Here is a 144,179-nt window from a genome sequence, read left to right as displayed (position 1 = left end):
TGCACTTGAGCTCTCAACCAATGCTGCACTGGAGCTACGCAAGGACCGCCTCCCTCATTTCCATGTTGCACACAGAAAAGTAAAAATAAATGCATGTATAAATAAATAAATATATATGGGAATATATAAATATGGAAATAAATATATGTGGGAATAAATATATATAAAAAATAAATTAACACATAAATATGCAAAATAAATGAATAATTAAAAGTTAAAAAGAATAAAACTAAAGTAAGAAATAAATAAAGACAATAATAAAGGAATAAAGTCATACAATAATAAATTCAGGAATACATTTAATTAAAAACAAATTATATTTGTTTTATCAAGACATTTATTCCTTTATTTATTTTTTTATTATTACATTTATTTATTTATTATTTTTGCAGGTTTGGGCCTCCATATATTTGGTTCCTTTTGTTGACTAATCTAAAAATATTACATGACATGGTCTTGGTCTCTATGCGAACAATCGTACAGATGTGGAAGTTTGCACCAGTTTAGCAACTCAGCACTTTAGTGCGTTCATGTTGACTGACATCAACATAGTGAACAATACAACTGGAGTTGCCGTCAAAGGAGGTGGAGCACTGGATCACACCCACCAATGACATGGACAATTGCAGTAAAAAGGTTTTTAAACAGCCGGTACAAAGTGCTCCTCAATGTTTGTGCTGGCAGCTCTTTTGAACCACTACAATAAACAAAACCTTTTTGGGCAGATTTAGTTTGAAATGACATCACACCTGTTCTCTCTTCGATTTGGCTGTATTGTAAGTATATTAGTGCCTTAATAGAGATGCTTGCCTCAGCAAACTCCACTGATTAGAATTTTCCATCAGAAATAGGTGATGCATTTTTTGACTCGTAGGTTGTGATTTTTTGTATATCTGTACTCAAGTGAAATGTCAAATTCTTCCACAGCTGACACCAGCCAAGCCACACACACACACACAAAGTTCTCTCAGGCTATATAAGGACACTGCTGCCACTGTGCCACAAGTCAGTGAACCTTGAGCACGGCCGACAGTTCCCATGGCAACCTGCAGAGAGCAATTCACCTGGGGACACAGATCAGCCTTATGGGATTTGAGGTGCAATTATAACAGGGTCAAGTCTGATAGTATTTTAAACTCCAGACAAAAGACTCCCAATATTTATATCTATTCGCATTCTTTGTGTCTCAAAAAGACCAGAGACAGTAGGTACATTTTGATACCCAACTGTCTGAGGCTGCTGTTAGTAGATTTGAATGTTTCACAAAGGAATTGCACAAACTCTGATTGCAGTGCATACCGGCTGTTTGTAAAAGGATATGTGAATAATTTAAATAATGTACTACTTTAAAATACAGTATGTTTTTGCATTTATTTGCAGCAAATTATTTGTTCAACCTAATTTGCCTATTACAAAGTTTAAATAGTCACTACGTCAAATATTATTATTTACTGTATGCGGACTAAAATTGTAAGCACAGATTTTTTTAAATCCCTAAACCACGACCACATATTCTGACTGTAGCTCATCCTAGATCTTTCAAGCTACATCCACCAAACTTGGCACATTGCTTCAACCTGTTCTGACACAGACTGCTATGTCTTTTCTAACTGAACATACATACAGTTGTCCCGTAGCAGATAATCAAAAATCCCATAGACTAACATTGACAAACTATTCAAACTGGCCAAGACTATTCAAACGCCAACTGTAAAAAATTCAAATGTAAATAAACCAAAACAAGGCCTTTAATCTTCTTTAAGTTACTTTAATCTGCTTTAAAGGCGCTGTAAGCGATTTTATCCATTCTTGAACTTCCACCACACTTGGCCATCGAATTAGCCACGGCCCCTGTTTCTGAAACTCGCACTCCAAAGACACTTAAACACTAGCGTTATAATCCGAAATGGAGAAGATAGACTGAGGTGAGAGGGAATCCATCTTTTTCTTGAATGTGGAAGTGTTCCACAATTTGCAATTCTGTTAGCAGTTTCCGGTCTCCAAATACTCACTCACATCTTGTTTATTTGTTAATGGGTAATGTGATGTTTAGTGTATTACATTTGTAAAAATGGTCAAAACACATGTAGCTCGACAGTGCTGATATTTCAGAGTTGAGATTATTTTTCTTTTTTTGTGTGTAGATGACATGAAGCGATAATACGAGGTCAGTTATGTTAATATCATTAACTGCTTTAAGTTATGACAGCCAACAACTGCACAAGTTGAGCTTGAAATTAATTTTTACTCAAAATAACACTTAAAATTGTTTGGTTTTCTGTCTGGATCGCTCGTTTTGGTAATTTTTACATTGCATCTGGAGACCGGAAACAGAAAACAGGCAATTAGAATCATCATGGCGGTGCCTAGTGGTTGCTCAGGAAAACTGTGGTCTTCTTATTGACTAAGCAAACGTTCTGACTGGGACTCACAGACATGTTTACAGAGGCTGTTAGGTGTGATAGTTCATGGCATCTATTTCAATGATATCTAACAGGTAATATGGATGTTTTCTGCATGTCATTTAATAAAAAATAACTTACAGCACCTTGAAGTTAAACTTTCAGACAAGGCTTTGTGACTGTACAGTATGCATCTAGTTCTACACTCACCGGGACAGCATGGCTTGTTTCTCTGATTGGCAGTCATTGATGCTGAGGCCGCACTCTCTCAGGTACAGTTCAAGTTGCCGTCGCTCAACCAGTCTATGTGCCGCTTCCAAAATTTGAAAAGCCAAGGTGTCTGTCTCTCCTTTCTGCCCCTTCCCACAGCCCTGCACTCCCCCTTTTTCCCCGATGCTGTCCCCTGCCCCGGATAAGGCTTTAGGCTTCTTGCTGATACCATACAGGTCCTCAACGGAAAACTTACCCCCCTTTCCCCCACGACCCCCAAACATCGCCATTGAGAACTAATAAGCCTGGATTAACTTCAGATTGTGTTTGTCTTCGGTTTGAGATCTCAGCTGAATGCGTTTAGCACCAGTCAACAGCCGACTAAATTTAAACAAGATAAAAGAAAAAAAAAGATGTGGAGATTTATCTCAAAAGCAGAAACATGAAGACAAAAAGAAAATGAAACCATCAAATTCAATAACTTTGTTCTGTTATACACTGAAAATAGTTCAAAAACCTTTGTAGATGTCACAGTCAAAAATCAAACACACACAGACATCCTCCTTTAAAAATATTCTTCACAAATGGATGAAATGCTTCCAAAAAATTACATTTCTTTCTTACGTTTTCCCTCGTTACAATGTTTCTCCTGGTCTCTTTCTCTCTTTGAAATAAAAATGGCAGGGGATTTACAATGATGTCATTTAGATAAAACACACACACACACACACACACACACACACACACACATATTAACACACTAATGCATAAGCAGCATTGGACCTGATTAGCAATAATCTCTGATGAAAAGTCCCTCATCCAACATCTCAAATGCATCAGGAATTGATATATAAAAAAAGAGCTGACATCAAATAGAAACCAAAAATAGCACAGATCTAATAATAAAAATGAAAGGTTTACTAATAATCACCTCGTTTTCCAGAAAATCACAAATGAGATTTCTTTAGTTGTATCTTCTAAAACAGTTTTCATATATTTCAATTTATTTGAGGGATAGCATGGAATATTTGTTCATTTAAAAATGTATTTAACTCAGCAGGACCATAGAAATAAACAACTGAATAGACCATAGTTCATTGTATGGTTGGAAAAAAATAAAGTATGGTGCAAAATAGAAATTGTGACCAGATACATCATTTGAAATGTACACTTTTCCTTATTCATTTATTTACATTTTAACCTAAATATGCATGTCACATTCTACAGTATAGACTTAAAGGTAAATCAGCATTAAAACATTATTTTGTACATTAGAAAATATGAATATTTATTTTGCATGAAAACAAGGCTGAGCAAAAGAGTAAACTTGATTACTTTGAGTATATGGGTATAAATATATAAATAAAATAGTCTTACATTTATTATTTAATATACGGCAAATAATTAATATGATTATTTAATTAGAAAATGATATTAGAACAAAACTCTCTTTGTTTGACTGTTAGTGTCATTTGTATACATGCATCTTTAATGCCACTAAATGTGTGTTAATTTCAACATACACTAATATATATTATATATGTATTCACTATCATTAATAAATCAGATGCATAGGTAGCTGTCAAAACCTGCTGGGAGTTATTGCGTCGCACCTCCACCCGTGCCTTCTGTCCAGCTGCGAATTAATTAGCTGGGAGCCACCCATCACAGATGTTTTGCCCCATTAATACCAAAACATCTCCTGCTGGTGGGGCAGCAGTCAGTGACTTCGTCGGATTCTTTCCACTGACTCTCATTCTTGCCTTCCCATCAAGACATTTCTACTTTACAGGTTCTAACATGCAGACAAGGTTCAATGTCCCACTAAAAATATTTATATTTAGATGAAAAATGCAAAATAGCTGTATTGTACCCTAACCGTATAAATTGATGCCACCCATTGCAGTGAATATGTGACTTACTGAGATCATGTCACAACAATGTAGTATACTACAGTTTGAAACCTTTATTGTTACATAGTGCATAGTTTTTCCATATGCTGTTTAAAAGAAAGAATAAGTAGTTTACAGTATGTATTGTGCCCTAAGAACTACAGTAATATTCCATTCCGAGCACATAGCCAAAAACACAGCATCTCCATTGCCAACTTTGCCTGGGCAAATGTGATACCTCTACTGAGGAACACACTGAAGACCCTCAAATGATCCCGCTTTAAGTTGCTAAATGAGAAGGGACATGCTAAACCCTTGTCAACCACAGTGCTGCTATATGTGGAAGGGAAGAGAGTGCTAAATTTTTCCCAGTGCACATATTATGATGCCATGAAAACTAAACAAATCTATGCACACAACTGAAAGTAATTTGAACTCTTCAACTGAGAATAGAAATAAGACAAGAATGATGTTGATTGGGAATATCAAGTAGAAAAGCCTCCGATAACTCTTTTCCACAGAAATAGGGACTGACACGGTCTATACAGGGATCGCCAGTCCTCTATTTTTACTTATTTTTACTACATGACCAGGGCGGGATTTGATTTTTATAGGATTTTATTAACATGACTTTCACATGACAATGAACAAAAGCACAAATGTTTACAGGAACCGTCTGGAGTAACCAGAGGTTAAGAGTTTTGCTCAGTTGCTTGAAGGCACAATAGTGATGGTACAACATGAGAGGAACAACCGTAATACAGTAATAAAAATAATACTGTCACACAGACACGTTTTTTTAATGAAATGAATGACATAGTGCTATGGTCTTAAAATATAGGCTTCATTTTCTTTATGCAAAAAATTAATAGTTTTTGAGATTAAATACAACCCAGACTTTTTTTTTGTTTTTTTTTGTTTTTCAATTCCTACTGTTTTTATTGTGTTCATGGTTATATGAATATCATGAAGATTATTGACAAATTTCTCTTTCATGAAGTTTGTCTATAACTATGTGCTAGGTGTTAGAAATGCGAGATCCTGAATTAAATACGCACACTTGCCCACACACATGCATCATATATCAGAGTGTTTAAAAAATGTTTTCAGATATGTGTGTGTGTGTAAATGTAAGAGTGCTGGCCTTTAATGTCTGAGATTATCAGGATGGCTGTACAAAACATCTCACAGATACATAATTAACAGATTGGATCCTGTGATGAATTTCGCTGGATAATTGTATGTTTCTCTCTCTTAAGCAAGTGGAAAAAACAAACAAAACGTATGGATCTTTAAAACTGCCATTTAATAATCAATCAGCTGTGCCCACCAACTTCAACTCTCACTCCCCCCACCCCCCAAACACTCAGATAAATGGAAACAGTAGATGTCTGCTTTTATACGAGCGGTCAGCACACAAGCAGCTCTGGATGAAACAATGGTCGATGTGCGGGTCTGTGAGCTGAGCTTTGAGTTCTCCTCAGATTACAACGCTAGTCCATCTCTCAGAATGAGGGAAGAGTAAATGGAAGAGAGAGAGATAGAGAATATTTTATTTACATTACACAGTAAAAGGTGTAAAATCTGTACACTGACAAAGCTCCTGATAAGCATAATTTCAAGGAGGTAGTTATGAAAGCACTTGTAGTTTGCCATTAAAAAAAAAACTCAGGATGTAGTAGTTTATTTATTGATTGATCTTTATTTTCTAGATACAGTGGCAAGACAAATGTACGTGAACCCTTTGGAATTACCTACATTTATGTATACATTTATATCAATTTGTCTTAAAATCTGGTTTGATCATCTTAGTTAAAATAATGAAAACACACAATTTGTTACAACTAACATCACAAATGATTATATTGTTATTGTACATATTGAATGCATTCAATTACATCAAACATTCACAGTGTTGCTTGGAAAAAGTAAGTGAACACCTAGGCTAATGATGTAAACAAACGCTAATTAGTCAGGATTTGGCTAACCAGGCATCCAATTAATGAAAAGAGTATGGAGGTGTGGGTCAGAGCTACTTTCACTCACTCAACTCATTTTGAGTTTGCTATTCACAAGAAGCATCTGCTCAAGTGGATCATGCATCGAGAGAAAAAAAAAAAAAAAGAAATCTCAAAAGACCTATAATCAATAATTGTTGCTTTGCATAAAGCCGGAAAGGGTTACAAAGTTATTTTGAAGAGCTTAGATATTCATCTGTCCACAGTTAGACAAATTGTCTATAAATGTATACGATTTAGTAATTTAGCTACTAAGGCAACCAGCTGCAAAGCATTTTTGAGTTTAATCATCTTTAGGAAAATTAGTTTTACCATTTAAAAAATTCAAGTTGTATCTCAAGTTTCATGAACTTAATATAAGTTCAGCAAACTCAAAAATATTGATGAACTTGAATTAGATGTATAGCTGTCCATAATTTTCAATATTTTTGAAAATAATAGAATACCATTTTTTTTTAATTAGATCTATATTTTGACATAAGATCATATATCAGCCCCACCATGAGACCAAATAGTTGATCTAACTTAAATGGTGGTGTAGGTTACAAGTACTTCAAACTTTTAAAAGTTTCCAATTGGGGGGTGTTGGAGGGTCTGTGATCAAATGAAGCATGCTAAATAGCCTGTATGTTCTACCTTCACCACCAAACTTGTGGTCACTGTTTAAAATTGTTTAAAGTTGGTTCCGCCTATTTTTTTTGGAAAATTGAGCTTGTCTGACAAAACTGAAGTTGGATTTTTTAGTGTGGCCGTCCAGCCAAGATAACTCAAATGGCACACCACAGAATGCTCAGTGAAGTGAAAAAAGAACCCTAGAGTGACAGCTAAAGATGTGAAGGAATCATTGGAACTGGTTAACATCTCTGTTCATGAGTCTTCTATACGGAAATAATTAAACAGGTATGGTGTCTATGGCAGGACACCACGAAGGAAGCCGCTGCTTTCCAACAAAAACATTGCTCTGCACCTAAATTTGCCAAAGACCACCTTGACACTCCACAACTCATGTAGTTTTGTGAACTGAATGTAACCTCCGGAGTCCCCATGTAACTGCTGTGTGCATGTTCTATGCATTTAACACATCTAATGCATTTACTAATATTAATGAATAGAAACATATTGTACAGTGATAAAACAAAACAATAACAAAATGTACATTAAAATGAAACATATGAAGTATATCAACGACATGCTGTTGTCACATGGCAGTGTGCCTGAAGTTTAACCCTTAAATTACAGTATAGAGTCTTGTGAACTGTATTCAGCTGGTTTTAATTCATTTAAATTATGTGTTGCATATAGTGAAGCCAAAATACATATCCACACATGTGGACGAGGGGTTGCATGAGGTTAAGGTTGAGTTGTTTGGGAAGCACATGCAGCACTATGTATGGTGTAAAAGTGCATGTCATCCCAACGGTGAAGTACGGTGGAGGGAGCATCATGATTTGGGGATGCTTTGCTGCTTAGGGGCATGGACCGCTTGCCATCACTGAGGGGAAAGTTCATCAAGATATCCTACAGGATAATGTCAGGGTGGCTGCATGCCAGCTGAAGCTCAGAATTTGGGTGATGCAGCAGGACATTGACCCTAAACGAAGTAAATCAAATATAGAATGGCTTAAAAAAAAAGTAAATCCACCTTTTGGAGTAGCCCAGTCAGAGCCCAGACCATAACCCAATAGAGTTGTAACTTAACATAACTCTGTATTGGAATCATGCATTGTTGTGAGGTTCTGTGAAAATGTAGCATCCTACCGTTTGAAATATTTCATGTTACATACTGTTTCATATACTGTTTAAAAATTTTTCTTGGCATTATACAGTACATTGTGCTGAAAATGACTAATCACTTTGGAGCCACAGGAAAATTACATCATCACAATGCTGATTGGCTGATGACAACACGTGAATGTGAAGTCCCAAGCCCCTCACTAGCATCTATACTGAGCTGTGACAAAGGCAGCAGACAGGGAACACATTTCATAGTTTAATTAATTTCATTCTCTGAAAAACTTGTTTTAACGATTTCTTTGATATTTTTACAGCAACAAAATACAAAAATTATAATCAAGAATGATTTTTGCCATAATATCAAAGGTCGTTTTAAAAAAAATCCAACGTGAATTTTCTTAATAAAAAAATATGACCATGCCTGGTAACATGTGCATGTAAAATGGCTAGAATTGTAAGCGCAGTGTAGTTCTAGCAGTTGTACATCATCGCACCATTAGCTGGGTAATTCCCAGCCAATCACATGTAAGCCGTTGCTTTATATGTCTGCTCACATTGCTGTTTCAGTGTGCTCACAAGGCAACCTCCACCACCCCACCACCATCAGTTGAGTCCCGTCCTGCACGGGTTTAGGCTCCTCGCCCCTGCCTCCTATCTACGGCAGGATATGACAGAGTATGTTCCGAACACAACTTCTTTGGACTACCAGACGCCCCGCCAAAGAGAGACATTATTTTTCTATTTTATATTCATCAAATAAATGTCAGCTTAAATCTCACTCAAGTCTGCAAGTCTTCCTGATAGAAATAGCATTTTAGCTTAGCGTAAAGCTGACAATTTACAGAAGGTTTATTTCTATTTCTTCTGCTTCAAACTTATTTATTTCTCTGTCTGCTCGTATGAATGTAACATCATAAGAAAGTTTTTCACCGCTGTTCAAATGCACTTTGATTAGCATCATTTATATGTATAAATGTTTTCCATCTGAAAGGACTAAATATTATAAAAAAATAATATATTTAAATTAAAGTGTTGCTCAATGGCATATTTCTGTTCTTAGTTCTACTGCTAATGTTTTGTTAACTTTGTTAATTAAAGAGTGTTGTTTAGTAACCTGTTTTTGTGTTTTGCTTTGGTACCAAAAATGGTATCGGTACCAACTACTGAAATTTTGGTACCGTGACAACACTACAGGACAGTACAATAAATTACTAACAATGAACAGGACAATAGACACAGTAAGAGACATTGCAGCGCGGACCAGTACACAGTAGTACAAAAGATTTCTAAAAATGCCAAATGTAAACATAACATACTATGAGATGAATGTTCTATGCACACAACAGTTATTGAGGTAGCAGCCAGTTATAAAGTGACAAAATTAAAGTGCTCAGGACACGTGTGTGCGTGTGTCAAACCAGTCTCTGAGTATTGAGGAGTCTGATGGCTTGGGCGAAGAAGCTGTTACACAGTCTGGCCGTGAGGTCCCGAATGCTTCGGTACCTCTTGCCAGATGGCAGGAGGGTGAAGAGTTTGTGTGAGGGGTGTGTGGGGTCGTCCACAATGCTGGTTGCTTTGCGGATGCAGTGCTTTTTGTAAATGTCTTTGATGGAGGGAAGAGAGACCCCGATGATCTTCTCAGATGTCCTCACTATCCTCTGAAGGGCAAGTCACAAACCAGGCAGTGATGCAGCTGCTCAGGATGCTCTCACTAGTCCCTCTATAGAATGTAGTGAGGATGGGGGGTGGGAGATGTGCTTTCCTCAGCCTTTGAAGAAAGTAGAGACGCTGCTGGACTTTCTTGGTAATAGAGCTGGTGTTGAGGGACCAGGTGAGGTTCTCCGCCAGGTGAACACCAAGGAATTTGGTGCTCTTGACGATCTCCACAGAGGAGCCTTCGATGTTCAGCTTCTTTCTTTTTTGTTTTGTCAACATATAGAGACAGGTTGTTGGCTATACACCAGTCCGTTAGCCTCTGTATGCTGACTCGTCGTTCTTGCTGATGAGACCCACCACGGTCGTGTCATTGGCGGACTTGATGATGTGATTCGAGCTGTGCACAGTCGTGAGTCAGCAGAGTGAACAGCAGTGGACTGAGCACACAGCCCTGGGGGGCCCCAGTGCTCAGTGTGGTGTGGTAGAGATGCTGTTCCCGATCCGGACTGACTGAGGTCTCCCAGTCTGGAAGTCCAGGATCCAGTTGCAGAGGGAGGTGTCCAGGCCCAGCAGGTTCAGCTTTCCAATCAGGTGCTGGGGAATGATTGTGTTGAATGCTTAGCTGAAGTCTATGAACAGCATTCGAACGTATGAGTCATTTTTATCTAGGTGGGTGAGGGCCAGATGGAGGGTGGTGGCGATGGCATCGTCTGTTGAACGGTTTGGACGATACGCAAACTGCAGTGGGTCTAGTGAGGGGGGCAGCTGGCTCTTAATGTGCCTCATGACGGGCCTCTCGAAGCACTTCATGATGATGGGTGTGAGTGTGACAGGACGGTAGTCGTTGAGGCAGGACACTGAAGAATTCTTTGGCATGGGGACGATGGTGGTGGCCTTGAAGCACGTTGGAACGACGGCACTGCTCAGAGAGATGCTGAAGATGTCGGTAAGAACATCTGCCAGCTGGTCTGCACATCCTCTGTGTTATGATCCCTTGTTGTCTGCCCCGTGTTTTCTGTTTCACATGTCACTTATCCCGTTCCATGTCACGTTTTCCTTGTTGTCCGCTCCGTGTTTCACTTGTCTTTGTCTAAAAACTACAATTCCCACAATTCCCGGCCTCCCTCACTGCCTGCACTCATCATTGGTCTCACCTGTGTCTCATTTAGTCTTCATTGTGTCTGTCTATTTAAACCCTGTTGTTTTCCCTTTCCTTTGTCAATCGTTACCGTTTTCATGTTCGCTGTTGATGTTCACCCTGATGTTCATTCGTGCCCATTGTGGATGTTTTTCGAGTTCTTCAGATGTTATTTTGTGTTTGAGTTTGATTTTTTCCCATCGTGGACTTTTTGTTTGTTCCTGTGTTTGTTTATTTTGTTTGTTTAAGCTTGTTAATAAAACCCACGTTTGGATCCAAACCTCCCGTCTGCCTTCTCCTGCTTCCCACACAATTATAACAGAACGATTGACCAAACTATGGATCCAGCGGTTCAGCAAGCGAACTACCAGCTGCTCTGCCTAAAGCAAGAGGACCAACCGATGGAGGACCACATCCGCGACTTCCTTGACCTGGCGAATGTCTCGGACTTCCCGGACTCTGCCCTGGTGGTCTTTTTCAGGGGCAATTTGAATAACTCGATCAAGGAGCGGTTGCCACCGGCGACGCGCGACTGGATGCTCCGTGATTTCATGGAGGTGACTTTACTGGTCTACGACTCGCCGTTCACCGTGGGCATTGCTGAGGAGGACCCTACCTCTCCATCCATGGCGGTGACTCTCCAGTCGTCCTTAGCGCTCCCTGTCATGCCAGCCCCACCGGTCAGTGAGCAAACCCCCACACCAGTCACTTTCCATGAGCCAGTGTGGTCAACTTCGTCCGCCCGGAGGAGGAAGAGAAGACGGGCTTCCGCCTCCCAGCCCACGCCTGCCTTGGTCTGCGAGCCAGTGCCTGTAACCTCAAACGTCAGTGAGCCAGTGCCTGTAACCTCAAACGTCAGTGAGCCAGTGCCTGTAACCTCAAACGTCAGTGAGCCAGCGCCTGTAGCCTCGGCCGTCCCTGAGCCAGCGCCTGTAGGCTCGGCTGTCCCTGAGCCAGAACCTGTAGCCTCGACTGTCCCTGAGCCAGCGCCAGTGGCCATGACCGTGAAAGAGCCAGCGCCAGTGGCCATGACGTCCAAGAGCCAGCACCCCCCGAGTCTTCCAGGGCTCCTCCTCCCGAGCCTTCCAGGGCTCCGCCTCTCAAGTCTCTCGAGCCTCCCAGGGCTCCGCCTCTCAAGTCTCTCGAGTCTTCCAGGGCTCCTCCACCCGAGCCTCCCAGGGCTCCGCCTCTCAAGTCTCTCGAGTCTTCCAGGGCTCCTCCCCTCGAGCCTCCCAGGGCTCCGCCTCTCAAGTCTCTCGAGTCTTCCAGGGCTCCTCCTCCCGAGCCTCCCAGGGCTCCTCCTCTCAAGTCTCTCGAGTCTTCCAGGGCTCCTCCTCCTGAGCCTCCCAGGGCTCCGCCTCTCAAGTCTCTCGAGCCGCCCAGGGCTCCTCCTCTCGAGACTCCCAGGGCTCCTCCCCTCGAGCCTCCCAGGGCTTCGCCTCTCAAGTCTCTCGAGTCTTCCAGGGCTCCTCCTCCCGAGCCTCCCAGGGCTCCTCCTCTCAAGTCTCTCGAGTCTTCCAGGGCTCCTCCTCCCGAGCCTCCCAGGGCTCCGCCTCTCAAGTCTCTCGAGCCGCCCAGGGCTCCTCCTCTCGAGACTCCCAGGGCTATGCCTCCCAGGGCTCCGCCTCTCAAGCCTCCCAGGGCTCCGCCCCTCTAGCCTCCCAGGGCTCATCCTCTCGAGCCTCCCGAGCCTTCCAGGGCTACGCCTCCCGAGCCTCCCAGGGCTCCGCCTCTCAAGTCTCTCGAGCCACTCAGGGCTCCGCCTCTCGAGTCCCTCGAGCCACCCAAAGCTCCGACTCTCGAGCCACCCAAGGCTCCGCCTCTCGAGCCTTCCAGGGCTCCGCCTCTCGAGTCTCTCGAGCCACCCAGGGCTCCGCCTCTCGAGTCTCTCGAGCCACCCAGGGCTCCGCCTCTCAGGTCTCTCGAGCCACCCAGGGCTCCGCCTCCTGAGCTTTTCAGGGCTACGCCCCCCGAGCCTCATACGGCTCCGCCTCCCGAGCATCCTGAGCCTCCCGAGCCTCCTACGGCTCCGCCTCCCGAGTTTCCTAGGGCTCCGCCTCCCGAGCATCCTGAGCCTCCCGAGCCTCCCTCTGCTCTGCCTCCCAAGCCTCCCTCTGCTCTGCCTCCTGAGCCTCACACGGCTCCGCCCCCTGAGCCTCCAGAGGTTTCCATGGTTCCGCCTCCCTCGGCTCCTCCTCCTGAGTCTCCCTCGGCTCAGCCTCCTGAGCCTCCCGAGCCTTCCTCGGCTCCGCCTCCTGAGCCTCCCGAGCCTTCCTTGGCTCCGCCTCCTGAGCCTCCCGAGCCTTCCTCGGCTCCGCCTCCTGAGCCTCCGGAGCCTCCCTCAGCTCTGCCCCCTGAGCCTCCCACGTCTCCGTCAACCACGGCTCCACCCCCGGAGCTTCCCTCAGCCCTGCATACAGAGACTTCTATGGTTCCGTGAACCATGGCTCCGCCTCTGGAGTCTCCCGAGCCTCTCCCGGCTCCACCTCCGAAGCCTCCCTCGGCTCCGCCTTCAGAGCCTTCTTCGCCCTTGCCTCCTTCGGCTCCGCCTCCTGAACCTCCCTCGGCTCCACCTCCTGAGCCTCCCTCGGCTCCGCATCCAGTGGCTCCCTCAGCTCCGCCTTCTGAGCCTTCTACGCCATCGCCTCCCTCGGCTCCAAAGCCTTCTATGGCCCCGCCTACGCCTTCCACGGCGCCGCCTCACAAGCCTTCTACTTCCCAGACCTCCTGAACCGGTCCTTGCCTTATGGCCACCTCCCTGGCCTCCTAAACATGTCCCTACCCAGTGGACGCCCCCCCAGGCCACCTGACCCTGGCCCCGTTTCACACCCCCATGGACTTCCTGTCTGCCCTCTCGGCCTCCCTGGTCTGCCTGTCCGCCTCTTGTGCCTCCGTGGACTGCCTGTCCGCCCTCTCGGCCTCCCTGGTGTGCCTGTCCGCCCCTTGTGCCTCCGTGGACTACCTAATTGCCCCTTGTGCCTCCTTGGACTGTCTCTGTGTCCCTTGTGCCCCCTTTTGTCTGTCAGTTCTCCCCCTGTTCTAGCCCCTCTCTCTGTGAACATGTTTGTTGTTGTTTTGTCGTTTTTGTTATTGTTTTTTTTCCTTAGGACCGTCTGGAATCCGGTCCTTTTGAGGGGGGGGGGGGGGGCTAATGTTATGATCCCTTGTTGTCTGCCCCGTGTTTTCTGTTTCACATGTCACTTATCCCGTTTCATGTCACGTTTTCCTTGTTGTCCGCTCCATGTTTCACTTGTCTTTGTCTAAAAACTACAATTCCCACAATTCCCGGCCTCCCTCACTGCCTGCACTCATCATTGTTCTCACCTGTGTCTCGTTTAGTCTTCATTGTGTCTGTCTATTTAAACCCTATTGTTTTCCCTTTCCTTTGTCAATCGTTACCGTATTCATGTTCGCTGTTGATGTTCACCCTGATGTTCATTCGTGCCCTTTGTGGATGTTTTTCAACCTGAGTTCTTCGGATGTTATTTTGTGTTTGAGTTTGATTTTTTCCCATCGTGGACTTTTCGTTTGTTCCTGTGTTTGTTTATTTTGTTTGTTTAAGCTTGTTAATAAAACCCGCGTTTGGATCCAAACCTCCCGTCTGCCTTCTCCTGCTTCCCACACAATTATAACACTCTGAGCACTCTGCCAGGAATGTTGTCTGGTCCAGCAGCCTTCCGTGGGTTGACTCTACGTGGAGTTTTCCTCACATCAGCCGTGGTAAGACAGACCACCTGGTCGTTGGGAGGAGGGGTGGTCTTCCTCGCCACCACGTCGTTCTGCACTTCAAACTGAGCGTAGAAGTCATTCAGCGCATCTGGAAGGGAGGCATCTTTGTTACAGGCAACTGATGTTGTCCTGTAGTTGGTGATGGCCTGGATGCCCTGCCACATGCGCCACGTGTCACCGCTGTCCTGGAAGTGACTGTGGATTCTCTGGACGTGTGAGTGCTTTGATTCTCTGATGGCCTGGGACACTTTGGCCCTATCTGTTCTTAGGGCTGAATGAAATGCATTCCATTCCCCGATATTCGGAACTGCAACGCTATCGTTAGCTTAGCAGGGGTTTGACTCTCATTAGACATGTCTCCTAGCAACCCAACTAATAAAGAATGCTGCAGTGCTAGCATTTTTGCTTCAGGTGTACGATTATCAAAAGAGATTATAATGTTTTATACACCTGTTTCTGCAGGCGTTTGTTAAACAAGCTTTAATATCATGTAATGTGGAAACTAACTCATTTATCGATATTACATAATAAAGTGAATGTTTATCACTTACTTTGTATGTCTCCCTGATTGTCGACATGTTTGTGTGACATCATGCCCCTGCATCTCGGCGAAATCGGAGTTGAGAATTTCTGCACAAGCCTACAAGTTGAAATTCTGACTTGAAGATGCATTCCATTGCACTTTTCCTATTAGGAAGTTGTAAAATCCGACTTTACGAGTTGAGTGGAATGCAGCATAACGTTTCAAAACACTGAATGTCAAGCAGCCTAATTTACACTTAGAAAACTCCTGATGTTGCTGTAACAATGCAAAAAGCACTGTAAGCACAGTTTATTTGACATGAAATCAGTCCTCCTTTCCTGTTTAATAAATTTAGCAAATCACACGGTCACGCAGAACATCTCCTGTTTTTAAATCCATAAGGATCTCTTTCTCAATGGCGATAGCGGTGATGACTCGTCAGCAAGATCTCCCACTCTTTGTTTTAAAATTACATCTCTTAAAGCATGATTGCGTCACTCAAGGCCAGATAGAAGGCCTCGACCGGGATTTTACCACTCTTAACTCATACTTTTAAAATTAACTGGATCAAGCAATTTCTGAAAAAGCCAACAAGTATTTGGAATATTATAGGCCTACCTCATTTTATTTTTCACAGGTTGGTGGTCTTCATTTTCTTTTACTCTAACAGCATCACCAATCTTCCAATTAAGTTATCTAATTTTCACAAACAGATGCTTCTTTCTTGAAATCTGATTTATAAACATAATTTATTGTCTAATAGCTGTTATATCTGGAACAATAAGCATATCTTCGTGATATCATATTTTGTTATTTTGTGAGCAATGGTTTTCTAATAATATAATTTTGGTGAGCCAACTTTTTAACCAAGCTGGTCTTTTGTTGTCTTACTCAGAATTTTTGTCTAAATGTAAAATTCCAATTCTTCCATAAAGATTATGCTGGGTTTCGTTTTTCTCTATTTGTTTGTAGATTAAGAGTGGAAAGCGATTAAAAATACATAGGCAAAAAGATGACTGAGAATGAAAAATATTTATTTGGCTTGTTAGGCCAGCAGAGAAGGATTTGCTGGCCCTGAGAATTTGCCACTGGCCAAACTTGAGTTGAAGCAGCCATCAGCAGGGTACATCACCTTCTGTTCCCAAAAGTGTAATAAACAAAACCCCAACCATATATTAAAAACATAAAAGCACTACATACCCGCAAAATGGAAGAGGTTTTAATGCCAAGTAAACTGTTTCTGTTGAAACTAACTACCATTCAAAAAATTCAATTAAATAATTTAAGACAAAATGTAACAACCACCATACAACATGTATGTTGATGGGGGGAAAAACCCATGTAAACATACCTTTTAATAAACTCTCAGGAAACAAAGATCAATTTAAGGAAGCAGCACTTTTATATGTTTCAACATTAAAACTTGCAGGAATGAAGAGATATGGTCCACAGGGCAGACTGCCATACAATAGGGCAGACACTCACTCTGGGCACATTGATCTGTGTATGTTTGCTGGGGCCTAATATACCTGCACATAATAGCCAATTACTAACAGGTGTGATGGAATCACAAGAGAGTGAAAATCCTAAAAGGGCCAGGCTCTAATATCTTCATTGCCACACTGACAAAGAATGGCCTCTAAAACGGTGTTCCTAAGTCTAAAGTATATACAGCCTGGCCATTTACAAGAATTTGTGTGCATATAAAAGATAACCACTTCATAGAAACTATTAACGGGCAGGTCAAGGAATCTGAAGAATTGTTGATCATTTCGATGAAGATTTATAGTAAGCTTAAGTCTCCTACTTCACCAGTTGTCCCAAATTACCTCTATTCACCTTATCTCACTGTCCATCTACATAGCTGTCTTTATTTATCAGTGCCCTGGTTCCATATGGCACACTACATTACCACACATCATTGCACAAACCTTCCTATCGCCACCCAAAATATAAACACACACACACACACACACACACACACACACACACACAAACTTAATGATACTAAAAATACTTTGTGCAAAATATAATTTCTTAGGTTTTTCTTTTGATTTTGGGGTGTAATATGACCTGGATATATTCTAGATAGGTTACATGAGAATAATACATTAGCATTTGATTGTACTGGAGTGCCAACTCGGAATAACGGGATACTGTATGCTGCACAGCTCTGGGCTGCTATGACCTTTGAGAAATCAACTGTCTATTTATATCTCCAGAAGATGATGTCATAAAGAAGTCTATCTGTAAAAACAAGGACATATCTGGAACACAACAGTCTATCGGACAGTAAATAATACCAAGGTAATGCCAAGGTTGAACATTAACATCAGAGACCTATAGCTGTATAAAACAATTTAACAGACCAATGCACATGCATATACACTCCACACACACACACACACAAATGAGTAAAAGAGGATTTGTACAGCCTTCAGGAGGAACTGTGGTGAGTGATCAAGTTTAACCGTAAGAAAAAGTGCCAACAAATAAATCAGCGCAGCAGAACCAGAACTGTACACAATCAGAAAGAGCATTCACACACACACAAACTGCATAGCATAAACTATAGACATTTGTATTATTATTATTTGTTGATATATGTAATGCAAATAAAAATAAAAAAAACACCTTCTTCCCTTCCGATACAGATGTAACATACTTTTTAAAGAGCAGAGGACAAAGATCACATAAGTCAAGTTAAATTATACTCACTACATAATGCATGGTATAAACCCATATCCATTTCAAAAGAGATTTCTGAGAGCTCATTAATATATATATATTTTTTCAATCTTTAACTGAATATTCACACTGGATCTTCTTTTCTTACACAGTAGATACATCTGCTATGTTAATCAAATGTTCAGAGGATATTTTATCATTGCTTGCATGCATGCATGCACACATGCATGATTGTAGCCTTCATATATCAAATAAACTCACTATTATTTTATGCTAAGAGCATCTAAACATAAAAGTCATATGCAATGTAATCACATTACAATACACAGAAAGAACTCAGTTACTGTTTTTTTGTTTGTTTGTTTGTTTGCTTGCTGCGCTCAAATCTCAGTATACCCATGTAGCCACCTCCATGCACCTCTCTCTGCTCTGTAAGACTGCACTCGTTTCATTGAATTTGACATGGAAGAATGTGACCTTGTGTTTCAAAAAATTTCAACACGCTTAACCTAGAATGCCCCACGCTGCTGCTACATTTGCAAATACACAATGCATTACATTTATTATTTCAATGAATACATTGTTGCATCACTGCCATGCATCCCTCTCTTATCTAAGAGGAAATCGCAAACAATCCAATGCTGCTGCTGTCAATCCACTTTAAACACAATGGCTACGGTTACATGCATTATTGCAATAATCTGAGTAGGCCTATAAGGAATAATCAGATTTGCTTTTATGATTTGGGCAAACCTCTTCAATCCCGTTTACATTCTACTTGCCAATTCTGTGATTATTTGCTGAGATGTGTGGTTTTTATATCGTTTTTTAATTAATAAAAAAAAAAAAAAAAAAAAAAAATAGCTAATCAATTAATATTTTTTTTAAGAATTAAAACAAATTCAACCACAATATTTAACTACAGCTTGTCATAAGGAAAATGAGTCAGTCAGTTTGTGAATCTTTCTGAACAATTTATTAAAATCGTTCCAATTCAGACTGCCAGTGTTGGGGAGTAGCTATCTACATGACAGCTGCTTTTAAAACAGGGTAGCTTTTCCAGAAGCGAACTTCTTTTTCCAGCAAGTAGCGGTGTAGCGTGACCAAACTCTACATCGTGTTGGTCAGATTATTTAGCCTTCGTTATTGCGTAGAAGCCACACTTTTACATCCGACGATCTGGCAGCATATTGCTGTCTGATGATCAGAATCAGGTAGCATTGTCGTCTTCCTCTTTTGTAATGGCAGATCACAAACAAAAATAGGGAATTGCCGCCATCTACTGAGAGCTTATTACAGCACACTTGGATAAGAGATTGTCTGATGGTTATGTAAAGCGAGCAACCGCAGTTTGTTTACCTTTACAAGATGTATAGGGACAGGTAAATCTGAAAACAATAAAACACCATTTTTCTATGAAACAAAGAATGTTTCAGACACTTTGTTCTTAATAGATCACACAACAGCATATTTACCTTTTCTATTTTAAATAAAATAATTCAAAAAGTTATTATTGCCTTTTGAGGGATTTTGTATCTGTTCTGAATATGTTTATTTCGCTTCTCATCATCTGTGCGTTATTGGGAGCAGCAAGTGAATTGGGGCTGTAGATTTTGCAAATGGTGCAAGGAACTGCAGTTTCACATGAAGCGGAGAAGGATGTGCATCTTCTGCTTAGTCACTGCGGTCAAGCCAGCCGCGGTTTGCAATTTCACGGTCAATCCAGCCATAACTAAAATCCGTATGAACACCTATTATTAGAATTACGGTAACTTGCGCGAGGAACAGAAAGACAATAGGCTTGTTTTTTTTTTTTATTGAACTATAGCATATACAAACAGCATGGCAACAATCAATAGGCTTGTTTGAGATGAGCAAAATCTGCGCAGAACCGATCACCGGTGATCAGCGCGTAATGCATGCCGGTTAGAAATGTGTCCGAGAGCAGTCCGCCTTGCTCTGATGTCATGCTGACGTATGTCAAAAAAGGCGCACGTGTCGGATTCTGCAGTCGCGCGCAGTTGCTCTCCACCGACTGCGCTGATCAAAAGCATGATGGGAAACGACTTGCTGACGACACAACTTAATGCTCATTGGCTGCGATTGTCAGCTGATATTTTTTTCCCTTAATTCTAAGAAGTCCATTACCTATAGCCTAATACTATTTACTTTTTCTATAGTACTTTATTAGTAATTAGTACATGTGCTTTATTTATCCTTTTATTTTTATTTTCTTGGTTTTAAGTCCTGTTTGTTGTAATTTTCTCTTTATTGTATTGTATGCTTGTGTTAATTTTGTACATTGACATTTTTGTACCACATTATTCCATTAAATAAATTAGTCAATCCATCAATACATGCATACATACATCTAATGTGACGGTTTTACAATTAGGCCTCATGTTTGTGTGTTTTTATCTGATATCTTTATCTGGGTATGTCTTATTCCTGGAGTGCAGTAAACCCACACATGCATGCTAATTTCTTAATTTAGAATGTGTTTTTGTTTCATATTATTTTTGAATAATAATTTGCTGTATACACTTTTCCTAATCATTAAACATGAAACTCAAACTTACATTAAGGTGACAAACAATTGTGTAATATATTTATATAGAATATTTTTCATGTAAAAAGGGGATAGTTCACCCAAATATTTTTTTTTTCTTTGGGTAAACTATCCCTTAAGTAGGATACACATCATTAGGTTAATCAGCTGTGCCATATCCCACTCTGAAATGTTTAACCCATAATTAGGGATAACAATGTAAACAGCATCTGTATGCTCAACATTTCTCATTATGGCTTTGATTATAAGAGGCACCCACAAAGTTAACAATTGTAGCAAGATGGAGAATGTGTTATTAACACTATCAGACTCCCAGGGAGCAATAACATTAACAGTAAGCAAAGAAATTGCTGAGACAATAAAGAATGGTGAGGAAAAAAAAAAAAAAATTTGGATGCTTGATGATGGAATTAATTTTATTTTATTGATTTAAATTCCTTTTACAGATAAAAAATATGCAGCATATATAATGCAACAAGTGAGAAATGCAGAACAGAAACAAGGTAAGGCATTTTAAGTAATGAGCACTGTTCACTTTCGGTGATTCTCCTCATCATAACCATCTTCGTGTAAAAACAGTGGTATTTCAATTGCATCCACTTCGTCTGCGATAAAGAACGCGAACGCGATCTCTTCCATTGCTGACGTTTGCAGTCCACAACACAGCGAGATTCAGGAAGTGTCCGGCTTGCCTGCAATTTTTTCACTCCTCCCCTCACTGCAGCCGCCTACTCTCACCTACATTTCAGGCGAGGCAAGGCGCATCTCAAACAAGCCTATACTTTCTGACTCTAAAGGTGCGTACACACTGCCAGTGGCCCCAAAAATAACCAACTGCAGAACCATACGTCATAGCAGTGTGACCGCAGAACCATACGTCATAGCAGTGTGAGGACGACAGCGCCAGCCTAACCGTCTGATGCCGGAAGTGGGCGGGGTAGCAGTCTAATGCCGGAAGTGGGCGGGGTTGCAGTCTGATGCCGGAAGTGGACGGAGTTCATGTTTAACTATGGCGGAGCACACGGTAGAACAAGGAAAAGAAGGTAAAAAGAAGTTATATCTTTGATGGATGCAACATACTTAACGTTATGCAAAACGGCTCTAAGTATTTTGTAAGTTAATATTCAACAATACTATTGATCTGTCATTGACACCATTATATGAGAACTGAACTGGACGATAACATCACTGTTTTCTCCAGAATGGCTATATAGATGAATTAACAGAATTAATAACTTTTTTACAACAGAAATTAATCAACACTGAACTTACTTAAGCTGGATTATGACACTATTTTTTTCTAGATCTACAGAGACAAACTTTGTTGCATAATTTTCCTATTATCCCTGTAAAGCTGCTTTGAAACAACCTGTATTGTAAAAAGTGCTATATAATAAATGTGACTTAGTGAGAATTGTGACGAAGGCACTTGATCACGTATTGTTATTTTACAGTTGGATTGTATCACTTTGTTAGGTTACATATTCATGGTTTGTGATTTAATTTGTTGTTGGCGTTGTATTTTATGGCATTTGTTAAATTTTCTGACCATGAGAATTGCATTAATTGTATTTTATTTCACCTATAGAACCACATAACGATTCAGAGAGGTTCAGCGCTACCACCTTTGGAGCAATGCACAACATGCTGCAGAAATTTTCACTGCCATTTTTGTGATAGCATTATCTTTAAACCGACAAGATAGGACAAATTGAATTATCACATTAAAATCCACTTTAAAAAGGCTGTTGTTCATGGAGGTATGAACATCTGGAGTTATTTTTTAATATACAGTAGCAATAGATATTATTTTACATTTATGCATTTGGCAGACGCTTTAATCCAAAGCGATTTACATTGCATTTCAATGTACACATATTTAATAGTAGTCCCTTTGGAATTAGATGGTTTTCTGCATGATTTAGCCATAAAATATTTATTTATCTTCATTAACGTCTAAAGGTTACACAAACAATGCACACTGAAACTTAAGCTAACAAAACACAAACAATTATATATTTGTGTATATATATATATAGTCCAACAAAATTATAACATGATATATATATCATGTTATAATGATATTTCATATCTATGAATGCATTCCATTAAACATTTAAACACACAACAGGGATAAGTTTGAGTAGGGTTGGAGTTACACTCTGAAACACAGGAACTGAGTGTTTCCTTTTTTTCCCCATTTCAAATATCACATTTCTGCAGACATTTACATTTAGCTGACGCTTTTATCCAAAGCAACTTACAATTGCTATATATGTCAGAGGTCGCACGCCTCTGGAGCAACTAGGGGTTAAGTGTCTTGCTCAGGGACACATTGGTGTCTCACAGTGGATTCAAACCGGGTCTCTCACACCAAAGGCATGTGTCTTATCCATTGCGCCACACCACCGCCACAATTCTCAGGAGAGATGTTTTTCATAATCATTTAGATGTATGTAAAGGGAAGCTGCTGTCCACTACCACTAGTGCAACATTTACTCTCCCAGGGGTCGCGACCATGCAACCGACTACTGGGACCCCATCAGCTACCAGCACTCTATATAATATGCCACCGACTACTGGGACCCCATCAGCTACCAGCACTCTATATAACATGCCACCGACTACTGGGACCCCATCAGCTACCAGAACAGCATTTAACGTGCCAGGCAGGGTTCGTGCACGGCCTGTTATTAAACAGAAACGCCCAATGTGCAGTACCCTCATGAATAAAAAAAATATAAAAAAACATATTGACCGTAAACACACAAATCAACCAATTCAGGACATTAATTATTATGTATTTTTATTTAATTACTATTATTTATTTGGAGCAGGTACAGCTAGTGTGTGATTCTTTTGATATTTCAAAAGATGATTTGAGGAAAAAAAACTATTTTTGTTTTTTCAGTCCATCATATAATTGTTGTGTTCTATGAAAAAAATTGTTGGTTGAGTATTAAAAAATATTTTCAATTAAATCAAATGTTCAAACGCTCAAGCTTTGTTTTCATTGTATTTTTTTGTTTTAAGCTTTGTTAAATTTATATTGTTAATCATTTGACTCAACAAAACAAATGGATAAAGTATCATTTTAACTTTTAAAAAAACTATTAATATTTGTTAATAGTAGTATATTGTCTTTTGTTGGACAAAACATAATTCTTATCTTTTATACTATTTGAGAATTGAGATATATATATATATATCTATTTCAATTAAATCGTTTTTAAAAAAGTATTTATAATAACGTTGTTTTAAACTAAAACGTTCCAAATCGCGGAAGTAGCGCAATGCCATGCCGCGCCCACTTCCGGCATCAGACGGTTAGGCTGGCGCTGGCGTCCTCACACTGCTATGACGTATGGTTCTGCGGTTCTGCAGTTAGACCGTTCCCACTACTGGTTGCCTAGTAACGTAAATGACATTCACGGATGTCATTCCATTGCTCTTGACAGCAAATCGCTTTTCTTGGCGCTAAAAACAAACATTTTGGAGGGAAAAGACTAATATAAATGGAATCAGTACATAAAATGCTTTATATCAAAGATGAATGAGAAACAAGGCATGCTCTTTGCCATAGCGGCTGTTTATCTGCGGCGAAAACGCAAATGCCGGTCTGTCTGGGTCCACAATCCCAGAAAGAGGCCCTATTTTTCTCATCAAGCCAGACAACTTTCATAATTATGGTTATTAGCTCAGCCCAACAGGAAGTTGGCCATTTTTTTATATTGCGGTGTCTGAATTTTTTTATTTGAACTTCCTATCGGATTTATGAGACTGTCACCACATTTAGACAACATTATGGCAACACATTGAAGATGCAAAATTGTGAACAGGTTTTTCGCCTCTAATGCCTCGCCATAGCAACACTGTTCAATAAATATATATTTATTGAACAGTGTTGCTATGGCGAGGCATTAGAGGCGAAAAACCTGTTCACAATTTAGCATATCATTATCAAGTTGGATATGAATGACACTTACAATAAAAGATCCTTGGAAGAATGTTTAAGTTGTTGTATCATCTATAATGCAGTAAACTAAGGATAAACAGCCCCCAACTAAAAAAAAAAAAACTTTAAAATTATACAGCTAAATTACATAAAGTACAAAATTGCAAAGTTCAAACATTAATAAGATCATAAACATCCCAAAAGACATCTTCTGAATGTCTTATTGACATCTGAGACATACTTATTGACATACGTGTTGCACATGAGCAAACAACGTAAAAAATACATCTTCCAGTAAACACACACAAAGTAGGTCTGGGTGATGTACAAGTGCTATCAGGATACTAATCACTTTGGACAATTTAAGAGAGCATAAAACGTGATGTCATCCATAACAACAAGGTCAACTTCGTCTTACTCTTACATTACGTTTTCCTTAGTAAAACGTGCTCTTAGCAGTTTTGTGAATAGCTTATAAGCAAAAACTCTTAACTAGGAACTCTTTGGAGAACTCCTAGTGGTAAGATCAAAATCATTTGTGAATATGGGCCATGTTGTTCATATTTCATTTTATAAAGTAGTCACCTTAGGACATAACAGTTGTGCATTCCATATAAAGCAATTACAACACACAAAGAATACTTATGGTAAACTTGTAAGATTCTTTTATTATTCATTTTTTAGTTGCAGATCATTGTCAGGTAAGAACTTACAAGTAGTCAAAATGGGAATAACACCATGTCCAAACCAGGCACGATGCAATTGTTCCATCTACAAAGGTAGTAGAATGCTGAGCAATGAAACAAAAATCACAGCCTATCTGAAAATATCTGATGTTTAATAGAGCTATGTGGAGTGGGAATTTGGAATAATGAGATTTCATTGTGGTACTACACATTGAGATAAGACAAATAGAACCCCAGCAAATTTGTTGTTGCGGGTGGTTAGGTTAAAAGTTCCAATTATAGGTGCATTCACTGTGCCAGGAATTGCAACATTGGAGGTTTTTAAGTCAACTACAGTACCCAACTGTATCATGAAGCAGATCACGTGACCGGCACTGTCTGCACTCTCATTGGAAGTCCTCTACTTCACGCCATTGCTCAGCTGCATAAAGTTAAACTTGGTTCAACTTTGTCGCATCAGCAACCGTCACTGCCGCTCATGTTGGTTATCAAATGAAACTCGCTCACATCACTGAATGACTTCCAGACGCTTTTCCACTTAAAACCACTGTCAGAGTGAATGCACCTTAACATGGAAGTGAGAGGATTTAGCATTTTTCGCTTTATCATGTTTCACCTGGTTAACAGACAAAGTGAGGGTACCTCAAAAAAATAAAATAATATATAAGGCACTGCCACCCACATTATTTGTACTTAACTATAAAGTAAGTCTTGTCCTAGAATTATCTATCACATTTCTTTTGTTAAAAATCTCCAAACAATAAAATTGTCAACCAAGGAAACAAAAAAAACCCAGGATGCAAGAAGAATAAAAATTCAGAAATTAATATCATGATAGAAAAAGTGGGGAAAATGTCAAATTATAAAAAATGGCAGCACCCAAAGCAGTATTTCCAAATTCTTTGGTTTTTCAGCAGGCACAGTGTGAAATAATCTAAAATCCAGCACAACTTTCAAAATTTACAGACTTTTAAAGGTCATTACATACATTTTCCATTACATTGTGCATTATAAAGTACAAATGAATCCAATTCCAATATATAACCTACAAATGGATATATATACATCTGAAAAACAAAACAGATATGTGCACACATAAACATATCACTCATAAAGCACTGTAGGTGCAGGTATGAAACTGCAATATGTTCATAGAAATTCAGGCGCATTAAATATTTTACCGTACAAACCGTACAAAACATTGTTGCATGTTATTGCACCAAGAAGTTTCTGTAAAAATGGTTCTCCCTTCATGTTACTTCAACATTTTTGATATAAAACCGTTCTACAACAAACCATAACAAAACATAAGATAAAAAATGGTTGTTGTTGGCCGAGAAATACATCAGTGGGATGGGAAATTCCAAGGTTTCTCTGAATCTGATCCAAGAACAACAGCAGAAAATTAATCACATACCGCCAAGTGATACACTGGCTCCCATGAACTGCCCTTTACAACACCTTGGACTCCACAGATCATCCACTGATTAGCCACCTCTGGGGAAGCAATTAAATCAGGTCTCCATTGGGGTGCTACATTCTGGGGTAGAAGATGGATTGGGATTGCTTTCAAACCCAATTTGGGTAATTTCTGGGGTGTTGTCCTGCAAATAAGGGGGCTGGTAGTGGTTGTACTGTGCGTTGGGGTGTCTGTAGAGACCTTGCCTGCTTTGGTGTTGGTTGTAGTTCAATTGAGAACCATCTCCAACAGACTGGTCAGAACCAAAATTTGGATTGTACCAAGTGTACCTTGCTCTACCCTGCTTGCGCTGTCCTTGGATCGCCCCAACATCCTTATGCTCAACGTTCCCAGCCTGCTCATTGGTCAAATAACCATCAAATGGGTTCCGTCCTCTGTTTCGTGGTCGCTGCCTGTTGCCTCGGTTACCATAGCCTCTGTTGCCATGATTGCGGCGTTGTTGGTAATGATTGTTGGGCCATTGGCCCTTGTTTGGAGGAGGCAAAGACTCGAAAGTGTGAACCGAATCAGTATTGGAGGATATTTGACCAGTTGCATCCTTTAAACTTTCGGCACTGCCTTGGTTTGTGGACGGGCCCCAGAAAAAGCCCCTATGTTGGGGGTTATTCTTAAAGGGGAACTGTAGCCTTCTCTCTTGAGGAGGTAAGAACCGTCCAGTGCCAGGCAAGAAAGGCCCATTGGGGTAGCGAGGGGGTTGAGAATTGAAAGATGGATTTGGAAAGCGACCTGAAGCAGAGCTGGATGGGATGTTCTGAGAGTGTCCTGATGGAGGGGTGTAAAGGGAATTGTTTGGCTGATTGCCGGTTCCTTTGCGACGTTTGGGGTCGTGGAACTTCTCTGGGTACTGCCAGCGGTGGCGACCACGTTGATAACCTGAATCCTCATCACGTCTGTTGCCTTGTGCTGTCGGGTCATCACCTCTGGCATCCAACCCAATTTCATCATCTTCTTCCTGAAATAAAAATGAGATATTCTTTGAGAAATCCCCAACTCGACTTAAAGTGCACCAAGTAATTTTTTTCGGTTATGTCTCGCTTGCCGAACAAGATAGTGGTCTTGGACTTTCTACTGACACCTAATGGCATGGATGCAGAATCACACAAAAGCCAATGTAGAACTATCCTATTCATAGGTATATTTGCCACCCAAGAGTAAATAATTCTGCAACCAAATGAGGCCAAGTTCCTGAAACCAAGTTTTCAGCTAGTCTCAGAGTCAGAGCTAGACTTTTGACAATCTGCAAATGTTTTTTTTCAACTTTGCAGTTTATTCTTGCCAAGAACGGATATTAGTTTTATATGGGGACGAGGGGTAATTAAATAATTACCAGAGCTTCTCCGTGATTTTAATCCTGTACGAATCGGTATCTGTAATTTTTCCAGACTTTTACGGACTGCACATTCCTGTGCCGGTAAAGATTACAGCATCTTTTACAATCTATAAAATGAACAGTAACAATAACCCCAGGTTATATTAATACAATGCAAATTGATATTTAGCTTTAAGTAAGGAGGCACTCCTGAATGCTGTTTTTTCCCAATTGTAACTGAAGCAGACCTCAAAGATGCAATATGAAAACATCAAGAAAATGCAAACTACTAATTTATTCAGCAGTAGCTAACTAGCATATGCATAACTCTATACATAAAAGACCCTGTGGCAGCGGGGGCGTGGTCAAGCGCCCGTCCGGGAGAGGAAAGCGTTAAGGGCGCTTACACCTGAGCTAAATTATGCCTAACACCTGTCTCTAATTCCAGTGAGCACGAGGAGAGCGGCATAAAAACAGAGCCTCCAGACAGGGAGAGGAAAAAAGGAAAGAGAGCAGACCCAGCGTTTGTGTGTTCGTGTATTTGTGTATATAAAACATAATTAAAAGAGAGACGTACCTTGAGAGGAAGACCTGTTTCCTGTCCTCCTTCACTAGTCTAGTGCTACACTGGTGCCGAAACCCAGGAAATTATGGAGCAAAGTCGCCCCATAGAGTCCTCCCAGCTGGCAGAAGTCCTCCAATCCCTCGCGACGCTGCACCAAGGCCACCAGCAATCCCTGCTTGAGCTCCGGCAGGACCAAGATCGCCGGTTTTTTGAGATCATGCGGGCTCAGGCAGAGGACCGGCTCGCCATCCGGAGCCTCCTCAGCCAGGAGACGGAGCCGGCCACAGCCGCGACCCCGGACAGCCGCGCTACGCTACCCCCGCCCACGTTACAGAAAATGGGGGCAGCAGATGATCCTGAGGCCTTCCTCGACTTGTTCGAGCGGACGGCCGAAATCTGGGGCTGGCCGCCCGAACAGTGGGCAGCCCGTCTAATTCCTCTCCTGTCCGGGGAAGCTCAACTCGCGGCACAACAACTGCCGGCGAAAAATCTCCTGGCTTACACTGACCTGAAGAGGGCCATTCTGCAACGGGTCGGTCGGAGCCCGGAAGAGAATCGCCAGCTCTTCCGGGGCATGAAGCTGGAGAAGTCCGATCGCCCGTTCGCGTTTGCCCAACGGCTCCGGGACGCCTGTCGGCGCTGGCTGCTCGCGGGGACCACGACGTCGAGGGAGTGATCGACCAGGTGGTACTGGAACAGTTCGTTCAACGGCTGCCTCGGAAGACGGCGGGGTGGGTCCAGTGCCATCGCCCGGCGTCGTTGGAGGAAGCTGTTCGGCTAGCGGAGGACCACTTGGCGGCGATCCCGAGGGCGGACGAGCCCTCTTCTTCTCTCTCTCTCTCCCTTCCCTTGTATCTGCCCATGCCCTCGCCCCTCCCCTGTGTTTTCTCCTTCTGTTCTCTCCCCAGGGCCCGTTACTGCCCCGCGCAGGAGTGGAGGCTTCCAGAGACCTGCTCCCCGGCCGTGGGAGAATGCGTCCTCCCATTCCCCGTCTTTCAGCCGCTCTCCTCCTCAGGTGGGGGCACCCGCCAGCACAAGTGCGGCCGCAACGCCTGGGCCGGCCTGTTGGAGGTGCGGAGACCCGGGCCACTTCCGGGATCAGTGTCCGCTGATGGAGGTGGGGACGGTGGTGCGGGTCTCCGACGTCCCGCAGGCTGCCCCCTGTCGGGCTGGAGCATACCGGATTCCGGTAAGGATCAGGGGGGGTATTTACCAAGCTTTGCTGGATACCGGCTGCAATCAGACCACCATCCAACGCTTGGTTCAACCCGGGGCTTTGGGTTTATCTAAACTGGTGAGGGTGAGGTGTGTGCATGGGGATGTGCACAAATATCCCATGGTGACGTTGGCAATTATATTTAGGGGAAAAAAACATAGTGTGGAGGCAGCGGTTAGTTCCCGCCTCACCCATCCGCTAATCTTGGGTACTGATTGGTCGAATTTTAAAGATATATTAGAGGGTATTTGTGCGGATGGGTCCTGCATAAAGAGGTATGCAGTGTGCGATGCTCTGGCAGGGGAGGCGGAGCCGGGACCGTCCTCGGCTGCCCGGAATGACGAGGAAAGGGGCGAGGTGGCCGCCCCTCCTCTCAGGGAATTCCCTGAAGGGGACTTTCCTCTAGAGCAGTCGCGGGACGAAACTCTTAAACATGCTTTTGACCAAGTGAGAGTGATTGATGGTCAACAGCTCCGGCCGGGCATCGCCATTGCATACCCATACTTTGCGTTGGTTAAAGACCGGTTATATAGAGTGACGCAGGACGCTCAAACAAAGGAGGAAGTGACACAATTATTGGTTCCACGAAGCCGCCGGGAAATGGTTTTCCAGGCGGCTCACTACAATCCTATGGCCGGTCACCTAGGGGAACGGAAAACACTTCTCCGTCTAATAGCCCGTTTCTATTGGCCGGGCATTGGCGGTGACGTCCGCAGGTGGTGTGCGGCGTGCCGTGAATGTCAGCTGGTAAACCCACCGGCCACCCCAAAAGCGCCATTGCGCCCTCTACCATTAATCGAGGTCCCCTTCGAGAGAATTGGGATGGACCTCGTCGGGCCATTAGAACGGTCAGCACGCGGACATCGCCGTGTTAGTCCTAGTGGATTACGGCGACACGATATCCGGAAGCAGTGCCTCTGAGCAACATCTCTGCACGTAGTGTTGCAGGGGCACTCTTCAAGATAATCTCCCGGTGGGGATTCCGAGGAAATCCTCACCGATCAAGGCACGACTTTTATGTCACGAACACTTCGCGAACTTTACGAGCTCTTGGGCATCAAATCGATTCGCACTAGCGTTTACCACCCGCAGACAGATGGCCTAGTGGAACGATTTAATAAAACGCTCAAGAACATGATTCAGTAAATTCGTACACGAGGACGCTAGAAATTGGGATAAGTGGCTAGACCCCCTGTTGTTTGCAGTACGAGAGGTCCCACAAGCCTCCACCGGGTTCTCCCCATTTGAGCTGCTGTACGGGCGACGCCCCCGCGGTGTCCTTGACGTCATCCGCGAAGCGTGGGAGGAGGGACCTTCTAATAGTAAAAATGAAATTCAGTTCGTTCTCGATCTTAGAGCAAAACTCCACACACTGGGGCGATTAACACAGGAAAATTTGCTCCAAGCTCAAGAACGCCAACGCCGGCTGTATGACAGGGGTGCTCGGCTACGGGAATTTGCAACGGGAAATAAGGTACTTGTATTACTCCCAACATCGAGCTCTAAATTACTCGCCAAGTGGCAAGGACCCTTTGAGGTCACACGACGAGTCGGGGATCTCGATTATGCGGTTAAACGTACCGATAGAGGGGGCGCACGTCAAATTTATCACCTCAACCTCCTGAAATTATGGAAGGAGGAGGCAGCCTCTGTGACGTTGGCCACGGTAGTTCCGGAGAGGGCGGAGCTCGGGCCGGAGGTAAACAAAAACTACAATCTCAACACTCCGGTTACTTGTGGAGACCAACTCTCACCGCGACAGCTCACAGAGGTTTCTGAATTACAAAAGGAATTTACGGATGTGTTTTCCCCTCTACCGGGCCGTACAAACATCATACAGCACCACATCGAGACCGAGCCGGGCGCGGTGGTGCGTTGCCGCCCCTATCGCTTACCCGAACATAAAAAGAAAATAGTACGGGAAGAATTAGATGCGATGCTTGATATGGGCGTAATAGAGGAATCCCACAGTGATTGGTCCAGCCCGGTTGTTCTTGTTCCCAAGAGTGATGGGTCTATTCGATTCTGTGTGGATTACAGAAAAGTCAACGCGGTGTCTAAATTTGACGCGTACCCAATGCCCCGTGTTGATGAACTGCTCGATCGGTTAGGCACTGCTCGATTTTATTCGACCTTGGATTTAACAAAGGGTTATTGGCAGATCCCCTTGACACCAATGTCCCGTGAGAAAACAGCCTTCACTACGCCGTTTGGGTTACACCAATTTGTGACGCTTCCTTTCGGTTTGTTTGGGGCGCCGGCCACGTTTCAGCGACTCATGGATCGGATCCTCAGACTGCACACCGCGTACGCCGCTGCCTATTTAGATGATATTATCATTTATAGCAATGATTGGCAGCGGCACATGCAACATCTGAGGGCCGTCCTGAGGTCGCTGCGGCGGGCGGGGCTCACGGCAAACCCTAAGAAGTGCGTGATTGGGCGTGTGGAGGTACGGTATCTGGGGTTCCACTTGGGTCATGGCCAGGTGCGGCCCCAAATTGATAAGACCGCGGCGATTGCGACTTGCCCTAGACCGAAGACCAAAAAGGGGGTGAGGCAGTTCCTGGGGCTGGCTGGCTATTATAGAAGGTTTGTGCCTAATTATTCGGACGTCACCAGCCCGCTGACTGACCTCACTAAAAAGGGGGCTCCAGATCCGGTTCAATGGTCGGAGCAGTGTCAACAGGCGTTTATGCAGGTTAAAGCCGCACTTTGTGGGGGCCGCTTCTTCATGCACCTGACTTCTCTCTCCTTTTATTTTGCAGACGGACGCTTCAGACAGAGGGCTGGGGGCCGTACTCGCAGGTGGTGGAGGGGAGGAGCCCAGTGCTGTACATTAGCCGTAAGCTCTCCTTAAGGGAGACTAAGTACAGCACTGTGGAGAAGGAGTGTTTGGCCATCAAGTGGGCGGTCCTCACCCTCCGGTATTACCTGCTGGGGCGGGCCTTCACCCTCTGCTCGGATCACGCCCCACTCCAGTGGCTCCACCGCATGAAGTATACTAACGCCCGGATCACCCGTTGGTATCTGGCTCTCCAGCCCTTTAAATTCAAGGTGGTCCACAGACCGGGGGTGCAGATGGCTGTCGCCGACTTTCTCTCCAGGAATGGGGGGGGAGTGGTAGACAGGCCAGATGGTGCCCCGGCCTGAGTCGGGCGGTGGGGGTATGTGGCAGCGGGGCGTGGTCAAGCGCCCGTCCGGAGAGGAAAGCGGTAAGGGCGCTTACACCTGAGCTAAATTATGCCTAACACCTGTCTCTAATTCCAGTGAGCACGAGGAGAGCGGCATAAAAACAGAGCCTCCAGACGGGGAGAGGAAAAAAGGAAAGAGAGCAGACCCAGCGTTTGTGTGTTCGTGTATTTGTGTATATAAAACATAATTAAAAGAGAGACGTACCTTGAGAGGAAGACCTGTTTCCTGTCCTCCTTCACTAGTCTAGTGCTACAGACCCATAATGCTAATATATAATTATATAATTTTGCAAGTACAGTGCATTTGGGAAGTATTCACAGCGCTTCACTTTTTCCACATTTTGTTATGTTACAGCCTTTTTCCAAAATGGATCAAATTAATTATTTATTAAATTCTACAAACAATACCCCATAATGACAATGTGAAAGAAGTTTGTTTGAAATCTTTGCAAATTCATAAAAAACAAAACAAATCACATGTACATAAGCCTTTGCCATGACACTCAAAATTGTGCTCAGGTGCATCCTGTTTCCACTGATCATCCTTGAGATGTTTCTACAACTTTTCAATTGATTGGACATGATTTGGAAAGGCACACACCTGTCTATATAAGTTCCCACAGTTAACAGTGCATGTCAGAGCACAAACCAAGCCATGAAGTCCAAGGAATTGTATCAAGGCACAGATCTGGGGAAGGGTACAGAAACATTTCTGCAGCATTGAAGGTCCCAATGAGCACAGTGGCCTCCATCATCTATAAATGGAAGTTTGGAACCACCAGGACTCTTCCTAGAGCTGGCCGCCTGGCCAAACTGAGCGCTCGGAGAGAAGGGCCTTAGTCAGGGAGGTGACCAAGAACCCGATGGTCACTCTGACAGAGCTCCAGTGTCAAAAGGCACCTGAAGGACTCTCAGACCATGAGAAACATGCTCTGGTCTGATGAAACAAAGATTGAACTCTTTGGCCTGAATGGCAAGCGTCAAGTCTGGTCAAGTAAAATTTTGGAATAAGGCTGTAACATGAAAAAGTGAAGCGCTGTGAATACTTTCCGGATGCACTGTACACATGGGGCAGATTGAACTTGATGCGTAAATTATGAAGACATGCCAATCTCTGCAATTTCTATGGTCTATAGAAATTTTCTTAATCTTACCTTGAATTACTGTACCTAAAGTTGCCCTGCTTATCCTGTGCAAACTGACAGTAAACATTGCACACACAAACAGTAACAATCCCTTTACAAACATATGTCTGGAAATCTAATTCTGCCCGAATAAGGCTTTATTTTCCAGGTGGACTGGCACATCCGACTCCGTTAAGGAAGCCAATCAGATTGAAAATGCAGATTTTCAGCTGGCGCTTGCCAGTTTCGTGTGTAAAACAAAGTATAAAAAAAGTATTACCTGCACTCCTACAGGAAATATTTTCTCCATCTTCACCATGCGATCCCTCAGCGATCGGATCTCCTCATCCTTCATGTTATTCTGCAGCTTCACCTCCTGCAGTATATCAGTCAGCTTATCAATATGAGCCTTCAGTTCACCCATATCTGTCTTTCCTTTCTCACTCCCTGCTACTCCTCCTCCAGCTGAGGCCATCATCCTCTCCTCCCTGTCTCCCTCCTCCTCTCCGATGCCCACTGTCTCACACACATCCTTCGCTACACTTTTCCAGCTCTCTCTCTCCTGAGGGTCTTTTTGGCCATATGTGCGGCAAAGCTCCTTCATTCTGACAATGGCCAAAGCCTCAATCTCCTGGGGTGTGTGCCGGAAATCTCCAAGCGCCACCTTAGAAGGACAAAAGATGATACGTACATGTTAATGCTTGTATACATGTCCTCAAGCTAGCCACTTGAGTGAGAGCCTCAGAAAAGTGAAAAACCTTTTGCTTCATGGATTCGTTAATTTGGAACAGATGTTGCTCCTTAAAAGCCATGTTTCTATCCTTTACATTATTTTGAGCCCTCTTCCATAGCATGGTTGGACAATTAATGATCCAGTGGTAGTAGTACATCAAGGTTAGCATTACAACTCCAATCTACCCAGGACTGCTAAGTCTTGTATAGACAGACTTTTGACTATCCGCATGGAGTCTGGTATTGCTGCAACAACTAACCGATATAATCGATAATGAAAATCATCGACAACAAATTTGATTATCGAGTAGTTGAATGAACGGTGAGCCCGGAAAGGTCCGTCAGTGACGTTAATTTACAGCCTAGTGAAAAATGCATTTGAATGATGAAACTCGTTTGAAAAATGACAAATTGAAGTGGAAAAAACACAACCCAAGTTGCCCAGTGCATGAGAGTACTTCTTTGTAATGTCATGTTTCATATTCTTGTTATGAATTAAAACCAGGCACATATTTCCATTTTGGAAAACTGTTTGTCTTTACAACAAGCATCTCCATTAAACTTCATTGAGCAAGCAAGCGCACACACAAGAGCACTCATTTTGATTAAACATTTTAAGTGCTCTGGACTTTATGGCGTAAATCACCTAAAAATTCTCTAATCATTTACTCACCCTCATGCCATCCCAAATGTGTATGTTCTTCTTTCCTCTGCGGAACACAAATTACGATTTTTAAAAGAATATTTCAGCTCTGTTGGTCCTCACAATACAAGTGAATGGTGACCAGAACTCAGAAGGTCCATAAAGGACATAAAGGATGCATAAAAGTAATCCATTCTACTCCAGTGGTTAAATCCATATTTTCAGAAGTGATATGATAGGTGTGCATGAGAAACAGATACATATTTAAGTCATTTTTTACTATCAATCTCCACCTTTGACCAGCCCCAACCAGTGGCTGAATGTGAAAGTGAAAGACACTTCCACACCAGAATGGGGAAGTGAAAGTTAAAGCATAGATTTACAGTTATAAAAGTACTTATATATAAAAAAAATTCTCACCAAGACCTATCATATTGCTTCAGAAGATATGGATTTAAACACTGGAGCTTTATGTCCTTTTTTTCTGGTCACCATTTACTTGCATTGTGAGGACAAACATAGCTGAAATATTCTTCAAAAATCTTCATTTGTGTTCAGTAGATGAAACAAAGTCATACACATCTGGGACGGAATGAGGGCGAGTAAATTATGAGATAATTTTCCTTTTTGGTTGAAATATTCCCTTTAAGTATTCGTGCAACATCATACTGCAATTTCAATTTCAATGTAATGAATTGTGCAGCTTTCATGGGTATCACGCTGATGTCTCAGAGATTTAAGTGTGCAGTTTTTAAAGTGCGGTTTTACTTGGTTTCTCCTCATCATGCAATACAACGAGAAACGATGCAACTTTTCAGCATGAGAGTGAATCTGCACGGCGTTTACAGATTAATGTACTATATGAAACTGTATATGATGCATATAATGTATGATGAGTATAATGTATAATAATCCTAATATTTGATAATACCAAATGTAATATCTGATTTGACCAGTAAACTTATGCTATGGCTAACATAATTTAACTGGATAAGCATTCACTACCATTAAAAATGTATTTTTTGAAAAGAACAGTTTAGAAACATGTAATTAGTGACAAAACTACTTTAAAATTACATTTGAAATATTTTAAATTAATTACATGTAATCAGTGACAGTGCACAAGCATATTTATCAAACATAATTATGTATTTTTCAGATGGGCAGAATTAAGAATATTTGGTGTAACCATTGCCCTCTTCTGGGCTGATTTTTCGTCCCACTCCATCCCAATGGATCAGTTTGCACTTTAATGAACAGTACTTTTTGTCATGTTTTACAAATATAGGAAAGGAGCTGTTTTGCATATTAAAATGTAAACATAACTTTTATGATTCAGGCTTTGTTTAAAGTTTTGAGAAAGTATAGAATTGTGAATTCAGTAGCTTAAATCGAACCAAGTGTGCCCTGTATCATTTCTGTTGTTTAAAAATAAAATTTTAATGAAATACAAGATGTCATAGAAGATTAATCGATTATCAAAATAATCATTAGTTGCAGCCCTAAAGTCTGGTCCATAAAAATGGATAAAAACCTGTTCACCCAGACATAACGTAAAACCAACCAATCCGATTGGAGCATGTTGGCTTGAGAAAGCACATGCTCCATGTGTTTTTGTGTGCAATCATACGGTCAGTGCGTGGTCATTGATTTAATTTCCCATTTCTGGTTTAACGTACACATGAACATAGTGCGATACCTCATAGCAGATCTCTTTAACAGCCTGAGTGCGAAGCTCTTCTAAGCTTAGTCTGTGTTTGGACTCGAGGGAGGCGGGTACGCGGCGGCGCTGAGGGATCTGATACACTCGGACCGGCTCTCTCCTCTTCCCACTGCTAGGCAAACCACACTTCTTCACTATAGACTGCATCTGTAAACAAACAAAGTATAGAACTATTACTTTTTGTCCAAGAGTAGTTATGGTGTATCTGGCAACCATGCAATATGATAACTTCAATATACTGTAAAAAAAAAAAAAAGGATCTAAAATAAATCAAAGGATGTTTTCTGTCATATAAAACTTTAAATTAGGCTTTATTAGAAGATAAGACAAGACACAACACAACATACAGTGCATTCATAAAGTATTCAGACTCCTTTCAGATTTTGTTAAGTTGCAGCCTTATGCTAAAATGCTGAAAAAAAAGTATAATTCTCATCACTCTACACAGCAGAGCTCAGAGACAGGATTGAGTCGAGGCACAGATCTGGGGAAGGCTACAAAAAATGTTGGCTGCATTGAAGTTTCTAATAGCACAGTGGCCTCCAAAATTTGGAACAACCAGGACTTCTCATAGAGCAGGCCGCCCAGCCAAACTGAGCAATCGGGGGAGAAGGGCCTTCGTAAGAGAGGTGACCAAAAACCCGATGGTCACTCTGGTTGAGCTCCAGAGATCATGTGTGGAGATGGGAGAAACTTGCAGAAGGACAACCATCACTGCAACACTCCACCAATCTGGGCTTTATGGCAGAGTGGCCAGACGGAAGCCTCTTCTTAGTGCAAGACACATGAAAAAGCACCTAAAGTACTCTCAGACTGAGGAACAAGATTCTCTGATCTGATGAAACAAAGATTGAACTCTTTGGCGTCAATTCCAAGCATCATGTCAGGAGGAAACCAGGTACTGCTCATCACCTGTGCAATACTATCCCAACGATGAAGCATGGTGGTGATAGCATCATGCTGTGGGGGTGTTTTTCAGCGGCAGGGACTGGAGGACTGGTCAGAGTTGAAGGAAAGCTGAATGCAGCAAAATACAGCGATATCCTTAATGAAAACCTGATCCAGAGTGCTCATGACCTCAGAAGGTTCACCTTCCAGCAGGACAATGACCCTAAGCACACAGCCAAGACATTCCAAGTGTGGCTTTGGGACAACTTTGTGAATGTCTTTGAGTGGCCCAGCCAGAGCCGGACATGAACCCAATCAAACATCTCTGGAGAGACCTGAAGATGGCTGTCCATGATGGTCCCCAACTAACCTAAATTTGCAAAGTTATCAAAAATCTGTTTTTTGCTTTGTCATTATGGGGAATGGAGTGTAGACTGATGTGAAAAAAAATTATTTAAAACATTTTAGCAAAAGGCTGCATCATAATAAAATAGGAAGAAATGAAGGGGACTGAATACTTCCTGAATGTACTGTATATTAACAAAACAAAGTATGCATTTACAGGATGCATAACCAATTGTATTTTCAACTCCAAAAAAGATGGGACAGTATGGAAAATGCTAAAATAAAAAGGAGTGATTCGGAAGTTTACATTTTAAACTCAGTTTTTCACAATTCCTGACATTTAATCATAGAAAACATTCCCTGTCCATTTTAAGGATGTAAAATATCAGAATAATAGTAGAGAGAATTAATTATTTAATCACATCCCCAGTGGGTCAGAAGTTTACATACACATTTGTTAGTATTTGGTATTTGCCTTTAAATTGTTTAATTTGGGTGAAACGTGTTGGGTAGCCTTCCACAAGCTTTTCACAATAAGTTACTGGAATTTTGTCCCATTCCTCCAGACAGAACTGGTGTAACTGAGTCAGGTTTGTAGGCCTCCTTGCTTACACATGCTTTTTCAGTTCTGCCAACAAATTTTCTATCAGATTGAGGTCAGGGCTTTGTTATGGCCACTCCAATACCTTGAATTTGTTGTCCTTAAGCAATTTTGCCACAACTTTGGAGGTATGCTTAGGGTCATTGTCCATTTGGAAGACCCATTTGCTACCGAGCTTTAACTTTCTGTCTTGAGATGTTGCTTCAATATTCCACTTAATTTTCCTTTCTCATGATGTCATCTATTTGGTAAAGTGCACCAGTCCCTCCTGCACCAAAGCACCCCCACAACATGATGCTGCCACCCCTATGCTTCACGGTTCAGATGGTGTTCTTTGGTTTGCAAGCCTCGCCATTTTTCCTCCAAACATAATTTTTATAAATATTATACCTTTATTTTGTCCCAAATTTTGCCCATAAATATAACTGTTCTGATCCGTTATCACACATGCCATGTCGATTTTAATGCCAAAATTGCCTGAGTAAAAACATTTGAAGTGCCTTTTTTATTTCACTCAGAAACAGACAAATGGCGAGTAAAACACACACACCCAAACAAATCAAATTGATTCTCATATTTTTTAATCATTACATTTTCTTTTATAAATGTAAGCAACATTGTCAAAATGGTACAAGCTTACCCTACTCAAAGACCCCGTTTACACCTGGTATTAAGATGCGTTTCAGGTGATCCGATAATAAGTGGTAAGCGCTAAATACAGGTCTAAACGGGGTCTAAAACGTTTTGTGATCGGATCACAAAAACCACATACAAATGTGGTCAAAAACACATGTGACTACATTGCAATTGATGTGTAACCGCTAATCCGTCTTCAATGCGTCCTGGCAGCAACGAATCGGCACCCCTAACCTGTCAATCAACCGCTGCACTAAAAATAGATTTTAAACTTGTCGGTTATGAGCTGCTTTAACAGGAAATAATCGTCCAAAAGAGGATACATACACAAACATGAGAACTTAACGGATCTTCTTCAGTGTGTTTGATATCAACGCAGATGAGAAGCACGAACATCTGAAACTCCTGAGCACGCTGATAATTTGTCCGAGTAACAGTAGCGTTTGCCGTTTGATATTTCTCAAATGCAACAAAAAATGGCAGTGCATGATCAAAAAAAGGAAGAGGGTTGGGTTACAAATTTAGTCACATTCTGGATGTATGAAATATGAGCACCCCCTGATGTGGTTTGCTGCAGTTGGAATGAAATGCTGCATCAGAGCCACAAACTTTGCTGTTTTCCGTCAGCTGTGCACCAGAACCATCATAGAAGGCAACATTTTGTCAAACGTTTAATGTTAAATAGGTGTGTTAGAGTGTGTATGTATGTGTGTGTGTGTGTGTGTGTGTGTGACCTTGTTGGCTGGTAATTTCTCTCTGAGAGAAGAGATGAGTCTCCAACTCTCCTCACAGGAGCGTTTATCCGAGTCATCACCACTGTCTGAGTCTGCATACTAGATACACATGGACAGAAAAGAGGTTTTGCATAACGTGTGTACAGTATTAAGTGTATAATATGCAGGTGTTTTTTTTTTTACATGTATTTGCAGGGTTTTCCTCAGTACAAATGCTCTTCTCTGGTTGACCTCTTTTGCTACTGCATTACAATGAAGGTTTCATCCAACATTTTACCATCAAAGAAGCTTGCATAAATTGTGATGTGGCAAATAAAGTGATTTGACTTGATCTGATGAGTGTAAATGTGTGTGAGTGTGTGTATTAAGTTGTGTGTTTTCTCACCAGTCGCTGTTGTTCCAGTAGCTGGTCGGCCTCCTCTTTCTCTTTTCGATACTGATTCTCCAGATCCTGAAGTCTAAGACAGAGAGAGAGTTAAAAGTGTGAGAGAAACCATCAGAACGGGAATCTCTACTGGAAACCCACACAAAACAAGCTTCTGATTGAAGCTGGATTATCATGGTTTCTGGCTGGTCATTTATTATGATCAGCTAGCTGATCCTAGCTAGTCTAGATGGTTGATCGGGCTGAGACAGACATGATAGACCACCTTGGACGAGCAAATAATCAGCTACTATGTTCCAAAAATCTATTTGACAACATTAAGCTTTATGACAGTTGCAGTTGCTCACCTCTTCTCCATCTCTTTCTTTATGTCAATGCCTTGTTTCTCCAGCAGTTCTCTCTGTGCATAGCTCCAGTCCACTTGCTCCACCTGCTGTTCCTGAGTGGCACTGCGCTCTCTCTCTAACCGCGCCTGCTCAGGGTGATTGAATCTGAACACATGGTTCTTCCCCATCACTATACGGTTACCTAAGAAACCATAGCACAGAGGTGTGTTGTAGGAAGTTTGATACAAGATACTATGGAAAGGATATAAAGGGCTAAATTTGAATGGTATACAACCACACTGCTAAAACTGGCAGAGAAAAAAAATTACCTTGTTTGAGTACGACACCATCAGTAATTCGTTTGCCATTGACATATGTTTCTGCCCCAACTAACGGCTCCAGAGTCACAACCACTGAAGACAGACAGACATTTATTAAATGAGGATGTTGTACTCTCACCTCTATTTAACATTTTAATACAGTTGAAGGTGAAGTGTGTAAGTTCTATGGCATAAGAGTCATTCCGAGCACTCTCCGAATGACTCTTTTGAGGAGGTTCTTTAAAATCTATAGTGTGAAACACACAGAACAACCAGTGTAGTCCGATTCCTAAACTAATAACTCTAATGAGGCAGTTATTTTGAATCTCTAGCATGAAACAACGCAAGCAGTGTCATTGGATTCCCAAATTAATGATTATTTTGGGCGGTTATTTTAATCTATAGGCTAGTGCTGCACGATTAATATTATCGCAATCGCGTGCGATTATATGGTGGCAAATGCTGCGATTTTATTAAATAAATAAGTGCATGTGTGGACGTGACAGTCCATTCTCTCTGAGAGCTGTTTGTCCATTTTCTACACCACTAATGAAAAGATGTTAAATTCCTTACGATTCCCATCCCAACCTATAAGTGAATGTATGCTTTGAGCGGTGTATATCGGTGAATGTTATAAATGTCACGTGTGCACTCTCACCCTCATTATTCTCATTGACATCACTGCAGAAGACACAATGCAGCTCCTTTATAAACTGACCGCTCAGACGAATATCTACATCCTCCTGACCAACCCTGCGAGACACGAACACAAAGCCATGAGATACTCAATACAGTTTGTACATAGAAACAAATCGCTACACCCCAAACAACTCAATTACCTGGTCACACCATCTTTAATGTAATAGATCAGACACTCTGACATAAGAGGATCCTCGTTCAGATTTACCAGGTGTGGCGTCTGTAAAACAAAAACACACGTTGAAATAGCCAAAACATCATAGATCTGCTAGAGAACACTTAGTGTGAAAGTACATTGAATATGTGTAGAAATGACGATATGTGTGTGTTAAACCGACTCACTCTTTTGGGCGAGAAAACACCCACAGTTCCTCCATCCTCTTTTACGGACACACCCATCTCAGCCAGCAGTGACTCCCTAATGTGTCACACACGGAAAGAGGCAAGAATGTGTCTGTGTTTTATACTTGTGTATCACAGTGTCCTAAGCAGATGTGACAAGTTTAACAAGTTGTTAAAGTCATCTCATCCATGTTTATGGAGCATCAGTTTTTGTCCTAACCAGCCGAAATCGCAACAAGTGACAGGACATTTTGTCGTCGCTTGGTTTCTATAAAAGTAAAGTTACCGCTTACAAAAAACGCTCGGCGGCCACACTTCCAGATTCTTTCAGCAATCCAGAAAATAATTGCGTTCAATGGGCGCTTTGTTCAAAAGGAGCTAAAAATACCAAAAAAGTAGAATTAGACCGATATATTGGTTTTCACAGATTTAGCGGATTTGCTGTATCTATATCTTTTATAATGTACTATATTAATCCATATTTTTATCCTCACTACAATTCATATTTTATTATTTCGATCAGAAAATCAAGAGTTGAATCAAATTGAATTGAGGGCATAAACCGATCAGCCACAACATTAAAACCACCTGACTAATATTGTGTAAGTCCCCCTCGTGCCACCAAAACAGCACCAACCTGCATCTCAGAATTATATTCAGATTATATTCTTCTCATCACAATTGTACAGAGCGTTTATCTGAGTTAACGTAAACTTTGTCTTTTTGAACCAGTCTAGCCATTCTCTGTTGATCTCTCTCATCAACAAGGCATATCTTCATATTGTGAATATATTTGGTATAAAAAAGCTTAATTTGGTAAGTATTGATTTTATAGATTAATCGGTGCCGATAGTAGATTTTGGGAACTACAAAAAACAATCCGCTGATTAATCAGAAATCTGCCTTTTCCACCACCTAGCATGTTAAAGGGTTAATGTTAATAGTTAGCATGTTAATACCCAAAATGAAAATGTTCTCATCATTTACTCACCCTCATGTCATCCCTGATGTGTGTGACTTACTTTCTTCTGCAGAACACAAACAAAGCTTTTTAGAAGAAAGTTTATGATCTGTAAGTCCATACAATGCAAGTGAATGGTGACCAGAACTTTGAAGGTAAAAAAAGGGCATAATTGAGGTATAAAAGTAATCAATACGACTCCGGTGGTTAAATCCATGTCTTCTGAAGTGATATAATAGGTGGGAGTGAGATACTGATCAAAATGTAAGTCCTTTTTTACTATAAATCTTCACCTTTGACCAGTCCCAACCAGTAGGTGGCTGAATGTAAAAGTGTAGATTCACAATTAAAAAGGACTTAAATATTAATCTGTTTCTCACTCACACCTTTCAATCGCTTCAGAAGATATGGATTTAACCACTGGAGTCGTACTGATTACTTTTATACTCTCTTTTGGACCTTCAATGTTCTGGTAACCATTCACTTGGACCAACAGAGCTGAAATATTCTTCTCATCATATTAGTTTGTGTTTTGCAGAAGAAAGAAAGTCATACACATGAGAGAATATTTTTTGGGTGAACCATCCCTTTAATGAGTGTATGACATATTGGTAGGATATTGGTCTTGGCGGACTAGATCTGCTATGCTGCTGCAGACTTAACACTGCTAGAACATACACAAACATGCTGCGTAATGCATGTGGACATGCTGCTGCTTCTGCACAATTACAAAAAACACAAGACATGCTGATGCACAATTAGACATGCATGCAATCCCGAGGAGAAGGATGGTTTCAGAGAAAACTCTTGGCTTACTTGCAAACTGAGCTAATTTTAATGTTAGGCAAAGAGAAAGTACGCAAGTTGATTGGGTACCTGAAAACACGTCAAAGGTGTCAGCCTATCAGCTTACACCATGTGAGTCTTTTGGTTTTACGTATCACATATGGCTGAGCTGACTGGCTAACAGATAAAAAGTTCAAAGTACCAATCAGCTAGTGCCATTCAGAGCTTCATCTGCAAATTCCACCATCGTTCGACCTCTACCCAAAAGTGCTGTTTGAGACTGACTATACTACTATAGTGTAAACATATTTGATCGTGGAAACACTGTGTGTGCTCTCACCTCTCCTGTCGTATTGACTCTGTTTTCCTGAGTTTCTCCTCCCATGTTTCATTTAGCTCGGCAATCATCTTCTCCGTTTCCTGTTTGAGACACAGTAACAATGCCAGACAGGCACATATCCTCCATAAGTTTTCAAATATTTTGTCACACTGCAAGTCACCATGCAGTTTCAAAGTAGCTTCCCTGACACTATTGTCCTGATACATGATTTGTGCACTTTACTGTTAGTCACTTTGGTAAGTCAGTGTCTTGTAAGAACATGATTGTGATGTAATGTGTACCTTGAGTCTCTCCACGGCCTCCTCTTCACTGATGAGCTCAGTGGGGCTGGTGGGCGTCACACCCTCCATTGACGCATCAGAATTATTCTGTACATATGGGAGCGAGGGCTGATTAAGTTCACCTGATGCCATGACTAAAGCTGGGCGGCCTGTTTCAGACCCTGAGAGAGACAAATTAATGTGTGAGTGATTGAATTAATTACATTGATTGCAATATGGCCTGCCTACAGTTCGTCACAACAGTTAAAGGGCCCATGAAATCAAAATGGGCGTATTGTGACTTGTCAACATCTGTTAGCTTTAAGGCCACCTGCTGATCAGCGTAGCATAGCATTCTGAGATTATATTTTTCTCACTACAATTGTACAGAGCAGTTATTGGGGTTACTGTAGACTTTGTCAGTTCAAACCAGTCTGGCCATTCTCTGTTGACCTCTCTCATCAACAAGGTATTTCCATCCACAGAACTGCACAGATGAAGTAGGTTCGGTAGAGAATGCACAGATGAAGTAGGTTCGTTTCCAAAGAGCTGTTGCCCTTCACAACTTTTCCAGTTTCATTTGAATTTTTTGTTAAAATAAATAAAAATGTCTTTATTGTGTAGGCTTAACCCTAACCCTGCTTAACGAAAATTACCCAATAGTACCACCTAGCGTCCAACCAGCAGTAATACCAATTTTTTCTGCGACCAACCGGACAATAAAAAATTGCTCGACAAAGACTTCTCTCATCGACTAACGTTTGGTCAACTATTAAGGGGCAGCCCTAACAGAATGCGCCTCCTTCCTGAGCGGTATGATGGCTGCATGGTCCCATGGTGTTTGTACGTGCGTACTATTGTTTTTACAGAAGAACGTGGTACCTTCAAGTGTTTGGAAATTGCTCCCAAGGATGAACCAGGCTTGTAGAGGTCCACAATTGTTTTTTTCTGAGGTCTTTTTTTCTGATTTCTTCTGATTTTCCCATGATGTCAAGCAACGAGTCACTAAGTTTGAAGGTAGGCCTTAAAATAAATCCATAGGTCCACCTCCAATTCAGTACACCTCCTATCAGAAGCTAACTGGCTAATTGTCTTTGACATCATTTTCTGGAATTTTCCAAGCTGCTTAAAGGCACAGTTAACTCAGTGAATGTAAACTTCTGACCCACTGGAATTGTGATATAGTCAATTAAAAGTGAAATCTGTCTGTAAACAATTGTTGTAAAGATGACTTGTGTCATGCACAAAGTAGAAGTCCTAAACGACTTGCCAAAACTATAATTTGCTAAATCTGTGGAGTGGTTAAAAAATGAGTTTATGACTTCAACCAAAGTGTATGTAAACTTCTGACTTCAACTGTAGATAGCCCAGCCCTATAACTAACCTCGTGATCACCGAGACAGATGTTAATCCCATGTGTAAATGAGCACTGTCTGTGTATGTGTGTTTACCTGAGGCAGTGATGAGGTTGCTGAGTCCCTGAGACAGTAGGAGATCTTTGAGTCTGTTCACCTCATCTTTGAGCTCTCTGATGAGACGTGCGTTAGGATCCTCGTTCACCACAGCATTACACTTGATCTGCTTCGCTCTGTCTGCATACCTGCAGTGGGTCTCACACAGTGTTAAAGGTTGTATAGTTTATACAGCAGAGTGTCCAACTTCACATGTATAAAACAGAACATTATCTGGCGTGTCTTTTTACCTGAGAGTACCGAGTGTTTCCTCATAATTGATATCTGCTGGACTCAGAGCAGCAATCATGGCCGTGCGAGAGTTTCCACCTTCAAACACAAACACTCAATTTATAAAGTGATTAAAGGCCTGTTTAAAGCAAAAAAGAAACCAAAAAGTTAAACAAATAACTGTCAACCGGACCCATTCACACCAATAGTTTTATTTTTCCCTGTGCTCATTCACAAGATTTCATTATAGAGTAATACAAGAAGATATTACATATAAAGCTATCTGACGACAATAGTACTGTGATAAAAGTTGACCTCTCAGTTGATTTATATTTAAGCAAGCTGATATTAAACAGCTAGTACTCAGTTCCTATTTTAATAGTGAGTGTGTATGTGTGTCAGTAACGGAAATCATGTGGAAAGGATTCCCTGTTTTTCTTTCTCAAATTAAAGGTTAAATAACACCCAAATATTCTAGAATATTTTGTATCATTTACATAATTAATGTAGAATCTTTATGTATTGATTTCATTGGCTAGTGTACTGCTTTTCCTGTTCTCACAAAGATATATAATGCTGTGATGAAAAATAAAGTACGAGAAATCTTTGATGCATGCTCCGTGCTGCGTCAATCATTTCAGCCCTCGCAAGGATCCGGATCAAGACAGCGACAGCAGACCTGTCTTGATACTTAGTGGCCAATCCTGAACATTCCTAACAAGTATCATAAATATTTTTTCCTAAGCACAATCATGCAAAAATCCTACATTATTTAAAACTGGCACATTCAAGAGTACTATAAATCAACCTCTATGCCTCTATGCTTTGACTTCTTTTGGAACTAATGTCAACGATGGAGCAAAAATAAACAAAACAACCGGCCATGTTGTGTCTGAAACGTAACATACTGGTGCGCAAATGATCTCTCCTGGTGTCAGAGGCACTTTAGGAGTCATTTTTTTTAATTAAAAATATTTGTAGTGGTGAGTAATTGCAGCAAACATTTTTGTTTGGTGTGAAAGACTTACCCAGATTCTCTCTCAATAACCATGTGAGTACAGAGTCCCTGTAGGGAATGAAATCAGAGCGTCTCTTCTTAGTGCCATGCTGTGGAGGTGAAAGCAATCATTACTCTTGAGAAAGAACTTGAGAAAGTAAACACTAAAAGGTGAGCGAAGAAAGCAGCAGACAGAGAAAAGGAAAAGAGATGAGCTCTCAAAATGTATAAGTTAATGCATGCGATTTAAGATGTTTAACACATTACATTTTCTTTAACGTGATAGATGATTTTACTAATTTGACATTAGATTCTGACATTTACTGATTAAAATAGGGCGGAACCTTTGCGATGGGTCCAGAAACATTGAACTGATGCTCAAACAACCAACACACACAGATAAGGTAATATTATGTGGGCAGTGCCAGCGTTAAAAGCAGGACAACATGTCTGCAGAGCTTTTCATGTGCAGATATAAGCGCCACTTAATAGTGCCCTGACGCGAATCATGAATGCAGCTGCACGATTGCTATAGCAAAGTGGAATTGTCACAGTCTGCCAGACGATTGTTGTTATTTTAATGTACATTGCCATGAATACACAACATATGGGGATTAGTTCTTTTAAATAGTTAACCCCTCAATAAGACTTTGGGAAACATTTAATGTTACTTAAATTGGTTCTATTTTAGAACATTTGCTTCTTTATACTTTGGAAGGCTTTTTTGGAAAATGTTAGTAAAGCATTATTCTTACATGCATTTTTTTTCTGTCCTAAGAAGGACATAAATGCATTTTGACAGGAAAATAATTATATACGGTATAGCCTATAGAGTCAAATTTCAGCACTTTCAAAATTTGCATTAATTGAACAATAAACAAAATTTGCAATTAATCATGATTAAAGATTTGAATCAGCAACCCTCTACGATCATGTTGGAGAAAGAATAGCCATTGCTATTAATCTTTGCCAGAATTTTGATGACATAAGTGTAATGCAATTGAAAAAGATATTAAGCAAACCAAGAAAGGGGGCCTATTCTTATATATAACTTAACCCAATATACATTAGTATGCAATATGGCTGCAACTATTGATTATTTTGATAATCCATTAATCTCGATTATTAGAATGATTATTCGACTATTTGGTAATTATGGCAACGATTAATCATTAGCTCTTAACCGATTATTCAGCTTGTGCCCTGACTTAAAAGGTTGTATTAAATGTGCTTGCTAACAATAGAGGACAAATCATCTTTTAAAAATACCTCTAAATAAATCACAAGCCATCACATTATAATCTAGCTGCATTAAGCGTGCACGCTCGAGGGATGAGCGTCCCCGCGACAGTGTGTACCTCAGCCGGGTGCAGTTTCAATCACTCCCCCTTAGATTGGGACATTTGCACAACTCAAGAATAGGTGCTGACCGCAGAGGAAATGTCAATTTCAGAGTTTGTAGTTATTTACATGATCTGCTTCCTTATTATTTGAACTTTAATAAAGCTACAACACATTAAATATAACTGCATTTAAAATGAAATGCCGGGGAGTTTCCTTTAAAGAGCTCCAGCTTCACTTATTCCACAACGAGAGTGCTTCTGTATTTACTTATTTGGTATTTGTGTATTATAATTCCCTCATACTTTGCGATCTACATCATCTGAAGCTGTGAAAGTTTAGAATGCATCTGGACTGTGAGCTGTGTAATTCTTCCTCTCCTCAGTCAGGCGCGAGCTGAAGTGCTGCTTTCATGTGCCATTATTAGAGTTTAATGTGATCTCATGTTGCATTAAATGAGATCAAACGACTTGCCGATTATGTCGACTGATCATTTAAGGTCTACAGCCATGGCCAAAAGTATTGGCAGTGACATAAATGTTGTGTTTTGCAAAATTTGCTGATTCAGTATTTGTAGATTATTTTTTCACATGTTTCTGTAGTATACTGGAAAACAATAATAAGCATTTCATAAGTTTTAAAGGCTTTTATTACCAAAAACATTCAATATATATACAAAGAGTCAATATTTACAGTGTTGACCCTTGTTCTTCATAACCTCTGCAATTCGCTCTGGCATGCTGGATATCAGCTTCTGGGACAAATCCTGACTGATGGCGATCCATTCTTGCCTTATTAGTGCTCGGATTTGATCACAATTTGTGGGCTTCTGCTTGTCCACTCGCCTTTTGATGATTGACCACAGGTTCTCTATGGGATTAAGATTCGGGGAGTTGCCAGGCCATGGATCCAAAATTTCTATGTAATGATCTCCGAGCCACTTCATTAGCACTCTTGCCTTTGTGACATGGGGCTCAAACATGGTTGAAAATGCACAGATCATTACCAAATTTACACATTATTTTAACGGTCTCTGATAAACTTACGAGCCCTTATTTTTAATGAGGGAAGACCTTAGAGATTCCGTTTCTTGCATTTTATAATCTTCACATAAATAGAGTAGGTCATCTCTGTGTCACAGCATGTCATTAACACTATTTGAATAAACAGAAACTTCCCATTACGTGGTCATTGAATTAAAGTGAAACTGGAGCGCATTGCGTTCACTATTAAATTAATATGTTTATCCATTTTTGTTTTTTTCTTCTTCCCTTTTCTCCCCAATTTAGAATGCCCAATTCCCAATGTGCTACGAGTCCTCATGGTGGAGTAGTGATTCTCCTCAATCAGGGTGGCGGAGGACAAATCTCAGCTGCCTCCGTGTCATCAGCGCATCTTAACACGTAGCTTGTTGAGCGCGTTACCATGGAGACGTAGCGCGTGTGGAGGCTCATGCTATTCTCCGCGTCATACACGCACAACTCACCATCCACATTATAGCGACCATGAAGGGGTTACCTGATGTGACATAACCCACCCTAGCAACTGGGCCAATTGGTTGCTTAGGAAGCCTGACTGGAGTCACTCAACACACCCTGGATTCGAACTTGCGACTCCAGGTGTGGTAGTCAGCGTCTTTACTTGCTGAGCTACCCAGGCCCCAAGTTTTACATTGTTTATATTTAGTTTGGGAGATTGGCGCGTGCCTCTGTAGACGGCATGCACATCAGAGCAGAAAAAGTTTTGCGGTGCTTCGACACAACTCAATCTCTTGCAAGTGAAATGTTCATATTTACTAGCCTGTGGCTAATAACAGACATTTTTAGTAACATAGAATAAATAGCAGAGGAGAGAAAAGATGAGAGCAAACTATGAGGCCACAAAAATAAAATCTGCAGTTCTCACCATGTCTGCCAGGGCTGAGATGACTTTACCCAGTGTTGTGAGAGATTTATTTATATTGGCTCCCTCCTACAAAATAGACACCACAGTACAATTTTCTGTTAATACTTGATAAGGTGTGATTAGCCAGTCAGTGACAACTTAAATAAAGTTTATCCAAAACTGAAAATTCTATCACATTTACTAACTCACATGTTGTTTAAAACACATGACTTTGGTTGATAAATTGAAAGCATTATAAAACAATGTCATTTGTCACCGAATAAAGCCAAATCTGGTGTTTTTGTAAATGCACAAGCAGAAATGACATTTGAATGAAGGCATTATTTTCAGTGAATAACAACTTAAATTTCAGTCTGTTCCTATCGCAAATCTATTGTATGGCTTCTGAAGGCTTGGAATACAACAGACAAGTTTTACATACTACTTCAATGGAGTTTTATGTTAGTGTTTGTGTCCTTTGAGTTCGACAGCCTGTCTATTTTCATTGTATGGAAAACAGCTGCATGGACATTCTGCTAAAACTCTATTTTAGTACCCCACAGAAAAACGGAATTCAAATAATTATTTTTGGGTAAACTATTCCTTCAACTCAAGACTAAAAAGACACATTGTTGACACATTTTTCCCCTCACCTTTAACCTCATGCCTTTGGCTCCAGATGAGTCTGCTCGCTCACTTCCTGCCAGATCCACCAGACTGATCTTACTCACCTGAGCAGCAGGCAAACAAACCAGAGTGAGTTAAGAAGATAAACAACCAAAAATGTGATGGAAGACAGGTGTACCACAGGTGCATTACATCTATCCATCCATGTGTCCACATGTTTGTCCACTCCACTTTCAAATGAAATACAAAAACTCTTGGGTCTCTAATCTCACACACACCTTCTCAGTGTCCAGGTTGGTCATGTTATCATGCCTGTGCTGTGTGAAGAGGATGGTGAAGACAGCGTGAGAGCGGCTGCTGGTCTCATTCATATTTGTAGCAGCAACCGTCCTTAATGTGACAGAAAAATACAGTTTTGACAAAACACAGAAGCTCCTTTAAACCAGCATTAATAAAATGACAGAAACTGTAAACACTGTGTCGCAAAAAGAAAAAAAAAAAAGAGGAAAAGACAGAAATGCACAGTAAGAATTGAGCAGAGTAAAGACCCAGCACACTCAAGACAAAGTGCTTCTTCGCTCAGAGCCAAAAAGAAGTTTGAAACAGCTGAGCAACAACATTCTGTTTGTGAACATTCAGACACCAGCCACAGCGCTGGGGGAGGCGTACAGAGGAACATTTAAATAGGACATTCAAAACTAAATGTAAAACATCAACTAATATGACATTAAAATGTGTTCTATCGATGCCTTAATGCCTCATTCTGAAGTAAAATAATTCACACTAGATCAGTAAAAGAAGTTGTTTTAACCAGTCGGTGATGATTTAAAGTAATATATATGCACTTGATAATGTGTAATTTGTAATGTTTACCTTGTGCATTCATGACAGTAATGCACTAACATGCTATACGTGGCCATAATACACGCCAATTATTTATGATGACACTGTTACTACTGCAAAGATGGGTGTATAAAAGCGTGCTAATGGGTAGAATTCAGACAAAAAAATAATGATAACTTTGGGTAGAAGTGTGAATTTCTTTTGGCTGCAGATGACACGAGTGAATGGGCACTTAAGAGTATAATTACAAATCACATGACATGTTCTTGGAAAAGGTTATTATGCAAACGATCCTACAGATGCGTGTAAGATCGCACCAGCTCGCTAATAACTTTGCACGCCGTTGTGTTCAGGTTGACTGAACTTAACTGATTGAACAATGTAACAGGAATTAGTTGTCAGCTTGAAAGTAGGTGGAGCTCCAGGTCAAACCAATTAATGAGGTGGACCAATGGCAGTAAGAAGGTATTTAGCAGCCGGTAAGAAATTTTCCTGAAAGTTCACCTTGGCAAGCTGTCACAAACCACCGAAACAAACTCATAAACACCTTCTTTTTGGCCAGATTTGGTTCTAAATTATATCACACACATTCATCCTTCGATTTTGTAGGAAGTTTATTTTAGTAATGCTTCGTGTAATAATTAGGGCTCACAATCGATATTGTTTTTTAATCAAATTAATTACATGGTGTCCCGATTAATTAATCGCGATTAATCGCATTTACAAATATTTGCTGAGAAAGCCCATATTGTATCATATAACAATAACTCTATAACTCTAACTATATATATATAAAAATATTCAGATTGAAATGCTTTACATTCCTGTAGCACAAGAGTTAATCATTGATAAGGCCATCCAAAAAGTGGCTTTAGAATACAATGTATTGTTTACTACCATATTAGTGATCATAAGTCTATCATTGGCATACAGTTCACAGCAATCCATTTCACAACTGAATTTGTCAATCAGTTGGAGATTTATTATGAGGGCTTGTTTAAGGACCCGTTAATTTACACCAACGTCAGACGTCTCGGGTGTGTTGCGTCATAAACATAAAATGTTTAGGTCACTGTGTCAAGTTAAATATAATTTAATACTCAATCTTTAAACACATCTTGAGATCCCTTAGTTTGGATTTGCTCTCCATCAAGTGTTTTGAACGCAAGAACGTAACGCATGTTTGTGTTGTGCTGCTGGATGTTTGTTTTCTTCACTGTATAAACTGCGTGTTGCTCATACAGCTGAAATTTCACTTACTGCCCTCTGGAGTAAATAGGTGGTACTACAAGCTTGCATTACTCAGAAATCTTCCTTATTATGGTCCGTGGGCATGTGATTAATTACGTAAATTTTTTTAACGAGTCATTACAGCCCTAGTAATAATACTGGCTATAGAGCTGGGCAATATGACGATATACTGAATTTTGTTGAGAAGATATAAAGGGTCAATCAATACAGATTTTGTATATCGTGATATGTAATATTAATGTGCGCAGCATGGGCTTATCTATCAGAATTTAAGGAACATAGACAGGGTTTTTATGGCATTAAAAAAAGTTTGGCAGGTGCCCAAGCAAATTCAATAACATTCATCTCATGCTTGCCGTTTCATCCGATGCGCTCATCTGTGTTTCATGTGTTTCAGTGTTGTGTGCACTTTTTCTGGAGCAAAAAATCACAAAACAAAGCAATTTGTTTTACCTCCTCAAAATGAAGCATGTAAAAGTATATTACGAAAGCCAAAAGATGCACTCCGCATTCATCCCGTCATTTGTTTTCTAGAAGTGTTTATATGTAATATTTATTTTCTGCAAAAAGTGTTTGCATAATTTTTAATATTTTCTGTAAGAAGTGTTTGTTGGATTTTTTTTTTATGCATTATTTTCTTTGTTGCATTGCTTTGGAAAAATCTAGAGACTCTTGAGGAAAATGTATAATAATAATATTGATCAACAACGTGTCGGGCTAAAATGCGGCATAATGTGAAATTTTGCATTATGAAAAGAATGATTTAAACCAAGATGACTTTTATTTTGTTTTGACATGGACTGTTGTCAATTTCCAAATAAAGACAAAATTATGTAAGAGGAAATATTTGGAAGTTCAATGACAGGATTATCCAAAAATAGGCATAACAATATGGTTATTATATTCAGTTAACCAATTTTTGTTAGATTTTCCAACAAAAATGTATACTGTGTTATGATATTTATCGTTATTGTGATATAAAATTACTCATATTGTGATATAAGATTTTGGTCATATAGCCCACCCCTACCTGGCTTTGTTGCCAGTGTCCATGAGGTCAGCGATATCACTGTAGCTGGTGACCGCCATTTTAGAGAGGTCTTCTACATAAGGGCCCATTATAGGATGTTCTCTAACACGTAAGGACCCCCGACTCTTTGGGTTTAACAGGTCTCGAACCCGCTCACAGTAAATCTCCATATATGACACCTGCAAAGACCAATTACACACCATATCAAACCTTTTGTTGTCTGTATATACAAAGTCACATTCTATAAATTCTATGCTTGATTTTTATGAAGAAAATTATGTTCCAACAGAGTTCTCAGATTTATCATATGGCTGGCAAATGCATCAACACACACACATGCAGTGTACTTACCTCTACAGAAAAGGACAGGTCAGGGTCAGTGTTATCTGCCGTTTGCCCGAACAAATCCTCACACATCTATGGGAGAAAAATGATGCAACGTCAGAGGTGTTTGGTTCACCTTCAGAGCACAAATCAACACAAGTCTGAGCTTTTAAAGCACTTTCAGTACAGAAACCATTACTGAAGTCCACAATTAAACTTGGCATGTTAAATTACATTTATTGGACAACTAAAAAAATATGTTTTTGTAAAGAGAAACATTGAAGGAATGCTACAAATGATATTTAATTATGTGATATATAGCAGTATTTCCTCCATTGCTGAATCTGCAGTGCCATGGCAAAATAAATCAAATTTTACCCAAATTACAGTCTGAATAGAATGTAATAAGTTAAAGTGAGTCCCGCAAAATAAAAGACAACAAGTATTGCATTGTCTTTACTTACTACTGCACATAAAAACATACAGTACGACCAGTGCAGTTTGATTTGTGAGCAAATTTCTTTAAGTAGCCTGTTCCTTTCAAAAGTTGGTCAAAACCATTCATATTCATACAAATCATTCACTGAATATGTCAGACTGGTTACTGAATTAACATCTGATTAGGGCTGATTAGGGATTTTCAAATATACCTTCATTTGAAAGATCCCCATATGATTCTTAAAATCCAAAGTACTATATAGCTACTGTACTGAAAAAGAATTTCAGCACTGAGATCCTTTCACTGCGTGCTGAGAGTAAAAGTTTAGCTTGACACGTTCCGTTTAATGTGTGTCTGAAAATGAGATCCACAAAATCCATTTGCCATTAATATTGTCCCTTTGACCCCGTTTCCACCTGGGATTGAGTTGCGTCTCGGCTGATCCGATCACATGTGTTTAGGTGAGACACATTGCTGTTTAAACCTGGTCGTTTCAATGCATCTCCTGTGACCACTTATGATCGGATATGGAGGGGACGGACTTTGTTTCATGAAAACATACAATAATTACTATGTCAGTGTGTTTCTGCATGATAACCACAACAAAGCCAGAAAAGACAAAGAAATGTGCTGAGTGACTCCAGACAGGTCTCCTAAGCAACCAAATTGGCCCGGTTGCTAGGGAGGGTAGATTCACATGGGTGACTCCTCGTGGTCACTATAATGTGGTTCTCGCTCACAGTGGGTCACATGGTGAGTTGTGCGTGGATGCCACGGAGAATAGCGCGAAGCCTCCGCAAGCACTATGTCTCTGCGGTAACATGCTCAACATGCTCAACAAGCCACGTGATAAGATGCACGGATTGAGGCGAATCCTCAATACGTCACCACAAGGACTTAAATATTTCACTCACCAGAAATTGTGTAGTATAGTGGTGTAGTATTCAGAAGTGAAATCCTTTCACTGTGCATTGAGAGTATGAATCGATACTGAATCTAATCGAAATCGAAAGCTTGTGAATCTGACTCAAATCGGGAAATCTTTGTCAATACCCAGCCCTGCGCATTAACGCATTTACCAATTTGGCATTAGATTTCTGACATTAAAATTAGCTCCATGTGAGTTCAAAACACTGGTTGGACTAGGGTGGAACCTTTGCGACGTGTCCGGAGTCATTACGCTGACACAGATCACAAACACACACAACAGTGACATGTGTCAATGATCAAGTGATGAAGGAAGGACTTCTTAACCGTACTTTTTTTACACTAAAAAACAGATGTGAATCACCAGTGTTTCCTCTGCGCTGTGTTGTGCTTCCATCTTACCGGACAATTCAGATTAAGTATCATTACGAAATCAGCGTCAGTGCTAAAACCAAAACAAGACATTTAAACAAGAGTACAAAATGGAGCCAATCATGTGAATGCGACGTCGCGAAGTGGATATCCATGATTAATATTGTGGAAGATGAGTGTTTAAGAGATTTAATGCCCACTGCACTGAATATTCAACCTATGGGGAACAGTTCTTTCTTTTGGTCAACCTCTAACATTTTATGTTGCTTGAACTGATGCTATTTTAGTGCATTTTTATCTTTTTACTGTGGAATAATTTGTTTGGAAAATGTTAATACTAGATTATGGCTACATGTTTTGATTTTATTTGCCTTAGCTATTGCTAAGGGTGCTTTGACGCTTGGTTTGTTTGCTTGGACCGAACCAGAGTATGTTTTCTCCCCCCTTCCCCTGCCCCCGCTGGTCTCTGTTCACATAATATTTTTTCGAACCGCGGTCCGATTACGTCATCAACGTGAGTACAAGAGGCAGCTGTTTACCCCTGTATCTAGGTAACAACTCTAAAGTTTGTCTCTTTGGATTTACCACGAAAAGTTGCCATGCACAGAACAGCACTTGTATTTGTCTCCCGCAGATGCATTGAACGTGCAATGATGTGATGAATATTAGCGTTTGTCTGCAGCAAGACTGTGGATGCATTGCAAGATATATGAAGAATGTGAGCTTATCTCTGAAGGTGGTCTTTTTTGGACACAAGCAGGTATGAGAAATGCATTTTACCATTTTTTACTTTGAAACCTTGTTCCGTAATGCACATGGTGAGACTCATGAGTCTCTTATAAAAAATACCTGTGGTATGATGCCTTGCTGTCCAGGTTCCTGTTTGCCCATCATTGTGTAGGACTTCCCTGCTCCAGTCTGTCCATAAGCGAAGATACACACGTTATAACCCTCAAATGCATGCAGCAGCATCTCCTCACCAATGTCCTGATACACCTTCCTCTGAGATGCAAAGGCCGGGTCCTCTTCCTGAAACAAACATTGAAGGAAAGTCTGAGGGAGTTTTCTGTCTGCAGATGAATGACTGAGGAAGTCTTTTCACTAAGCATGTCTGTCTGCGTGTTTAATAAATAGTGCTGCGTCCCAATTTTGGATACTATTTTCTTTCACAACAAAACATCCAACCACAATGGAATGCATCACATACATTAATAATCATGAGGGGAAAAAGAGTTCAGAATAATTTGCCTTCTATTACTATGCCCAACGCATGTGGATAACTGACATTTAATACTTCTTGCAACAGCATTTTGCTGATTCTGTTATAATTATTATGCAATATGCATGCACATTAAGAACTCATACTAATTGAGAGAACACATGGAATACCTTTTCCTGTGGACTCTCAAAGTGCTATGATTTTAGACGCACTAATCCTAATCTGTCTGTGGTATGGATAGTATGTAAATTCAGACACAACCCTGGTTTAATTTCAGACCTGAGGACTTGACATATTCAGACAGGAGCTTACCGAGCTGTGTGACCAGTATGAATAATCAAAAGTGAAGTTCTTGGGTGCATCCTTGGGTTGTTTGGGATTAATAATACCTGTAAAACAACAGCACATAAGTTTATGTAATACACTTCTATAAAAATAAACTAAAAGTTTATCCATTGCAGACAAAGTCACAAAAGATTTTCCTTTTAATCATAACTTCACCTTAAATGCACTTCAATTATGAAATGTAATGTAAAAATGTATGATCACAGCTAAAGGCTGTTCCTGCTACACACTGTGACAACAGTCACAAAAAAGGAGTGGTGGTGGCATAGTGGGCTAAAGCACTAAACTGTTAAGCAGAAGGTTGTCGGTTCGATGTCCTTGAGCAAGGCACTTAAATCCAGGTTGCTCCGGGGGGATTGTCCCTGTAATAAGTGCACTGTATGTCGCTTTGGATTAAGCGTCTGCCAAATGCATAAATGTAAATAAAGTGTCATAGCTGTTTCTGTGGTATATTAATTAGTATGCCTGGAATGCTGTATTGACCAGTCAGCTCCAGGACCAGAGCTATCCATATAATAATAAATGTTATTACACAGCTCACTGAAATATTTGATTCATATTGGTCAATAATGGCTGTAATACTAATAAAGAAATAAACTGTATATTTCTCAGTTGTCTCTGAAAACAGATCTTCTACACTGTGTTAGTTTAGTATTGGTGAAGTACAATCTGTTTTGCATCAGGGTCCTGATCACCCTGTTGGGGTTTATTTTTAATCATCTGGCTTTACATTATTGCTTACTCCCCCATTTACTAGTGAGCAGTTCTTGCTTCTTACAACTGTTGTATAAACAACCAAGATAACAGCATGTTTTCCATTCGAGAATGAAACCAAAACTTCATGTTAAAAGATATGACAGTATCAAAGTGCAGTTGAAGCTTTCTCAGAAAAGCTAGCAAAACTTTGTAATGCTTACAAAATCACATACTATTTCCCAAGTTGTGTCCACACACAGTGGAACTGTCTAGCCAACATAATGAACTCTCAGTCAGCAAACACGTCAGGGCCACAGCATTTTCTCAACATATTTCTTTCAGTAGCTTTAGCAGGCCCTTTGACACCTTTGTTCGAATCCTATATCCCACCCACAGTGCCATTTCACTGGTTCAAAATACCCATAACTGTGTATGAAACATCAACTTGATTCATACATTTTCTCAAGAAAATATGAGTGTTACAGGCAGACACCAGAGCGTTGTTTTGCAGTTGGCATATTGCTACGTGATTGCAATGATGTTCAGCTGGTTGCTTAATGGCCTGTGTCAAAAGAGCTAATCACCAAGTCTCTATGGTATTTTGGTCCCCACAGTAGATATGGTAGAGTTAATGTTTCGGTTGTACAAAGAGTGTAGGATCAATTATGTGCAGGGGTTTAAATCTTGGGGTCAGGGGTAGAGCTGGGTATTGCCAGAGACAATATAGGATAAGATGGCTCACTGGTATACATATGAATGGGAGAAATCGTAACGCTAAATTTGGCAGCTGTAATAATGGAAGTCCCACCTTACAGTTAAAAGAAGCCAATCACTTTTTTGAAAGAGACATTGCCTGTTAGTTTTATTTGAGAACGCACATGTGCATAAGCTGGACCAGCCTGAAAATGAATGAGCTGAGCTACTGAAGCACAACTTATGATATGATTGTTGTCTGATTTTTTTGCCGATTTGAAATATGCTCTTTGCTTGTTATCTTGACCAACTGTTTTAAAGATTTTGACCTTTCTCCTGGAATCCACAGAAATGTCGCCCCACAGGCTGCCCTGAGGTATTACGAACATGGCTGCCTGACTTGCCTTAAAGGGGCTTTGGTATCTACAACCATCTCCCTCTATGATACATACTGCATGAGTACCATGAGCAGCAATTCAGTAATTCAATATATCACAATGCATCAAGATATTAGCTGCAACGTGATTGAAACTGTGCCATATGTGTGTGAGAGAGACCCAGCGTATCCATGGAAGCAACTCGGACCGCACTGAAAAAACTTTGGTCTCCGAGTTTACAATTATTTAGTCAACCTGCATCCTCATTATTGAACTGATATAAATACACAAATAGATGAATACAAATATTGAAATAGGGTTCTAAAGTATTGGTACAATGTTGTGACTGGATCGTCGACATTTCACAAATCCCTAATCTTAATATGAGCAATAGTAACAGTGGTGCTTTTCACCAAAAACAAATGACTTGAATTTCAGTCATGAAACACTATATGGCGCATACGTTTTTTTTTAAACTTGTTATATGTTAGCCAATCAGCTTGCTAAATCCATGGCCAAGCCAATAGGTTCTTTGACATGTGAGATTTAAGCAAACTGGTTTGCATGGTGCGAGCTGATAGGTCCCCTTTGACTTGTAATCTCGTAGCCAAGCAATTTGCGTGCACTCTCTTTTAAATTGCCCAGTTTGCAGATAAGCCGGTTTTCACTGCAGCGCACTGGGAGTTTTTCCTCTGAAACCTTCCTACTCCTCAGATCTACAAATCTAGATCTGCTACATGAGGACTGTAAATATGTCTAATTGTGCAGCAGCAGCATGTCCTACATGCCTGATGCACAACGTCTTGTGTATGTCCAATTGGGAAGCAGCCCAACATGTCTACATGCTTCACACAGTATTTCTGTGAATATTCACATGCGTATGTTCATACTTGCTCTGCAGCAGCAGCATAGCAGATCTAGTCTTCTAAGACCAAATCCTATCAACCTGTAATACCCACATTAACATGCCAAAGTATTCTGAGAGTTGTCATGACTGAACTAAAAACACTCTGATTTGATGTTATTTTGCTTTCAATTGGTTGAGATAGGGCATTATATAGCTCAGAGACCAGTTATCAATCTTTGATAAAAGATAGTATAAGATAGTGTAGTTAATTCTAGTCAAGTATATAGTAGTTAATTCTAATCAAGTATAAATGTGAAAGTCCCATGAAAAGAGACGGTAAAAGGAAACCAAAGGGTGGAGAAGGCCCCAAAAGAGCTGCTGGGTAACAATAGAGCACTGCAAGCCTTGAGCTCACACACAGACTAGTGTTTGTGTTGGAGGGGGGTCAAACCAAACAGACTGCCAGCCCTGCAGATTCTATAGATAGAGAGAGATATATAGAGAGAGAGGGGGAGAGAGAGGAAGGGAGGGAGGGAGGGAGAGAGAGAGAGAGAGAGAGAGGTGAGGGAAATGTAGGGGCGTTACTGTTGGTTAAAGGGAAGAGAGAATGGGGTGGATTTGCACAGAGGAAAAAGGGAATGTGAAGTCTGGCAGTCAGTACTGAGAGTGTCAGGATTTTACAGCAGTTAAGCACTGTGGTTTGGGAGGCAAGTTTCCAAAGTTTCCAAAATTCCCCCTCTTTTCCTGTATGGTAGGAGTCACTGAAGTATTTTTGGATATAATCATGGGAAAGTGAGAGAGTAACGAGTAAAAGTATGGAGAAATATATAAAATGTGACATGAGTAAACACATTTCTCTTTGTCATTTGACATTAGAAACAGAACAGAATTTGTCCCACTATAGAGAAATTATATGAAATTCATATCCTGAACAGTGGGTGTCACTATCAAGTATAGCCAAATCTCACAGCGCACTCAATTAGTGCATTCTCACCATTCTGTTCACGCATTAATGTTCATTGCTTAATGTGGCAAGTCCCCCCTGTATGTTATTAGTGGGCGTTCCTAGTGCTGTCGCTCAAACACTATTGGTGGACTGCATGTCTGGCCATATCATTTGACTAAAAGGAATTTATTTCAGCTGTCAAAATTCATGAATTAACGCATGCAATTAATTTAAAACATTTTACACGTAAATTGTTCTTAATTGCAATTAACGCATTTACCAATTTGACATTCGATTCTAACATTTTATACAGCTCTGTGTGAGTTCTAAACACTGGTTGGAGTAGGGCGGAACGTTTGGATGGGTCCTGTGGTTATACAGCGCAACTGTGCCCTGCTCACTTATTCAGCATCTGGGATCCAGAAGTGTTTTTCCCATTCATTTTTTGCATAGACTTTTCATAATATCCTCCATAAAAGAATTATAAGCCATGAATCAAACCAACCAGCTCCGAGGAGAATCACAACATCACAAAATTCCCATTCAACATTTGTTTGTGAAAATCGGACAAAAAGACAAAGACCAAGGCTGTATACTTACCGTCTTTCATGAGGGTACAAACTACAATCTCATGAAGCATTGCGAATGATGTAATTGAAAATAATAGTGGGAATATTTCAAACTATTGATTTAATAAAGTATTTATTTTGTATAGAAACAATATATTTTACATTTATTGCAAAATGTTCTCATATGTACAATTGGCCACGTTTCTCTAAATGGTGAACCTTTCTCTGCTGTATCATGGTTAATGTAGTTGTTTAATGTAGGTTGAAATAAGGCAGATGGAAGTCTTCAAAAGAAGCATATACCGTGGGAGCCTGGGTAGCTCAGCAAGTAATTATGCTGACTACCACCCCTGAAGTCACAAGTTCGAATCCAGGGCATGCTGAGTGAATCCAGCCAGGTCTCATAAGCAACCAAATTGGCCCAGTTGCAAGGGAGGATAGAGTAACATGGGGTAACCTCCTCATGGTTGCTATAATGTGGTTCGCTCTCAGTTGGGCACGTGGTGAATTGTGCTTGGATGCCGCAGAGAAAAGCGTGACGCCTCCACACGCACTATGTCTCTGCGGTAATGCACCCAACAAGCCACATGATAAGATGCATAGATTGACTGTGTCAGGATTGTAACCTGGCTTGAGGTGAGTCACTACGCCATCACGAGGTCTTAGAGTGCATTGGGAATTGGGCATTCCAAATTGGGGAGAAAAAGTGGAGAAAATAAAAAAAGGAGCATATACTATCAATAAACATCCTCGGAGCTAAAGGTAGGTCAGTCTTAAAATGTTTATAAGTTATCAATGAAAATCAATTCTTCAACGGAAAAATATGTATGGTATTTTTTCCTTCCGGAACCAGACTGTTGCGCTCTATTACAGTGATGCACACACCACAACATACACAACAGTGATTCAGTGTAAATATAAAGTGATGGAGAATGGACCTTATTTGTTGTACAAAATAAGCCCAGGTAGGACTTGTGAATAAAAAAATAAAGTAATATTACCACAAGCATTATTACGACAGAAGCAGGTAAAGTCTTTTTTTATTCTTCCCTTTTCTCCCCAATTTGGAATGCCCAATTCCCTCGTGCTCTAAGGCATAGTGATTCGCCTCAATTCGGGTGGTGAGACGTCAATCCACAGATCTTATCACGTGGCTTGTTGAGCGTGTTACCGCAGAGACCTAGCGCATGTGGAGGCTTAACGCTATCCACTGCAGCATCCACACACAACTCACCACACGCCCCACCTAGATTGAACCACATTATAGCGTCCACGAGGAGGTTAACCAAATGTAACTCTACCCTCCCTAGCAACCTGGCCAATTGGTTGCTTAGGAAGCCTGACTGGAGTCACTCAGCAAACCCTGGATTTGAACACGACCTACGACTCCAGGTGTGGTAGTCAGTGTCTGTACTTACTGAGCTACCCAGGCCCCCAATGTCAAGCCTTAACTATCTCAAAAACACAGAATGAGACATTGTTTGCAAGCGCTTTACATGTTGAGTTCAAAGAGTTGCTTGACGCTGGCGTTGTGGCCTGACACGAATCGTGAATAAAAGCAGATAGTCACAGTCTGATGGCCAGTTGATATTGTGTAGAAAGAGAGTTTAAGAGATTTAATGCGCATTGCAATGACTTTGCAACATATGGAGACTAGTTACTTCAATTAGTTAACCTCCTACTTGTGTTAAAAGGGAAATATTTAATGTTACCGTAATTTCCGGACTATTGAGCGCACCTGAATATAAGCCGCACCCACTGATTTTTAAATAAAATATTATTTTGAACATAAATAAGCCGCACCTCTCTATAAGCCGCAGGTGCCTACCGGTACATTGAAATAAATGAACTTTACTCAGGCTTTAATGAAACACGGCTTGTAACAAAAATAAATAGGCTTTAACGAAACACGGTGTGGCAGCGGGGGCGTGGTCAAGCGCCCGTCCGGGAGAGAAAAGCGGTAAGAGCGCTTACACCTGAGCTAAATTATGTCTAACACCGGTGTCTAATTTCAGTAAGCATGGGGAGAGCGGCATAAAAAGGCAGCAGCCACAGAGCTGAGAGAGAGTGACACACGTCAGTCTAGTGTTGGCGCATAGAAGAATTGAGAAACTTTATAAAATTGATTGTAAACATTGCTGTGGCCATTAAAAGCCTTACCTGGAAAGTCAAGTGCCCTGCTGAAAACTGTCACACTGGTGCCCGTGTGACAGTTTTCCCAAGAAGGACACGTGAAGCAGGGCACTTGAAATTAGACACCGGTGTTAGACATAATTTAGCGCAGGTGTAAGCGCCCTTACAGCTTTTCTCTCCCGGACGGGCGCTTGACCATGCCCCCGCTGCCACACACGGCTTGTAATAAAACATTTGCAGTAAACAGTAGCCTGCCAAGAAAGTCATTGGTCACTATCTTCCTCGCCCTGTGCACTGAAACCACTGAAGTCATCTCCTTCGGTGTCGGAGTTGAATAGCCTCAGATTTAGTTGTCTTTTTGCACTGAGTCAATTCCTCACGCTGCTGTTTCCAACGTCTTATCATCGACTCATTAAGACCAAGCTCCCGTGCAGCAGCTCTATTTCCTTTTCCAACAGCCAGATCAATCGCCTTCAACTTGAAAGCAGCATCATATGCGTTTCTCCATGTCTTTGCCATGGTGAGGGTGACAAAATTACTACCGTAATCAGAATGATGGGAAGTTTGAGCCGCTCGATTTAATCTAAACAGTAAACAAAAAAAGTTGTTTTGACCTTAACCCGTTCGGCAATTTCATTGGTCTAATGAAAGCTTCACGCGCCAAAAAACTGAGCACGTCACAGAATGTTTTTTATATATATATATATATATATATATATATATATATATATATAAAATTTGAAAGCGGAAAAATCCATATATTAGCCGCGTCATTGTATAAGCCGCGAGGTTCAAAGCGTGGGAAAAAAGTTGCGGCTTATAGTCCGGAAATTACGGTACTTAAATTGGTGGTATTTTCGTGCATTTCTATTTTATATTTTTGAGTGTGTAATGTGCAAATATTACTGACTGAATGTGTTTTTTAAACAGGTTACATAAACACTTGTCCCTTCTGCCACTGGTCTAAAAAAAAAAAAAACTCCCGCCAGTTTTCTGAGTGGTTATCTTATGAAAAGGCCCACATGGAAACTTCACATCTTTCTTTGCAGACTGTGAAAAAATTATGTTTGGAATTGTATGGAACAGATATAATATTGAGTATTGTCAGTGCTGTAGTCAAGACCACCTAAACCAAGACCAAGTCAAGACCAAGACCAGAGTGTATCGAGATCAAGAAGACTTTGAAGGGTTGAGACCAAGACAAAGGCAGGGCGAGACTGAGTCCAAATCAGACCAGTGCAAGTCACACACTGCATGACACACTTACACTTAGCTTATCTTTATTTATGCTTCCTTTCTAAGTGCTGATAAAAGTTTGATGTAGTCCCAGCCCTCTCGGTAAGCATTGCATTGCTGAATTTACATACAGCTGTGCGTTTTCTTTTGGATGCGTTTTTGCAGATGAACTCTTTGTGGTTTAGGTCAGTGTTAACCAACACATTTGTGTCTTTTCTAAATTGTAGATTTGTTCTTGCAAATTAATTATTTCAATGCACAGCAAATCCATTTTTATTTATTTATTTATTTACTGTATTTTCCGGAAATAAGTCACACATGACTTCCCACACACAAGTCCCACCAGGTCAAAATCACGTTGTTGAGAGAGAGAACAAAATCACATAAGTGGCACTGACAGAGGTTAGATAGGGCAGGCACTAGGACCCAGGAGCAGCTGCCTGGCCGCCATTCTCGGGTTCAGATGTCAAACTCACTCTAAGAAGATTACAGTACCTCAGAATCTACACACTGAATCACAGAGTTTTTGGATTTGTTTAAAACAGGAGAATTTGCTTTTAGTATTCGTATGTAACAGTTTCTCCTATTCTTTTAATATTTCATGAGAGAAATGTGACAAGTAAGCCACATCTGTTCATAACATCTGTAAATCTATGCAGTGCACAAATAAACATCTTTTAGTCTTTGAGTAAAACAATACACCTGCTGTATTCCATTCATTCATTCGGTTCACTGACTGAAGGTTTTTACTCCAAGTCTGATGAAGCATAATTTTGTGGGCTTGTGAGGATTTGAGTTTGACAGCGGACTAGAGTTTGTTAGAACAATAATGTTATGATAGAAAAAATATTTAAACTGGTTTTATAACATACTTTGCGATGAAAAATATACTGAACTGGCAACTTTAAAACTCTTCTACCGTCTCTATGCCTTCACTAAAATACAGTGAAAAAACGGTATTCATTTATTTTCAGGAATTTTATATTTTTCCAAGGCACATCTGACAAACTTTCACGGCTCACTAGTGGGCACAGTGGTTGGGAAACACTGGTTTAGGTTGCCAAATTGTATTACAGAATATTTGTCTGACATCTCTCAGACAGTCACAGTTTCTTCTCCTGTCTCCCGCATTCACTTTCTTGGTCACCGGTCATGAAATAAAAGCCTGAGTCGTCTTTGTATGAGACCAAGACAAGGCCGAGTAAAAATGAGGTCGATTCCGAAGTGGTCTCGAGGTTAAGACCGATCTTGAGTACCTACAACACGGAGTATTGTGCTAAACTGCACTGCTATGGGTATATTAAATCATTATTAAATTACAAATATTTTGTAAACGAGCATGCAAGGGTGAGGCATATGTACGATTTTGAGAATGACAGCCAATCAAACTATGTGGAAATCTGCTGACTATTTGGCAGAATTCTGTGCAGGTCTACTTATGACTAACAAATCTTAAATGAGGGAACTGTTCATTTGAAGGCAGATAGGCTGATGTAAGTTTCATTTTTAGATGCATAACTAGCTACAGAACACTGACTCCAACTTCAACAGCCTTCAAGAACTAAAGGGGCAGAAAATGGTTTGGAATCCATCTACGTCAGCATTAAAGGAATGCTCTTCATGAAGAAAAAGATAAAGCAGTGTACATTGAGCTTTCGGATGTGACTAAACAGTAAAACATTTTTCCATTGGATCTTATCTAAGGACAACATAGACAGAGAAATAAACATATAAAATGAAAGAAAACAAATCACTGTGTGTGATTCAGGAATGTGTGTGTGTTTGACTCACAGGTGCTCTTGTCCTGCATCTGGATCACACATTTCGCTCCTCGGTTTGTTTCGCGGCTGTTGAAAGGCCGCACACGCACTGCAACTTTAACAGAGGATGACGCCATGACAACCACCAGACTCCTGTGAGATGAGAGAAATATTAATGCTAATTATATAATTAAAATATTAAAAAAAAAGAATATTAAAAATATATAATTAGTCCATGTAGGAAGTGAGAATATTATTCATAGTAACATCATTATAATATTACTCAAGTTATCATACTCTATTCTTAAAATAAATAATACAAAATAATAAATAAAATGTATCGGTACTGACTTAGGTTCTTAGGTTTAGGGAGATGTAAATAAAATAAAATAAATATAAAACAGTCAAAGTAACCCGGATCATTTGTTATAGAAATTCTGTTTGATGAAATTATTCTGGATCCTGATGGTTTTAACCAATATGATGGCTGATATTGTACATCTATAATGTTTTGTCTGTTTTAAAAAAAGAAAAGAAAGTGCTCCAGTCTAGAATTGTACGTTTTAAGGGAAATCAGACACCAAAATGTGTATAATGTTATAGATATTGCGCTCACAATTCCAGGTTTTTCCAAGACCAGAATACACACTCTTAAAATTCACACCTTCCAACAACATAAGCGATAGGATTTATGAAAATGTTATTTATGAAATGTTAAATATTTTAATTTGATGAAGTTTATGAAGGCAGGACTATTGGTATCGGCTGATAAAATCAATTAAATGAGCTAACGGACATTTGTTGTTTGTTTAAAAACAGCCGATACTCAAGGTTGATTATTTCCTGTCAAAAGGGGGCGAAAAATGCATTGAACAATTAGCCTATAACTCGTGCTATGTGTGAGAGAAAATGTCTCTTGCGTGGAATGACTTTAAATTGGGTGACAATGAAAGCAGAGTTGCCATTTGTAAAATTTGCACTGCTAGAATTTCACGAGGTAGAACTACCGTTAAAGCTTTGATCACAACGTTTAAAATTTATTTCGAAGTTGTGCAGTTCAATCAGTGATTTGAAATAAGGTAGCATTTAAAAAAGCAGAATCAAACTCAGTATCGGAAGATGTTGTACTAAATAATCGGTTACTGTATCTGCACACATTTTATGTATCGGTGCATCCCTAGACAGGAATTTCCATTTTTATCTTGATCATAACCACCACACAATCAAAACGAAACATTTCATATCCACACTAGGGATGGGTATTTGGTAATGTTGTCTGCTTGAGTACTCAGACTAATTACTTGAGTAGTCCAGGGGTAATGACATGTACATAACTGTATATATAATAACTGACAAACATATTTGGCGGCTGCATTGTGTCTTTTTGTTCCAGAATATCGTCTATTCATTATAATTGACTCTTATAAAATAATGTTACAAAATGTACAAAAGATTGCATAATCATAATATAATGAATCATATTTTGTCATTATGTGAAGATTCGCTGCCCAACTCAATGAAAGAATGTGCTCAACGCACATCTGTCTGTTCTTCCTTCAGGTTACCGTAGTAATCTTAGTAGCCACACACCAGTTGTTTTAGTGACTGTCTGAACCGTCTATTTTCAAATCGTGGCTGGCTTAACAGGATAACCATCATGTTTTTAATATGCATGTTAAGTTGAAGTTCAGTTTTGAAGTCCACTGCCACATGCCTAGTGTGTGTGTGTGTGTGTGTGTGTGTGTGTGTGTGTGTGTGTGTGTGTCTCCCCAAGTGTTCACTCTGGTGGGGAAAGCCGTGATGCTACGTGTTGTTTTTGCTGTGATGATTCATGAAACACTCCATTAAACTCGGAGAGTCGGAATGTCCACCTTTCAACTGGGGAAAGTGCAAAGGAATGACACTTTATGTCAGACTTCTAACTTGGAAACTTGTGTGAAAACCTTAAATTCTCATTTCGTCAAGATGCAGGTGTTACGTCACGCAAACATTTCGGCACCCAGGTCAGGGAGGTTTACAATCAGTGACAAACATTCGCTTTTATTAAAAAATATCCATTAACGTCAAAATTATTACATTCAAGGATAATAAAATGTGTTTAACAAATGTTTTGCAGAGACGGGTGTTAAAAACAAGGTTTACACTCTCTTTTGATGATCGTAATGATTACATTGCAGCATCGTATCAGTTTGGTTGCTATGAGACGTCTCTGACAATCAATGTACCCCTCAAAATCTAAATGTAATCAATCTGAAAATTAAGCTCCCAGAGAAATTCAGAGAAAAGTCTCATCATACTTGAAACCATTGATCATCGTTTTCGACTCCACTGTTTACAGAGCTTACTCTAAGCTGACGCTGGCTCTGCAGACAGGGTGGAGTTCAGTAATGCGGTGTTAAGCAGTCTTCATGGTAAGTTGCTAACTAGTTTGCGAAATACATATTGGAAAGTTAATAAACAATTACCCCATCATTTTCCCTTTTCAATATAACTAATATAACCCTGTCCATGACAACCATGTCAATCATGTCTGTTTGCTATGTTAGCCAGCTATAGTTTGTCAGTGCAGTCAGTAACGTTGCAGATTGAAAGGTAAACATCAGAGCATATTTTTGCACCTCAGCAGACAACGGTGCAGTGGTGAATAGTGTCTGTTGAGTGTTGATTTCACGCTACATTCTTACCTATTTGATGAGATGCAATCTTGGAAAGTAAATAAAGTCTTTATTACTCTCCATAACAATGAGCTTATAGCTAACTAGCTAATAACGTAGCTACTTCCATTGCTTGTCAGCTGAGTGGAAGCTAATGTGTAAACATGTATTCATCAAACTGTTTAGTTCAGGATTCACAGTTTGGTTTCCCTTCAACCGAACAATTCTAGTCATTTACAAAAAGTCATTTTTAAAAGTCTGGTTTTCCACTGTTGAAAGTTTCCCCTGAACTTGTATAGCAGAATATAGTGTAACACCGCTGCCGCTTGTTTATCTCTTGACTCGGCAGGTGTAAATGCTTCTTGTTTTACAACCTGCCCAGAATTGACTGGCAGTATTAAAATAGTCAGCAACTGACTGATACTGAACATACAGTACTGATGTTTATTTAGCTATTTATTTAATTTCTCAGTGTTCATTTCTAGATTTGGTTGACAATTTATAATAATAAATGTAAAATATTCTTTGATAAAAATATTTGTTTAAGAAAGCAGACTTCGGAGTAGTAGTAGTCATATCGGTGCAAAATTGGTGAACAATCCACATAGAAAGGTTTGTTTTCATTCCTGCTCAAAAATGAACTATATCGGCCACCATATCGGTAATCTGTGAATTTTCACCCTCTAAAATCAGTATCGGTCATGAACATGTTACTAGATCATTAATTAATTATAAAATTACATTATCTGGATTTATTTCAACAGCAGAATAAGAATATGAACTTTCTAAAAAGTGAAACAGGCCTAGGCTATTACAAACAAACCTGGGTTTTTTTTTGTTATTGATGTGTTAATCAGTCTGTTTGTCTGGTCGGGCAAGTAAAATTCTCTTTCACTTGCCCCTTCAAAAATCCACTTGTCCCAGACAAGCAGACAAATGTTAAAGAGCACATATTTTGGTTTTTCAAATATTACCTTTCATGTAGTGTGTTATATAACTGTTTGTGAATGTAAGTGAACAACAAATGGAGTAATTGACTCCCAAAAGAAACAACAAAACTCGACAAACACTACACTAAGCGGTACACCAATCACAACAGACTGTGACATCTGACCAATCAGTTTAGTGTAGGCTCTCTGAAGGGAGGAGTTTAGCATGAATCCTTGAGAACGGATCATTGAACGAGTCGTTTATGACACTGGGAAAAAAGTAATGCAGCATTTTAAATTATGAGCAAATTAAAGTGTTTTTTGACCTTGGATGCATGTAAATTAGGCATGTTTAAAAACCATTATAGGTGCTCTTTAATGCCGAGCCCCTGATTGTACATTAGATTCTGGCTGGCAGCCAACAATCGGTGTACACTTGTTAACTCAAGAGAAATCTCCAACACACACACAGAGTTTGACCTCAGGACATAATTACCAGTTTACTACACTAACCATAAAGCACACACAATGTGACTGTATAACATGATACTACAATTACTACTGTGCCATTTCAACACAGACACAAAGCGTGAGGAAACAATTGAGGAAAATAATGCTTATACTGCCAATTCCAGCACACAAAGAGCATTCACACCTGCTACTGTTGTTGTATGATCACACTGGCACAGTCAACACACTGCGGCCCTGCAGTGGACTGAAAATATACATTACCTTTAACACACTGACAGAAACTTTCGGTTTCCTAGCCTACGCAGGCTGCCATACCAAAATACTAGGCATGCACTGATATAAACATTTTGTCCGATACTGATAAGTTGTGTAAAAACAGAAATGTCTGGATCATTTCACCCCAAAAAAGTACAAAAACAAATTAAACAAAAATATGCTATATTTTGCATAAGGCATTGTTTTGTGGGGAAAATGTATAATAACTAGGGCTTTCAATTTAACGCGTTAATTCAGTGCGATTAATTTTACAAAAAATAACGCATTAAAAAAAAATTACGCAATTAATCACATGCCCATGGACCATAATAAGGAAGATTCCTGAGTAATGCAAGCTTGCAGTGCCACCTGTTAGTAAGTGAAACTTCAGCTGTATGAGCAACACACAGTTTATACTGTGAAGAAAACACTTCAGCAGGCAGAACAACACAACATGCGTTATGTTCTTGCGTTCAAAACACTCGAAGGAGCGCAAATGCGATCTAAGGGATCTCAAGATGTGTTTAAAGATTGAGTAAACTATATTTAACTTGACACAGTGACCTAAACATTTTATGTTTATGACGCAACACACCCAAGACGTCTGACTTAGGTGTAAATTGACGGGTCCTTAAACAAGCCCTCATAATAAATCTCCAACTGATTGACAAATTCACTTGTGAAATGGATTGCTGTGAACTGTATGCCAATGATTGACTTATGATCAATAATATGGTAGTAACAATACATTGTATTCTAAAGCCGCTCTTTGTATGGCCTTATAATTCAACTCTTCTGCTACAGGAATGTAAAGCATTTTAATATATATATATAATTTTTAAATATTTAAAGATAACTATGTATAATATATTGATATAAATATGTATATCATTATATATTGAGTTATTGTTATATGATGGGCTTTCTCAGCAAATATTTGTATATGTGATTAATCGCGATTAATTAATTAACACCATGTAATTAATTTAATTAAAAACAATTATCGATTGACAGCCCTAATAAAAACACAAAAATAATTCTGTCTGGATACAATGATTTTATTATTATTATTGAAATCAGCATAAATACAATGTAAATATGTAATAAAAAAAACAATGTCATCATGATATAAAAACTCTTTACAATTATTATTATTTTATTTATTTTTTTGCATGGGGGATGTCCTTAATATCACACAGCAAAAATAAATAAATTGCTCAAAGAACATATAGGCTTTATTCTCTTTCAATTTCTTACTTTTTTGGGGTCCTTTGATTTTGGCATACAATATAATCCAGACTACATGTTGACTGATATATCGGTTTTGTAGGTTAAATGGTGCCAATAGCTACTAGGGCTGGGTATTGATACAGATTTCCCAATTTGATTCCGATTTACAAGGTCTCGATTAAATTCCGATTTTGATTCGATTTGATTTTGATTCATATGTGTGGATCTCAGTTTTAATGTCCATTTTGCTTACATATTAAATAAATTATCTTAAAATTAAACAGGAATTAAAATTAACATTAATTATACAAATGATATTTTATTAGTTTTTCTTCATTTGTTACATTTCAGCTTTTTTTTAAATGAACAAATACATGTATTCAATCAATAAATAAGATATTATACTGTGTTATATGTTTATTGTTTATATGCATCATTTGTTTTGTTAAACACGTGTTAAAACTGGTACCATCTCTTTAAGAAAACTGGCTGTTCCGTAAAGAGCATCTATTAATGAGAGCATATTAATGAGAGATGACTCGAATGGCTTTAACCCACCCGTGATTAGAATGTAATTGGAATGAAGTTCTGCCGGTTCCCGCCGCCTCCTTGCCCATCCTGTGAACCCTGTTACAACAATCATCCACAATCCTCATGCTTTATAACCTTCAAACCTTTATTAAATTATAATTTGTAATCAAACTCACAGGCTAATTGAACACATAGGCTATATGTTTAAAACTTACAAATCCACCTTACAAATGACACAAAGCTGTTATTTCTTGTCTAATTAGCAACCTGCCTGAAGAACAGCCACCAATTTTATAATATTCATCAACAAAAATGCATGACCACAAAGTGAGAATACCAGACATTCCAAGATGTTAGATTTACACACAAAAGTACAGCATAGTAACATTTAATATGTGCACTGCTGCAGCCATTGATGCCAGGAAAGTTACTCAAACAACATTATGCATCCAGATCAAATTAGGAATGCACTGATATCGGCTCTGATACTGAAGTTTTAGATGGTCCGACAAGCCTGATCCAAATCCGATACTGTGTGTTAGTCATTTTCGTTACGGTCAAGCTCAAAAAATTACATAAAAGAACCATAAAAACACCATTAAAGTAGTACATATGACTTGTTTACATTTTATTCAAAGCCACTTGAAGATGTGTGATAGCTCTGTGAATCGCAAAAGGCTGTGTTAAAAAAGTAAATGTATATTATGCACAAGCAGCGCCAGTGCATTAGTGAATGGCGCTGCTCTGTTGACACACACACACACACACACACACAAACCACTAGCACTCGCAGCTATTTTTAGCATTCACAGAAACATCTCAGATGTAGATGCTCAATAGTTCGGTTATAATATGCATTTAGAATGGCATTGGAGGAGCATTTGAATAAGTGAATTAAACTACTGTGAACATGCCAACAAGCAGACACATACAGGACTTCCTGGAGAGTTCAGAATGTCAAACTAAAAGCCAGATGGTTTTAAAGTTTAAGTTGCATGATTGAGATATATTTCTATATATTACTATTATAATATATTATTATTATTATCATGTTTACAAATTAAAACAATATTTAAGTTGAATGGGTTCATTTGAAAAGTGGACTGAAGCCTTACAACTAAATTGAACAAAAAAGAGATCTGAATCCTTTAAAGTACGGCGTCTTTTCTACTGATGACTTATACTGGAATTACCAATAATTTTGCGGCTACATTATCCAGTATACTAGTTAATAATAAAGTGTTTCTTAATAAGCTATACATTTATATTGAAATAATGTGTAGTTAGAGGTTTGTGTTTCTTTAAATATTAAAGAGCACACCCAATTAGTTCCACACAATAATGTAAAGATATTCTAAACTGATTATGCAAAAAAAAACAACACTGGTATCGGCTGATAATGAGATTTCAGATATCGGAATGGAAGGGAAAAAGTGGTATCGGTGCATCCCTAGATCAGATCAAGTGAAAGCCTGTTATAGGCTATGCAAACCTCATCCGGATATCACGGAAACTGAGTGTTTATATAATCGGCGTGTGTGTGTGTGTGTGTATGTTTGCGTTTTGGGAAGACTGCAGCTGCTCAAGGGCTAGTCAGAAATTTTGTTTGATGTTTGACTTTTTTTTTTTTTTTTTCATAAAGAATTTTGAAATGTCCATTTAAATACTATCTCACCAAAACAAGTGTACACCTATTAACCATCTGTCTTAACTAAACCAATCAAGATAATTACATCCAAAAGTTCCAATCTCATTGGCAGGATTGTATGTAACTTCTTATCGACGTTCGGCCATTTTACATGTCTATCAATACTTCTTGTCAGATTGGGCGGTTCTTGTCAGGAGTGAATAAACGTAAAAGGAGACCCTGTTTGTTGCACAGTGAGCAGAACTGTGGTTATAAAGGATTTTATTTGACTGCGCAAATGAAATCTCAATTAGTTGAAGGTATAAAAACATTCAGCACCTTTGCTATTGATATTGGCAAAATACAACATCAGTTGACCTCTAATCCGCATATGTTCTTGACAGGCTTTATGAAATTCACCAATTTATGTTATTGCCAATAACCAAAACAAATAACGGTTTTATAGTTTTATCCACAATTGTCTTGTCTTGGGTAGGAGTACAGCTTATGCATGCTCCATTGTAAACACATTCCAGAGTATTTCAGGCATGAGTCGCTTGGTATGAGGGGACAGTATAGGCTAGTCAGCAATGTGCCCTGAGGGAATGTGTGTGTGTGTGTGTGTGTGTATCTACATTTGTAAGTTCAAGTTTGAATACCTATGAACAAACTTCATATTTTGTTGATAATCTATAGTAAAAAATGAATTTAATGCCACACAGGAAGAGGAAGAAAAATCTTAAAGCACACTTTAGTTTTACATGTGGTGTCTGTGATTTCTGGGTATACTCAACATATATCCAACACTTGAACAATTCAAGTGTCTGGAACAAGCGGCTGCACCCTTCATTTCAGATGACACAAACACACACGTTGACCCAGCCCACATAACACTCATAGCACACATATCACTGCCTTATGCAACTGCAGCAGGTGACTGGGTGGCTCTGTTGGCCATGCAGTGAATCTAAAATGTCACACTCCTGACTCACGCACTGGAAAATGAGATTACACACTGCAGAACTCCCAAGATTTATATTAGTCTGCTTGCATGTGTGCAGATCACACACAACTCAACATGAATTTTCTAGTGGGATACCCAATATTGTTTAAGAATGTTATGCTTCATTCCTATCAATCTCTAATGAATCTTATAACTCTAAAATATGTCTTAGTGGAAAAAAAATATATATATTTATAAAAACATGTATTTGGTATTTTTATTTTTCAATGTTAAAGTTTTACGGAACTTCTATGTTGCTATTGTGGTGTTAGTGTATCCGCATTTGTTCTTCAACACACACACTATAAGTGATGATTAACCTTTTTTTCCCCATTGAAAAAAAAAAATAAAAAATAGTGTTATGAAAAGTATACCACAAATTGTATGTACCTATATGTGCATATTTGGCTGTGAATCGATGTAAAAAAGAATTATAATTAATTGCACAGTTTTCAGTGATTAATTGTGATTATACATGGTACATTAACTCTTTCCCCGCCAGCGTTTTTAAAAAAAGTTGCCAGCCACCGCCAGGGTTTTTGACGATTTTCGCTAAATTTTAATGACCCGCAGAATATTTTCTTCCATGAATATATGAAGATGCTATATATCAAAATAAAGATCTGAGCCTCTGCTTTTAGGCAAAAAAAAAAACGATTTTATTTTATCTTCATTTGTTCTTTTTTTATTGCCACTTGAACAGAGGTAGGTTTTGTCAAAAACAACATTTCGGACAAAAAGCTGAGAAAAAGGCATTTTTATCAAACAAGTGCTTTAGTATTAGTATGGTGTTCCACTTCTTCACGTTTGAGACGATCGCAGTCTGTTTCTTTGATCAAAGAGTTGCGTACTCTTTCAAAACATGCGCGCGGGTCTTCCTTACCGTATACCACCTAAAACACGGATACCCGGAAAATTCCGTGTTTGGCGGGGAAGCGTTTTTTTCATAAAACCCGGAAAATTCCGTGTTTGGCGGGGAAAGAGTTAAAATAGGGCTGGGCGATATATTGTATATTAGGATGAAATATTGTATAATTGCAATGACTATGCTTCTCACGATATCAAATTAAGCAATATCTTGAATATCGCAATAATTTTAATCCGCCTTTTACTTGACCACTGCATTTCCTAAAGAGCCGTCATTAGACTCATTTCACAATCATTTAGGCCTCTTGAATCCTTTTTCAAACATTAGAATCGCCATGTAGTCATACGTGAATATTAAACCACAAATGACTGTGACTTCATGACTTCAATACATGGTCTGTGTGTTCTACAGAGTGCAACAGTCTGGTTCTAGAAGTGAAAATCCCATTCATTTTTTCCATAGACTAATTGATTTTCAATGACAACTTATAAACTTTTAAAGACACACCTACCATGAGCTCCGAAGTTGTTCATCGATGGTATACACCGATCAGCCACAATATTAAAATGACCTGCCTAATATCGTGTAGGTCCCACTCGTGCTTTCAAAACAGCTCTGACCCATTGAGGCATGGACTCCACAAGACCTCTGAAGGTGTCTTGTGCTATCTGGCACTAAGACGTTAGCAGTCCTGTAAGTCCTGTAAGGTGGGACCGACATGGATCGGACTTGTTTGTCCAGCACATCCCATAGATGCTCAATCGGATTGAGATCTGGGGAATTTGAAGGCCAAGTCAACACCTTGAACAATTTGTCATGTTCCTCAAACCATTCCTGAACACTTTTTGCAGTGTAGCATGGCGCATTATCCTGCTGAAAGAGGCCAGTGCCATCAGGGAATACCGTTGCCATGAAGGGGTGTATGTGGTCTGCAACTATCTTTAGGTAGGTGGTACGTGTAAAAGTTACATCCACATGAATGCCAGGACCCAAGGTTCCCCATCAGAACATTGTCCAGAGCATCACACTGCCTCCACTGGCCAGCCTTCTTCCCATGGTTCATCCCGCTGCTATCTCTTCCCTGGGTAAACAACACACATGCACCTAGCCATCCACGTTAGGGCTGCAACTAATGATTATTTTGATAATCAACTAATCTAACGATTATTATAATGATTAATGCAATAATAAATCATTAGCTCTTTACCGATTATTCAGCTTGTACCTCGACTTAAAAGGTTGTATTAAACATGCTTGCTAACAATACAGGACAAAATCATCTTTTAAAAATACCTCTAAAAGACATTCACTGAATTAAAGGGAAAAACTACTTTTTATTATGTTTAATTCAGTAAAAAAAATCCTAAAAATCCTTAAAAGAAGATACACTGACTTAAGAAGTAACATATAAGATATTAATATTTGCTTTAAGGGAATGCATCTTAAATATAATGTAATTTGTATATAAGTGTATTCTTTCAATTGGTTATACTTCTGCGAGTGCAGACAAATATAAAGACAAATATACTTATAATCGAGATCTATTCTCTAAAAGCAAGTCTAAATATCTTATATGCTGCTTCTCAGGTGAGTGCATCTTTTCTTAAAGGATTTTTAGATATTTGAAAATATTTTTATTTTTAATACTGTCTTCAACATACTCGGATTACAATTTTTTCTTCTGTAGTATAGCTGTAAGTAAACGTACGTTGTTATAAAGGAGTTTTAAATATTAATATTAGAAAACAAGCCAAAACAAAAACTAATCAAAAACGTATTTTGTTGCAGTGTACAATGGGGTCGAAGACTACCCTCTCTCACCTTTCTGTTCACTTCAATCCATCTTTCTGTTCACTTAAAAAAAAAACTCTCTCTTATTAATAAAGCTGCGTATTGTCAATTTTCTTCACAATAAGAAATGCACAGTGACATACATTATGACTCAGTAAGTCACGAGCCATCACGTTATAATCTAGCTGCATTAAGTGTGCATGCTCGAGGGATGAGTGTCCCGTGACAGAGCGGTGGACAGGGGTCTCTGAACGGTCTACGGCTACACAGCCCCATACACATAAAACTGCGATGTGTTCTGACACCTTTCTATCATGGCCAGCATTAAGTTTTTCGGCAATTTTTGCTAAGGTAGCTCTTCTGTGGGCTAGCCTTCACTCCCTACGCGCATCAATGTGCCTTAGGCGTCCATGACTCTGTCGCCGGTTCACCGGATGTCCTTCCTTGGACCACTTTTGGTAGGTATCATCCACTGCATACCAGGAACACCCACCAAGACCTACCAATTTGGAGATGCAATGACCCAGTCATTTCCATAACAATTTGGCCCATTTTTAATGAAATTCAAGAACTGACTGTTCACTTGCTGCCTAATATATCCCACCCCTTGACAGGTGCCACTGTAACAATATAATAAATGTTATTCACTTCACCTGTCAGTGGTTTTAATGTTGTGGCTGATCAGTGTATGCTGCTGCTGAAGCCATCAGTCTGCGATATTTCAACATTATTGTTTAAAAATCGTGTTTGATAGCTGAATTCCTGGTGAACAAGTCCGTAAGCCACCGCCCACTCCCATGACGCACTGTGAATTATGTAAACGAGTCAATCTCCCTTCACCCTTAAACTACTTATTTTATTTTAAACTTGACTGGTTCCCTCAATAATGAATCAATATTATATAACATTTAACTGGGTTCCAAAAAATAATTGATGCTAGGACGTGCAGTAGAGTCGAGGGTGTATCTCCAAGAATTAAAATTTTTGCCACAGGCAGTGGGGAAACATATTTGTAATGTTTCAGGGAGTGACAAAAAATGGGTATTGCATTAATTGCGTTAATTATTTTAACATGCTAAACAGTCAACCATTAACCGCAGAAATGAAATCATTAAATTTCCCAGCCCTAGTAAAAAAAAAAATGGGAACATTGGTGGTGAACTAGAGGTCGACCGATTAAACAGCCGATGTTTTGCATTTTTTACATAATCGGCATCGGCCGATATCCACGCATATCAAGCCGATTATTAGGCAGGCGCATCTGTGGGCAGCCTAGTGTTGTTGTGGAACACGTGTTTGACGCACACTGCCCCTAGAGTCATTTTCCAGCAGAGTGAGCTGACCTCATCCAGTGCCTAAGGAAGGAATTAAGTTCCTTGGAGAAAACAGTAAGGGTTAAATTTGTATAACTTCTTTATATTTAATTAAAAACTGTTGATATGTTACTGCCAACTTCAAGAAAAAAACGTGACAAACGCGATAGTTGACATGACGTTCGGCTACTTTGGATATTGATAGCGTAGTTGAAGTTGCATTATCACAGCAGAAGGGTTGCTATCATGTCACAATAAGGAAGCAAGAATTTTGCAATTACAGAATGTGAATCTGAGACTTTTATTTGTTCTGTTTGTGTGTCTTATATTTGAGAGGGTTGTCACTCAATGCAGAGAAATAAGTAATAAAAATATACCAACGCATTATAGCTAGTGAAGGACTGGCTTTGGTAAGCTCGGACGTTACCGGTTCTGCTGTCGGTACTGGAGAAATTAAGAAAATACATTTATTATTGCTATAAAGAGAAAGTTATTTTATCTCGCCAGCCATTTCTATGTATAATAACATGAAACCATTTGTCTGTGATGCAATTTAGCTATTCGCAGTCAGAGAGACAGAAGAGAGAGAGAGAGAGAGAGAGAGAGATATCCCTCACGCGGTGCCACAGCGAGCACAAAACGAGCCCTGCTTGAGTGACAGAACTAAACATTCAAACATAGCCTGGTTTAGATCTGTGATATTAGTCTGATTTTATTTTAGATTTCGCCTTCCAAAGATTATAAAAAGAATATTTATACATAAGCCGCATTCTGTCTAGCACAACTTCCTTCCCTTCACAGCGGTGCACTGACATTTCTCCCTAAAACTCAAACTTAACGTCAGAATCAGCACGATCGGTGATTGTTGTAAAATGCTACTTTTGCTAAATTGCAGGACGCGTTTAATAATAAAAAGAGCGCAAGAGAGACCGTTCCCAAGGCGGCGCGCGCTCCGAAACACACCGCAAAGAGACAAGCAAAGTATAGGCTACTTTGGGTTTCATGTGCACGTCTAAACGATCAAATATACACAAAAATATGTCAAAACGACCGGCTTGGAGATTCACTTACACACAGTTTATGTCTTAAATGGACGTAGTTATGGAAATAGTTGGGAGAAAATATGCTGCATCAGGAGTCTATTAGATCTGCACTCGGTCTTAAAGGGAAGCATCCTAATAAACATGATGACGATTGAGCCATTACTGCGAACCAAACAACAAAAGGCAAAGAGAAAATCACTTACAGCTCTTGAATGAATAACTTCTGCATTAATAAGCATTCATCTATCTATGATAAACTATGCAGTGTTATTTTACAATTGATTACTTTATTAGATTTCTTTTTAGACCACACCTGAACAGTAATGTTACTAACCTTCCTGAAATTAAATCACTGTGCCTATATAACGTTTATATTTGTGTAATATATATATATATATATATATATATATAAAACAAAAAGAACCGTTAAGAATACCGTTAAAGTACCGGATCGATAAGCAGTATCGGTAAGATAGTAATACCATTAAAACCTTAACGATACCCATCCCTAGTTATGCCTGTGCTGCTCTTGGATGCTCTGAATATTGGATTACGTGTCTGGATTGCCCCTTAATTAAAGCTGCATTTGGATCTCAACCTTCGTGTCTCGGAGCAGTTCGTAACGCCTGCTTTGTTTATTTAATATATTTGTTATACATTATTTATACAATATGTTTTTACATTATACATTTTTAATTTAAGTGTACAAGTGTAGATTGGTCAAGTGTTCAGTAAATGTATTTGTTGAGAAATCTTAAGTAATTATTTGTGTTACATTTTATCTTTCAAATAAAAGGTTCAAATAAGACGTTAAAAACAAGCACAGATCGGCCAAATATCGGCCAAAATAAATCGGCAGCATTAATCGGCCATCGGCCGACCCGGATTTCAAAAGATCTGCATCTGCCTGAAAAAACCAATATCGGTCGACCTCTATGGTGAACAATTTCTGATCTCATCACAGGTAGTACTTAAAAGTCTGAGGACCATTGGTTTAAAGAACTCTGAGGTATGTATAGTCGGAGTTTTAGTGGAAATTTTATAAAATTTGTCAGGTCCTTGTTAGTTGCATTGGTATGTGCTGCACTGTGGGATCATTTTTTCTTGCAGATGTAAATAGCTGCTTTTTATTACCACAATTGTATTTTAAAGGTGCAAAAAGTTTTACCCCAAAATAAATAAAAAGTACATATGGAAAATGAGCTATTTTAAAAATTTTGTTGCAATGCAAATCACTACAACACAATTCCCATCATCATAATCTGATTCCGCAAAACAATCACGACTTTACACTGCGCTAGCCAATACTGTTATTGATGTATTTAAGATGGCAGTTAAAATGCTTTTGGTGAACGTACAGGTAAATATTTCTACAGCTCAACTGATTTGTCTATAGTAAGATAATCAATCCCTGGAAAAAAAAAAGCATAGTAGCCAGTGCTGGTTTTAAAAGCACCCATGCCAAAAAAACTGGCTTCATACCATCTTTCAACCACATCCAGGCAACCACTCCCTCTTTTATGCCCTTTTGCTCACTTTCTCTGTCCTTCTGTGTTTCAGGAACGTTTGGAACTTTAATGCTAGTCACATTTTAGTGATAAGAGAGCAAAACAAGCTGGAATCTGGAGCACAGAACTGAATCACAGCAATACACTGCTGCCAACATAAACAGTCCACTTTTTTGGCTTAAAAACGCTGATCTAAACCCAAATTTTCTTCTGTCAATTCTGAACTTTGTATTTTTAACAACTTAAAGATTGCAATTCAGTCAAAAATCAGACTTAAGTCATTATCTACTGTTGCTCAAAACACATAATTTTTTCTCCGAAGGACCTCGATTTTGGTTTGAGCAGCGGTCACACTACACTTCCGTGCTCTATTTACTCCAATTCATACCACATCCAGATGTGGGAAACCAGAAACACAAGTTCATGAGGAGTAAATTCACATTCTGCTGCGGACAAAGTTCAAGTTTGTTGAAATTTGACCTGAGAATTTGGATGACAAGAAGACGTGTGACTTACAGAAGATCGGAACGTCGCAAACTGACCTCTTGGCTCAGTACAAACTATACATATTTCAAAGTTGCATGTTTTTTATTGTTGCAGGAAAGTGAGTTGAATATAATATAATTTATATATTATAATGGTGGAGTGGTGGTGGCATAATGGGCTAAAGCACATATCTGTTAATCAGAAGGTCACTATACTAAACTGATGGTTTGTATAAAAGCGTCTGCCAAATGCATAAATGTAAATGTATAATTGATATTTCTTCACTGGCTTCATGATTCGATTCAAAAGGTAACTTTAATCTTGTCCTTCAAAAAATAGTTTTTTAATACACAAATTGTTTTCCCTTTTAACTTTTTATTTAACAGCAGTTTTCAAAAATCTAAATGGGTCACATTATTAAGGGGTGTAAATCGCAAGTTTCATCAAACTACGATCTCACAGGGCTCCAGAAAAAACAATTACTTTGGAGCAATTGGATCCTAAACTGAAACAATTAGTCGCCAAATTCAAACTTGCTCGATTTAGATTGTTGTTCAGTAACATAGAAAGCCGAAGAAAAGAGAGCTGACATCACATTAATCAAGGGTTTAATACATATGTAGTTTAGTCCATACGTTTACTCTTATCTCATAAGTTTTCATGCCCCTTTCAGAATTAAACAATATAAAACATATATAAGAGTTAAAAGATCATTTTTCTTTATTTAGTACTGCCCTTAGAATCTACATAACAGATATTTACATAAAGTATAGCCTCCTCAGACCAGAGCGTGACTGTTGTGTGCATTTTCCATTTCCCTTTTTGATTTGTAACAAGTAGCAACTAATAAACATAAAGAGCAAGTATTAAAAAGCTCCTGGAATCATGAGTACGAATACAGGGAGTGCTGAGCGACTCCAGCCAGGTCTCTTAAGCAACCAAATTGGCCTGGTTGCTAGGGAGGGTAGAGTCACATGGGGTAACCTCCTCGTAGTCCTTATATTGTGGTTCTTGCTCTCGGTGGGATGCGTGGTGTGTAGATGCCGCGGAGAATAGCGTGAAGCCTCCACATGCGCTATGTCTCCACAGTAATGCGCTCAACCGTGATAAGATGCGCAGATTGACTGTCTCAGACGCGGAGGCAACTGAGATTCATCCTCCACCACCAGGATTGAGGCGAGTCACTACTCCACCATGAGGACTTGGAGCGCATTGGAAATTCAGCATTCCAAATTGGCGAAGAAAAGGGGAGAAATAAATAACTAAATAAATAAATAAAATAATTCCAAGCTATAGAAAGTCAGATTTGTTTTATCAATTTGTTTCCAGGAGTGTTGGTATTTCACAAATAAAAAACTATGCAAATAAAAATTATTTGACTTGAATTGACTTTTGTTACCATGTTTTTTTTTTTTACTATTTTGGCAACAACATTTCAATGTTCTCTCTTTGCACAGTCAAACAAACAAGTGATAGTAATGGCCAGCATCATCAAAACACTGCCAACCATGTTAAAATAAAATAATACACTATAAATTCTGAACATATGTATTATCATTGTCCCATGTCTGCCAAAAATGCTGAGCGGTCCAAATATCATCTGAACTCAACTTTTGGTTGGATGTAAGGAATGAATGCACTTGGCTGCAGAGGAAAGCTATAGGATGCCCCCTATTTAGTGAGTGACTTAACTTCCTGTGTGCTGTCTCTCTGCACCTTGTTAGAACACACAGTGTTAGAATAGTTCAAAATGCACCTTATTTTCATCCTAACTCCAATTAAAGCCTCTGAAAGCAATTTTTTTTTTCTCAATATGAAAGTACACAGTAAATATAGGATTTCTAATGAAAAACTAGTGCTACTGTCCACTATTGTGATGTGGTCATTGTGTTTAACAGTGAGGCATTTTGCAATAAATCGCTAAAATTTGTATTAATATCGGATGAATCTAGAGACGCTAATCTTTTGACACAAACAGGTTAAAATGTAAAAACGTAATGAGGTTTCTTACCAGATGTAGTTTTGTTTGCGTTTCTCCCAAAGAAAAACTCTCTCATATTGTTTTGTTACATGACTTGGTGCGCCACACCACAGGTGATAGTAACGTGACATAAGACGTATTCACAACAGGAGCAGGCCGCACAAGCCACGTCCTTTTCTCTCTTTTTTTTCACTCCCACAAAAATGTAATTTATTCAGCTGGGACCATATGTATTCGTGTCAGGGAAGGCACTCTTCCCACAGGGGAAGACACGGTGGAGACCACATCCTGCTGAAGGGGAAGTTGACATGTGGTGAATACGTCACATGGGCTTACCAGCCACATGTGGAAGAAGCCCTCTGGTAGGTACTACCTGTGGAAAATACGTCAAGGGATTACCACTGGGCATACTAGCACACGAGCTTCGAATTTCTCCGCCAAGATTAAATTAAGCCTGTGAGCATTTTAAAGCTGTCATGTGTCAGTCATACTGCACGCTGGTACCAAATAGAGTCAGTGCTCGGTACTAACGGTACTGCAGAATCAATGGTATCGTTACATAATTTTTATTTTAGTACCTACTTGGTACCTAAGTTCTGGTTATTTTGACAACACTAGTGATGTGTATGGCAATACATATTGTATCGTGAGGTGGTTGGCGATACCCAGCCCTTGGTTTAGTATATGTGCGTCTGACCATTTGTTTCAAGCAGCTCACTCTATCATGCACATAAGCGCCACTGTGCTGCTGTGGATTCAATTCTGAATTGTGATGCAGACAATTAATTTTTTTCTCCAACCTACAATGTTCTTTGAGACTCAACGTCCTTGAGTGTTTTCATGCTCAAATCCTAGTGTGACCGTGGAAAAATAATAATAATCTGTAATAGATTATACCTCAATACTAAACTGATGTGGGGAAAAAAACAAAAGTGTAAAGAAAAAAAGTACAGAAAATTGTGGAAAAACTAATGGAATTGTGTATAGACTCATAAAACAAGTTCTGCTCATATGGTAGATATCTAGTCAATTTGATACTAATTGATTCAAATAAAACTCTTTCAAAGATGTAATGCCATAGGGCTGGGCGATATGGCAACAAAAATTTGCCAACAGATGCTTCAGCAAATAATCCAGCATTTTGAGAACAATGATCCCCAAAGACAAATTGGAAGGATTTTGATCATTTCACCCTCTACAGTGCACAATATAAAAAAAAATATTCAAGGAATCTGGTCAAATCTCGTGTGTAAAAGGCAAGACGAAAACCACTTCTGAATGCATGTGATCTCTGATCTCTTAAAAAACACCATCTGTAATGGATATCATGAACATGGGCTTGGGATTACTTTAGTAAACCTTTGTTAGTCAAAACCACCTGCCGCAAGACTTTACTATGCAAAGCAGAAACCATACATCAACACTGTCCAGAAATGCTGCCGAATTCTCTGGGCTCTGTCTCATCTTAGATGGAAAGTAGAACAGTGGAACAGTTGTTTTCTTTTGTCCGATGAGTCCACATTTAAAATAGCTTTTTTTAAAAACACAACCATCTGTTCTCCGTGCCAAAGGGGAAAAGGACCATCCAAGCTGTTATCAGCATTAAGTCCAAAAGCCAGTGTCTGTATGGGCCGGAGGTGTGTCAGTGCCCATTGCATGGGTAACTCGTACATCAGTGAGGGCACTGATGTACAGATATGTACAATATTTGGAGCAGCATATACTGCCATCCAGCACCATCTTTTCTAGGGCGTCCCGGAATTTTTAGCAGGACAACATCAAACCACATACTGGCCGAATAAGCAGAGCATGGGGGTGCTAGATTGGCCTACCTGCAGTCCTGACCGTCTCCAATTGAGAATGTGTAATGCTTTATGAAGCGCACAATATGGAAACGAAGACCCCGTACAATTGTGCAGCTAAACAACTACATGGATGAATGGGGGAAAACTCCACTTTCTAAACTTAACAAACTTGTGTCTTCAGTGCCCAAATGCTTAATAAGTGTTAATAGAAGAAATGGTGATGTTTCACAGTGGAAAACACTCGACTGTCCCAAATTTATAGGAGTGTGTTTCAATGATCTGATTTTAAATGACTATACATTAAAAAAAACAATGGAATTCAGAGGCTAAAACATCATATAATGTGTAATTTTTATTATAATTTAATAGTATAAACAAGGTGTGCAAAATCTACTTCACTCACTTATTTTTTGGAACCCTTTTGAATATTAAATGAACTATATTATTACTGTGGGACCCAGTCAAATTTCTTATTATTAATTATCATTATTATTTTGAGGATTATATTGGTTTTATATACAAGAACGCAAATTTTGGCAATTTCTTTTAACCGGTTAACCAAGAGTATTAACCGGTTAACCGATATAAGACATGAATCAAACAAGTGGCCAAACAGGCATGATGAAGATTAGTGATCTACAGATGATCTATACCAGGGGTACTCAATAGGCGGGCTCCGGTCCGGATCTGGACAATTCAATTCAACTGAACTCTGAAGCTTTGTGCTAGTTATCTGACACCTGGCTAAGTGATTACGTAAGCATACATGTATTCGCCCACAGAACGTGAATAAATAGCATTCAGCACTAGAGAGAAATAGTTCTCTCTAAAGTGGTAATAAAGCACGTTCAGCGCTACTCACTTTATTCCCGCTCCGCACGGGTTGCCTCTCTCCCTGCTATAGACACGAGGCGCCACATAAAGCCTAATTTACTTTACGTACGAGTTGCAGGTGTGGTTATTTTAACAACAGTAGCGCAGACACCGCTACAGATACTGGCACCTTTTGCTTAAACACATTGCAGAAAACAAAAATTAAGTACAGTGAAACTATCTTCATTTGTCTGATATGTGATTCCGCCGGTTCAGCTAAGCCAGGTTTGTGTCAGGACAAAGATATGTGTCGCCTTTAGACTATAATGTCTTTTCCATTTAACTTTAGCTTCATTAATCAGCATGTTACAAGCCTTTCATAATAAACAGATTTTTGTTCCACAGTATTTTATCTGTCAAATGTCCCATACATAGGTATAGATACTGAATGTACAAATATTTAAAAAAAACTGGACTGCTGTCATTTAGCTTCAAAACAACTAAGGGCCCTCGACTAATGAAGTCTTGATTAAATATGTAAATGTTTGGTAGAAAAAAAATCTCTCAGACACCACTAGCTGTCTCTGGGCACCTTATGTCCTCATCAGGACTTTTTTCTTCTTTTTTAAGAACTATTGCTGTAAACATGGCAAATTATAAAAACTATTTAAAAAAAGATACATAATTTCCTAGCAATATATCTATTGACATCATGTAAGCTACATACTATCCAGACCTTTGCTGGGAAGGAAATGTAGAGACCAGACTTCTTGGAACTTTAATTGAGTACCCCTGATCTACACTGACTGAAACAAAACAAGCTCACATGACAGAAGCTAACATACAATTATTGAATGGATGGCAGTTTAACAAATGGATGAATAAAAATCAGCCAACTACAATTTGTGCTGCTGGTCAATCCTAAATATTTGTATATTTTTTGTTTAGAAAAATCAACATGTAGTATACACCGATCAGCCACAATCACCTGCCTAATATCATCTAGTACAAGTGCTGCCAAAACAGCTCTGACCCATCGAGGCATGGACTCCACAAACTTCTGAAGGTGTCCTATGGTATCTGACATTAGCAGCACATACTTTATGTCCTGTAATTTGCGAGGTGGGGACTTGTTGATCCATCTCAACTCATAGACGCTCGATTGGATTGAGATCTGGGGAATTTGGAGGCCAAGTCAATACCCAACTCTTTGTCATGTTCCTCAAACCATTCATGAACAATTGTTGCAGTGTGGCAGGGCGCATTATCCTGCTAAAAGAAGCCATTGCCAGCATGGAATACCGTTGCCAAGAAGGGGTATATGTGGTCTGCAACAATCTTTAGGTAGTTGGTATTTGTCAAAGTAACATCCACATAAATGGCAGGACTCAAGTTTTCCCAGCAGAACATTGCAACAAGCATCACCGCCTCTGCCGTTCTGCCTTCTTTCCATGGTGCGTCCTGCTGCCATCTCTTCCCCAGGTAAATGATGCACAAGCACCAGGCTGTCCACATGATCAAAAGAAAACATGATTCATCAGACCAGGCCACCTTCTTCCATTGCTCCAGTTATGATGCTCACGTGCCCATTGTAGGCATGTTCTGCAGTGTACAGCAGACGGGCTAGCCTTCACTCCCTATGCATCAATGAGCCTTGGGCGCCTATGACCCTGTCACAGCTTGGTCCACTTTTGGTAGGTACTAACCACTGCATACCGGGAACACCCCACAAGACCTGCCGTTTTGGAGATGCTTGGACCCAGTCGTCTAGCCATCACAATTTAGCCCTTGTCAAAGTCGATCACATTATTATGCTTGCCCATTTTTCCTGCTTCCAACACGTGAAATTCAAGAACTTACTGTTCACTTGCGGTCTAGTTTCCAAATTAACTGATAAAAAAACAAACTAGAAGGCCTATGTGCCATTATTCTGAAAGTTGCATAAAGCCCACCAACCAAATTATAGCTTGCCAACTTGAGAAATTGCTTTCCAGTTTTGTGTGCAAAATACATCAGGCAGTCAGTGAACACACTTCAGGTCGACTGAAGAACATACATTTTTAATGAGAGCTGGCTATTTCAGGCGACACGAACAACAACGCCTACAGCGACAACAATAATTTTATCAGCAAGAAATCAGATTAAAAACAGAATTCTATCTTAGTTTTAACCGCAATATATATCATTTGTAATCAAATTTTCAAAAGCTATGGCCAGTTGTGCAGCCAATCAAAAACAACCAGCAGTAGGAGCGCCTACTAGCGACCAACAGTACAGTAAGTGAAAATCACTGTCAGAGTGAACTGGGCTTTAGGGTTCTTTTACACTAGCGCTTGTGCGAATTGAAGTTTGTTTAATATCAGAGTTCAATTAATTTGGTTGGTGTGAATGCAGTACCACACCATAGTTTGCTCAGCTGGTATTCATGGTGGTACTCACCTTGATGATGCAGTTATAGCATGGTCCAGACCCAAATAATACAACGTAAACAGAAACCTGCGAGAGGAAGTGGGGGGTCGCAATCTAACTCATGTTCAACAAGTGTGAAAGCAGTTTTGGATTGTTTTACTTAGCCAAGCATGTACTGTAACAACTAAAGTATGCCACGTTTCAGACCAAACAACTCACGTAATAAACTTTCAGACAGATTATGTCTTTGGACACGAGCCATCTGAGAAAGAATGAGACAGAGAGATGGCTCGCAAGAATGAGGAAGACAGAGAGCATACCTTTGTGAGGCAGAGGAATGCTGGTCTGTCATTAAATGTGTGTGTGTGTGTGTGTGTGCCCTGTAATATAAAACTACAAGCAGCTGTGCAGAATACAGAAGTGCAAATACTTTCAATTAAAGTTCCAGAAACCAGGCTGAGAGTACAAAAAGAGTATCCGAGCAAGTCAGATTTAACACATGATACAGCTGAGAGAGAGAGAGAGAGAGAAATGCAAGGGTAATCACAGTGCCTAAATATATCTGACCTGGAACGAAGACAATAAAATCAAAATAATAATAATCTGTGTCATGTGCATCACCACCGTACAATACTCTTGCTTTAGCATGGTAAAAAAGATGTATGAGACGGTAATGTCATGGTACTTTGATGCAAACCATTGTACTGAATGCTTGCATGCATGTACCATGGTATTTACATGTTATTCCATGGTTCTTTACCACCATGTTCCAAAAAAAAAAAAAAACATGATAATACTATGTTAAAAATAAAATGTGCTGTCAAAATAATCATGTAATGCCTGGGGCCAACAACATGAATCACACTAACTCTTGCACTCCAGACACATGAAGCAACTCAACAAGTTTATAAATGCATTAAGGGCAATACATCATCATCATCATCTGAACTGTATATCATTCAGGGACCTAATAGGATATAATAAAATTCATATGTAGAAGCAATAATATAACAATATAAGCAGCCAATAATAGTATGGGTTAATAAACCTAATGGGAATTTTCTTGTATGACAAATAATAATTATTATTTTGATAGCAAATTGTTTCCAACAGGATAACATGCCCCTGTATGTCATAAAAAGGAAATCTTGGAAGACTATAAAACGCCTATATCTACACCTGTGCTTTTAACTGTCTAAAGCAAGAAATTATTCCAATACAACAGAAATATATTTCAACAATTATATTGTGTGTGTGTGTGTGTGTGTGTGTGTGTAAGCAGGGAACAATTAGTCACTTACACTTTGTATAAAATTACTTCGAGCAACCAAGGCGAATTAAATCCTGGGCAAATTTAGAAGAAATCCGAGTTTACGTATCTTAAACAGGTTGTTTTTCTCTGATGAAAGAGCGGCTCGTGTTTCTCCACCTGCTGGATCACACGACGACCAACAGCAGAAAAAAAGTTGGGTGGAAGTTTTTCCGTTCACAGAGATTCGCACAGACGAAAAACAAAACCACCAAAACGTGTCAAAAAGACCGCAAAGTCAATCCTTTCTCTCCCATGGGCTTAAAGGTCGTTTATTGATAACAAAAATACATCCACATAAATGTGATCCGCATGTGTCCAGTGAACTAATCTCCACTCGACAATATCCAAGAAAAAGCTCAAAATGAGGAGAAGCGTTCTCTTCAAACAAATCTAACAATATATCGAGCAATAACAATACTGTTTAAGGATCGTCAGAACACTGACAAATCCTATTGAATGAAAATGAAGGAGTTAAAAAGTCGCCGGTTTGTAAAAGTTTGGATCTCCGCTCGGTCACTCTTCCCAAAGATCATGTTGGTAGATCATGACGTCAGCAGAGTCAGAGAGGAGATAAAAGTCCCGCTCGTAAGCAATATTATAAAAGAACCACATAATATTTTTTATTTATTTATCCGTAATATAAATCGTAATATATATATATATTAGGGTTACTTACACTTTATTTATTTATTTATTTTGTTTTTGGACATTTTAGAAGAATAGTAAAATCATCACAACTATAGAATAATAAAATATGGAATGGAAATATGGTAATTATGCTGTGACAAAAAAATATAAATAAATCTAAACTATGTTATATTTGAGCATCTTCAATGTGGCCACCCTTTGCCTAGATTTTGCAGAAATTTACTCTTGAAAATTTCTCCACCAACTTCTTGAGGTATCACCCTGGGATGCTTTTTAAACAGTATTGAAGGAGTTCCCACCTATATGCTGGACATTTAGTGGCTTCTTTTCTTAATTATTTGGTCCAAGTCATCCACTTCAAAAAGTTTTTAGTTTTTTTTTGTAAGTAAATAAATTAATATGTTGGCAAAATTATATTTTTGTCTATAAAACTAATTGAAAAAATGTAAGCATACTTCAGATCAAAAGGTTTTTAAGATTATTTCAGTCAAGTGACCCCAACATTTTGAACGTATATATATATATAAATTAAAATAAATAAATTACTGTTCACATTATATAAATGTACACACACACACTGTGTGTGTGCTACATACTTTTATACCATTTTTACATTATTTCATATATTCACATTAGCCTTGCTGAATATTTATTTAATTTTAATATATGCCATTTTGTTTAATTTCATGTTATTGTTTACTGTATTTTGATATTATTATTATTTTTATTACCTTTACTGGCATCTTTTTAATTTTCTGTCAATTGTTTTATGCATTGTAATGCGTAAAATTATGAATTTAAATTGAACAGGCCGACAAGTTTAAAGCAATTGCTCCCTCAACTGGTCTACATGGTGTCAAGAAATTCTAAATATATGAGTACAGGATTATTAATGGAATTTCTATCATAATTTGGAACCTACTGACTGGATCCTATTGAATAGGCTGAAAATCTTTTTTTTTCTTCTTCTTCTTCTTTTTTCTTTTAGGAATTTCAGTTTATCCAGTATTCGTATTTGACAAATTTTTAAGTTTCGCTTCTTCTTCCTCTTCTTCTTCTTCTTCTTTTTCTTATTATTGATGTTATTATTATTATTTGTTGTACTCTGACATGTCCTGAACGAAATGAAAGTGTTGTTTCTGCACCACACATGCATGTCAGTATCGCGCTGGAAAATAATTTTCTTCAGTCGTTCGATCATCAAGCAGTTGAAGCGCTGTCAACAGAGCTGGACAAGTAATCTGGCATCTGGCAGTATTTCCGTTTGGGCCGACGCAATTTGGGGCCGATCAGGGGCGGACTGGCCATCAGGAGAACCGCGAAACGTGCAGAATTGGCCGCAATAAACTCAATTGACACGCCGCGCTTTCTATAGTTTTCTATAGGTGGTATTTTAAAAATAATTACAATTTATTATATTAATTATTAATACTGTAATAAGTTATGTGTTTGTAGAACTTAAAGAAATTAAGTTAAATTAATATATTCATATTTTTTTTACCTAAAATTTCAACCTGCCATGACTTTTACATATTAGCTAGCATATTAGCATATTACAGATATTTATTAGAGTGAGGTGCTTGCTGTCTTAAACCTATGACATCACATTTTTACTCATTATGACATTATGAATATGAACACATATAAAGTGTTATAAAGTATTTTAAAATGGCACCACAGACCTCGACAATTGGTTAATGAAACACGACAAGGATATCAATCAACAAATGTATCATTTTATTACAGAAACAAACTCATCCTGACATTGCAAAAAAATTACAAGTTACCAACAACAACGTAAATAAAACCATGCAAATGGCCAAACAATGAAACCATATCCCAGAGCATGCTGGGAAGAGGGTACATGGTACTGAACCATATAACCTTTTTGTTTTGGCTAATCTGAACTCAAATTAATGCATTAATCCAACTCGCTGCTGTTCTTGTTGGTTCGACTCAAAAAGAAAAAGCTGCATTGAGACGCATTACTTGCTATTAGCTGGAAAAACTACAATAATCAAGTAAATCTTTCAATGTTTTTTTCAGCATTATTTACTTGATCTGAGAACCTTTTTTTTTTACAGTGTAATATTTCTTGAAATATCCCACTTGTTAATACTGAAAATCAAATGGATTATTAAAGAATAAACTTAAATAATAAATAAAATTTGAATTGAATTCCATTTGAATTCTTCTTCCTTCAAATCAAATTCTGAATGGTGCACAACCCTGATTTAAAACATTCATAATCTTTCATCAAAATGTGATAACTTGCTCCGCCTCCAAAACACCTATTATTTTTCAATCCTTCCCCTCCAAACTCTAATGGATAAAATCGTGTCGAGCCTTACATTTTGTTTTCTCGTTGGATTTCTTGTTACATGTTATGGAAGTAAAATTAGTTATGAACGGGCTTTCATGTTGACTACAAAATGGTGCAATGATGTGTGAAATGAATTACAGTACATCTGCTCAGTTGTCTGATCCAGTGAGTTGACCACAAAATGTACCATGGTATTACCATGGTTTTCTTGGACACTGTACCAAGAGAATACCAGTTCCCCTATCTGTCACTCACTCGACCTTGTGTCGATGAGTTGACACTAGGGGTCTCTGATCTCTGATCTTTTGAGAAAAGGCCAATACAACATTCTCGTCACACAGGCTTGTCGCTGTCTATTCAGCCCCTGGTCAGACCTAGCGTTCCTACAGGCAGGAGCTCCCCTAGGCCAGGTTTCCAGGCACGTCGTGGTTGTGACAGATCCCTCCCAGCGTGGATGGGGAACCATGTGCAAGGGGCACTCAGTCGCCGGCCCTTGGACCGGCCCGCGAATATCTTAGCACATCAACTGCCTCGAGTTGCTGGCGGTACTACTTGCCCTGAGGAGGCTATTGCCGTTGATCCAGGGCAAACATGTGTTGGTCCGGACGGACAACACAGCGACGATCGCGTACATCAGGTAGACGCTCTCGTTGAATGTCACAATGTTGTCTCCCGTTGTCTCCTCCTTTGGAGTCAGCAACGCCTCAAGTCGCTGCGGGCCACTCACATCCCGGGCCACCTCAACAGCACAGCGGACATGCTGTCGCGACAGGTTAAGCTCAGGGGAGAGTGGAGACTCCACCCTCAGGCGGTCCAGTTAATCTGTAGTCGATTCGTCCAAGAAGAGTTAGACCTGTTTGCTTCCCCAGAATCCTCCCACTGCCCGCTTTGGTACTCTCTGGCTGAGGATCCCCTCGGCACAGATGCCCTGGCGCACAGCTGGCCCCTGAGGCTACGCAAATATGCATTGCCCCAGTGAGCCTACTTGCACAGACAGACAACGTGCCCAAGGTTCCCACGACTCCTTTCAGGGATCAGGTGGTGAAAGGTGCAAGCACTGCCCCTGCAGGAGGCAGACCCAGCCTTCGCATCTACTTGGATCGCACGCAGAGCTTTAGAAGCTCAGCGCAGCTTTTGTCTGCTTCGGTGGACAGTGGAAAGGAAGCGCTGTCTCCAAACAGAGGATCGCTCACTGGGTGATAGATGCCATCACCATGGCATTCCATGCTTTCCTCACAGTTGCGTTCACAAAAAAGTGCGAACCCTGGACGTTCTTCCTCCTTAGCCCAGCGGCTGATGAGTTTTCGGAGAGGCTCGCCGCCACCGCCCCCCCAGTACGTGCGTCACTTAGGCCCCCGTACTATGGTAAGTGCTCCACATGCAATGGTTGTCTCCATAGGCTACCCAGTGCGATGTATATTCAGCAAAATGGTTCCCCTGCTGGTAAACCGCGTCTTCCTTGGGCAGAGGGCCCAAGTGTTTGTAGTAACTCCTCCCCTCCTTGGGTAGGACCTACCACGGTGCTGCTCCACACGACATGCTTTCGCTCCGACCCCATAAGGCCATGTGTCGTATTCCACTAGGACCCCTAGTGTCAAACTCATCGACACAATGTTGAGTGAGTGACAGATAGGGAATGTCTCGGTTACCGATGGAGGGAATGAGACGTTATGTCCCTCTTGCCACAACACTGAGCCAACCACTGAAATGGCCAGGTCTTTGGCACGTCTGCTCAGTGTGAAACCTGAATGTGGATTTGCTGCGTCACTCCTTTATACCCGTATGTCCGGGGGAGAGGATGCAAAGCCCACACGCCAATTCCCATTGGCCTTTTCTCAAAAGATCAGAGATGTCTGGGCTCCCAAGGGTGATCCCTAGTGTCAACTCATCGACACAACGTCTCGTTACATCAGTAACCAAAACGTTTTCTGGAAACGGTAGTTCCAAGGTTTTTCAGCAGCCTGCTTCTCATGAGTATTACCATGGTAACATTTTTGCGAAAAATTAAGATGTGCTTTATTACAAGTTTCCCTGCAGTTTCCCAGTGAATTGTCCAGCAGAGGGGCACCAAAAGCCAGTCAAATTATTTCAGAATCAGATAAGCTTTTAAGGTGAATATTAGATCAAGGTTTTGATGAGTAAAACATACCTACCTAACCTAAAACTTTAACCTAAACGATTGTGACATAAAAGCATTGATAAAAGATTGTAATACAAGAATTAAAAAGTATTGTTTTTCAAATTATATGTTATAAAACATTATAATGCATTGTCAAGTCATTTTTATTGCGACCACAACACATTTATATTCACAACACACATTGTTTCAAAGCAGCTTTACAGAAAATCATGCATTAACAGAAGATACAATTTTAATATTTATATTGTCTAGGAGTCATCATCGTGTAATTAGATAAAATATGAGTGTGAATTGTGTTTAAAAATAAGTAAAAAAGTGTTTTGAAATCATAACAGCAGTGTGTTAATTATAGAGCAAAAAATAAGTTAAAGTCATAATCAGCTGTTGTAGTGAAAGGGAAAACAATGCACAGTTGTTGGAGCACCTCTACTGTTAATTTCACCAGGAAACTGAAGCGAAACGTAGAACACGGCATGTAAAACTCAGTTTTCAAAAATGCTGTTATAGTAACATTAATTCTATGAGACTAGGTTGTTTTTTGGACATGATAATAATACCTTTGTGACGGGGCAAATAAAAAAAAGTACAAATAAACTGGGTAAGCTGAGCTTCCACAAAAACTAAGAAATAAGAGACACAAGGGTCAATAAGTACAACAGGGGCAAAGACTTATCTGAGAACTGGTCACAGGAGGAACATGGTACAAAGGCTCAAGACTGAACACAAAGGGGAGAAACAAACAGACTTATATAGGGTAAAACACAGGTGAAGGGAATGAGCAGATGGTTGAAGCGGGTTAGGGGCGTTGGTGCCATCTGCAGGAGTGGAGAGGAGCATTGCATGGGAGGACCAAGGGGAATGCCCTCTGCTGGTCTGGAGGAGAACATATATAAATGAGTCAGAGAAAGTGACAGGGTTTAGCAGGCAATATAACCTTTTTCAAAAATGAAAACATGTTTATCATACTTTCGATTTTATGCTCAAGTTAAAAATAGGAAATTGGAAAAATGGCCATGGGACACTCCATTTTGATAATTTGATTCCATCTAAAAAGAAACTAAAAGAGGAGAAAAATGAATTTACATATGTGGGTGGCCCTAAAACGCCCTTATTGTCTATCACGTTTTCTATTTGTTCTATGCTTTTTGCGCTTCATCATGCCGTAAACACTGAAGCATATTAGCATAACATTACACTTATTTATATAATTATTTCCTATTTAGCACAAGATCCATTTCCCCCTCGAATTTGGCATCTCGCAGGTAATGGATTATTTCCCCTGGGCAGACAGACAGCAGCAGATGTGGGAGATACCTGTACAGCTGAGGCGAGGAAAGTTTTGCGCCATTAGCCACTCAGATAAAATTACTCGAATGAAATTGCAGGGAGCGATTCATTTGTAGCTCTATATTGGAGTCTCATGTCAAAACTGCGATGCCGTTATAAAATTTTTATTTAAAGCGATCAGACTAAAGGGGAGCACAGAACTGCGATGCCGTTATAAAATTTTTATTTAAAGCGATCAGACTAAAGGGGAGCTGGAGACACCAGTTCGAGAGAGAAACATGTGCCACTGTATGTGTTTGCGTCTTTGTTTTATGTTGTTTTAGATTTATTTTCTGTCATTAAAGTTATGTTGACTGTTCTGCTGGTTCCCACATCCTCCTTGCCCACCTTTACCCATTACAAAGATGTTATTTGTCTTTTAATATTGGTTTTGTAAATGATTAATTAAATAACAAGTTGCTTATCGTTTTTACGATTTTGGATTCTTAACTGAATATAAAAAGAATGAATGATACACAGGTTATATAAGTATAAGCATATTTTTATTTTTCATGAAACATTGTGTTGCCTTTAAATCTCCCTCAATCAACAGCATTTGTAGCATAATATTGATTACCACAGAAATTAATTTATTTGTCCTTCCTGTTCTTAATAAAAAAAAAATCTGGGTTACAGTGATGCACTTGCAATGGAAGTGAATGGGGCTAATCTGTAAACTTTAAAATACTCACTGTTTCAAAAGTGTAGCCACAAGATGTAAACAAAATGTGTGTGTCACAGTCTGTCTGCACCTTGTTCAAGGACTCTTATTTTGAAATTCTCTCCCTCACTACAATTCCCATAAGTCACTGCCCTGATTACTCCATTATCCCCATCCAATCAGTCCTTGAATTGTAATGTCTGAATTGTGATGTTTGGAATGTTATGTTTGACGTGTTAGTGTTTGCTCTACTCCAGTGTTTACTCTAACTTCCCTATCCCAAGCCACATTAACCAGCTCTGACTGGGGGACCCCGAGGCGTTCCCAGGCCAGTGTGGAGATGTAATCTCTCCACCTAATCCAGGGGGAATCCTTACCAGATGCCCAAACCACCTCAACTGACTCCTTTCGACGCAAAGGAGCAGCGGCTCTACTCCAAGCTCCTCACGGATGACTGAGCTCCTCACCCTATCTCTAAGGGAGAAGCCCGCCACCCTTCTGAGGAAGCCCATTTCGGCCACTTGTACTCGCAACCTAGTTCTTTCGGTCATGACCCAGCCTTCATGACCATAGGTGAGGGTAGGAGCAAAAATTGACCGGTAGATCGAGAGCTTTGCCTTTCGGCTCAGCTCTCTTTTCGTGACAACGGTGCGATAGAGCGAGTGCAATACCACCCCCGCTGCCCTGATTCTCCAGCCAACCTCCCGCTCCATTGTCCCCTCACTCATGAACAAGACCCCGAGGTACTTGAACTCCTTCACTTGGGGCAATACCTCATTCCCTACCTGGAGTATGCACTCCATCGGTTTCCTGCTGAGAACCATGGCCTCAGATTTAGAGGTGCTAATCCTCATCCCAGCTGCTTCACACTCGACTGCCAAGGGATCCAGTGATAGCTGAAGGTCACGGACCGATGATGACATGAAGACAACATCATCTGAAAAAAGCAGCGAGGAGGTCCCCAGCCCACCGAACCGCACACTTTCCCCACCCCGACTATGCCTCGATATCCTGTCCATGAATATCACAAACAGGATAGGTGACAAAGCGCAGCCTAGGCAGAGACCAACTCCCACATGGAATGAACTTGACTTCGTGCCGAGGACCCGGACACAGCTCTCGCTTTGGACGTACAGGGATTGGATCGCCCTACCCCGTACTCCTGCAGCACCTCCCACAGTCTCTCCTGGGGGACCTGGTCATACACCTTCTCCAGATCCACAAAACACATGTAGACCGGATGGGCATACTCCCAGGCCCCCTCCAGGATCCTTGAGTGTAAAGATCTGGTCCATCATTCCACAGCCAAGACGAAAACCACATTGTTCCTCTTCAATCCCAGGTTCGACAATCGGCCGAACCCTCCTCTCCAGCACCTTGGAGTAAACTTTACCAGGGAGGCTGAGAAGTGTGATACCCCTGTAGTTGGCACACACTCTCTGATCCCCCTTTTTGAAGAGGGGAACCACCACCCCGTTCTGCCACTCCTTAGGCACTGTCCCAGATTTCCACGCAATGTTGAAGAGGCGTGTCATCCATGACACCCCCTCCACATCCAAAGCTTTCAGCATTTCTGGTCGGATCTCATCAATCCCCGGGGCTTTGCTACTGTGGAGTTGTTTGACTACCTCAGTGACCTCCCCCAGGGAAATAGAATCTGATCCCCATCAGCCTCCTGCTCTGCCTCTAGCATAGAGGGTGTGTTGGGATTTAGGAGTTCTTCAAAGTGTTCCATCCACCGCACAATATCCTCCTTGGTTGAGGTCAACAGCGTCCCATCTTTGCTGCATACAGCTTGGATGGTTCCCTGTTTCCCCCTCCTAAGGTGGCGGACGGTTTTCCAGAAGCACTTTGGTGCGGACCGAAAGTCCTTCTCCATGGCTTCTCTGAACTTTTCCCACACTCACTGCTTTGCCTCCCTCACGGCTGAGGCTGCAGCCCTTCGGGCCTGTCGGTACCTTGCAACTGCCTCCGGAGACCTCCAGGACAACAAATCCCGGAAGGCCTCTTTCTTCAGTCGGACGGCTTCCCTGACCACCAGTGTCCACCACGGTGTTCGAGGGTTACCACCCCTTGCGGCACCTAAAACCTTGAGGCCGCAGCTCTCCACCGCGGCTTCGGCAATGGAAGCTTTGAACATTGCCCACTCCGGTTCAATGTCCCCAACCTCCGCAGGGATGCCTGAAAAGCTCTGCAGGAGGTGTGAGTTGAAGATCTCACGGACAAGGACCTCCTCCAAATGTTCCCAGTTCACCCGCACTACTCACTTGGGCTTCCCAAGTCTGTCCAGAGTCTTTCCCCACCTCCTGACCCAACTCACCACCAGATGGTGATCGGTTGACAGCTCTGCCCCTCTCTTCACCCGAGTGTCCAAAACATATGGCCTCAGATCCGACGACACGATTACAAAATCGATCATCGACCTTTGGCTTAGGGTGCTCTCGTACCACGTACACTTATGAGCATCCTTATGTTCGAACATGGTGTTTGTTATAGATAATCCATGGCTAGCACAGAAGTCTAATAACAAACATCCACTTGAGTTCAGATTGGGGAGGCCGTTCCTCCCAATCACGCCTTTCCAGGTGTCCCTGTCATTTCCCACGTGTGCGTTGAAGTCACCCAGCATCACTATGGAGTCCCCTACTGGGGCCCTATTCAGGACTCCATTCAGGGTCTCCAAGAAGGCCGAATACTCTGAACTGCTGTTCGGTGCATATGCACAGACAACAGTCAGAGTCCCCCCCCCCACAACCTGTAGGCATAGGGAGGCGACCCTCTCATCCTCCGGGGTAAACTCCAACGTAGTGGCGCTCATCCGGGGGCTCGTGAGTATCCCCACCCCCGCCCGTCGAGATGTAAACAAAATGTGTGTCAGAGTCTGTCTACATCTTGTTCAAGGACTCTTATTTTGAAGTTCTCTCCCTCACTACAATTCATCCATTATCCCCACCTGTGTGTCATTCCCTCGTTTAATCCTAAGTGTGTATATATACTCTTTAGTTTTGTCAGTCTGGGTCAGTCCTTGAATTGTAATGTCTGAATCGTGATGTTTGGAATGTTATGTTTGATGTGTTAATGTTTGCTCTACTCCAGTGTTTGCTCTACTCCAGGGTTTATGATTAAAGGATATAAAGTTCCTACTCCTGCGTCTTCTCTTGTATCCAGTGACACCCAAACGTTACAGTGTGTTAACATGATTTTAGTGTGATAAAATCGCTTATTGACTTTTTCTGTGTAAAGTTATAGCCAATTTTATAACTTTATTGCCATGAAGACATAAGCAATTCGGTCGGTGCCTAAAATGTATCGTACTCGATACCCAGCACTACTAATAGGTATTACTTTTATTCTTGTTTAAACCAAGACGCGACACAATGGTGTGTATCTTGTTACATAGTTGGGGCATTTTCCAATGATGAGAAATTTCCGTTTTTACAAATGCTGAGTAACGCATGCCAATGCCAAATAAAGTGTAAATACATGATGGTTAGGTGCATCTGTGGCAAATGTGCCATCATGCCAGAAAACAAGAAAATATATGCTGTTTAGAGATCCCTGTATATTAAAACTAATACACAAGCATCTAAAATCACTAGGATCAAATCAAATACTCTGTAAACGTCTAACAGTCTGTAACATACGAAGCAAAACAATTAACATGAATATTCACACTTGTTTGTTGCGACATTACTGTCGAGTCCACTTTAGTTGGCACTGTATTAACTTTTAATTTAAGTCTCTCTGCAAAGCCTGCTTTGAACTGTGTCTTGTTTGTGAAAGAATCATCAGTAAAATGAAGCTAGCAAACAAAAATATTATTATAGACGCAATCCAGGACTTCATTAAAAATAAACGTCTGCGAAGCAAATGCAAGAAATCTAGTTTCCCACCACCTGGCACTGCACAATTTCACATCTTCATGGCCATCGTGACACCTCCTGTTGCTCCAAATATATTCTCTTCGCTCTACTCTAACGGCAAGACCTGTAGGTGGGCCTAATCAGTGTCAATGCTAAAAAAGGCGTTGATCTGTTTATGTAGAGTCTGGCCTGTGCTGATGTAATACCTCACTATGACATATTAGTGAGGAGAAAGGAGAGAACAAGTCATTTTGGCACCTTGGTTTCAATAAAGCCTTTTTTGGACTAACGAAGAAATTTTCAGTTCTGAAATTTTATTTTATTAATTTAATTAAATATTTTAATTTTATTTTATTTAGCCTTTATTTAACCAGGAAGTCCCAGGAAGGTTGTTTTATGGCGGTTGGCAATCCAACTTAAATGGTGCATTCCCGCCACCTACTGGATTGGAGTGTGGAGCGCTAAATGGTTGGAAAGATGGAGAAAGGGGAGAGGAAGAAAAAAAAAATCTTATATTCTATTAATCAATCTTGTATCTTTTAAGAAATTTTATAATTCTTCATAAATTCTTGATTGCTTTGGGCCATTTCCTAGCAAAACCTGAAGAGATACGTCATTTACTCCCAAAGATCTTAAAGCCTGCGTTAGATGTAATCTTGCTCTTTCATATGCATCACATTTTATAATTACATGTTCTACAGATTCTTCTAGACCACATTTATCACATTTACCATTCTCATGTTTCCCTATTTTATACAAACACTTATTTAATGCACAATGTCCAATACGCATTCTAGAAATTAAAACGTCCTCTTTCCTGTTTCCAAATTTTCTTCTTTCTAGACCAACTATTTTTGGAATATGTTGCAAGTGTCTTCCTTTAATTCCACTATCCCATTCTTTCTGCCATATCTTTCTTATTTAATTCGCTATAATTCCTTTAACTTCCGTTTTACTAAATGATACTTGTATGTCAATTTGAGAATGATTCAAAGCCTGTTTAGCCAGATGGTCTGCCTCCTCATTTCCTTTAACAGCCACATGAGATGGTACCCACAAAAAATGTACAATAAGCCCAGATTGTTTTATTCTAAATAGACTCTGCATCACTTCATATATCAAATCTTGTCTTGACTTGCTACTGATATGCCCTCATGTAGGCTAACATGTAATACTGCCAATAAAGTTTTAAAAATTTAAACATTGTTCTTCAGGTCAGCATTGCCCCCTAGTGGCTGGGAGCATTTCTGTTGTGTTGTGGCTTAATTTCTTTGTTTGTGGCTTAATTTCATTGTGTTTAATTTATTTGTGTTATGATTTAATTGTGTTGTGATCACAGCGTTAAAATAAAAAAAAAACTCTAACTCAGATCAAAGGTTTTGACACAATCAGCTGTGCAATTCACCAACTTAATGGCTGAGAGCAAATTGATGTTTTCTGCTTAAGGCTTTTTGATTGCTGGATTAAGAAGTTGCAATATCTTATGGAATATAACTGCAATAAAGCTTAAATCAGGCTCTGTCACCGATTGCATCAGTCCCACTGCCTCAACATGGGTGTCGACTCCATGAGCACAATCATTGCTTATCTCCATCAACAATGGACATGCTGTATATCTTGAGAATAGAGAAAAACTATGGCTAGATGGCCTGTCGACCTCTGATTGAGGACTGCTATCATGGGCATTCTGAAGAATTAAATTCAATTAAATCACAAACACTGAAAAAATCTTGGATTGCGCTCTCACTCGACAATGCATGAACAATCGCTAGATGGAGTTTGTGATTGAAACAGTGCGTGTAAGGAATGTTTCATCCCTGTTTGTCCTTTAAAAGTTTCTGCACCTTTGTATTTCCCTGGAATAATCAATGCCCCATCAGATTCTAGATATTCTTTAACCTCAAAGTTGTCTTCAACAAAATTAATTACAAAGCTGACAATCTTGGCCCCACCTTGGTCGGTGGTCTTTTTAACCACCATCAACTTTGGTTTCATCAACTTTGACTGTGTAAAATGCATTCCCAACTTCTCTGATGATTTCTTCTGTAACTAAAGTGCTAATTATTTCAATGACCTGATTCTGGATTTTATGGCTAGTATAAGGTGCATTAACCTTGTAAGACCCCGCGTCCACATCAGCGTGGACATTGCGTTTTGGCTTCGCTATAGGCTGTGCTTAATTTTTTTTTTAAACCAACTGATCTCAGTTCAGGAGACTCTAGGCTGTCTTTAAAGGGTCAGACTTTCAGTGCACAGAGTCATGTGACAAGACAACGGTTTTGGTACCAATCTCAGCCACCTTTTTCTGTTTGAGTCAAAAGATTATATTCTCTAGTTTCAACCTATATGCCATTTTAATGTCCACGTATGTGGATTATAGGACTAACTTTCCATAAAAATCCTACATTCTCTGTGCATTATCACATTGAGGATCAATGGACGTATACAAAAGCTGGAAAATGTTGCTTTCAGAGGCTGTATATGAAAATAAGGTAATTATTAGGTGCTACAATTTACAAATCAAAAAGGGAAATTAAAAAATGTACACAGCAGTCACACAGGGGTCTCAGGAGGTTAAAGAGGATTTTTTTCTCAGCCGTTGTCATTTCAGGATCTTTCCTGAGGGTATACTCAAAAAGGGATAAAAACACCCTACTGCCAACTGAACACATCCTGATCTGTTCTAAGTGGTAGCTGATTTGCACAGAGAAATTTGCTCATGTCAATTATGATTGAGATGTAATAGCGATTTTGTTAAAGCGGATCTGTATCATGTTTCTAGTCCTGAAATCCCCTGGTCGTGAAAGTTGGATCAGAGCCTGTGTGGAACTTTCTACAGAAGTAGCAAAACAGAGCATTGGCCTTTGCTGAGTATTCCAGCTAATTTTTAAATCAAACTTTAAATCAGCTGCTAGAAAATGACCTCTTCATTCCTGAAAATCATGTCACTTGATACTCTCTCATAATTAGGGAGCTAGCATTAGATGTTCTTGTTCATTGTGATGATTCCGTGAATGTTGAGCTGCTAATGATAGCATGACACCCAGCTACCTCGCTTTACAACATATTGTGGGGGGAGTGGTGGTGGCGTAGTGGGCTAAAACACATAACTAGTAATCAGAAGTAATCAGAAGGTCACTGGATCGATCCCCACAGCCACCACCATTGTGTCATTGAGCAAGGCACTTAACTCCAGGTTGCTCCGGGGGGATTGTCCCTGTAATAAGTGCACTGTAAGTCGCTTTGGATAAAAGCGTCTTCCAAATGCATAAATGTAAATGTAAATAACCTTGGTCGGTGGTCTTTTTTTCTCTCCACTTTTCTCCCCAATTTGGAATTCCCAATGCGCTCTAAGTCCTCGTGGTGGCCTCCGCATATGAGACGTCAATCCGCACATCTTATCACGTGGCTTGTTGAGCATGTTACCGCAGAGGCATAGCACTTGTGGAGGCTTCACGATACTCCCTGCGGCATCCACTCACAACTCACCATGTGCCCCACCATGAGGGAGAACCACATTATAGCGACCATGAGGTGGTTACCCCATGTGACTCTACCCTCCCTATCAATCTGGCCGATTTGGTTGCTCAGGAGACCTGGTTGGATTCACTCAGCATGCCCTGGATTCGGACTTGCGACTCCATGGGTGTTTGTCAGTGTCTTTACCCGCTGAGCTACCCATGTCCATGGTCGGTGGTATTTTTAAACAATTTTGTATGTCATACCTCCTTCAATTACTATTTTAAATGAAAGAGAGCTAATGACCCCCACTCTCCCCTCTGACGCAGGACCTAGTACTATGGTCTATCACAAAGTACCAGTGGATTACCAGGGACATCGCTAGACTCCACTTACTGGGGCATGAGCCCCAGTAAATTCCTGCCGTGCCCCAGTAAAATTTTACTGATGTTGTAAATAATTTTCTGATCAGGGAGATTTCCATATAATGACCAGCAGAAACATTTTCCCTGATAATGAAATCATGTTGTCTATCCTGTAATTCTGTGTACTATTTTGAATCAGAATTAGCAATGCTCGATTCACAAATTAATAACTCTTTGGTTCTTTCAATGAATTAGTCAAACAGGCCACCTGCCTTCTGCCCACCATGCATAAAAATGATTTTAAATCAGGATCAGCAACATTCACATGATTAAAAAAAAAGTGATGGAAATTTTGAAAACCAGCCCACTGTTAAGAGTGCACTGGACTCTCCCTCAATCAACCACTCCCACTCACCCGTGTTTGAACTATGCACACCTGCATCTAATCATCATCTCATTAGAACTGGCATTTAAACCAGTCGCACACTCAGTTGGCATCTAGCTTTGTTGCAAGGTACTTTGGACTTCCCTCTCGTTCTGCTGCAGTTTAAATTACTTATCTGCATCACTGACTTATCTGCTATCATTCCCGGACATCACAAACAGATTTATTCTACGAATTCTGGAAGTGACTCTTGATCTACTCCCACGGATCTTCCTTACCAGTTTGTTTACGTTCCTCTACAAAACATAAGATAAGTGGCTCTGTGAATTCCCAGTTTACCGTATTCCTACTCTACTGTTTGAAATCTTCTGAACTTTGAGCACGCACTTGTGCTCAGTGAAAGTGACCATTGAAAACACTGAGGATTCTTTGTCACGAAATGCTTACCGTCTCCACTGTTTATGCACCTGACTCTCCTTTTATCCTATGTGATGTCGAATTTACCAGTTTAAGCTCAAGACTTGAATTACCTGTGATCCTGTTTTGATATTGAAATTACCATTCTGAGCACCATCCATGACTTCCTGTTATACTGTTTGATGTTCAAGTAACCTGTTGAAGCTCCTGTTAATCTGTTACCTGTTGAATAAACTCCTGCACCTGGGTTCATCTCACTCATCTGTGCTTGAGTATCATTACAGAAAGGCTCGACCAAAAAGGAAATATGTACCCAGCGGGCATCACCACTAGTTCAGATGAAGATCCGCTCCTGGAACTGGTACGTCAGCTCAGAGTGACCCTTCACAGAACCATCCCAGCCCAACAAGCCACACCTCTGGCACCAGTAGCCCCAGCAACCGACCACGCTTCTTTTCCCTCTCATGTCAGCCCCATGGTTAATCCAGCCCCTTATTCCGGATCTATGGGGGATTGCAGTGGCTTCATTCTACTACGTTAACTCATCCTGGAAATGCAGTCTCAGCGCTTCCCCACTGAAAGCTCCTATGTGATTTCCCTCCTGACTGAGAGAGCTCTTCAATGGGCCATCTGGGATCAAGGAGGCTCGAAAATGAAGACACTTGATAACTTTGAGTCATTTCAAAATTGTTTTGTCCCCCTCAGGTGACTCTTCAGTGGCTGAAAAGTTTCATAGCATTCGCCAAGGAAAGCGAACAATTACTGACTATGCTCTCCTGTTCCGCACGTTGGTGGCAGGTAGTGGATGGAACGAACCAGCCCTGATGACCACTTACCGCCAGGGCCTGGATCCTTGCCTGAGACTACAACTCCCTTCGTATGATGATACCATGGGATTGGAATAATTAATCCAGCTATCCATACGAGTGGCTCACTGCATGCAATCCTGTTTATCAGAACGCCTCTCCCCACAATCCTCCTTAGCTCATCACCAACCCAGCAATAGCCCTCCAGAACCTATGCAACTCGATCACTCACATCTCACTATAGTTGAAAGAAACCAAAGAATCAACAATAAGTCATGTCTATGCTTTGAGACCTGTCTTCGCCCAGTACACCGTTGTCAAGCCCAAAGAGGAGAGGTCTAGTCCACTTGCAAACCCGGAAATATTTTCACTACCACCATCGAAAGCCCAGCCAGTGTCAGTCCCCTGAATGTACCAACCTGCTACCAACAGTATCTTGACATTTTCTGTCCCAAGAAAGCTTCCCAACTTCTACAGGGTGCACCATTGCCCAGGGGGATGATTTATCCCTTGTCGCTCCCAGAGCTAAAGGCACAGAGGAATCTCTAGCCCAAGGTTATATTCGACCATTTACTACCCCAGCCGCTTCCAGCTTTTTCTTCATTCAAAAGGATGGAGGTCTAAGGCACTGTATTGATTACCTGGGATTGAACAATGCCAAGGTCAAATACCGTTATCCTCTTCTCTTCGTCCCCACTGCCCTGGAGTTGCTAAGAGGAGCAATGGTCCTCACCAAGCTCGACCTCTGCAGCACTTATAACCTTGTTCGCATACGGAAGGGGGACAAGTGGAAGATGGCCTTTGTAACACCTACTGGGCACTATGAGTATCGCCTGGTCAACGCCCCGTCTGCATGCCAGAGCTTTGTGAATGAGGTGTTCCGGGAGTATCTCCATCGTTTCGTACTAGTGTACATTGATGATATTCTGATATACTCCCGGAACCAGACTGACCATCATCAGCATGTAGCCCAGGTTTTGGAACGTCTTCGGGAATTCCTGTTGTTCTTCAAAGCTGAGAAATGCTCATTCCATCAGAGTCACTTCCAGTGCATCGGATCTAACATCAGCCCACAAGGAATTCAGATGGACGAGAGGAAAGTAGATGCAGTTATGGCATGGCCAATACCGAAAACGGTCAAAGACCTTCAATGCTTCCTAGGATTTGCCAATTTTTACAGATGGTTCATCTGGGATTTCAGCTGCATAGCTGCTCCTCTGAACTCCCTGCTCAAGAAAGGGCCCAAGAACCTGTTGTGTTCTCTCAAAATCTCACTCGCCTTTGCCAAGTTAAAGACTTTCACCATGGCTCCAGTGCTTATCCATCCAGATACTTTGTTACCCTTCATAGTTGAGGTCAACACTTCCACCACAGTAGGAGGTGCAGTGCCTTCTCAATGACAGGGGAACCCTTCTAAGCAACATACTTGCGCCTTCTACTCTCGAAAGCTATCTCAGGCAGAGCAGAACTACGACATAGGAAATAGAGAACTGCTCACCATAAAGCTGGCCCTGGAAGAATGCCATCATTGGCTTGAGGGTTCCCGTCACCCCTTCCTGCTCATCACTGGAATCTCAATTATCTGCAAAATTACTCGTCAAGCTCGACGGGCCCTGTTCTTCACCCATTTTAAAATTCACGATCTCCTACCGTCCCGGGTCCAAAAACACGAAAAGCTGATGCCCTATCTCGCAGACATACTCCCGATAACAACCCTATGGTGACCGAAACAATTCTGCCCTCGAAAATATTCCTGTGTCCAATACAATGGACTCTTGAAGACCAGATCACCCAAGCCACTGTCATAGATCCTGCTCCTCCTGAATGTCCAGAGGGCAGACGTTACATTCCTGCCTCACTTGTGGAACCATCAGAGGTTCCTGCCATAGACTACCAGTTTAAGGAGAGCGAGAGGGTATGGGATGCGGCCCATGTCCACCTGTGCAGATCAGTACGGTGCCAGAAGAACCAGGCTGACTTCAGTAGTTTTACCGTATTCCTACTCGCCTGTTTGAAACTAACCTTCTGAACTTTGAGCACGCACCTATGCTCCGTGAACATGACATTGAAAATGCTGAGGATTCTTTTATGTCTGGAAATACATACCATCTCCACTGTTTATGCACCTGACTCTCCTTTGATCCTGCGTGATGTTGAAGTTACCATTCTGAGCACCAGCCATGACTTCCTGTTTGATGTTGAAGTAAACTGTTGAAGTTCCTGTTAATCTGTTACCTGTTGAATAAACTCCCGCACCTGGGTTCATCTCACTCATCTGTGCTTGAGCATCATTACACACAAGTGCGAGAAAAAAAAAAAAAAAAAAAAAAATTATAGGCTACTCTTATACTGAACGTTTGTGCTTTTATTATTCTTGGTAGATTCTTTCTTGAGTGATAGCAATTCTTCAAATGGATTGGTAGGAATTGTCAATTATATGGTTTTGCTTCAAAATGTTTTGCATTAAATATCTAAGCAATATACACTGGCCCCAAAAAGTGTTGGGATGCCTGAGCCACTGTGAAATGTGTATGAATATCATTGCATTAGGCCTAGATAACAAAATCAAATCAAGTGGCATTTATTATCAAGCAAAACATTTCACAAAGAGAAGTTTAAGTTTGAAATTATAAAACAATATACTGTGTATTAAATTTTCAAACTGAAGGACACACTAGTTGTCAAACATTAGTGGAAAATGTCCATAGGTGCTAGGACATCTGTGTAAACATGATGGGAACTGACATCATACATCAAAATCATCTTGAGACCAGTTGCTTAAAATTCAAAAATGTTGGTTCTCAGAAAAGGTCTTTGATCATTTGCTTTCAGATGTCTCTTGGATCAAACCTCAAACCATCAAACATGATCTAAAGCTGGTGAGAGGGTATTCTTTGAGTTTTGCTCTGGCTGGGCCTGATTCTACAGTTCCTAAATCTTCCACTCTTGTACTATCCTCGACTAACTCATTTTCTCTCTCTCCTCCTCGAATCATCTGTGATGCAAAAGAACAGATACAGCACATAACTTATTGCAAATCAGCTTCACACAACTAATTCATCAAGTGCTACACAAGCAAAGAACTTATTCTATAGGCTAGATTATTTTTAAGACCTATGTCTATTTTTACAGGCTGTATGCAGTATGTGCAAAGCCAAAGCACAATGAAATAAGGCAACTTGTGATTTCGGGGGTTTACATAGCTATTGTTCGGTTTCATATTTGTCAGTCAACATTTCAAAATACATTCGGGGCTATACTCAAAACATTCGGGGCTGAAGCCCCGCCAAAATCGGCTGACGCCGCATCTGTTTAGGATCCTCCATCGATCCTTCATTTGTGTTCAGTAGATGAAAGAAAGACATATTCATCTGGGATGGAATGAAGGTGAGTAAATGATAGGAGAATTTAACATTTTTAGTAAACTATTCCTTTTAATGAGCAAATAACACCAAACCACAATATTCAAAATCAATATTTTTGTACTAAGTGCAAAAATACATTAATAATAATAAAAAAACCTGTATAAAACTGATCATTGTGATTTTTGTTTCTCCATAATAGAGATAATATCAAGTTCAATATTAGTGTAAACATAAATACTAAAAGACTATAGGAGAAACTTACAGTAACCTCTGTCCTAACTTTGTGAACAAAAACACTTAAGAACATACAGTATACATGAAATAGTCTAGTCTCATAGAATGAACACTACTATAACTACATTTTTGCTTTTACATGCCTCGTTCTACGTTTTGCTGCAGTTTCATGGTGAAATGAACACTTGAGGCGCTACAACAGCGGTGCGTTTCACTTTAACACAAATCACGAATACAATGGCTGATTGTGACTTTATAAAACTTATTTTCCACACTATTACTCACACATTGCAATGTTTTGATATGGAAACACTTTTACTATAATGTATCATTTGAAAAATTATACGTTTTAATGCTCAATCGAGCATAAGTTTAACATGGAATATTCCTGGACACACACACACACACACACACACACACACACACACACATACACACACACACACACACACAAACTCTTAGATGTTTAGCTGAGAGAAATTTTTATACCCTTTGCTTGCTTTTTTCATAATCTCAAACAATTGCAAATATCATGTTCAGCACTTTTAAGTGGTACATTAGTGACATCTAGTGGACACTTTAATTGCCACGATACTAAACTGATGTATGTTTTTTAAAGTTAGGGAAAATACTACAGTATATACATATCACTTAGATGAGCATTTAGTTTAAATAACATATGAAAAACAACAGTGCTGTGTTGTAAATATTACACAATCATGCGGTACTAAATTCAAAGGCATTGGAAATGTTTTAGCCCCTAATCATAATTACAATGATGTCAAACATATTCAAGTACAAATTCTGAGAAAGAAATATGACATCAATAAAAACATGGATGAGGTGTCAAATACAGAATTAACAAAAAGTACCATGGTAAAAGGTTTTCTTTTTTTCTTTTATTTTCTTCAGATGTTCAATGGTGGTTGGCTCCTTTGAAGTACCTTGCAAATATCATTGTATATGAAAATGGTAATATTTCAGCCCAACATTCAGTGAACATCATGCAACCATAATAATGAAAAAAAAAAAAACTAAAGTAATGCTTTATATAAAGAGTGTACAAGTTAAATGACATGAAAAATGGGATGTCTGGTCACCCTATTTTTAGCATCTTTATCTGGGGGAGAACATAATTTTTTTATTATTAATTTCTGTCATTTAATTCATTATTTGTGTAATAATCTGAGTAAAAATATATACTTATCAGAAAGTATGTCTGAGATAGCCTGAACAGTTGGTTTCTCATGCTGTTATATTCCCTCTGTGTGATCTCCTTCACTGTACTCAGACTATAATGGTGTTATGTACCCTAAGACCTTTTCCCATCGCTGCTTCGATAACCTCCCTGACCTGATTAAAAAATACATGTATACAGTCATAGGCATTTTCTGACAGTTGTTCAGTTGGACAGTTGAGCTGGTGAACCTGAAATCTATCTGGATCAGCAAGCAAAATGCATTAAAACAATGTTCTTCATCATTTATTTCTAATTATACAATAAAATGTTGACTCTTATTGCATTTACATAGATACAGTGGTATTTGATCACTTAAGCAACAATTAAAGATGTCTGAATGTCTTTGCATTACATAACAAATATCAAACAAAGTGGCATTTCTTTTAAAGAAAGATAGCACAAGCACACTTTATTTCAATGTTTCACAAAAATAAGTTTGTAGTAATAAAGTCCTTTTTACTATGAATCTATTGTCACAGCCCTATGCAAGTTTACAAGAGTTCTTCTACTTTTTTTGCCTGTTCGCAATCTTTCGTGCATTTCACCACCGGGCTCTTGTGGAAATATGATTTATTCATTCTTTTTCTTTGCTTTATCCCTCCCTTTATTCTTTCTCCTCCCAGCAGGTGGCGATATGCACGAAGAGGAGCACTGGTGAAAGTGTAGATTTATAGTAAAAAAGGACCTAAATATTGATCTGTTTCTCACCTACACCTATCATATATTCTTCTAAAAATCTAAATTTGTGTTCTGCAGAGTAAAGAAAGTCATACACATCTGGGATGGCATGAGGGTGAGTAAATGATGACAATTTTTTATTTTTGGGTGAACAATTTCTTTAAACATATATAAAAGAAATTTGATTATTTTTTTTTTTAATATTAGGGTGGTCAAAAGATTCAAATAATTCAAAACAATATCATGGTTTTTCTTTATTTATTATTATTATTTGTAATTAAGAGCTTAACCCATTCTGTTACAAGGGTTTTCAAAGTTTTTGTGTAAGTGCATTTCTGTAGATGACACTATAGTGGCAGAATGAAAGTGCACATAAAGGCTCCAGACAGGTGGATTACACTAACAGTGCTCTTTACTCTTCTCATTCACACTTCTACAAAACAAGACAATGCTCTTTCTTATTTTCATCCCATTAAATGTATTAGCCAATCAAACCAATGTCAAACTAAATGCAGATATTAAATAACAGATTCTATATTTCTCAAACTGAAGCAGTTTGTGAGGAGGTTCTTAGTGAGGTTTCCCACCTTCAATATTGGTTGTCTTTTTAGTTTGAAAGTGAATCGTTGTAATAATGCCCACTTTACCAATATTATACTTTATATAGTATACTAGCTGTACTTTAGCTGTACTAATTAGGCTGTGGGGGGACAAAATGCAAAAGTGTCCATGTGTACATAAATGTGAAAGCAGTGAAAAGCAGGAAGCTGTATGTCATCAGTAAGATTCGGCTGAATGTGTATGTGTGCTCATACAGTAGCTTAGACTTCCTTACCTCTTGTTTCTGCATGCAGAGGTCAGGAAAGCCTCCTCTCAGAGGAATAAAATAAGAGAGCGGACAGAATAAGAAACGCTGCCTCTTCCTCCCATTTTGGGCCTTGGCACTCTGGGTAACCTTTATTGTGTGACAGGGTCAGATTTGTGGTTGGTGATGTAATAACTCACACACGCTCATGCATACACCCTGCTTGTTGCTTTCTAGCCCCAGACAGGATGGCTGTATTTGTCCTGACTCACAGTCATGAGTTTAAAGGTAAGCACATGGTGGAGGAGTAACAGAATACATGTAATGGTATTACATATTTAAAATACTAAATGTAAGTAACTGTATTCCATATTGGTTGCAATTTAAATAGTTGGTAATTCAGTTACATTCAAAAAGCATTTTGATTGCTGAAGAGATTACTTTGCATTTTATTTTCATTTGTTTAGTTTAATATTTAGTCCTTTCAGATGGAGTGAAACACAGTGGTGAAACACTTTCTTAATATGTGTCCAAGCAGACAGAGAAGTAAGTTTGAAGTAAGTTTGAAGAAGAAGAAATATAAATAAACCTTGTGTAAATTGTCAGCTTTATGCTAAGCTAAAATGCTATTTCTAGCCATTTTACATGCACATGTTACTAGACACGAACATATTTACATGTATTTATCAAGAAAATTCACGTTGGATCATTATTTATTTATTCTAGTAAGACCTTGCAATGTCCTGGACATTTCATAACTGCAATTACTTTAATATTTGCTTAGTCTTGTATTGTCAATGCATTGTTGCTTTAAAGAAAAATATAATAAGTCTACAGACTGATCTCACAAACAGTAGGTTGACATTTCTTTAGCGACCCTTACAAAAAAAAGCAAATTTGCAGCTAATAATTTCCATGTGCAAATGAGCTTGTTATTCACCACAAATGTTTGCCAGAAATTCACCGGTAGTTGAGAATCTGCAGCGCAGCTTGGGCAACAATGAAGAGTTTGCCACAAAGCTCACTGCATATTAATGAGAGGCGAATTTGCAGGAAGTTTGCGTCAACTCTAGATTTTTTGTAAGGGTATACTCTCTCTGTGCTTACCGAAATTTGAAGCACTTCCCCCTGTGGCTGAAGGAGGAAGTGTTCTTAATGCCAGGGCATGTGTGTGAGCTCCAGTGTCTGAGGCTGAGATCTGAATGGCATACTACCCATACTACTCTTTCTACTTCTGCCATATTTGTCTGTGGTAAAGTATGAGTAGCATGGTAGTATGCCATTCTGAACTCAGCCCGGGGTAATGCTGCATTCCTGTGCTATCTGAATAATCTTAAATATGAGATTAAGATTTGGAAGTTGCACATGAACACCCCCTCAAGTCATAACAAGGACTGGGAAACTTGGAAAGAACTTTGATACCCGAGTTTCTGTGTTGGGAGAAGATAAAATCATTCAACATGGTGGACGAGTGTACAGTTTCAGTAGTGAATGATGGTATTATTCATTTTTCTAAATGAAGCTTGCCTCCCAATGGACAATTTGCACTACCCTATCACACCCATTCTATTCTATTAATTTAATTATTTAAAACTGTACATACTGTAATTTCACCTATACATAGCCATATTCTACTGCTCTTCATACTATTCATCTTGGACATACACTTATTCTTACTGCTCTTATAATGTTACCACACTGCACATAGCTGTACATACTGTACATATCTATCTATATGGTTCATACAGAATATCCATATTTACTCTGTTTATCTTATTATATAACACTAACACTGTGTTTGACCCCCTTTCGCCTTCAGAACTGCCTTAATTCTACGTGGCATTGATTCAACAAGGTGCTGAAAGCATTCTTTAGAAATGTTGGCCCACATTGAAAGGATAGCATCTTGCAGTTGATGGAGATTTGTGGGATGCACATCCAGGGCATGAAGCTCCTGTTCCACCACATCCCAAAGATGCTCTATTGGGTTGAGATCTGGTGACTGTGGGGGCCATTTTAGTACAGTGAACTCATTGTCATGTTCAAGAAACCAGTTTGAAATGATTCGAGCTTTGTGACATGATGCATTATCCTGCTGGAAGTAGCCATCAGAGGATGGGTACATGGTGGCCATTAAGGGATGGACATGGTCAGAAACAATGCTCAGGTAGGCCATGGCATTTAAACGATGCCCAATTGGCACTAAGGGGCCTAAAGTGTGCCAAGAAAACATTCCCCACACCATTACACCACCACCACCAGCCTGCACAGTGGTAACAAGGCATGATGGATCCATGTTCTCATTCTGTTTACGCCAAATTCTGACTCTACCATCTGAATGTCTCAAAAGAAATCAAGACTCATCAGACCAGGCAACATTTTTCCAGTCTTCAACTGTCCAATTTTGGTGAGCTCTTGCAAATTGTAGCCTCTTTTTCCTATTTGTAGTGGAGATGAGTGGTACCCGGTGGGGTCTTCTGCTGTTGTAGCCCATCCGCCTCAAGGTTGTGCGTGTTGTGGCTTCACAAATGCTTTGCTGCATACCTCGGTTGTAACGAGTGGTTATTTCAGGCAAAGTTGCTCTTCTATCAGCTTGAATCAGTCGGCCCAGTCTCCTCTGACCTCTAGCATCAACAAGGCATTTTTGCCCACAGGACTGCCGCATACTGGATGTTTTTCCCTTTTCACACCATTCTTTGTAAACCCTAGAAATGGTTGTGCGTGAAAATCCCAGTAACTGAGCAGATTGTGAAATACTCAGACCGGCCCGTCTGGCACCAACAACCATGCCACGCTCAAAATTGCTTAAATCATCTTTCTTTCCCATTCTGACATTCAGTTTGGAGTTCAGGAGATTGTCTTGACCAGGACTACACCCCTAAATGCATTGAAGCAACTGCCATGTGATTGGTTGATTAGATAATTGCATTAATGAGAAATTGAACAGGTGTTCCTAATAATCCTTTAGGTGAGTGTATCTGTACATATTGTTTATACACTGTTCATATTACATAGCCATATCTATTCTGCTCTAATAACACTGCAATATATTTCTTGTCCTGCCTTTGCACCACCTGTCTACACTTGAATATCACATTGCACCTTTCTGCTTTTTTTGCACTTCTTGTTGGATTGCAAACAATCTGGAATAAAATGAAACAATGCAACAGTCCCCTCTTTGCAACCTGAACTTGTTCAGGAAATCTGGGTTAATGTTTTCTTGTTCACATTCGTAGTTAAAATCGTATCCTGCATTGCAGCAGTGGCATAGAGTGACGTTATTACGTGTGTCTTTGTAAAAGTTACAATTCAACTGAAGTCAAAGTACCTTGGTATTCATTATATTATTCTTGGTGATCCAGGAGAGAGACCCATTTTGTCCTTTGATGAACAGCGTAACCATCCGTGGGTCTCAGATGTGGTGGCCATTGTAGATCACCCAAGGCATTGAGGCCAGGAAAAGTGCCAGTGTTATGATGGCCATCACCTGGATACCTGTGCATATCCAAGTGAGGGGGATAGTCTGCCTCCTTTGTACATTTCTAAGTTTCATATCAATGGATACTTGTAAGATATACCAGAAGTCTGTTGAAGGTGATGAGTTGATCCCGGAGATATACTAATTTGATGTATAATGCTGCAATTTCATGCCTGCTCATCATATGTAATTCATGGGTTTGAAGATCCCACTTATGACATCAGAACTGCTACAATTTTACCTTAGACCCCCTTGACCAAGATCCCAACTCCATAGAGTCTTCCCCAATTCCCAACTGCATTCCCAACTGGTTCCAACCCTATTCCTGGAGGCCCCCCAACACTGCACATTTTCTATATCTCCCTTTTCTGACACACCCAATTCAGGTCTTGGAGTCCACTAATGAGATGATTAGTTGAATCAGGTGTGTTTGATTAGGAAGATATCCAAAAAGTGTAGTATTGGGGGGCCCCATGGAACAGGGTTGGGATCCACTGCTGTACAGGATAATTTGTTGGCCAGAAGTTTGCAGCTCTCACCGGTAGTGGTGAACCTGTAGGAAACCTTTGGCGACAATAAAGAGTTTGCCCTAAAGCTCATTGGTATGTGAAAATAATGAGTGGCAAATTTGCAGCAAGTTTGCCAGAACTCTCTATTTTTGTAAGGGTTCAGAAGTGGGAAGTAGGATAATTGCCATAGCATGTGAAGGCAGCATTAATGTCCACAGAGTGGCATCAAAAGCGAGTTGTATAGCAAGCTGTTTTTTGTTGTAAGTTATGTAGTACAGTGAAGAGGAATTCATATTTGATCAACTACCCCAAACCTAAAACCTAATCATCAGTGGAGTAAAAATGTAAGCTTAGAGAGAAAATGCAACCTCCAAGTCCCACTGGTCAGTGATTATACAAATGCGATTACTTCCTGGTTTCAATGCAGGACGAGAACCTGCTGCTGACTCATCATGCTCCCGGTCACACCACTGGAGAAGGAAAGTATATTTGAACTTATGCAAAAAAGTCTGATGGGAGATGCCGCTTGTTAAAAACTCAGAAGAATGGGGCCAATGTCAGGGTACTGGAACATTCAGTAGCAACATTCCAATTTCATGTTGAAGCTATTCAACAACAAAAGTACCATGGTACTACCATATTTTTTTGGACCTGCGCTATGGTAATAGTTATGTATTTTGGACATTTTTGGTATGTAGTACTGTAGTAATACTATGGGGTTTTCTTTCTTTCTTGACCATGGCATTATACTTGTCTTACTGGGCATGGTACCATAATACTACCAAAAAAATCTTGTCATGGTACCAACAACTTTTGCACACGTACCATGGTAGTACCATTTTGTTCTTCAAAGTACCTGAGATTAACATGTAAATATATAGCAAATATATGTCAATTATTCAGTACCCTGAAGTATTACCATCTGACACCATCACTATAGTATGGAACCTCTACAGTACTTTCTTATGGGTTAAAGGAATATTCTGTCTTCAATTCAAATGAAGCTTAATCGACAGCATGTTTTGCGTAATCTTGATTACCACAAAAAAACATTTTTGACTCGAAACCCTTGAATAAACCCTAAATAAAAAGAAAAAAGCAAAAAATAAATACGTTATTACAGAAAAACATAAAAAAAAATCTAAGTGAATAGGGACCTTCAAAAGGGCATTTCAAAAAGACAGTCAAAAGACATAAACAATATGTGTGTAACATGATTTTAGTGTGATAAAACCACTAACTAACCTTATGTGTGTAAAGTTATTTGCAATACTGGTATTACAGGGTTCTGTTGTTGTGGATAAAACTTTTTTTTAAAATTTGATCACACTATAACCGGCTGATTCTTAAGATAGAGGACAAAACATGTCCTACATACAAATGTACTCTAGGTTAAATTTTTTTTTAATAAGAACTTTTCAAATGTATGCTCTATACTTGGAAGCACATGTCCTCAGCAAGATTTCACAATGTTAAACTGCCTTACAAAGTGTTCAAGTGTTGAAAAATTCAAGAGATTCATGAATATAAATATCAAATGAAAGGAAGTAAACTTTAAATGATGTTTTCCATAAAAACTGCCTCACTTTCTGTCCTCACTTTAAATCAACTCTCTCAGATTTTTTAGAATCCTGAATTAATGGGGGAGTCACGTGACGCCATGCGAGGTTCGGATGTGTGAACAGCGAGCTCTGTGCACTTTACTAGTTTTTACACTATTAATTACATAAACCACTGAGATTCAAATCACTCTGTTCCATAACTGTTCTAGGAGGACAATATGTCAAAGAATTTAAAATCCTTGGGCTAAGACACTTACGTGATCAAAATGACACCCCCGAGAAGGCCCCGAGCCAGGGAGCCGTTTTGGTCGGAGAAATGGGGGAAATTCGGCGAGAGATGTTGAACATTCGGCAATGCTGACAAAGGTTGTTGCTGATTTGGAGGATCTTGCTGTAATACGTCAATCGATCACTGCCATGCCGTGGTTATAAGAGTGGGAGATGTCAAGAAATGGATAGATTATCTGGAGTCAACGGAGAGGGAATTATCTGCTAATCCCAGGTGGATTTGGAGCAAGGTATGGGAGAAGATGGAGGACATGGAGAACCGTAGCCGGCAGAATAACATCCAAATCGTCTGAATTCCTGAGGCCGAAGAGGGTCATGATATAATGAAATTCCTGAACGGGCTCTTTCCGAATCTGCTTGACATAACAGGCCATAACCTGGAAATCGACCAAGCTCACAGGGTTCCAGGGAGACAGGCCCGATCAATTCTGGCCAACTTTCTGAGATTATCTGATAAAGATCTTGTGCTACGCGATGAGTAAAGGAAGGCTTGTTCCCAGAAACGTGATCGATTTAAGGAATGCAAGAAACTCTTACATCAACGGAAGGTCACTTTTGCACTGATGTTTCTGGCCAACTTGAGGATAGATGCTAAGGATGGCCGTAAAACATTAATATGCCTACAGCAAGCGATGTGCTTCGTGAAGTCAACAGAGTAAGTTATTTTGTGGTACTCACGTTGAAGCCGAGTGAACCAACTCACTGAACATTCAGTTGACAGTTCGAGAAAACTGAGCACCTTTTTTTTTCTTGTTGTGCTGGTTCTGCCTAGCAGCTGGAGTTTGTTTTGTGGAGTAACACTCCTTCGGGACAGTTTTGTGAATGAATCTGCATGTGCATTGTGCTTATGCCTCCTCTTGGCTGGAGTTTGTTTTGTGGAGTATTTCTTGCAAGACATTGGAGTGATTTGGTCATTTGTTGCACTCATGTAGCAGCAGAATGGGCCGCCTCACTAAACTGAGCACCTTTTTTTTTGTTATCTTTTTGTGCTTGTTCTGATTAGTGGCTGGAGTTTGTTTTGAGGAGTAACACATCAAATTTGTGGATGAATCTACACATTCTTTGTGTTTATTCCACCTATTGGCTGGAGTTTGTTTTATAGATTATCTTTTTTTGTGTAATTCTGTCTCACAAATTTGTGCAATCCCGCGGCAAAGTTGTCACGGGTAGTCAGTCGTACATGGACTGTTTGAGTTTAGAAGGATGGACACCAGTTGGCGCTGTTGTGCGAAGGGGTTTATGCATGTTTAGAATGTATTTTATCTCTGAACTCCGTTACTGAACACCATTATTAGATAATTAAGGACTTTACACTCTTGTTGGAGGGATCAAATTAAAATAGCGTACTTTTTAGTGTGTCTGACAGAGTTGACTCAAATTACAGTAAGATGTGAATTTTAAAGTGAATATTTTTTCAGACAAAAGCATTTTCATAAAAGCCTGTTCTCTTACATGGCTTGTTAGCTGAAACCTTGCCTACAAATATATCCATTTCAAATTAATTTAGTTTAAAAAACTAAGATTTAAAACATGTTTTGTCCCTTATCTCAAGAATCAGTGAACCATGTTAACATGTTTACATCTTGTGGCTTATCCTATTTTAATGTTTACTGACAGCCCCATTCACTTCCATTGTAAGTGTCTTATTTGTTGCTGCGATTTTTGCTTTTTTTTTAATAAAACGAGGACTGAGTAAAAAAATAAGTTTTTGAGGTAATCTGTGCCACAAACGCTGTCGATTAAGCTTAACTTGTATTAAACCCGGACTAATCCTTTAATTCTATAAATCTATTCAATAACAGAATTAGTCCTTCTTCAAGCAAGGTTGCAAGACTAAAACACTTATTGAATACATACTCTATAAGACAAGCTACTCCAGAGTTCTTTTACAATATTGACTGTGTCTGATGCACCTGCCTGCAAACATCCAGGTGTGTGAGGGCTGTAAGCAAGCATACTAAGGATACAGCATTTATGACACACACACACACACACACACACACACACACACACACACATACACACACACACACACACACACACACACACACACACACACACACACACACACACACACACACTCTTAGATGTTTAACTGAGAAAAATTTTTATACCCTTTGCTTGCATTTTTCATAATCTCAAACAATTGCAAATATCATGTTCAGCACTTTTAAGTGTTACATTAGTGTCATCTTGGGTTTCCATGTTTTATGGGGGACTTTCTATAGACATAATGATTTTTATACTGTACAAACTTTATATCCCCTAACCCTCACAGAAAACTTTTGGCATTTTTTACATTTTCAAAAAACATAATTTAGTATGATTCATAAGACGTTTTCATCATGGGGACTGACAAATTGTCCCCACAATGTCAAAAATGTCGGGTTTTACTATTCTTATGGGGACATTTGGTCCCCACAAAGTGATACACACACACACACACACACACACACACACACACACACACACACACACACACACACACACACACACACACACACACACACACACAGTAGAGGGATGTGTTGATAAATGGTCATGACCTTGCTACGTTTCCCACAGAGAGAATTGTCAGATATTTTTGCAGGTCCACCACTCAGCAGAAAAGCACACAATGGAAAGATAGAGGGGGAGAGGTGAATGTGGTTGTATATACACATAGTTATTCATCAGTCTGCTAACACAGAGACACACTTCCTCTGTTGGACTCAATCACCTGAGGGCCTTTGTTTTTCAATGAACTCTCTTTTACATCTCAACGTTATATCTCAAATGTTGTAATTTCCATACAGTGACCACAACAATCCCCCAAAAGTACAAAAACCACCAAAACAGAACAATAAACATATCATAAAAGTAGGCTATATGACTTGTCTACTATACTACTAGGCCTCAGAAGCCATATGATTTGTGAAGCCATATGATTTGTGAGAGGAACAAACCAAAAGTCCTCTGCATTAACTGATAGTCTTGCAGAAATTTGAAGCTTGCAGAAAATATTTAAAAAATGCCGTGGTCACTTTACATGCCATTTTATTGAAAGAAATTTTGTGAAGATTCTTAAAAATTCTCCTTTTGTGTTCCACAGAAAAAACAACATTAAACTGAGTAAATCATGACAAGTAAATAACATCTTTTTGGTTTATTCCTTTAAGTTGCCTCAGATTTTTGTCCTAAGTCTGCAATGAAAGGACACAGACAACAATATTAACTGCAACATTTCTAATTCAGTTCTCCCCAAACCAAATTATCTGAGCTATCTATGCACATTCACTTTATAGTTCTACACTTTAACTCTATGTCAGCAAATGTCTCATTTGTTTCCATTGTATTCCCCTAAGGAATTTATTTGGAGACAAAGTTGGTACGTCAATGAAATATAACTTAACAAATGTAATTAATCTCCTGAGCTATGAAAGAGTAACCTCAGAGTAAAGATATGTTCCTCTGATAATACGTGTATGACAAAACTCCATCTAAAACCAAAAATGAGACAATTCAACCTATGACACTTTCTTTATTTCAACACTAGGTGGCAATTTTACGCTAGTTCTTATATGCTCTCTCTCTCTCTCGTTCTCTCTCTCTCTCTCACACACACACTCTCTCACACACTCACACAATCTCTCTTGGATTCTGAGCTGAAGATAATAAATTGGTCCTCTGCACAATTTCTCCAGCTCTCGCTCCCTAAGGATTGTGGTCAGAAGTCAAATCCAATAGAAATGATGGCAGCCATATTTGAGAGTGTGTCCTCAAGAATAAACAAACTACAGTGAAGCAAAAGAAGATAGATACTAAAAGTTACTGGGGCACTTGGGCTTCAAACTTTAGTAGTATGTTTATAATGACTATACAATTCACCACACATTCATTTTCACATGCAAATGAGCTTTGTGGCAAACTCTTCATTGCCAGAGTTTGTGGTAAGGTCACCACTACTGGCGAAGAGCTGCAAACTTCTGGCAAACATTTGTGGCAAATAACAAGTTAATTTGCATGTGAAAATAATGAGTGGTAAATTTTCGCAAGTTTTTTTTTTAGGGTAAGTTTCAGTGGCAGATTTAGGCATGGGTGACATGGGCAGCCACTCAGGGTGGCATCTTATGCCATACAAGCAAGAACCGCTACTGGTAAGTTTAATACTTAGGGTAAGGAGTTTGTTTAAATCTCTCTAAATCTCATAGCATCTAGCTGTGATAAACTCAAAACTATGGGTTTGAATTTCACAACAAATTTTTAAGCAAACCAGTTACAAAGACAACCCTACTGGAGACACAACAGAGACAAATTAAATCAGATCTCCAGTGTTACTGTTTATCGTTACTTAGCAACACTTTTGTACATCATATTAGCCTATAAAATGTTTAGGTTTCACGCAGGGAACTTCTCAAACTGAGCCATGTGTTTTCAATAAGTGGTCTGTGAGCTGGAGATTTCTGGGCAGAAATGTCTGACGAGAAAACGTGTTTATATCTGTGTATTAAATGGGGTTTAGTTTATATAAACATCTGTTTATTATTGAGGCACTAGTGGAGACAGCCATTTTCCAAAACCTACTGAAATACCTTGCCGTCTACTTCCTACATAGGCAGCTACCTTCTAATGCAATTTATTTGTGTGTGTGTATAGATAGCTAATGTAGGAAAAGTCACCAAATCTCATGCCACTGAGATGAAGGAAACCATGTTTTTTAAAGAAGCAAAGCACAAAAGGAGTAATTTTTGACCCCAAAGCTACATAAGTGCTAAGTATTGAATGAAATGACAAAACCTATTGAGCTGCCTTACTGAGTGTGACGTTAGCATGTTACTAAGCTAAAAATGTGATGCTTTATAACAGAGACTGTTTAGCCCAAGACAGATCAGTTGTATTAAAATGAATGGGAGAAATTGGAACACTCAATATGGTGGGTGTAGAAAAGTCCCACATTGTAGTTAAAACAGCCAAACACCTTTCAGATTCAGACGTCACCTTTCAGCATTATGCTGCTTTATAAGATACCCTCTTTTGGTCAAATTCTAAGGCCTTATATGTCCAATGTGGCATTAAATGCTTTTGGGAATCATTATAGTCATATTGGGAACTGCATTGTAAAAAGCTTGTGGTGTTAGTTTGGTAGTCCATAAGAAAATTCCCATTCTCCCATTAGCCATTGGTTCCAAATTATAAAAGAAATTCCAATATGACTTTTTTATTTTAATCTGACCAGCTAATTACAATATGACCAACTTAGACCAGTCGAAAACCGGTTTTAGATGGGTTTTGCAGCAGGAAATGGAGAACCAGACCCTGTGGAAACTGTTATAAATACAGTTATTGAAAACAGATCTTGATTTATGGTTGATGGATTTTTAAAGTTGAAGATAGTGCATGCAGGGGAATTAGCTGATGTCTCCTCAGTTTTTTGCACACCATATTTCATGTACCAACTGTGATGTTTGCAATTACGTGTGTCTGATAAAGAGATAGTGGTGGCTTTGTTTTTGTACTGTAAAGTACATATCAGTTACAGTTCATGATTTAAAGTCTTAATCATGGAAAGATGACATCCTACCAGTGCTGCTGGAAAAGTAAATGTTAGTGTGCACAAGGATCACTCCTCTGTTCCTCCCACCATTATTCCAGAACATTCCACAACTCTCTTCATATCCCTCATTTCCCGATCTCTTACTCTACTGGGATGTTTTCTAGGTCAACAACAACTAAGCAGCAACCATCCAATCTTTAATAACTGTCAATTAAACTTCACACACTCAATGGGAGGTCCCCTGAGATAGAGGGGGATAAAGTTTAGTATTGCATAGCCAGACTTTTGCATGAAGTCTGGAATACACTGTAACGTATTCTGGACAAGAACCATCCACTTAGACAGACAGAGACCGTCTGATAAACATGTAAAGTGACAAACCACAGTTCACTTTTTTATGTGACATTTTTATGGATGGGTAAACCTAAAAATTAAAAAGAATGTAAATGCTAATACAGAGGTTAAAGCAAATTAAAGAATCTTACAAAACTCGTGAATTTTCAGTCTGCAAACGGACATTCACAACTTGGGAAAATATGTCTTCTTTTGCCATGGGGGTTTAGATCCTGCAGCGGGGTGCCCTACTGCTGGAAAACAGTGCAAGAAGAAAGTATTAGCGTTGTTTTCTAATTTGTGCTTGAGCGTAACATCATCTGTCTGCAGCACTGGCAAACGCACACTTTGGTCAGAGTGGAAGAAATGCGATTAAAGCATTTACATGCCTGTTTAAAGTGATAAAAATAAGAGAACTCTACATACAGTATCTTACAGTGATTATCATTAATCTGATTAGTATTGCCTTAATCGCATTGTAATCGCATTCTGAGAGTGCATGTACATGTAGCCATAGTCACAAACCTCAAACATATATATGGACATGTAGCCATAATCACAAATCTAGTACATATATATATATATATATATATATATATATATATATATATATATATACATATACACATATACATATACATATATATATACATATACATATATACATAAACATATATACATATATACATAGTCGATTTACCACATTAATTCAATTAAAGGGCACCTATTATGGCATTTAAAATGTTCCTAATATTGTTGCATTTATGTTTACCTGATTTGCTCACCGACTCCCAAATGATTCGTTCAACGACTCATTTTTCCAAACCCCTCCTTTGCGTGACGCTAATCTGCGGTGATTGGTCAGATGACCCAGTCAGTTGTGATTGGTATACTCTGTGCAGAAATTGTCGAAAACGGAACGCCCATCACCGCTTTGTAGTACAAAAATCAAAATCAGAGAAGGAATTTGAGTTGAATTATGTTAGCGATCATAGCCCAAAGTTCGGTGGTAAACACCCAATCAGTTATTGTTTGCGTTAGCCCAACGCATAAACATATTGATAAAGCACTGCATAACTACAAGTTATTGCTCTATTCTTTATGACAACTCCAATAACATCGACAAACATTTCACATATTTCAAAAAAATTGACATTGGAGACCTAGAAGCTGCGCTGAGCGTAACTTTCACAACACACAAATACTTATTAAGCATGCTAAAAAACACATAAAAGCAACAATAATTAATAATACTTACAGGTTGTGATTCGGAGGAGGAAGCTGATCCAAATAAACTTGGAACTGAACCTTCCTTCAGTATCAACCGGTTCGCGAATCCACACTTGAAAGCATTCATGTTCGTAAAGCAATCGTCATTAAAATGACGCGAACACAGCACAAGGTTCGGGCTATACTTGTGTGGTATATTTGTAAATATAAACTCTAGCCACTGATTCTTCACATGCTCGTTCCTGGGCAGTGAAAAAAAGGTCGCTTTTGATATGCACTTCAGAACACAGCGTCTTGTTGTCGACATGATGTTTTCAAGTTTTCCCTGGTGTCTGCGCGCGCAATGAGTGGGCACGGCCAATTTGATAATTTTTCGTCTTGACGTCACAACGAAAAGGAAAATGACTCATTGGAAAAACGATTCATTAAATTGACTCAGAGTCGACTCCTACTTTTGAGAGGCAATAACTTTTTTTACGGTGAACTTTCATATATAAAACTTTGCAGGATGTTTTTGTTCACTTAAATCTGTTACACACTACATGAAAGGTAATTTTCAAAATTTCATAATAGGTGCCCTTTAATGCAATTAATCGCATGCCCACGGACCATGATAAGGAAGATTCCTGAGAAATGCAAGCTTGTAGTACCACCTGCTTACTCCAGAGGGCAGTAAGTGAAATTTATATATATATATATATATATATACACACTCACCTAAAGGATTATTAGGAACACCATACTAATACTGTGTTTGACCCCCTTTCGCCTTCAGAACTGCCTTAATTCTATGTGGCATTGATTCAACAAGGTGCTGAAAGCATTCTTTAGAAATGTTGGCCCATATAGATAGGATAGCATCTTGCAGTTGATGGAGATTTTTGGGATGCACATCCAGGGCACGAAGCTCCCGTTCCACCACATCCCAAAGATGCTCTATTGGGTTGAGATCTGGTGACTGTGGAGGCCATTTTAGTACAGTGAACTCATTGTCATGTTCAAGAAACCAATTTGAAATGATTCAAGCTTTGTGACATGGTGCATTATCCTGCTGGAAGTAGCCATCAGAGGATGGGTACATGGTGGCCATAAAGGGATGGACATGGTCAGAAACAATGCTCAGGTAGGCCGTGGCATTTAAACGATGCCCAATTGGCACTAAGGGGCCTAAAGTGTGCCAAGAAAACATCCCCCACACCATTACACCACCACCACCAGCCTGCACAGTGGTAACAAGGCATGATGGATCCATGTTCTCATTCTGTTTACGCCAAATTCTGACTCTACCATCTGAATGTCTCAACAGAAATCGAGACTCATCAGACCAGGCAACATTTTTCCAGTCTTCAACTGTCCAATTTTGGTGCGCTCTTGCAAATTGTAGCCTCTTTTTCCTATTTGTAGTGGAGATGAGTGGTACCCGGTGGGGTCTTCTGCTGTTGTAGCCCATCTGCCTCAAGGTTGTGCATGTTGTGGCTTCACAAATGCTTTGCTGCATACCTCGGTTGTAACGAGTGGTTATTTCAGGCAAAGTTGCTCTTCTATCAGCTTGAATCAGTCGGCCCATTCTCCTCTGACCTCTAGCATCAACAAGGCATTTTTGCTCACAGGACTGCCGCATACTGGATGTTTTTCCCTTTTCACACCATTCTTTGTAAACCCTAGAAATGGTTGTGTGTGAAAATCCCAGTAACTGAGCAGATTGTGAAATACTCAGACCGGCCCGTCTGGCACCAACAACCATGCCATGCTCAAAATTGCTTAAATCACCTTTCTTTCCCATTCTGATATTCAGTTTGGAGTTCAGGAGATTGTCTTGACCATGACCACACCCCTAAATGCATTGAAGCATTTAGAATTTTTTTTATATTTAAAGATAATTATGTATTGATATAAATATGTATAATCAGTATATATTGAGTTATTGTTATATAAGGGGCTTTCTCAGCAAATATTTTATATGTGTATATTAATCGTGATTAATTTATCGGGACACCATGTAATATATTCGATAAAAATATTATAAATAAATAAATCAAAATACAAGATCAGGATAAACGCTGGAACTGGGCAAGACTGGGAAACAAAAACAAACAAGATATCAACCGGAACATGAACTGGAGAAAAACACAACAACTGACCAAGACAGAACAGACATCAGGGCATTATATACAATTGGGAACAGCTGGTAGTAATGAGGGCAGTGGCTAAACACACGGTAACATAGACACAGACTCTGGATCAACCTCCGTGGTCGTGAACACTAGCAGCGACTCTGGAACGACCTCTGTGGTCATGAACATGGGCAGAGACTCGGGAACAACCTCTGTGGTCGTGGGCAGAGACTCGGGAATGACCTCTGTAGTCGTGGGCACAGGCAGAGACTCGGGAATGACCTCTGTGGTCAAGAAAACTGGCAGAGATTCGGGAATGACCTCTGTGGTCGTGAACACGGGCAGAGACTCGGAACAACCTCTTGGCAACATGATCGGTACCAGCACTGAGGAAGGGAACAGGATCCATGTGACAACACAATCTATGCAATCGCACTAAAGTCATGAGAAACTGAGAAACTTTAATAGCCATTAAATGAAAAACATACAGTGAAGAGTTAGAAGAAAATAGACCCATTGTAACTGACCAATCAGAGACAATGTTCAGGCTACTAAGCCACGGCCATTTTCTAATCCCTCTGTTTCATGCTGTTCTACTACTCTTGCCTTTTTTTTGCCCATACTCTTGCCACTTTTTCAGACAGAATCAGCATGCGATATCTCCATCTTCAATACCAATGGCATTTATCATTGCTTTGATCACAAAATGAGATATATTTAAATATATTTGTGATGCATAAGATGTTATAACTTCCATTAGCATGTTCAGAGTTTTATGTATTGTAATAGCTTTGAATGAAATCTTGCAGTCTCTGTCTGTAGATACCTTGTGAGGGTACATGTTATTTAAATTGATAAAACATGAAAAAAAACCAATATATTGTAAAAACCAAGGCACGCACACTTACACTAACACAATGTTTGGCAGTAGCCCAGTACCCTATTGTTTGTGATTTCCGGATTCTGTGTACCATATGGGTAGATTGACTGCAGATGTAAGCAGACCTGCAGTCGACATTGAAATCACACACAGACACTCACACACGTTTACTTTTAAAAATGGAAAAAATTAAATTAAATAAAACTTACAAATATTTTTTATGTATTTTATGTACAGTATTTGGCATAAATGAATGATTTGCTGTGTTGTATATAGTGTGTATATACTCCATAAAGGTCAAAATGCCTCATGAGGAAATATAATACTATAAGACTTCTATACAGTGGCAGTTGTAGCTGTTGTTTAATGCAAAATATGTACTCAGATATTATTATTATTATTTTTACTTTGGTGTCTTTGCTCAAAGCTGCTTGTCAATCTACAACTAAACAGTGAAATTACTTATTGAAAATAATTCACCAAGCCTAAAACAGCAGTTTTACAATATTTAAAGGCAAATCATTATTAAAAGTCTATTAACAAAGAAGCGAGCACTCCATATAATGGTGCTTTTTAATTTCAAATACTGTCAGTCATGTATATCATAGTTTCAATTGTTGCAAAGTCCCATCTTTTTGAGAGGCAGGATTCCAGATGGGACACAAATACACTGATTGAAAGCCCAGTGTTTTTGAGATTGAAATCAACAGAATAGGCATCTCATAGACTCTCATTAAAGAACGGCTTCGATTGGGCTCTATGGGTTGTGCATACAGAGAATCCGTTGCATAAATTTGTGTAGTTTAAAGCAGATTGCATTTATTGAATGAGCAGAATGATGGAATTTTATTCTTAAAATGACTGTTTAAATCCCTTTGCAGAATTTAATGGATTTTCCATTAAAATTTAACAGTGGATATTTCACCTGGAAAAATGGAGCTCACATGCACAAAAGCTCAACAACACTTACCACTTTGGCCACTGCGGGCATGTTCACATTTCAGTAAGCAGACAGAAAATCTTACTGAAATCAGTCAACCTACTGTTTCCGATTTCAGAGATCAGTCTGATTCTGTCTGGGCTCACTCTTAACCCTAACCCTTCCCCTAAAAGTGTAAATTTGCTGTCCCCTTAAAATAACTCAACACACAGCCATTAATGTCTAAACCGCTGGCAACAAAAGTGAGTACACCCCTAAGTGAAAATGTCCAAATTGGGCCCACTTAGCCATTTCCCCTCCCTGGTGTCATGTGACTCCTTAGTTTTACAAGGTCTCAGGTGTGAATGAGGAGCAGGTGTGTTAAATTTGGTGTCATCGCTCTCACACTCCTTCAAACTGGTCACTGGAAGTTCAACATGGCACCTCATGGCAAAGAACTCTCTGAGGATCTGAAAAAAAGAATTGTTGCTCTATATAAAGATGGCCAAGGCTATAAGAAGATTGCCAAGACCCTGACACTGAGCTGCAGCATGGTGGCCAAGACCATACAGCGGTTTAACAGGACAGGTTCCACTCAGAACAGTCCTCGCCATGGTCGACCAAAGAAGTTGAGTGCACGTGCTCAGCGTCATATCCAGAGGTTGTCTTTGGGAAATAGATGTATGAGTGCTGCCAGCATTGCTGCAGAGGTTGGGGTGGGGGGTCAGCCTGTCAGTGCTCAGACTATATGCCGCACACTGCATCAAATTTGTTCTGCATGGCTGTCGTCCCAGCCATGCAGACCAATTTGATGCAGTGTGCGGCTTATAGTCTGATGCACAAGAATGCCCGCAAACAGTTTGCTGAAGACAAGCAGACTAAGGACATGGATTACTGGAACCATGTCCTGTGGTCTGATGAGACCAAGATAAACTTATTTGGTTCAGATGGTGTCAAGCGTGTGTGGTGGAAACCAGGTGAGGATTACAAAGACAAGTGTGTCTTGCCTACAGTCAAGCATGGTGGTGGGAGTGTCATGGTCTGGGGCTGCATGAGAGCTGCCGGCACTGGGTAGCTACAATTCATTGAGGGAACCGTGAGGGTGAAGGTGATGGACTGGCCATGTCTCCAGACCTAAACCCTATTGAACATCTGTGGGGCATCCTCAAACGGAAGGTGGAGGAGCACAAGGTCTCTAACATCCACCAGCTCCGTGATGTCATCATGGAGGAGTGGAAGAGGACTCCAGTGGCAACCTGTGAAGCTCTGGTGAACTCCATGCCCAAGAGGGTTAAAGCAGTGCTGGAAAATAATGGTGGCCACACAAAATATTGACACTTTGGGCCCAATTTGGACATTTTCACTTAGGGGTGTACTCACTTTTGTTGCCAGCGGTTTAGACATTAATGGCTGTGTGTTGAGTTATTTTGAGAGGACAGCAAATTTACACTGTTATACAAGCTGTACACTCACTACTTTACATTGTAGCAAAGTTTAGTTTCTTCAGTGTTGTCACATGAAAAGATATAATAAAATATTTACAAAAATGTGAAGGGTGTATTTTGTGTGATACTGTATATATACACACAGTACTTTGCAAAAGTTTTAGGCACTTGTGAAAAATGTTGCATAGTGAGGATGTCTTCAAAACTAATGACATAAATAGTTTTCATTTATTACTTAATGTCATACAAAGTCTAGTAAACATAAAAAAGCTAACTCAATATTCTGTGTGACCACCTTTGCCTTTAAAACAGCACCAATTCTCCTGGACACAGTTTTTCTTGGTTTTTGGCAGATAGGATGTTCCACGCTTCTTTTCATTTTTTCAACATTAAAACTGTTTAAATATTTTTAAAAAGTTTTACATGGATCAGCATTAGTAGATTTAAATTAACAACATGTAATTTTAACTCAACCAATAAAATATTACATAAGAAAAATCTTCTTATTTTACTTAAATCCTTTTACATATCAACATAAACTCCTTTACACATGTTACTGATGTTCTTAAACTCAGATAATCATTTAAACACAGGCATATAATGTCATTACAAAGGATTACCCTTTTCACCTTTCCGATACAGACATGCTCGTAACTCTCATTCTCATTATCAAGAAAACACATTATATTCTTGTGTTCAGTCCATTATCACTCCATTGCTAAGACCGCATGGTCCCCACTGTTAGCATAGTACACATAAGCATCATGAGTGACAGACCAGCTAAACTTAGAACGAACTTTCAAAGGTTCGATAAAGGGAGAATATGATGTGAAATAAAACACAAGACACGGAGCTGCTGCTTCACCATCGGAGTCTCTATTTGAGCAGCACGCCTCCTCCCTAGTCAGGTGAACACTCTTAAGGCAAAAGCAATCAATGAGTGACTGATCGTTCAAGGCTGAGCATAGACAAATTTATTATCATTTATAGACACTGTTTATTAAAGAACTATTTTAATTTAAGTGCATTCCCTTTTTTAATAGTTCAGTTACACATATTTGTTTAATATGATTTATAGTTTTTCTTCTCCCTTTTTCTAGTCACCACAAAATATAAGACTGATATGATGTTTAGTGGGAGGCTTTGTGGAGGCATGACATCTGTTCTTCTATTCTAATCTTTTCTGTTTGTAAAAGTAATGTTTGGGAGTCTAACATTTATATTTCCTGTTGACACACTAAAGCTGAAGATATAAATAACCAACTTAAGACAAATGCTTTTGTGAAACATCTTATGTGCCTTTTGCACAGTACTGTATATATATATACACACACACAGATGTTCCATGAGCACTGATGGTCTGACACCATCAGCACTCCGATGCTTCACTGTGTCTGTATCACTCCGCTTGTGTTCGTGCCATTCTAAACTAAAGTGTAAGAGCAGTGTAGATCTGTTAAGAGCTATGGCTTTTTTTTTTTTTGGACATCACATATGCTAGCCAACAGGTGGTGGCAAAAGATAATTTTTGTGTGTAATATGAGCCAGTTAGGTGACGTGAAGTGAATCAGCGTCAGCCATTTACATACAACAGCTCTTCGTGATCGCTTACTAAACTACACTACTAAAGCTAGGAAATAGCTTTAAAAGGCTTTAAACAAACAACTTCAGCATTAAGGCTCATCACAGCTGAGAAACACAACAGACTGATTAACTACACAATGGGTGCTGTTTAAAATGGCGGAGGACATTGAGGTTTCTAAAGCGATCGACTTGCGCACGGCTACCTCGAAATAGGGAGAACTACCTATTAGATATAACTATCTATCTATCTATCTATCTATCTATCTATCTATCTATCTATCTATCTATCTATCTATCTATCTATCTATCTATCTATCTATCTATATATTACACATATACTGGCACCCAAAAGTTTGGAATAATGTGCAAATATTGCTCTTATGGAAAGAAATTGGTAAAGTGACATTCAACTGATCAAAATGTATAGTCTGGACATTAATAACATGAAAAATCTGGAGGCATTTTACCCCACACTTCCTGCAGCACTTGCCATAGATGTCTTGTCGGGCATGATCCCACAAAAGCTTAATGGGGTTAAGATCCATAACACACTTATCCAATTATCTGTTGTCAAATGCTTGTGATTCTTTTCCCACTCTAACCTTTTTTTTTTTTTTTTTTTAGTTTCAAAAGGGGCTTTTTCTTTGCAATTCTTCCCATAAGGCCTGCACCCCTGAGTCTTCTCTTTACTGTTGTACATGAAACTGGTGTTGAGCAGGTAGAATTCAATGAAGCTGTCAGCGGAGGTCATGTGAGGTGTCTATTTCTCAAACTAGAGACTCTGATGTACTTATCTTCTTGTTTAGGCTGTGAATACTTCTGTACATGTGATTGTTTTTGTTTTTAATTTTTAATAAATTTGCAAAGATTTCAAAAAAACTTCTTTCACGTTGTCATTATGGGGTATTGTTTGTAGACTTTTGAGGAAAATAATGAATTTAATCCATTTTGGAATAAGGCTGTAACATAACACAATGTGGAAAAAGTGAAGCGCTGTGAATACTTTCCGGATGCACTGTATATATATATATATATATATAAATCAAATGTCTCCAAAGGGGTGTTGTCATATTTAGCTAAATTCTGAGCACAAATTTGTCCTTAAAGTATAGCTAAATAAACCCACATGCACACACAGGATAATCCTTACAGGCAAACAAATACTTTTCACACACAAATACTGAAATTTCTCATTACTGAAATCTCAACACTTCTCTCCTCAGCAAAATCCAAAATAATCCTCTCACTTCCATCCTCTTTCTGTCTCTCTGCCTCGGTTGAGCTTTACTAATACTGCAGCACATGCACTTTCACTCTATTTTATATCTCTCTCTCTCTACCACTGAAATCAAGTTCGTCCAAAAATCCAAACAGGATGCTCCATTCACATTCATAGGTTGTGCAAGTGGAAAAGAAGAGATAATGAGATTATGACATAAAACAATGGGCACACGCAAAAGCACAAAATGCCCTATTTATTAATTTAAGTTTCTGTGTACACAAAAAACGCATCCAGGCTTTCTTTCATCCTTACATCAACATCATCATCTTCCATCATCCATCGCTCACTCTCAAGGTCCAAGGCCAGCGGACTACCTGCTGTGAGCATCACCCATTAAACAGAGAGTGTCATGAGAATGAGGTGGGCTGTTATCTTCTGAAGTCTCCACTATAAACACGGGGCTGATGTCTGTGAGGCAGCAGCTGTAATCTGGTTGTGAAATCAGTTAAGATTGTATCTCTGTTCCTTTGTTGACTGATTCATGCCACAATCTATTGTTTTAAAAAAATAAAAAATAAATTGCATCCCTTTTGAGTAAAACAGCTAAAAAGGTCAAGGATGATCTGTGGTTTTAGCAGGTTTAAGCTGGTCCAGCTGTCTTCCAACCTGAACAAGCTTGTCTTCAGCTATTTTAGATGATTGGCCAGCTGGTATCCCTGCCTGACTAGCTGAAAAGTGCCCCAAACCCAACTAAAACCAGGAACAGACACGGAAGAAGTGAATTTGTTATTTTTAGGAGCCTTCCAAAGATACCTGCACTGGTAAAACATTTGCTATAATATATTATGCAGAAATATGCTGTTTGCAAAAGATTGTATTTCATCAAATTTCTCTGCCACTTCTGAATGGCCATTAATGGAGAAAGAAGCTTTTTGCCCTCATAAGGGAGAATTCGAGCTAACCAGCCAAACCTTGACCCCTTGTTTTGAAAAGTAATGTGCTCAAATTGCATTGTTGTTCGTGAGTGTGAATCAGTTAACATCTTGAAAATAATTGCAGTTATTTTGCATTTTTAATACAGTTTTTGTAAAAATGTCTTTACAGAGTAGGTTTGCATGGTTGACTGGTGTTATGGTAGTATCGCAATACTAATGCTTCCAAATATGTGCCGGTGCTACAGTATTTTTTAAATATTTAGAATATTTAGTAAGACATCAGTACACATGTCTGAATGCCAGTGTGTTAATTTGGTGGACGTGTCTCCTAATGCAGTGGTTTTCACCCATTAGGGGGCCTTAGCACACTTCCAAGGGGGTTTCAAATTGACTTAAAATTGATTTAAAAAAATAAATATTAAAATAATTCAACTTAATTAAAAAGCTAAAAAATATTTTAAGATATGTCTCTTTCTGAAACTTCTAGAATAAAAAATTATTCATGATTTACTTATTTTAATCAGACACGTCTAGTTTTGAGCAAGGGGGCCTTCAAATATTGTCTTGGACAGTGGGGGGCCTTGGAGTCTAAAAGGTTGAGAACCACTGTCCTAATGGATATGGATTTAATTAAAACTTTGGAGAGTGAAAAATTGTTACACAATACATTTTATGTAGAGACTTTGAATTATTTGGGGTTTTGGCTGATGAGACCGAGATAACCCTTCTGCCATGAATGCAAGAGATTTCAAGCCAAAGGGGGAAGCACTAACAACCTAATTAAACACCTTCAGACACATCCCGCTGCCTCTGCAGAATACACATGGGTTAATGTCTCTTAATTGAACTTAAATGCTTTATCTTAACATTTACAGAAAGACTAAGTTTGCACTTCTGATTAGATCACATCCCTGAGCCATGTGAGGTGTATGTGTAATCTGCATTCATGCTGCTGTTTACCAGGAGAGAGGGGCTGAAGTGGTTATAATAATAAAACAGCTGCTCAAAACAGTCTTTTCAAAGTAACAATATCTTATTTTTTGTTACCAACATTCAAATAATCACAGAAATAATAGAATAAAAGTTTAAAGATGTTGCCGTTTGAACTGGCTGTTTTTATGCGGCGAAGATTTTATAACATTTTTTATATTAAACTAAGAATGTCTTAGGTAACAAGTTTGTCCATTTGAGCCATCTCCCTGTTCATGCAACAGTTATTTTCACCACTTCCGGAGCAAAAAGTGGAATTTATAAGAAATGTAAGTGCAGCTTTGTTCTAGCGGGAAGACTAGCAGCTGTACATCATCGCACCATTAGCTATCTCCTAGCCAATCACACGTAAGCCATTGCTTTATAAGTCTGCTTACAACCTATCACATTGCTGTTTCTGTGTGCTAACACGGCAACCTCCACCACCCCACCACCACCAGTTGAGTCCCGTCCTACATGGGGGTAGGCTCCTCGTCCCTGCCTCCTATCTCCGGCAGCAAATGACGGTTCCGAGAACAACTTCTTCGGACCACCAGACGGGGCTTATGCCAAATAGAGACATTACATTTCTGTTTTAAATTCATCAAATAAATGTCATCTTCAATTTCACTCAAGTCTGTGAGTCTTCCTGATAGAACCACCTTTGCTATGACAAACTGTGTTAAGAATGAACACACTATCTTGTGGTATCGTGATACTACTTGGTATCACCACTATACCACTGGTATAGCATTGTAAGTTATGATTATGGTATGATTACATCCCTATCTTAGAGTCATCATTGCTCTGGCTGTATTCTGCATATTTTGACAAATGTAGCTGGTCATCTGTTTATTGTTTGTATAGTATACAGAATATGTGCACAGTGTGCAAATACTACATGCCAAAAATAGTATAAGTCGTACAGTCAGTCTGATCTCACAGTGAAATCGGAAACTGTAGGTACACTTTTGATCTGCCCCCAGTGGCCAAACAGTAGCATTTCATTAAATTATATTATGCTTTCAATTTTAATGTATATTAAAGCTTTTACATTTGATATATATATATATAAATATTATGCTTTTAAAATTAATCAGCCTTTATGTTCTTATTGTGAACCAATATAAATTAATTTAGATAAGATCCAAACCTGTTTGGCAAAATCTGGTTTTGTCAATCTGAAACAAATTTTTTCAACTAGCTTCATGGAACAGGCCTCAGAGCAAAATATGCAGTACAGCAGAAAAAGTTGATAAACAAATTAGCCAAATATGTTCTCTATTGATGATGAATGTTACAAGTCACAAAGCTGAGGATCTCAGCTTTCCAACAACATCTACAGGTCCTTCTCAAAAAATTAGCATATTGTGATAAAGTTAATTATTTTCCATAATGTAATGATAAAAATTAAACTTTCATATATTTTAGATTCATTGCACACCAACTGAAATATTTCAGGTCTTTTATTGTTTTAATACTGATGATTTTGGCATACAGCTCATGATAACCCAAAATTCCTATCTCAAAAAATTAGCATATTTCATCCGACCAATAAAAGAAGTGTTTTTAATACAAAAAAAGTCAACCTTCAAATAATTATGTTCAGTTATGCACTCAAATCTTGGTCGGGAATCCTTTTGCAGAAATGACTGCTTCAATGTGGCGTGGCATGGAGGCAATCAGCCTGTGGCACTGCTGAGGTGTTATGGAGGCCCAGGATGCTTCGATAGCGGCCTTAAGCTCATCCAGAGTGTTGGGTCTTGCGTCTCTCAACTTTCTCTTCACAATATCCCACAGATTCTCTATGGGGTTCAGGTCAGGAGAGTTGGCAGGCCAATTGAGCACAATAATACCATGGTCAGTAAACCATTTACCAGTGGTTTTGGCACTGTGAGCAGGTGCCAGGTCATGCTGAAAAATGAAATCTTCATCTCCATAAAGCTTTTCAGCAGATGGAAGCATGAAGTGCTCCAAAATCTCCTGATAGCTAGCTGCATTGACCCTGCCCTTGATAAAACACAGTGGACCAACACCAGCAGCTGACATGGCACCCCAGACCATCACTGACTGTGGGTACTTGACACTGGACTTCAGGCATTTTAGCATTTCCTTCTCCCCAGTCTTCCTCCAGACTCTGGCACCTTGATTTCGAATGACATGCAAAATTTGCTTTCATCCGAAAAAAGTACTTTGGACCACTGAGCAACAGTCCAGTGCTGCTTCTCTGTAGCCCAGGTCAGGCGCTTCTGCCGCTGTTTCTGGTGCCTGTGCACAGTGGCTCTGGATGTTTCTACTCCAGACTCAGTCCACTGCTTCCACTGAGGTCCCCCAAGGTCTGGAATCGGTCCTTCTCCACAATCTTCCTCAGGGTCCGGTCACCTCTTCTCGTTGTGCAGCGTTTTTTGCCACACTTTTTCCTTCCCACAGACTTCCCACTGAGGTGCCTTGATACAGCACTCTGGGAACAGCCTATTTGTTCAGAAATTTCTTTGTGTCTTACCCTCTTGCTTGAGGGTGTCAATGATGGCCTTCTGGACAGCAGTCAGGTCGGCAGTCTTACCCATGATTGCGGTTTTGAGTAATGAAACAGGCTGGGAGTTTTTAAAAGCCTCAGGAATCTTTTGCAGGTGTTTAGAGTTAATTAGTTGATTCAGATGATTAGGTTAATAGCTCGTTTAGAGACCCTTTTCATGATATGCTAATTTTTTGAGATAGGAATTTTGGGTTATCATGAGCTGTATGCCAAAATCATCAGTATTAAAACAATAAAAGACCTGAAATATTTCAGTTGGTGTGCAATGAATCTAAAATATATGAAAGTTTAATTTTTATCATTACATTATGGAAAATAATGAACTTTATCACAATATGCTAATTTTTTGAGAAGGACCTGTACAGTAGATTACGCTTCTAGTCCACTCAGAGGCCGAGACATTTGATGAAACATTGGGAAAGTTGTGTGGGATCACAAAATGGACTGAATACCTATGGAAGAGCACATGGCAAGTACATCTCAGCTGCATTAGAGCGAATTTCAGATCTGTATATTGTAATGGAAGGTGATAGAGTAAAAAAATTTCTAGGACTTGTTACTGTCTAGTGGAATGTTCAAACGGCATAGAGCAAACATTGCCCGAATCAGGATAGTGTAGGGTACACTAGGGTAAGGATAGGGTAAGGACAGAGACTAAACATAAACAAGAACCAAATAACAGGGACCGACCAAGAGACAAGATCGACTGGACAACACAGGACCAACCAAATACACAAGCACACAAGACTGGAAACAAGACGAACTGGCACTGGACAGCAAACATAAGGAGAATAAAATAGAGAGAGAAATCAAACGGGTTAACAGGGGACATAAGCAAACAAGGAGGCGCGGTGTGACGTAAGACAGATAAATACATGGTGATACAGAAGCAAAACAAAGCCACGTGCTCTCACAAGACAACAAAGGACCTGAATGGCATGAGCGTACATCGCCAATAAGGAATATAAACCCATGCCAATCGACACACAAGACGAGAGAATGTGTAGAAACGCCAAACAAAGCGATGCCACACATTCTCACACTAAACTAAACCTGAGCGTGAGTGAGGCAAACGCCACACGATGCATGCAGCAGGCGACATAAATAAGACAGTACGCCTGTGCGAGAGTTTGGCCACACACACACACACCCTACACCTAAGACCGAAGTGACCGAAACTCAGAACAACATGAACCGGTTTCCCAGCGCAACGCGAGCACGACGCGAGGCGCATCCGTTTTCGCGTGAGACAGACATAAACTACTGATGTGAGTGCATGCTGCCAAAATGACATAAGCGCGATGCACCCACTTCAGTAACAGACAGACATACTGACAGAGTGACAGGACCATGACAAGGTAAGCTTTAAAATTTGGATGTGAAAAATTCACAGAGATCTTGAGATCTCTCTGACCCCTAACAGACAAAAAATAAAAAAAGGCATATTTTTATACGATTGTTTGTCTACACCTGATTGCTACAACATTATGACAACACTCTGTTTTTGGTACCGTCAGAGGTTTATTTCCATCTCAGAGCAGGCAATGTTCTCATTGGGACTTCACAGAGCATCATTTTTTATTTTGTTTACTATATGAGGACCAATGAGGAAGTTAACACACATTTTTGTGAGTTACATGTCACCCAGCAGTGTTCCTTGGCATGTGTTCAGGGTTGATGGGTACACACACATACCAGCACAGTTTGAAAAATAATCTGTAGTTAGAAGCAGTCTACACTAGTGTTTGTTTGTGTGTTAAAACGATCTCTGTTCCACTTGAATAGCCAGATCTCTCAAGTTGGGTACATTTTAAAACATCACCTCTCAATTCTATTTCAATCTTACTCTACACAGGGAACACAGACTCAATTATCAGATGTAATTTGCTGTAAAAACAATAAGAAGCACAGGGGATGAGGAGAAGTATAATAAGAGGAGGGAACAGCAGAGTCGAGCGAAATGAAAGCCTCTCTTGAAGAATCCTTGCCGCGTTTGTGTCTCGCTGCTTTGATGAAGACGGTCTGTAATCATTAATTTAAGGTCTGTAAGCAAATGTGAAACTGCAGGATAGGAGATGACAGAGAAAAAAATAAGTATATCTGTATTATTATTTTATTTTTGGCTGGTTTTGTTTGCAGTGGTGGAGAGGATAGGAAATGATTGGCATAAATGAGTGGATCAGAACTGGTAAATTACGTGAGCCAGACTCAAACCCATGATGACCATATGAGCACCACAGGGCAACATTTCCCAGCAAATGTGCTATCTGACAGTAACTTAAAATCTTTGATGTGTTAGTTCACACAAAGATGAAATTCCCATTATTTACTCACCTTCATGTTGTTCCAAACCTATATGACTTTCTTTCTACTGTGGAACACATAAAGTGCTCTTGTCCATATAATAAAAGAAAATGGGGATTGAGGCTGTCAAGCTCCAAAAATGCACCTGATCTCATGAAAATTACATGACCGTTGTGACATTTTTGCAAAATGATATTACATGGTCCATTGCATGTATCATGGCAGTTCCGAGGTTAAATGTCCACTGAGTGGCACTAAAAGCGAGTTCGATTTTCTCCTGAACAGAAGGGGGTTTTATGGTTAATGCTATATTGAAATCAACAAAACCTCCCTAACCTAAACCATAAACCTAGAAAATGTCTTTTCGTGTCACCACGTCATTTTGTGGTGCTTCTATGACACTTATTGACATTGTTTGGTGCAATCTAATTACAAAATAATTTAATAATTTAATTTGATTAATAAATTAATCAACATAATTTTTTAGTCAAAAAGTAGTGTAATGCTTTACATTTTAAATTCTTCTAAGTCATTTTAAGGGAGAAACAAGTGCATGACTTGTGTGTGACAATGAACAAGGAGGAAACATTTATATTATTTAAAAATTTAAACTGATTGAGCAGAAAAGTAAAACTTTCTGTGAAGTGTTTTAGAAAGTTACTTAAAAGAATAGCAAGTAGTAATGTGATTACTTTTTAAATGAAGTAACAAGTAATCTGATTATTATTTAGAGAAGTAGCAGTAATTTTTATTGAATTGCTTTTTACATCGCAAGGGCAACACTCTCAGTTTTCCCGCTCAGTAGAGCTACCGCACAATTTAACAATGTTTGCTGCACATGCAAGGACTGGCCACTACCGTATTTCATATTTTTGCATTTAATTGTACCATGTTTCTGTTTTTGTATTTTCTTTATTTTAGTACGTACAATACATCGACAGCTGTTTTTTTTTCTTTTGTTTTTAAAACAGCCGTCAGAATTTTCTTTTAATAAAAGTTATAGTTGTTTTAGCGCCTCTATTTCTCATTTAACCAGTATGTTATACATTCGCCACATAAAAATAATTTTGCAAAAACTTAGGTGTAGTAATGTGAATCTTTAGTACTTTCTTTCATTCTCTGTCAGGATGTGACCAATGAAAAACAAACATGATTTCACCACAGGCTCACCGCAGCAGAAAGTGACCAAACATTCAACTAAAACACACAAACATTCATTAAAAAGACAAACATCTGAAGACACAGCATACACGCCTTTTTGGCTCTCTCTTAGTCCTTCCCCCTGGAGTCTGTCCATTTCCTGAACTTTGTCCTCAACCTTTTCACAAACTCTTCAAACTGCCTCTGTGGAATGTGTTTTCTCATATTTGGTTTGAAGTTCTCCATTTCCCCTTTCACCCTATGACAGAGTGCACTGAGGTGGCGGAAAATAAATCACACACACACAAACACACGTTCACAGTAAAACTGGATATGGCTCCCCCATAGAGAAGCCCAATATTTTCATTTTTCAACAGGGGATGGAGCACGACAACGTGGGCATGTCCTCCGTGTACAAACACTTCAATACAATATTTCACAGATCTGCGCTGGAGGCAACAGCCACCCGTTTGTGATGGGTGAATAACGTCTCCGGTTACTTATGTAACTTTGGTTGCCTGAGATGAAGGGAACAAGACATTGCACTGAACGCTTTGGGGAATTCCTTTTCTACGACCTAGTTGAAGCCCTTGTATCATAACATCATATTCTGCATGAAACAGCAGAGACTCTGCACTAGAGGATGGATACCCGAACCGAGCCCGACGGGACCCGACGGTACCTGACGGGCCGGGTCGGGTTCGGACACATATTTTGAAATGACGTTCGGGTTCGGGCTCGGTCACGTCGGCGCGATAAGGCATTGAACATTTGAAATTTAAAACAGCTTATTATGATGTTTAACTGGATGCAAATGTTTATTTTTGTGATTAAAATAAATTTAAAATATTACCCTAACATCCATCTTTATGTGTGCGGAAATTTGTTTATGTTGCTGTGACAACGCGCAACACGTGCGTGCATAATATTGCATATTTGGCTACATGTGGCTGGCAGCGCAACGAACCTGGATTAGCCTGAACATTGAAGGATGGATTATGTGAATAGATCCCATGTTACAGTTTTATTAGCCACACAGTTTTCGAGAAAAATGGTAAGAGTGATTTTCATTTCAATAAGCTGCATTTGTGTTACGTTAATGTTTTG

General features: G+C 39.6%; 1 protein-coding gene across 2 annotated transcripts; it reads right to left on the bottom strand.

Annotated features, from left to right (window-relative positions):
• Positions 1–25,175: 25,175 nt before the first annotated feature.
• LOC127639978 (kinesin-like protein KIF1C) lies at positions 25,176–91,902 on the bottom strand. 2 transcript variants are annotated; one of them, XM_052122341.1, is made up of 24 exons: positions 91,366–91,902; positions 67,379–67,500; positions 58,058–58,134; positions 57,376–57,555; positions 54,816–54,881; positions 54,465–54,643; positions 51,619–51,730; positions 51,367–51,444; positions 50,735–50,800; positions 47,520–47,598; positions 46,512–46,590; positions 46,261–46,409; positions 44,831–44,991; positions 44,550–44,629; positions 42,463–42,538; positions 42,261–42,340; positions 42,080–42,174; positions 41,431–41,514; positions 41,123–41,303; positions 40,776–40,848; positions 40,391–40,489; positions 37,163–37,333; positions 34,369–34,752; positions 25,176–27,632 (listed from the first exon to the last, which is right to left on the bottom strand). In XM_052122341.1, exons 2-24 carry the CDS (start codon positions 67,482–67,484, stop codon positions 26,715–26,717), a joined length of 3,573 nt encoding a protein of 1,190 aa, XP_051978301.1. In that variant the 5' UTR covers positions 67,485–67,500; positions 91,366–91,902; the 3' UTR covers positions 25,176–26,714. The 2 variants fall into 2 exon arrangements, with proteins under 2 accessions (XP_051978301.1, XP_051978306.1); XM_052122346.1 differs by lacking the exon at positions 91,366–91,902 and adding an exon at positions 81,091–81,139.
• Between the last annotated feature and the right edge of the window lie 52,277 nt (positions 91,903–144,179).

This window comes from Xyrauchen texanus, chromosome 4, assembly GCF_025860055.1.
Source record: "Xyrauchen texanus isolate HMW12.3.18 chromosome 4, RBS_HiC_50CHRs, whole genome shotgun sequence".
Classification (NCBI taxonomy): domain Eukaryota; kingdom Metazoa; phylum Chordata; class Actinopteri; order Cypriniformes; family Catostomidae; genus Xyrauchen; species Xyrauchen texanus.
Note: the sequence above shows the minus strand (reverse complement) of the source record. Positions and strands in the feature narration are given on the sequence as shown.

Coding starts and splice junctions, on each gene's coding strand:
- LOC127639978 (XM_052122341.1), bottom strand. CDS start 67,484: ATGGCGTCATCCTCTGTTAAAGTTGCAGTGCGTGTGCGGCCTTTCAAC. Junction 54,882..57,375: donor AGCAAGGCATCATACCACAG/GTATTTTTTATA, acceptor TTTCTCCCATAG/ATGTGTGAGGATTTGTTCGG. Junction 44,630..44,830: donor AGGCCGTGGAGAGACTCAAG/GTACACATTACA, acceptor TGTCTCAAACAG/GAAACGGAGAAGATGATTGC.